Genomic DNA, 144,179 nt, shown 5'->3' on the forward strand with positions numbered 1-144,179 from the left:
GGGAGCTGATATTGTAACAAATTTCTTTCTTTTAAATTTTTCTAGTTTCTAGCGAAGCATTTTTTGTAAAAGGTTGGCCTCGCGTTAGATTCTAGAGCTAAAAGTTTTCAACAAGGTCGTTTTAGACCTCAGTTTCAAACTAATTAACTCTGGCGGGAAGTATGTAAGGATCTTATGTTTTACTAACGTTTATTTTATTTTAAATCTTTACTATCACTTCTCATTTTCTACTTCCGGCCAGAATTATAAGCGTGAAGGTTTTTATGCAAAGTTTGTCTGGCGAACGCCAAGTATTTAAGTGTGGCCTTTTTGCCAAGCGAAAGAGAGGAAGCAGTGAGTTCGAAGCAGGCCGCTTACCTTAAAAGTTACGCAGTTGCTATTTGCCTTCCAGGCCAGAGGTTTTAATCCTCTTGATAAATTAAACGTATTGTAGTGTTCACAGTCTCTGTGCTACATACGCTTCCTGTTATTATAAGTCCAATCTTACACGTGTATTATTCTAAAGTTAAATTAGAGTTTAGTTTTATTTTGATATCTTTTAGGTTAGACCCCGAGTGGAGGGTCATTGTATTCCGAAGTACGGAATTCATTGTATATAAAGAAAAAATAAAGGGTTTTGTATACCCTTCGTCTGTATCCTGTCTACTTACTACAATTAGTGAACATAGCTTTAGTAAGCTCTCTGTTTTTAGTCAGGTCCTTGTATGTTTCCGAAGAAGGTTAGAAGAAACATTGAACCTGATAGTATCAAGTTAGCATAATTGTATATTTCTAACGAAAATTGTTTGGCTCATGTTACCCTATAATGAAAAAAAGATTCAAATCGGTTTTTAGCTTAAACAGTATTTTCATTATTAATTATATCACGAATTTTATCAATAGTATTCTTAGTATTAATTGCAGGCATGTATTCAAGAATATAATATACACAAACTGTGTCTAATGATTACGGCTGTTTTTATATAAAATTTTATAGTATAAAAATTTAAGTTCATAGGTCAGCCATATTTGAAAGAGTACTTGTGTATTATAAGAAAAGAGAGAGAGAAATTTAAGAATCAAAAAATTTACCACGAAGTAATATAAAAATGCAATAGAATACAAAAGAGTAAAATACTATTTCATGTTTTGTGGATATACTTGAAGACAGAAACATGTTTCAGCTGTATTCGTTCATCGGAGAAAAACTTTTCATATGAAGCTATTTTTTTCAAATTTTTCACTATACAAGTAATACAAAAGCAGTATAGGAATTTCTTATCTTAATACCCAACCGAAGAGCTGAGGGGACGTACAATGATTAACATACAATGGGTGCCTTGAATTATTTTGCTTTACGTGCAGTTTCCTTATATATGTAAAACAAAATAAACTTTCACCCATTCCAAGATTTCAAGAACTCACAGAGAGAGAGAGAGAGAAATATCTATAACAAATTTTATTGCTGTCTGACTGATTGCTTCGGCAATGTCTTCCAACTCAAGCTTTCAAGCTTCAAGCTATTCAAATACGAACGCTTTTCAGCAAAGCCATTTGAACCGCATCTGCTTTGTTAAAGAAAACCTTTTGGGGGTAAAATCATTCACTTCATCGGGTTTTTCAAACAAAGCAGTCAGTGGTCCTGTTACTACCTGCTGACCTAGAGAAATTTCTCAGAAACATTTGTTCGAAAAAAACGAGTTTTATATTTTTAAGAATTTCCATTCTGACAGCAAGATTTTGTTATTTTTCATATATAGATAAAAAGAAACTAATTTGTTTTTAATAAAGAAGAAAAAAATTAATAAGCTTATTTAAATTTTTTACACAGCACCGAGTAAGGAGACGAAATTTAATTTTCTTTATAAATATTTTTCTCAGACAATACTTTAGTGTTTTTCAAATTACGAGAATAGTGCGTTAGTGCATGCATTTTCAAATCAGATTTATTTAATTAATATATATGGATATGCCGAACAAGCACACATTCGCACACATACACTGTATATTAGTACATACATAAAAATGAAATAAAATTTGAAAACAAGCAATTTAAAACTTACTGTATTGAAAAATTATTGAAAATTTGTTTTTACCTCATTTTTTTTTTTTTCGTTATATACATTTACTTCAGTTTTTTTATATGCATTTACTTAATTTTATTTTCTTATATGCATTTAATAATTTTAATTTGTTATATGCATCTGTTAGTCTTTTTGAAAAATTTTTAGATTTTTTGAGTATGGCAAAGGAAACGAGACCTATCAGCCGAAGGCAATGAATGTCTCCATGGACGACTTTCTAAGTAAAACGTACTCATGTTCATGTTACACATAGGGGAAATCACAAAATTCAACTAGTTCGTTTGTTTGGGTTCGAATATGAGTCGAAATAGCGATAATCAGATATCTTAGCCAGGAAGCCATTGATTGGGTTTGACAGATTTGGAAACCTAATAAATAGTATTTAATAAATATAATATTATTAAAAGAATCGGATTTATATAAACCAAATAAAATTCTTATATCGAACACAACTAAAACTCGATATAACTTACACTGATAAACTGATGTGTAATAACACTGATAAATTACAATACTAAACGGAATATACATTAATTCTACATAGATAATTTTTTGTAATGTATTTCGCTTGGAATGTCTGGCCGCAAAATCCTGATTATATATACCCTTATTTTAAGGTTGTCACATATCTGATTGTTTGACTTTTACCTCAAAACACAAAGAATCCACAAAATTCAGTAAAATTAATAACTTTATTTCCCTGTTGAAAATTCTCTGAATCTTTTCAAATATAAAAGCACACGCGCCAAGCAGTTTGCTTTAAATAAATATATGCAGCAACGAGAAGATGCGCTTTTGACAGCAACTTGTTTCGAAAATCGAAAATTTTTCTAAATGTAAGAGATCTGTCGCTTAAATTAATTTTTCATTAAACAAAAAACAAAATAGAATCGCATATTATTAAAAGAATTTTATTGATAATTCAGATTCTGAAAACAAGAACATTGTTGTTATAAAAAACAAAGAAAAAATAAACAACATACTTCATTCAACGGGGGCCAACTTTGGCGCATAAACTTTTCAACATAAAAATATTTGAAGCATGTTATGGATAATGGTTTATTTGATTATGCCAAAGTACTCGATGGTTATTTGCCTAAGGTGAAAGATGCTTTCGTTCGAGGACTGCTTAACGGAAATTGGCTTGCATACATGTTACACATATGAAAAACTAAAGGCCTCATTCAATTGAAACAGCGATGATCGCTCAAACAGCGATCGTTGTATCCAGCATTAGCGATCACTTTTGAAAACGAGTGATTTTTGGTATTCATTTGAAACACTTCCCTACCAGTCGAACTCGTAGGGGTTGCCAGAGGTTACTTGATGCGCGATGCTGTTTGTCACGTGGTCGGAAGTTGCGTTTGTTTCGAAATAACCAATGAAAGAGCTACCAGATGTGCAGGTTGACTCCTCGTAACCATTCTTTAGGGTTGCAGTTCACGTTTGGTGTGCGATCTCTGGCTTTTCAGCGCTATTGTTTTAAAGTTTTATCTATGAAAATTCTTCAAAGGTATTATTTTATTTTAATTCTTTTATGAAAACAGCTAACCTAAAAGACTTCCATTCACATAAATCATATACAGGTGAAAAATATAGGTCAAGTAATTTTTGCATACTGAAAAAAAAAAGTGATTCAAAAGACCTTTTAAAGCAAAAGAAAAGAAAAATGTACCTAGTTCTATTAACAACTCAAAAAATACAATGTAATATATTCTAAAAGGAAAATTATATAATACACAATGATGTAGATTACATATATTTAATAAATACATAAAACTCTATAATGACTCTAATGTTCATAACTATATAATAAACGCCAACACATATCACATCATGGTACATAACACTGCTATGAAAGGAAGAATTTTTAATTAGAAACATACCTTTTATATTTATTTGATAACATAGACGAATAAAATACAAAGATGACAAGAAGTTATGAAAACACGTTATGCAACTTAAGAAACAGTAAGAAGCCTTTTAAGTTATTGCAATATCATAAGGCACTGATTAGGAAGTAAATATCATTTTTTCATTCTTTTACATCAGTAATACTTTTTTCATTAAAAAACTTTAGCAGTGAAAGCCAAAACAGATTTATCATTGGCGCCTCTGATGCAAGGTCACACAAAAATAAACTTGATTTAGCAAATTTCTAAAGCATTAAAATCAAAAATAGTAAATTACAGTAACATATATTATTAAATTATTTTAATTACACATAAAAAATTGTCTGAATTAAATTAAGAATCACTGACTAAGCTTGTACAGCATTTTAAAATATATTTTATGTTGATACATTGGAAATAAATTGACAGCAATCGCAGTTAAATGAAAGAGGTGGAAGTACAGTCTACATGATGTATAAATACAGTCAAAATTATTCGTTAAATACCTAAATTGATGCATACCTTCTTCAAAATGAATATAAATACGATATATTAATGTTACTTTAAGGGAAACATTATATAATGCATAATTTCAATCATATTATCCAATGTTTACATTTTTTTTTTTTTTTTTTTTACATTGGAGGCCGACTGACAGATTTGGCGACAATATAATAAGGTCAAAAAATAACATACGATTTTAAACCATGAATCCCGCATTAAAATTTAAATAAAAAGTGCACTTCGTAGTTATAATCACGCACAAAATTGAAATCAAATGTATAATATAATTATTTAAACTTTGTCCTTTCGCGATAATAACAATAAAGAAAATCACATCAGCATCTACTTATCGCCGTCGGTATCTGTGTATTGACTATACACATTCTGATATTCATTTTGTACATATAAAATCAGTTTGTCATTAATTAGCAATACTTAAATGATAATACACATTTCGCTGAAACATGAACACTTATTTTTTTAACAATTATGAAAACATACGAAGCTGAACTTACTTCAAAAGCGCGCGGTCTTGCGATCGGAATCTATTCCAATGGACAAGAATTAATTACCCATTTTCTTCGTATTTCTTCATTTCTCGGGGAATAAAACATACTAAAGTTATTTCTGGAACGATATGAATAATTTGATGCAGTGCATCCACGCATATTTCTCTGAATTAGGTAGCAATCCATCAACACAAATATAAACAACACAACGCTAAATCAATGTCCACTAGCAACAAGTGCACTTAATTTGGATACAACACAGATGATGTGTCGGCTGCCCTTGCTAGGATCCTTATACACCCTATACTTTGATATAAGTTGATGCTCACTCAGCAGATCTAAAGCATTTTCTTTAGCACACTTGATTTCTGTTCTCGTGAAAGCACAAACAACACAGCCGCCATATTGATTCGATCGTTTTTCGCCGAGGAATGATGGGTTCCAAGTGATCGCTATGAGAACGAGCGATCGCGAGCTCAGAGTGATCGTTGCGTTTCAATTGAATACCAAAACAGCAAAATCAATCGCAACTGATGACGTATGACGACTAACGATCACTAAATGTTTCAATTGAATGAGGCCTTAAGAATATCATCCTGGCAACCAGCCCGTTTGCCGGGATTCGAAACCCGGACAGAACCACCAGTTGTTCCGTTAGGCCCCGTTCAGACGAGGGCGTAAAGGACATAAGTGGTTAAAGCCGAGCTCCTTTGCCAAGGCAACCAGTCACTACTACGCCACAGAATCTGGTTTAGGGCTCGTGGCACAAGGTTCCAAGGTTTCAACTTTACGCCGAGTTTGGGATAAGCGTCGACCAATCTGAGCGAAGCTAAAACGAAGCGGCTTTCTTAAGACGATTTCGCAGTCATATCGAAGGCGACGTTTTTTTTAATATGGAACACATCGTATCCGAATGAGTTGTAATCGTATCCGAACAAAATAATGAGTTGTAATCATATCCGAACGAAATAAAGAGTTGATCTCGCAAGAAATCTACGATGGTGACATGCATTTTTTAATGAGTTTTTAATTCATTTTTAATGAGTTTTTCAATTTATATTGAAAAATATGGATGAAACTCGTAAAGCGAAAGTTAAGCTCAGGATTATGCACGCTGTGTATGATCCTGTAGATGATTGATCCCTTCCAATATTTTTCATTTTATTATGAAAATTCTTTAAAAAAAGCATGCTTGCAAAAATTTTATTTTTTCTGTGTAAATTATTATTATTACTTTCTTTCTGTCTATAATTTTTTTTAAATTATTATTGTAATTTTTTTCCTGTTTAATTATTTTTGTATTTAAGAATAAATTTATTAAAAAAGCTGGAAATATTGTATTGGTATTTGTTTCAAATGCTGATTTTCTTTCCAAACAAACTTCATGAATTAATTTTACTAAAACATCAAATCAATATCAAGAATCTGCTGTTTTTTTTAACAGTAAAAATATTACTTAAAAAAAATATTTTCACTTATTTAAGAATAGTCACAACAGTCAATTCAATGGTGTAAGCTTTGTATAAGTAATAAAAGATTAATCTTTTGAGAAAAATGCTCTTATGAATTCCAAGAAAGGAAAGATGTAGTGAAATATCCTTAAAACAGCAGTCAACAGTCTAGACAGTTTTGTCTCCTGTTAAAGTCCAGTTTTGTCTGTTCTGTTTTTTAATTACGTTCTCCATGAAAGGAATTTACTTTTAATGAAACTAAATAGCACACATAATTCATAACATGGACTATAATTTAATGAATAGTATTTGTTATTATTATCCACTCTTTATTACTATCATTTGAACGGAGTTTTGATCATTAAATTCATGCTATTTCTCTGGTAGAAATTCCTGGATAAGGTATGAATGTTTATAATTTTGATGTATTTGAAGACTTGGGTACCTAAAATTTGTCAATGTGAAATTATTTTTGAGATTTGGTCGTAAATAGAAATGACAGCATATCGTGAAATTAAATTCAGGGGTGCGGCTTATACATGCAAATTATTAAAAACAAATGTATACAAACAGCTGGCAAGACAGCAAAATGTATTTAATGATTGAGCATAAAATACATTGTTGGGTGAACGTTTCCTAGTATTGTACTAGTTGTGTTTGCTGGTCATTGTGACCAGTTGTGGGATACTAGTACTAGTGATAATTGATACTGGTAGTGCAGCAAATTACTATAGTGATCGACAGAGACAGTGAATGAGGAGTGCTAAGCACACATGTTTCACTGTCACAGAAACATGTTCCTTTTGATTGAAAATAATAATAATAATAATAATAATGTATGGTAAGTACTGTTTTTAGCTTAACTGCTTTCACACCTGCAAAATAGAAAAATATTATATACAGGCTATCTGTTAGTTATCCTCAAGATTTTTTTTTAAATTAGGCATATTTAGAATATCGTATTTCTCCTAAGAGAAATTATATATAGAAATTGAAGAAGGTTTTATGTAGTATATAAATAGGCATGTGCATGTTTATAGTATAGAGAGTACTACAGTACAATGCAGAAATATTCCATACTGCTTTGTACAGAAAGATATGTGCCAACCAAGTATTGGTCTTTCAAAAAAATATCTCTAGACCATTTTGTTATTTTTCTTTTTTTACCTTCTTCCGTTGTCTCTTGACTAATGAGAAGGGCAGATAAAAGATCATTCTGTTGAGCCGGTAAAACTTTGTGGCGAGCTGAAAAAGCCATGACACAACGAAAAAAACAAGCAGAGCGAACGCGGGAAATCAATCGAGCGGGAGAACAGCGCGGGAAAGTTGTAGACATTCCACGCACGCGCAAATTTAGCTTCTCTCATTGGCCATGGCTTACACCTCGTTTTCGCAGGTGTGAACGGGTCTCCCGTATTTTATGCCCTTATGACTATGCCTCTATGTGCTTTACGCCCACGTCTGAACGCACCTTTAGACTCCGCTCAGTCGCTGGTGGGCTGTCCGATAACGGAAAAGTTCAAAATTTCATATTAGAGGAAAAGTGGTAGCACAGTATAATTCGAAGTTATTGCCATTTCAGTAATGTGAAGAGATTTCAAGAATGTTTAATTATTTTATTTAGCTTATGACAAACTAAATAAAATAATTAAACATTCTTGAAATCGCTTCTCTTAACATACTGGTAGTTTGACCTGCATTCAAACCCCCGTGAACAAGCTGATTGCATGGGCGTTTTTATGGTTTCAACTTTTTGTAGTGCGAGATTGTTTCCCTTAGAAAATCTGTAACGAAAGCATACCTTCCCTTAGACAGATCGCCGTGACGTGCTTAGTAATCTAACAAGCCAAACCAAACACAACCCGGGCGAGGACTCGTAATCAAGGCACGTCATCATGAAAAGCTAACTAAAATTGGCTCATATTCACATTAAACATGGGCAGCAAAAATTCGCTAAAACTGGTATGCAGGCAATCCATTCGTCAGGATTTGAACCCGCTTCAAACTATTAGTATTCAACGATTTTACCGCTACTTCGTTGGCGGCCTTTTGTAGTATCTATAAGAAAAGTAATCGCAAAGACACAATCATTGCGTACCGACGGATGAATTAAGTTCGGAATTTAAAGAATAACTTTCATTCGTGCTATTGCTGTTAGCATTGACATTTGGACAGATATTAATTTATTTTAAATTCTTTTAATGTAATTAATTCATATCTTTAAATAATTGATCTTCTGACTGTAAATTTTTGTGCGGAGTATATCTAACCCTTCCCTACACTAACTGTTTTAATTCATTTACACTCCATTAATTCTAAGAGATTTTATATCGGTAGATTTCTTTCCAAAAATGTTTCAAGGATTACATATTTTTTCTTTAGATTCCAAAACATTTTGGATTTAAAATCTTAATAATAAAATTTTTAAAACAAATATTTCTAGAAATTCCTTCGGCGTATTCATTTATTCCATTTAGTTGAAGTTTCGAGTAGAATATCTTCCTTTCAACATTCATATAATTTTTATATTGTCAGTTCGCCATTTCTACGGAGCATAGAGCCACACATACGAGTACAAAACTCAGACATGCTGAAAGCACAGTTTTAACATTTAAGAATGTAAAAAGAATATACCGTTATAATAACGCGCATTTGAAATACGAAGGCAAACAAGAAAGCTGGTTGCAACATTTTATATTTTTCCTGAAGAATCAGAAATTGTAATCATTTTTCAATACAAAAATAAAGTATTTGATTCTATAACATATAGGCATAAAGGCGTCCTCCGTTACAATTCTTATTTTTTCTTGTTTCTACTAAAATTCGGCAATGTACTATAACAACGTCGGATCCTGTTTGACTTTCATTTGTATAAAGTACCACAAGGCAAACAGTTGTAAAACGATTTATCTTCTTTCGCAAACTTTTAGTCGGCACACAGATAATACATACCTGCTGTCTTACAAAGATACTTCACTCTAAGGACTTTTTCCTAAAGTGCTCTTTTCAAAGAGACTTCCACACCCTATTAAGACCTCTGTGTTAACTGACAGCCGCCTGCAGAAAGGTAGGGGAAGGAAGACCAGATCGCGTCGTCTAAACACTCTTAAGCAATCTTCGCGAAATTCGGGCTTCGTGTATACACGTCTTAAGCATTTTTCGTGCGATTTGAAATTCGTGTAAAGACGTCTTAAGCATTTTTAAAGAAAATTCAAAAACGTTTAAACACGTCTTAAGCAGTTAAGGGGTTAAGGTGATAAAATATTTATGAATTCAAGAAATGAGTTTATAATGCATCCCAATTTCTTCTTTCGGAAGAAAAAAGAACCTCACCAAAATGAGAATCGAAGTACATTATGAAACAATTTGCAATGTTTGCATAAACAAAAATAAAATAAAATACGTAATTTCTCTGATAAGTTAAAAATTTTGTTATTTTTGATTACTTTACGTCGTGCTTTGGCTACATATTATGATTTATACATCATGTAATACAACCAATAGTACAATACCCCTTTAGAAATACCTTAAATAACGTTTTTAAAAATATACAAAAAAATCGTGTACTATAAGAAATTTAAGCAAATAATGTGACAAAAGTAGTTATTACAGCAGCATATAATTTTACAAAAGAATATCGTTATCTTAAATAGGTAAGTAAGTACTATTAAAAATATTAACGTTAGTAATAATGAATATAAATTAACTTACCTTAGAATTTTTGGTTGCCTCGAAATTGTCTCGTTTTATTGAATAAATCTATTTCTTCTTCAATTCACGATCTCTTGAGAAGAAAAATACGTGGACACGAGGTCCACCATTATAGTTTCCTTTACATATGGGTACACAACATTTAAACACCATAGTGAAATAATATAAGTGCCTTAAAATATAATAATACTATAAGAATAATTGACGACGATTTTAAAACACGTGCAAGTGCAACGGTTATGCACACATCGACGAATTCCCACCTGCAGCTTCGTTCAGCTCTCAGCCTAAGTGTGATGACTCATAGCTTCATTCTCGCACCAGTATTTCGGCTTTGTAGTCTAGGTGGCGTTGTTTTATGCCGGTAAATTTCTTTCCAAAAAACGCGTACTTTTTTCCCTAGATTTTAAAACTATTTTGTATTTCAAATCTTAATAATAAAATTTTAAAAACAAATATTTCTAGAAATTCTTTCAGCATATGAATTTATTCGTTTTAATTGAAGTTTTAGAGTAGAATATCTTCCTTTCGACATCCAAGAAATTTTTATATGTCAGTTCGCGTTTACAAGGAACACACAGCCACATATTCGAATACCAAAAATCAGGCATACTGAAAGCACATTTTTAACATTTCAAAATGTAAAAAGGAAAAATATACCATTAGAAACACCCGCACTTGAAATACGAAAGCAAACAAGATAGGTGTTTGCAACATTTTATATTTTATCCTGTTCTTGATGTTGTAGTCAACTTTTAATACATTGTATAATACATGGTTTATTAAAAAGTACGTCTTACGTTACAATTGTTACTTTTTTCCTGTTTCTTCTAAATTTCGGTGATGTATTATAACAATGAGCGATTATGTTTAACTTTCATTTGTATAAATAACCACAAGGCAAACTGATGTAAAACGATTTATCTTCATTCACAAGCTTGCAGTCGTTGGAAAGATAGTGCACACCTGCTGTCTGACAATGATTCTTCATTCTCAGGACCCATCCGTAAAGTGTTCTTTTCAAACAGACTTCACACCCTATTAAGACTTTTGTGTCAACTGACAGCCGCTCTGCAGAAAGGTAGGGAAAGGAAGACCAGATCGCGTCGTCTAAACACGTCTTAAGCAATCTTCGCGAAATTCGGGCTTCATGTATACACGTCTTAAGCATTTTTCGTGCGATTTGAAATTCGTGTAAAGACATCTTAAGCATTTTTAAAGGAAACTCTAAAAACGTTTAAACACGTCTTAAGCAGTTAAAGGGTTAAGTACCTATTGTTTACACTATACATAATTATTGAACATTGGAAAAAACACTGTCAAAAACATTAAATAATATAAACAACTTATCGATTGAATGCTCCGCAGCCCGCAATTCAGGCATGGCTGCCGAGATTTTTTGAAAAACATTCATAACTGTGGTGCCTTTAAAAACATCACACACCTCTTTGATTATTTCGAGAAAGTCCATAAACTTACCCGAACCAACAGTAGCACTAGCAGCACCCCCACTGCTGACAGTCTGTTTATGCATATCAACATTAAAATTATTAACAGTATTTACAGATCTTTGAACGTCACCCTTGGCTACACTAGCATAACTGCGCCCGGAGGCCACAGCAGAATAACTCAAATTTGCATTAGAAGTACTAGGCATTTTAACACCATTATTTACATTATTATTTACATTTTCTGAGTTTGCACTCTTATTCACAGTTTTATTTCCGAGTATGCGTCGGGGGAATTTCGGACATCCGCGATAATTGGCGGTGTGTCATTATACTCCGTGTTAGTGCTGCAGAAGTAACGAGAAATTGTGTACCCGTATGTATTCGTTACTCGGTGAACTAGTACTCGTTACACGTTACTTTCGGTAGAATCGACCATTTCAGAATCCTGAGTCTATTTTATCGGTCCACGGCCCTAAAAAGGGCCTTGAAACGTCGCATCGCATTGAATCACGTTATAATAATAACATTAATTAGTAATTAAAACAACAAAACATTAGTTATTAAAATACATAATAAAAAATAGAAATTAAAATAATGAATAATTAAAGTAAAATTCAGTTAGCAACTGAAATATAAAATACTTATAAGTAAAATTTAATAAAAATGTAAAGACAAAATTTTAAATAATTCTTAAATCTATGATGAATAGTTAAATAATAAAATAAAATACCAGACTTCGTCTTTTTGGCTTAGTACCGTTTCGTCCTTTCTCATTTCATTCCCAGCTCGAAAAAATGTCGTCCGCTGCCTTCCTCCACCAATTCCCTCTTTCCCGTTTCATCCGCTGTTCGAAAAACAGGTGTTTACTTTACGATAAGGAGAACGCCTGTTTACTTCAATTAAAATGGTTTAGAGAAGATGACTGTTTCTAGTTCGACTTAGCTTTTGATTTCTAATACTATTTAATATTTTATGCAGACGAATTATGCTGGGCAGAGTAATGAATTTAGACGTGTTCAAAAGGTGTGTATCTAAATATCATAACATTCTTTTATATAGTAGCCATTTTTTAATTTCACACATTTCTAAAGCAACAGAACCACGGTATCACTATTTTGACACATACACACACCAAAAACATGTATAATTAAGATTAATGTTACATTCTTTATTAAAAGTAATGAGTCTTCTTTAAAAGCAACCATTCATGGTTTTAGAGGATTCCACCTGTGGTGGTCTTAAAAAGGTAATGTTCACTACCAATTCTCTAAAAGCATAGACGGTAACGTTTAAAGAGGGCTGACTACTTGTAATAAAGCATCTATATTAATGTTTATTATATATTTGTCACATTTTTACTTTCTTTCAAAATAGCAATACTGTGGTTCTATTGAGTTTCAAAAGACTGTTAGATTGCTTTCCGGACACAGCTTCTATTAAAAGGTCTCCTGACCGAAGTCTCTTAATATTTTTCTGTTCTCCTACAGAAGACAAAAGATGTTTGTTTATTAGAAAAGGTGACATTATTTTCAATTCTTCAGAGCTGGTTATAATTAAGAAACGTGGACAAAATACATCTGATACAGTGCTTTCTATGTCGCTTCTTAGTCTTTTGGTCACAATCGGAGTATTGGGTACATTATTGGAGCAGGAAGGTATCATAGCATCTATATTTAAATGGAAAAAGTTTCGGGTCCGACAACCCCACCCACCATGGAGCCCAAAAAGGGTCCCACAGTCGAAAAAGGCAAACTGAAGTCTTACAGTCGGCTTTCTCAAAAGCAGGTACTCCCGAGAGCTTGTCCCCAAGCCACTGACATAAGGACTAGTGACCAACTGGTTGACACCTGTGAGGACGACAAGGTGCCCCCTGTTTAATTGAAGCAGAGGCCAAAGCATTGTGTTGGGTACAGTACCTCGCCCCTCAACTACCATGACCCTCCTTTCTAGTGACACGGGGTCTCCATACACGGCAAACACGTGGGCAATTTTCTCGCCACTCGTAGAACTAGGGACTAAGCTGTTCCACTTTCTTATGACGAGTTAGAAGAGGAAACCACAAAGGAGAAGGAAAACGAGAAAAAAGTTGCAGTTAAGAGGAGAAGAGGCAGAAAGGAGAAGACATCACTAGGGCTCCAGGATTGTGACACCCGATCACCAAGACGGTAATCCCCTGAAGGATCTTCACCTGCTATGCTTTTAGCTAGGCATGTTGGAACGGCCTTCACGCCTAGGGTGGCCCTACCAGGAGCTATGCTGCCGACGTACTTCGCCCGTTCCGCCCAGGGACACCCCCCGTTGAGGCAGCATAGCAGGACTTGGGGAGGTCAATATTCATGATGAAATTTTTATAAATGCATACACATGCAGATGTAAGTATGCATTCTTACTTGAATATACTAAATAAATCTGGCGCAAGGGCTGAATTAGTGGCTTGGAAACCTGTTTTTGATAGTTTATCAGATAATTGATAAATTATGGTGAACCTTGTAACTCACCATAAGATCTGAACAAAGTCACCAGAAGCTGGTTATTGACTATTGTTAGAAAATGTATTATTCAATCAATATAAGGAGATCAAAAGCAGCTTACTACTTCATGAACATGAATTATTCAGCTATGAAAATAACATGGAAACTTTTACTCTGTACCTGCAATAATTATACTAGTTGATGTTTCAATGAAAATTTCTTATTTTTACGATGTTAACATCGTAAAATTCAAGCTATATGTACATTTTGATCAAAACTTGTCTCATTCAGTTGTTGGTATGAAACTTTTATTTGCTTATCACATATGTGACGTTTTTTCAGAACTGATTGTTTAAAATAACAAATCATGTTGGCGTAGTGTTAAACCCTTTTATCTTGCAATATATAAAACAACATTTAGATTTAACCATTCTTTTCTTTCTCTCTCTCTCTCTCTCTCTCTTTTTTTTTATAATTAAAGAAATTATTTTTAAAACTTCCCTAATAAATATGTCAAAATATATGTTTTAAATTGTTTTTACTTATTTGAAGAGCAAAATGAAATGCATGCTAATTAATGCTTGTATGAGAAAAACTTTAAATTATTTTTGCAATGAATTTTACAGGTGCCACTGAACATATATTCGTGCACATAGATATGAAATAACTTTTTTAATATTTACTACATTAAGCATAGGTCTTTTGTTTGGATCCAAAAATTGTATTAATCTGTTATTAATGCTAAAAATATTTTTCTACTCTCATAAACCATACTCACAAAATTTATTTTAAATATTTCATATCTCATTGTGCATTTTTCAAAGAAATATTCTGCTTCATTTAGAGTAGTAGTTATAAGCGAATATTCAAATATGGTATCTGAAGGAAGCAAAAATAATACATATTGTTACGAAATGTACAGGAGTGGTAAGATGGCTTCCCCGCAAAGCAGTTTTAGGGTTGCCATAAAATTGCAAGATATGGCAGGGTTGCCACATTTGACGATAAATCCCTCATTTGGCAACAAAATTGGCGCTATGCCACGGGCGGATGGAGAACCTTCTGGAACGAATTCTTACCGGTTTAGCACAGAATGTTCTCGAACACCAGCCAAAAGCTATATAAACCCTGCTGGTACGTGGAGAGTTAGTATCGAGTTGGTGTCTCGTCTAGCGAGCTGATAGCCAGGCAGCGAGTGCCGAGTGCACCGAAAGAATCTTGTAGTGTATTGCGGTTAGTGCATCGTCGAGAGAGCGTGTTGAGCTCCGGGAACGACTGAACCGAAGAGTTGGGAGCTGTGCTCTATGTGCCGTCGAGTGCATCGCGAGTTGTAGCATGGAGAGTCTCGAGAGTACGTGGAGTTCCGAGAACGACCGAGCAGAGTCGGGAGCTGTACTCTGGTGCTTTGTAATGAAGCTGTCTCCACCGTTATTGCCTGACAGTGCGAAGGCTGTGTCGCTGATTGTTCTAGCGAGTGTATAGCAGATCTTCGACGAATGTAAAACGTGATTTTGGAGCTGACCTGATTAATATTGGCTAAATAAAGTATGCTTCGATACTTCATCAAGTGTCATCGTTATTCACTCCAAATCCACACGAACCCCGTACAAACGTGAAGGAAGAAAATAACATAACAACTGGTGCCAGGAAAAGAAAAGCGCAACAATATATATACGTGAAATATAAATCCATATAATAGATAACTAGTTCTCAACCAGAAGGGAATATTACAGTTTCAGGGAGATGTAGTCAGTCTTTTATTTAGCTAATTGAGCATTTAGTTTATAAATACAAAAAACTATACTTATTCAAGTTTTAGTATTTCCTCAACATTTTCCGTACTTTTTCGTTTAGTTTATTACATGTTAAAGAATAATCTAAATAAATGTATGGGTTTATTTCTAGTTTTGGAAAGGAAGAGAAAAAATTACCTTCTAGCAATGGTGAAAGGAGTGCATGGTACAAAGCAGATTAAGAAATCCTGCCTTCAAACTTCACTATGAATAACACAAATTGTAATTATATATACCTTGAACTAAAATTGAATTTCATCATATTAGGTTGGTCTCTACATACTTGCATATTTTATCCAATCCCTTAATTATAGCAGTGTGCTTAAGATCTTTCTCTGGGGAGAATTTGAAATGATTCTGCAAGTTTCAGATTTAATTTAATATCAATAAATTTAACAATCTATTACATTATATGTTAACTTAGAAATACAGAATACTTTTCCATTGAAAACTTAACAATTGTGCCAAAATGCTTTTCTAAATAGTTTGTCGTGTAAGCATTGTTTAATACTGAACCTTCAATTTAGTATGTGGTGACTTTTCATTTTGATTCATAACCAGCATTTGGTGATGTTTTACAGTTTGCCATTAAACATTTCTTGCTATACCACAATGGTGCTAGTTATCAAAATTAAAGGATAATGAGGAAAAATATGCTGAGTTAATGCTGTAATTATGTTAATTAAATGCAATTGAACATAAAATTGCACTTCCATGCATGAGTTAGTGCCGGAAATATGCAAATTTGGTGATTGACAATGTAGTGTGCAGTGTGTGCAGTGGACTCATGCTGGAATTTCAATCTGTACCGTTGTTTAAAGCAGCGGTCGGCAACCGGTGGTCCGTGATAACTGTTTGCTGGTCCGCAGGAAAATTGGGGCATTATTTATATTTTTATGAAGATTCAGTTTAAAAAGTGACGAGTAACAAAACCTGTTAATATTTTCTTTTTTAGCTACTACTTTTGGCGAAATTCCTTCTGAATTTAGGCGGCCCACTGGTAAAGACACTGAGCACTGGTAGTTCGGTCCAAGGTTCGAATACCATGAACGGGCTGGCTGCATGGACGTTTTCCCCATGTATAACGTGTATAGATCCAGTTTCCCTTAGAAAGTCTCCTCAAAAGGCATCCCTCCCTTTAGGCAGAAAGCCCTCGTATGCTTTGCCATAATTGAATAATCCAATCCTTCTGAATTTAGCTACTTTTGCAGGTGTATCTAGCAACATTTGAAAGTGAGAATTAGGATCTATGGATATGCTGTTGTTATCAATTATTAGTGCAAACTGGAATTCTCTTTCCTTTTGAATTACAAACATATGCTATTGTAGTCGTTAATAACAGTTTTTCTCCATGTAAATAGGCAACCTGATGGATTTTTGAGAGAACCATCTGCATTCTTGTTTATAATTGTATCACTAGAAGTTTCCATTTCTGTTTTGTCTAACTGCTAATAGATGGCACCATTGCTGAGTAAGCGATGATTATTTTTACAATAATTAAAAATTGGCGGTATAAAGCTATCAGTTTATTGATATTGCTTTGGCCAATTATTCTTGCTTTTCGTTAAGTTCCCTTTTTAGTGATTTGGAAATATGAAGGTAAGTTTTTTGTACGTTTCATGTAATTTTTCAATGTGAACGAAATGTTTAGTTTGCTGATTATTATTGTATAAATGTATTTACCTTTCTTTAAACTCGTACTAGTGGTCCGCCAAATATAAAATTATATATGTAGTGGTCCATGAAGTTCTAAGGGTTGGCAACCACTGGTTTAAAGTGAATGTGGTTTCTGAGAGTGATCAATATTCAGTAGTTATGCTTCAAAGGCATCCATCAGGTGAAACTCAAGTGTGACGAATAATTGGTAGAATCGAGGGAAGTCAAACACAAATGAAGATTGCCAAGATTTGAATGTTCCTCAACTTGCCTTCCTATGTCCATGAAATATCCAGTTTCCATGACTGCGGTTTAATGGCTTGGAGGGGAATTATGATAAATGGTCGCACCAAGCTGCATATCTTTCAATGAGGATCTGTAACTGCTGAGATATGTAGATGAGGTACAGGAACCCCAAGTTAAGACAGTGTAAGGATGCTGTTTCCCAAAGTTTTTGCTAATGGATGATACTGCTCGGCATCACCGAGCGTATGTAGTGCCAGAATATTTGCAAACAGATGATATCACTTGAATGGATTGGCCTATATTAAAGAAAAAGGTGACTTAATTTTTTCATCATTTTCCAATGTCCATAAATTTGGTTTTAATTCCATTATTTTAAGCATACTTAACTGCCAAACGTTCTAATTTCTTTTAATTAATGCTTTTGAACAATTTTCCATTAATAATTTTTCAAATGCAGACTATACAATTGCAATACCTGCATCACCTTTGTTATGAGCTGTATGTATTGAATTTAATATTCACACAAAATGTGCTTCTAAGCTTTTTCCAAGCCAATCTTCTCCCTGCTAGCATTTTCCAGTTTTTAATCTTTAAGACCAGTAGGTCATTTTCTAGGCAGTCCTAACTATATTAGATTTGGTCTGCGTTTTTTCCATGTATCATGTTGGTCTGGCATGAAGACTTTTCTTGTTGCGTGGTCTCCATCCATTCTGATAATGTGGCCTATTTTAGTCATTGTCATTTAATGAAATTACTGCTATAGCTCCAAATTTGATCTTCTATGCCCCATACCATCTTGAATAAAGAGAAAAGCTTTTAAGAATAGTACAAACCCTGCCTTAGTAAACAAGGAATAATCATATGGCATAGCTGATTTTCAACATTACTTCAAACTTTAGTCCCCTTCCTGGAAAATACAATATTTGGGAATGTGGAATAGTTTTTGTCTACCAATATGTGCATACTCATGCTCACCAAAACCTGAAGAGGTTCTGTATTTTTCTTTCGAATTCGTGCTTCGTACGGATTTCTGATTATACTTCAAACTAGAGGAGAAAATGAATTATAACGGGACTGAAGCATTGAAATTTTCAATGAGTTAGATGACACAGTAATACAGGCGAGTTCTTCAATACAACATATTTTGGAAGAAGTGATTGAGGAAGATGTAGTATCTGCTGATTAAGAGGGTATGAATTAGAGCACAGATTTCTTGATAGGAACAAATCAGATGATACAGGCTAAAATTTATTCCCGAGTAAATGTATGACAATAAGAACAATAATATTGTATTATGTTTACTAGACATGTGACTTTCTGACTAACACTGTAAAAGCATTTTAGATGGAATGAAATTATATTTATTTAATATTGACAAAATTTCAGCATGTTAATTGATTCACTGATAAAATACTTCACTATACTAATATTTTTATTGAAAAACAATGATTTAAATATGACTGAGAAAAGGATTGTAAATTTGTGACTCAATACAAATTGAAAATGATTGTTGTATATTGCGAGCATTACGAGGTCAATGCATTAAAATTTGTTTTATTTATTAGAAGATGATGCAACAAGAGTTGATGTCATTTTAGCAATTATATCTAGAAAAAGATCTTAATTTCTTTTGAAATACATCAGCTTTGATGGTTTAAATTCAATGAAAGAGTTAGGGTATCATCAATATAAGAAATATTTTCAGAACTCGCATGTGAGGAATATTTCACTCTAAATAAAAGTGTAACTAGAGACAAAAATTACGATAATTTTAGAAGCAGTGCACATTTTAAAAGTCTACAAAAAATCAAAGCCAGTGTTTGAACAACAGACAGTTTAAAATCCCAAATAGTTGACAATAGCACATGCTAAGTTTAAAAATAAGACTTAATTAATGTATAAAAAAGGTTTGGGAGTAAAATTAACATTTAAATAATAGTATATAATTTTAAGATTTAATTCATAATTTTTATAATTTTAAACACATTTTATATTTAATTATAAGTATTCAGTATAAACTTTATCTGTGAACAAGCTGTGTGAAGTAATGCCTCCTGTTCTTGTTGTAGAAATGGTAACAAATGGAACTTGAGGATTGATACCGGCATGTTTTATCTTATCATGTATTTGCCAAAATAAGATAGACATGTAATAAAATAATAATTAAACCTGGATTAGTTATGTGCTGACTTTACAGTGAAAAAGATACATGCAACCTAAGAACATAAAATACCAATACCAGTAAAGTTTGGTTTGATGAATGTAAAAACTTTTTATACTTCTTCGGTGTAAATTTGTACTGGACAAAACCCACAAGGACCAACTGATGTACAAAACATGGCATCTGATACTGCAAAGCAATTGATGGTGAAGAAGAAGCTTAGTATTTATTTGTTTGCTTTACTAAATGTTTTTTCCAGTGTAAGTTCCTCTGTCTTTTGTGCTAATACTTTCTCTTTAATTCTATAGATAGCTAGATATCTCTTGTTCAGTTACAAAGTTCCATTTTTCAAATCCTGTCAAGAATTCCTACTAAACTGTCGATTTTTTTTTTTTTTTTTAAAATTCTAGTAACTTCTTTGTCACTTTTTTCACTGTTGACAGTTATATTTTCTGGATTTAGAACCATATCACAGATTTTGCCATCCATTAAAGGCCAATAGTTGTGAAAATAAATCCCACTTTTAAGAACATGCATATTTAACAGTGCTTATAAATTTCTTTAAAAACAAGTCAAATTATATCATTCATACATATATACATCATAAAATATCCTAGAGTTTCATTTGAATATTTCTATATGAAGAATTTTTGTGAAGAACTATTTTATCAAAACACATTGTACCAACTAAGTTAATAATATATGTCAGCTGTTGCTCAATTTCTGAACTGATATAAGTGAAATTTTCTTATTATCTCAGCATAAGGTTCTGCAACATCAGTTGGGAGGAGACTGCTACTGAAAAAATTTTCAAATTATATACAGGTATAGCTCAAAAGAATAAAATTCTACAAATAGAGTGATAAGTATTTATTATATGAATGTACATACTACATATGTTATGCTAAAGGCAGTAATAAAATGATAGTTATTCCTGCTCTAGGAAAAGTATAACACTTTATTTAAATAACTCAATTTTCAAATTTCATGAATTTGCTTAAAAATGAAGTACAATTTTTTTATTACTTTACATAATCAATTGCTTTCTACACAAAGCATCTCAAGCCCAAAAGTCTGTTTCTAAAAAATAAAATATTTTTAAATAAAATACCCTGATCAACAAACACACAATGTGAGAACATTCATAATTTTACCACATAAATAGAATGACAAACATGTTTACAAAAAATTTTAAATGTTTGCAACTTATTTAGAAAAATTCAGTATTATAATATTAAAACAATATCGTGTTCAAGTGGTTTCTCAAAACAAAAATCACAAATTAATTGGAAATTACAACTATAATTTGAGAATAAAGCCACAAAATTTCAAAACTTCACGTAAAATTTCAATTTGTTTATGATTTTTTAAGAGTTCAGAAAACCATTTACAGGAAAACCTCACTTAATGTGATTTATTAATACATCAACTAAAGTGCATTAAATAAATATAGTAAACAACAGGAAAATTCTAAATTCATCCGTTAGTTAGCATAAATTTGAATGAGAAAAGTAAATTAAGCTACAATAAAAGATAAAGATCAAACATAATAAAAAATCAGTGGTTTAAATTTATTTAATCGCTACACATTTGTTTCAGCAACATTTTAAAAAAAAAATAACAGATCTTCCAAATAGTGTTCATTTTCTTATCCAGTTTGTGTTGGCTTTATCCAAATATGGCAAATTCCAACCTTTGGTCTACACTAATATCAGTATTGTATTTCCTCACCTATCCCCCCCTTTTTTTACTAATTTTATCATCTGAAAAATCAACAGATGAAAATTATGTGAATAAGTGAGCTTCCAAAGGACACATTTGCAGTAAGAACAAAATAAATGAAAAATAGTCATGAAGAAACTACAAACAACTAAGACAATACTATTTCTTAAAACGAGAGAGAAGCAGTAATTAAAACAGAATTTTATTATCGTCATTAATATTGACAATCCTCTCCGAGGTGCGGGGGGGGGGGCAGGGTTTGAAGCCCTGGGCCCTGTTCTGAGGTTGGATTGGCCAAGTAGTGCCAGGACCTAGTGTGCAAGAAGGTAAAATCCATTTAAAAATTAGTTACTTTCAGTAATATTACTGAACATGGAACACCCCCTGCCAATTAGCTTCTTAGTCTATGATCTTGTTCTTGTTGAAAACTTAAGGCTACAAATGCAAGATTTCTCTTTCAATGGCTAGACACTCGCTTGTTAACCCTCCAAGTGGCCGAGCCGTATATATACGCTCAACCAAAATTGTGCTCTAAGCGGCCAGCAAGCATATATACGTCCAACCAAAATCTTCTTTTAAGTGCCCAGCAAGCATATATATGTCCAACCAAAATCTTGCTTTAAGTGGCCAGCAAGCATATATACGCTCGCGTTAGGATTTCTTTCCCCCAGCAATTTCGACGGGAGTGATTGCACTAATAGGCTCCCTGCTAGGAAGGGTTTCGCTTTTCTGAAATTTAGCTTATTATTTTGGGTTGCTGCACATAACTGTTGAGTCGCCAAAAATCTACGTTTTGTTCGAATTTTTAATACTGCTATCGAATTAGCCAAGACAGCAGAAATACTTTCACCACGTACTTAGAGTAAAAATGGAATTTATTTCTTCATCTAATATCTAAAATGGAGAATAAAAATAATTGAATAATAACCGCTCTTCAACTAAAATCTGGTTTGACAGTTTGAAGCTAATATATAAATCCAGAGTACTTATTCAAAGTTCCTATTTTTTAATTAGAATCGACTATCGCAACGCAATAAGTTGAACAGAATCATTAAAATAAATTTCAAAATGTCTATGATTTAACGTACCTTAACATTTAATGAAGATTTGTTTTAATAGAAGCATATCGGTATTGTATTGAAAATTTATATATACAAGAGATGTTTTAATGACAGAATTTTGACAGCATAAGACTGATAGTAACGTTATAAACATAGAAACATCTTTATTTTTGGAAATACTAGAATAATAAACATGTTACAAGAATTTTAAATAATCGTAAGCTTTAAACTGATACTCGTTGAAACCAGGGCCGACGTCACAGCAGGAGCGGCAGAATTAAAAAACGGGAAAATTTTGAGAATTTAGAAAAACACTGAGCAGCAAAATTTAGGAATGGCAAAAATTTTGGAATTTAGGTAATACACAAGGCAGAGGCATTGAGAAGCTGAAAATGTTTTTTAATTTAGTAATGTACCGGAAAGCAAAATTAAAAACCTTCAAAAGTTACGCCGATTGACAAAATGCCTAGCGCCGGCCATGGTTGCAACACCTCGACGTATGCTATCATATGTTAGAGGTTCTGAACTTTATTAAGTAAGCACAGTAATGAGCACAGTGATTTTTATTAAATATAAAAGTAAATGGGTAATAAAATAAATATTATCATTCTTTTCTATACAACTTTTCCTTAACTTCATTTATTATTAAAATTATTGTTATTATTATACCAATACCAGCTACTTATGGATCTTTCACTACATATTTTAAAGGCGATAGCTGAATTCATCTCCCGCAGTAATCTATAGTATAATAAACATATATTTAAATAGCTTATTGTTTCGTATACGTTTGGGAAAAAGGACTAATTTTCATAACAGCAATCTTACAAATAATAAGCAATTTAAATCCGAATAAAAAAATTTTATTATTCTAAAGGGCGTTAGCCCAGAAGGGCTATTAATTTCGTTTTGGCATTTTGCGTCGATTTACTTTTCAAACTGTTGCCATCAAATATTACAGCCCTGTATTATATTTAAAGAAATTAAATAATGAAGAATCTTCATAAATGTATGTATGTTTCTCGCATTGTGATAAAACAACGGTACTTACAGCCATCAGATTTTGAATAATGTAATCTTCCACCAAATTTGGGCATCTGGAAGCCCTAATTTGGAATTTGCTTTATTATCGATTTCATATTTTGGAACACTGTAAGGAATTCTTGATAAACAAACTCAACGATTTCAAAGTCAGCAATGACAATATTGTACGGGTTGGGGGGGGGAATTATCTCCAATGCTCGAGACTGTTTCGGAAATTCTAATGATACGCTCTTTTAAAATTATTTTGCGATATTGCTGTTGAATTGAATTCTATGGTTTAAGTGCGAAGAACATGATATTTAATGAATGAAAGTAACACACAAAACCTTAAAATTGGGCGTAATGTAAAATCTGAAAGTTTTCAGATTTTATTTAATTTTTCTTCTCATTAAAACTACAGTTGTGAAGTGAATACAGCAATTTTTCCTACAAAGGTCTCTCTATAATGATGTCTACCTCAAGGTAAATAGCTTTTCCGTGCATTTCCATTTAACTTTATCAAATCTGACTATAAACACAGACGTCTAGTGATTATCTAATCAGTATAAAAACGTAATCGTTTAATACTTATGCGTAAAAAAATGTTATACATACTTTATTACAGTGTATTTATTGTACAGAGTCGTAGCTTGGGTTTTCAGCGCCCAGGGACAACTGAAGATTTCGCGCCCCCTACTGCTTGCTTGGAAAACATTTAATTCTAAAATGTCGTAACACCAGTTTGGCACCCCTTGGATTCTGCGCCCAGGGACAGATGCCCCCCCTCTAGCTACGCTCCTGGTATTGTAAGAGGTGTTGCTTAAACAATGTCATAAAGCAGTGAATGAAAAAAAAAAAAAAAAAAGAGCTTCTCACTTTCCGTACAGCTGTTAACAGGATCATTATTTTGTTTTCAAACAGAGAACGAAATTTTTAGAATAGAGAATTTTCAGAGGATGAAATATGTCGAAAGAAATTAATGGTGTTACCGCAATTTCGGTTTAAGCATTTTAAAAAATCCATACAATATGCACAAATCTATAGCAATCACTTGAATGATTTTTAATACCCAATTTAGAAGACAGACCTGATATTTGATCAATATGCTTTCAGTTTTATCTTCTTCTCGGTATTAATAGATTGAATACATAATTCAATTAAACTTTTCCTTGAAAGCATCAATTTCATTTGTAAATGTTTTGCAATACTAAATACTAATATTATTAAAATTCCCAGCCTTAATAAAAGGCCAACCACTGGCAGAGTGAATAAGACTACTGTAATTGTGTTAAGCCGGCGTTAAAATCCCAGAGAATGAGGTGGCTACTTAGTCGTTTTTGTATTTTTTTTCCCCCATGAGCAATGTGAACATGAGCTAGTTGCCCTTAAAAAATCCTCCTCGCATGCGTCCTTTGCCTTAGGAAAAAAGCCCTCGTATGCTATATCAGGTACGCTGCAAACTTGGGAAAGTTTATGTTCTTTCATTATAGTTAATTAAAAAAGCAATCAAACCCAATAATACTGTTTATGGATGTTTCAGAAGTTATTCAAGACTTAAAAAAACATACTACTAGTGTCTTTTGTAAGCGTTACTAGAACAGAATTTTTGATAGGATTAAATTAGATCAAGAAAATTGCAATCTATAGGCTATGCATTAAAGAAAAACAATTAATTCCAAATTATCATTCATTTCAACATGTTACGGACAAATCTTTAATTAAAAAATATGTATTTATAATAAAAACAAGATCAAAAGAGGAAAATATTTCAATTTTTCAATTTGATTGTGAAGAAGTAGAAAAATGCAGTAAATTTTTCGTATGCTTTAAGAATTCTTCAACTTCATAGTATCGACCTAGCGGTAATGTCGCTGAACTGGTAGTTTGACCTAGGTTGAAATCCTAGTGAACGGGTAGACTGCATGGGAGCTTTAATGGTTTCCTTTTCTGTAGCGTGAATACGAGATATTTTCTCTTCAGAAGTCTTCACGAAAGCATCCTTGTTCATAGGCAGATAGTTTTAGTCTCTTAGTTAAGAAGAATCGTAGGTTACCTCACTTGCGTAAACAAACGAAAGTGAGTTCTCGCTGTATATTTGCTCTTATAGACTTTTGCATTGATTTAAGTTTAATGTAAATTTGAACGTGACTGTAAAATTAATTTTTTATGTCACAAATATTATTAAATTTATATAGCATAATCATTGGTACGCAAGTGAGCTAAAATGTTCTTCTACGGACTTTGAGTCATTACGGCTTTTGATGCTGCAGACGTGAAAAATGTACATTGTCCTTTGCCGGGATTCGAACCCTGGAGCTCTCGAATACGCGTCGAGTATGCTTCTAATTACACCGCGATGGATTACGTAAAGGAGGGGGAAAATACTTTATTAATTACACTAACTATCATAGTGTCCAAACTCTGCTATTCTATTCTAAGCAAGGCATTGAAGAAAGTTGCTCTGCAGTAACTCTTATTCTCGAAGTAAAGGGAAAAAAATACTGAAATATTATGTCCTTTGATTGTAATCAATTTTGAGTTTTCCTCATTTGAAAATATAGTTATTTTAAAGAATTTTTTTTCCTTTTATGAAAATAAACGATCTACTGTTTACTGAGATCAATGTACTAGGAAAAAGAAACATAATTTATCATATCAGATATACATGAAAACAATGAACAAATTAGAACTCACTTCAGTTATCTACAATCAATGCATATATTCTCCAGGAATACATCAAAGATGAATGCGTTGATTATATAATGGAATTCACGGATTTATATAAGATTAAAAGCACTTCCTTCATTAGGGACTTCAAAACGATATCTAACGACGCAGGTGTAGAATTGCAATTAAAAAGCGCATAGGATAAGCGATTTTGTAGAAGACTAACAAATATCATAAGCTTGAATTATTTTGTCGGTTACGGAACTTAGAATTTCCAAACTGTGAACATTACTGATAAAACAGTAATAATAATAATAATAATAAAATAATATTTAAATAATAAATTTTAAAGTATTATATATATTATTAAATAATTATTAATAATATATATTATTAAAATAATAAATTATGCAATAAGGCGAGTTTTTTTTAATGTTTTGTGCATTACCTTTATTTATTAAATATCATGCTCTTCGCATTTAAACCATAAAATTCTATTCAACAGCAATATCGCAAAATAATTTAAAAATAAACAGATCTTTAGAATTTCCGATTCAAGGTCTCGCGTGCTGGAGGTACATTTTTTTTTTTTTTTTTTTTAAATCCCTTACAATGTTGTCATTTCTCGCTTTGAAATTGTTGAGTGTGTTTCAAAAATTCTTTAATGTCTGACAAAATATGAAATAGATAGTAAACCAAATTCCAAATTAGGGCTTCCAGAAAAGTGAATCAACACAGAAAGTGAATGGACACAAAATGCCAAAACGAAATTAATATCCTTTCTGGGCTAATGCCCTTTGGGCTACACAAAATGATTTTTTCATTTTTTATTTATCCAAGTTATTTACATTTGCAGAATAAAAGAAAAATCTGAAAAGTTTGATTTTAAATTACGTTCGAAGGGACTTTTTTAACATTTTGTGTGTTACCTTTATTTATTAAATATCACGTTCTTTGCACTTAAACCATAAAATTCAGTTCAAGAGCAATATCGCAAAGTAGTTTTAAATTGAGCATATCTTTAGAATTTCCGATACACAGTTCCGCACGCTGGAGATAAAAAGGTTTTTTCTGTACAACATTGCCATTGCTCGCCTTTAAATCGTTTAGTTTGTTACTCAAAAATTCATTAAAGTTTTACAAAATATCAAATCGATCACAAAACAAATTCCAAATTTGGGCTTCCACATACCCATATCAGCAGTAGGATTATGTCATTCAAAATTCGATGGCTGTATGTACCAATGTCTTATTACAATGCGAGAAATATACATATATTTATGCAGATTTTTATCATTTAATTTCTTCAAATATAATGCAGGCAACAGTTTGAAAATTGAAAGGACATTTATAGTGAACCAATGCAAAATCGCAAAATGAAAACAATAGCCTCCAAGGACAAAGCCACTTTTGGACTAAAAAGAATATTAGTTAAAAGACTTAGACATTATTCTTTAAATTGTTAAGCATTATTCGTTAGATTAACCTTTGAGAGAATTTAGGGAATAACATAAGAGTTTCACTTATCATACTGTGTTAAAAAATCTTTACAATCCTTTTTTGTTTTGTTTCTAAAAATTGTTGCAACAAACTGTAGTTTTATTCTTAAAATGTAATTCTAACTTGAAACAAGAATGAAACCTTGAAAAAAACCTTCAAATGAAATGACAGATACTTTCTCACGATTCGGAAAATCAAAGATATATATATCGTCTGCATCTTTCCTTTTGGATACAGGGCCAAGTCAAAATTGCTTGAATGTGGCTGGGGCTCTTAAAACCCTGCAGTAGGTTGTCCCTGCCTTTTCTTCTTTCCCATTCTGTCTTTTTCATTGTGACTGAGGGTAATAAAATTTCCCGTGCTGCTGGAGAAGTTGTCCCTTCATCTAAATTAGGTTGCAATAATTGTTGTAACGTTTTGGTCCCCCCCTTTTTTTTTCTTTTGAAGGATTTTCTAAGCTTTCACATTAAAGAAAAATTCTGATATTTTGTATTTCCTACCTGTTGTCTAAAAATGTGTAATACAGAAGATGTAAATCCTTAGTTCAATTTCAATGAAATTTAATCATATTAAAATTATTATTTTCTTAAATCACTGAATAATAATTTACGATAAAATATCAATCATTCGTATCATGGCATATTTTAAAATTTTTACGTCGTTCGTTTTAAGAGTTTCGGATGACCTCTTGTTGTCCATCCATTAAAAGTATTATCCACTGAACGATGAGTGCGCATTCAAAACATAAAAATTTTCAAAAGTACATGAATAAAGATTTTAATTAATTTTGGAAATATTTTAGAATAAAGGTTTGGAATTCTTATGATTTTATATTCTAAAAGGTATAGTCTACACTAAAAATGGATAAAAAATATTTGAGCTATCTTATTCCAAAAGCGTTAAATTTCTAAAAGTATTTCAAAACATTTTTTATTGGTGCTATGATAAAATAATATGAAATACGAAAAGCAGATTTTGGTTTTTAAAATAAATTACTATCATGAAACTAAATTTATAATATTCTGTTGCATTCTGATGACCATACTTTAGATACTCCTTTCAGTTTTTAAATTAAATGTTGAATCGAATTGCAGATATAAATTTACGCACAATGAGAATGAAATTTACGCATGGTGGAAATAATCATACAATACTTACCACCAAGACTAATTCTCACTAACTGAACAGTACTTCAGGTTCTGCATATAAAACTGTACAATGTTAATTATATTATAAAATGTTCAGGAAACATCAAGAATTTCACATTATTTGTAATCATTCTCATTAAATAACCATTAATTAACACAAGCAATATTTTGAATTTGGATTAACTAAGTCTCAAGTTGTAAGTCACAAAAATAAATTTAAAAAAAAGTAAATTATTGTAATTTCCAAAACTGGTATAACTGTGTATAGATTTCCAAATGATAAAGTCTTCTTATTTTTTAAAGATCTAAAATTTCACAAATTTCATTTGTAAAATTTAAAACTGAATTTTTTAAAATTTCCTTCAGATTTTTGAAAAGAGAAGGTGTAGAAGAGTTTTAAGTTTAATCTCGATTTAATTATCTGTATTTTGGTTATGAGCGATTGTCTAGAAGATTATTTGAAGCAAAACTAAAAAACTGTGTATGTCTTATTATAAATTTTAATTGTTTATACATTTATATACTTAAAAACAGAATTTGTTCATAATACAGCTAAAACTTCGTATCTGAAACACACTGTGTATACTTAATAGATTTTTCTAGTATAGTTCACGATGATCTGTTTTCTCTTTGAAGAAATGAATAAGTGCACTCCTTGTACGAATATTGTTTTGGATCAATTAGAAATTTTACTACTGTTATATAATTATTATTATGGAAACAGATCAGCATATGATGCTGAAACTTTGTTCAGAAAATTTATTAAGGATATTTAGACAGTAAAGCTCAACAAATTACGCAATGAGTATTTGTTTTAGAGAGGATATTTTCATTGAAAATTATTTTAATTGGAATAAGGCTGGGAAGCCATTTACAGTCCAAAATTCAGAAAAAGTGGGCGATCAGTCCATTTGGTTGAAAACAGAATTCTGAATTAGTATTTAGTGATTTTATATAAACCTTAAAAAAAAAAAAAATGTAAACATGATAATCTGGGAAAGAATAAGAAAGGTCAACAATAACTTTACAATTTTACGAAAGTATAAATTAAGAATCTCAATATTTCAATATTGCACAATTTGGATGGCTACAAGAACGAGAAATACAGTTTAAGAATACTCAAGCGGCAAACTTTCAGATTTGTGGGTTTGTTACACTGTGCAAAATGTGCTATTCTATGTAAAATATTTAATGAATTATTCATAAAATGTAATTTTAAGAAATCGATAACAAGATGAAACTTTGAAAAATCATATAAAACTCAGAGAAATAAAAGTAAATAATTTTCCAAATAAAAAACTAAAAGTGCAAAGCAATATCAATTTCAAACACATATTCATAAAATATGTACACTGTTTAAAATCTGCTTAGTTACGCAGCGAACACGGCGATAACCACTAAAATCTGGTATACATTCAATTATCTTTCTTGCCATAAAGAGAGCCTGCTGGACAAAAGGTATGGACACGTCAATACGCCACGCTGAACGACGGTCATTTGAGTGAGGGGAAAGCAACTAAAGACAGCGAAACGTCTGCCGCCTTTAGCGTTAATTTGGATACAGAATGGGCAGAAGAAATAGTAGAATCTGGTTTCTTTTCAAAACTTGAGATGAAGAGTTTTTAGTTGAGGGTCTCGGCCACTAGGAAGGTTAAACACTAGTCAGTAATAGCTGACCTCTTCGATCATTTAGCCATCTTATCACCTAAAATATTACAAAGGATGCAATACAAGGGGTTGGCCAACATTATTCCTGCAATAAGGAGGCTAAGTAACTGCAAACATCTTGGCTTTCTTGTGGGTTCAAACACAGGCAAAATGATGTGTCAGCCTCACTGACAATCAGTAAGTTAAAATTCCTCCCTCCCAAATAGACTCCATATTTTTTTATTCAACTGAAGTTATTAGGGAAAAAAAAAATAGAAGTTTATAATTTATTAAACATCTCATATGATGTTTAATAAATCATACTAATAAAGTAGCTTAACCACCAGAATTCCAAATTTGCAGTTCTGACAGCATTCTGAAAAATCTCCATTATATGTTACGAATGTTAGGGTAAGGTTTTTTAGTAAGTCAGCTTTTCTTTTTTTGAAAAATTCACAAGTTTAGAATACATTTTTTTAATTGACAAAAAATGATTACGTACTGTTGATTTTTCATGGGTAACAACAAATTTTGCCCAACATAAATAAATCACATTAACTGATTAAATACTTGCATATAGAGGGAAATAGAATCATTTCATTCATATATGCTAAATGATAAAGGCATCCACTTAGGTCAGTATAAATAAGTGTAAGTCGCTACCTTGATTAACATTCCAATATAAAATAATGCAAATAACTTCATATGACAAAAATGCTGAGATTTCGAATGTAAATTTTTCTGTAGTTAATTACATCTATTCAACAGTTCATGTTGCCTTATTACATAAAACCTAAAAAATACAGGGGAAAAAAATGTGGAATTAATTTGAAAGAATAAAATAACCCCCCCCTTTGGTTTTGAATGTTTAGATTTTTAAAGATGATTTCCATATAAAAATACTAGTTTTATACTGAAAAATTCACAACAAACGCACTTTGCAACAACGTGCATAAAAACATAAACATAAATAAATGAGCATAAAATCTTGTCTTGAACATTTATATGAAACCTGAATCTTTGTTTATGCTGATGATCTGAAACTGAAATTGCATGTGGGTAAAAACAATTGATGAACAGAAAATTTCCCTAAACAAAATAAATTTTCTAACTAAATATAACATACTTAAAATTGAAAATAAACATATTATGAAAATTTTACAAAGTAAAACAAAATTTTTGAATAAATAATGACAACTTATTTTGTTAACTTTATTCATTAATTTTTCTTTGAAAAATACAGAAAAAATACATTTGCATGTTAAATAATTACAAACTTTGGTACTTATGTATTATCCCCTTGAGCCCTCAAACTGTCACAAAGCAGTCAATTTTAGACAAACATGAATTAACAACATACTCGTAAAATGTTCCTTTTCATCTGATGTCAGCCCACTTGATTCTTGATATGCACCTTTTTGTCTTTATGAACAAGGATTTAAATTAACTATTACTGCTTAACTTTCCCCTTTGTACTTTTGGGGAAAAAAATTTTGGAATCTGCCTTCTACAGAACAGCAAGCAATGGATTATTTTCAAAATTACAGGATTCTACCAAAAAAGCATATTAATGAACATAATATGGCCAGCTGAATATAGTCGACAAAACAATAATAGACCGTAAGTTTCCTGCAAGAAGTTTGTACTCAAAGTACTCTAAACAGAGCTTGTGGCAAAATCGGATGATGTAACAATATAGAAATTCATGAAAACCTTCTTATGAAGAACAAAAACGAAGCTTGTTGATTACGGATTTTTAGTAAATTAAGAAAGGGTCCTTCAGAATTCTGCAAGAACCAATGATGCAACTTTGATAAGATCTTTACCAACTTTTACAGTTTACGGGTAATAAGTAGGTACAAAACTTCTTCATTTCTTACTACACTTCATGCCATTTAAATTTTGATAAAGTTTTAAATCTTGGAGAAAAATTAATAGAAAATATGAGATGCTCATCGGCCAATTGGGTTTTTTTCACTAATTTTCACCTAAGGATAAAAGTTTTCACACACCAATGTACTCACAAACAAAGGGATTATTCTTATTGCAAATAATCGTAACTGAGGAAATTTTTCTTTTGGATAAGCATGAATAAAAGTTAATCAAATCTTTGAATACGTTTTATATCACAGCGTTAATTAACACCATTTATAGATTTCTGAGTCATTACTCATGTTCGCTTTGAGTAAAGCAAATAATGTAAAATTGGACTCCACATCATGAAAATCTAAGATGTTTTCTTTGGATTCTTGTTATAATAATCAATAGCATAATAACACAACTTAATTAAGAGAAATGTATTCGTGGACGACGTAAAGTTGCTTTGTGGGCCAACAGTTCGAGGACACTAGTTTAAGCCACAAAAGGTGAATTCTAGAAAATTAATTTGTTGCAAGAAATTTATCTTAATATAAATTATATGTTTGCATTTGAATTGTTAATTTTTAATTTTACATATGAAAATATTTATATTCATCAACTTAAGTTTTCAGTTCCATACTTATACACACAATGGTGGTTAGTGGGAACTTTTTTTAATAGATTTATTTCACTATCAAGAAATCACATGTCAAATCACAATTTGTGAATGTTTTTGATTCTAACATAACACACATTCTTTAAATGCATGAATTAAATTGTTCCGTGCACTATTAAAACATCTTATGTAGTCAGATGTTATGCTTTAATGCTAATGATTATTTAAGAAAACATTTTAAGGAAAGTTCCATATACGACCTTAGAAGATGTAAGCAAAATTTATTATTAATCTGATACTAGTTTGTACACAGAAAACAATATACATATATAAAAGGGTCTTATACGTAATTTTAATTTGGGTACCTCAAATTTATTTTGCTGAATGCATAATGAGGTTTTTCAGGAAGCCGAGTTCTATTTATTGGCAATTTCAAATCTAAAACTTTAACTTCTTTGCTCCCAGCATATCATATACGATACACTTGAGTTTCCCCCAGTGGGTCCACCATAACAAATGTGATACAGGAGGGAAGTGTCATTACTGGACCACTGTATCATATTTAATACATTGAAATGGAACATTTTATTTGGCATTTTAAAATGCAAATGAATCATGTCAGAATGCCATAAAATTTAGTTGAATGGAATGTCCTATTAACCTTTTAGTTATGAGTATTATTTACTACTGTTCCTGTGAAAGTAAAGCATGTATTGTTTACAATGCACATTCAGAGTTTAGAAAGGTTTCCCGCAGTATAAACAGCTTAAAATTTTGTACAAATATGACAACAGGCTATAATAGTTAGTCTTAACTGCTCTCTCTTTCTTTTTTTTTTTGCTATTTGTTTTTTAGTAATTATTTTCATATTATAATGGAGCAAAACAGTTCAGATTTTAAATATATAATAATTATTAGTAATGTTGCAATTAAAATTTATTTTTTAATTTAAATTTAAAATATAATTTTATTTCATTAAAAAAATTAATGCATCAAAGAATCCAAACATTTCAATAAAAATCAGATTTTAGAGGAATTATTTTTCATGTTAGGCTTAATTGTGAAACTTGATTGGACACACTGTGATTTTCAGTGCTCCAAGTTTACAAACCCATAGGAAACTTCATGTTCCCTGCATTGAGAGCAAAAAAGTTAAGGAATAAAAATTCACAAAATTCTCATTTGCAAGAAATCTTGATAATTATATAATTAAAAAAAATTTCATATTCAAAGATTAGAATTCAAATATAAAGCAAAATCAAATGCTATTATTAACATAGAATTAAATTCTTTCTGATTGCACAAGAGACTAATTAGTTCTATTATTACTTTTAATTTGTCCTTTACATCTTTTCATAATCAAATGAAATGAAAAGTATCAAATTACTAAATTCAGAAAATTTAATACAACATTACAGTTAAACTAATTAAACTACTTGCAGAGCATTAGCATAATTAAAATCTAGTAATTAATAAACCAAAGAAAAACTTATCATTAATATGAACTCTTCAGCTGAGTGACAATAACAGCTATTTAAAATGGTGAATGAAGCACAAATTTGTATTTAAGAAAACAAGTCAATAAAAATTAGTTATAGTAACATTTAATTTAAAGGCACTGGAACTTTTAGTAGTACCACAGAAAAATTTGAAAATAAAATTTCAAACTTAGCTATTTAAGAATTAAGTTGATTAATGAATTTATGTTAATACTAATAGCATTTGGAAAAAAAAGAAAAAAAAAAAAAAAAAAAACTTAAAAAGTATGCCAATTTTCAGAACCTGGTGTCTATTACTTATTTTCTATGACAACAAATCAGATTAGCATATTATAATGCATTAATAAAATAAAAATATTAGATGATGGACTTTCAAAAATTGCATTCTTTTTTATATACAAAATACATCTGTATGGTTAAAAATATAGGCTTAAAAAGTTGTTGAATAAAACAGAGGGAAAAAATGCTTGCATATGTAATTCTGTGAACAAATTAGTCTTAAAATATTACAGGGGAATAAATGTATACTACAGAACTATTTCTGGTTCTGTCATGCAATTTCCTTAAAATTTACAAAAATGCACATCATGAAATAACAAAAATTATACTGTTACATAGATAGTCATTACGATAAGTTAATACTGATCACACAAAATAAGGTGAATAATGGCATTAGAGTCATTTAAATTAGAAAAGAAGTTAAGTGAAAAAACATTTACAATCTAAAGGGGGGGGGGAAATAAGTACCGAAATAATATCAAGAGCTATAATATTATTCTTTTGAAGAACAAAATCAGGGCAGAATTCTTTCCAAAAATACTTTCACTTCATTCATTTCCTATTAAAAAGAAAATCATTATGAGATAAAGTTCAAAATAAAATTACATATAAAAAGTAACAAAAACAAAACTCTAAATATAAACTTTAAAAATAAAATTATTATGTATATATGCAGTAGTCATAAACTAATCTCAACTAATGATGATTTGAGAGGGCAGTGCATGAAGAATTAATTACATCTTTTGCTTTCAAGATACACTTGAGATTTCATGATGATTTAGACAGAGCATGCATTATGGTCCTGCAAAAATTTTTTCATTTGTAAAAATTTTGAATATACAGTACAAAGTCCGAAATCCGGACTCTTCGGGACTTCGGCAATTCCGGATATTAGATCATCAGTTTAAATCTAGCAAGATGGCATGTAGAAATTATAAAATAAAAAATATGAAATCGTGATTTATGAAATAATGAAGTATTTATGATCTAAAAGGTATCAAAATTTACAAAAAAAAAAAAAAAAAAAAAAAAAAAAACCGCAGCTTAATATATTTTTGTTTATCCTATTAAACATTTCTTTCAATGCAAGTTGCTTCATTTTTTATGCTAATACTGTCTCTAATTCTGTAAATACACATAATCTCTTGTTTAGTTACATTGTTTAAGTCCTGTAACTGTTGTGTCAACAATTCCAAATAACTTGTCAACTGAAATGTTGTTTTGAGTAACTTCTCTGTCACTTTCTTCACTATCGGTAGCAGTATTTTCTGGATCTAGAACCATACTACAGATTTCCCCATTCATTAATTGATTAATGATTGAGAAGCATTGTCATCACAATGGAATACTTCTTTTATATCATCTTCATTTATTACTGTTTCTCCACATTTCTTTACAAAATCTGTTTATTGGAAAATTTCAGCTTTGTTTTGCGATATCCAAAAACCTTTAAAATTTGTGGCTATCATCAACAAATTCAGCTATCTTTCACTATACATATTTGGCTAAGTATCATTAGCTTGGCGACTAATGACAAGTTGTTCCGTTAAATTTTATCTTGCTTCTATCGCGTACTGAGACAATTAAACCTGAATTGTACTAGTCTAGTTATTTATTATACTTATGTCTATTTCTTGCACAAGCTCAAGGCTTATCAGAGTTCTGCATAAATAAATTTCCACATATACTTAGGACATTTTGAGGGCCGGTGCTAGATATCTTACCGCCTGATGCAGTCTTTGTAGGTCCTAAATTTTGTGACACAGTACAGTCATATGAGCCCTGGCGCTGGTTCTGGGTTTATGTGAATAACAAATCAGTTATTCTTAATTCAAATAGCTCTAATGTAATCTTTGGGACTATGAGTATCATCAACAAAATCTATTTTAAGCATATGAAAAGAAATTTTTGTTAAAGTTTTCTCGTCAACATGTGCATTTAACTTAAATCTGTAATCATTGACAAGTATAATGTCAACATAAAAGATAACCATACTCCTTTATTATTCAATTACAAACATAAAAAAATTGTTTAGGCATCGCTACATGAGTTATTACTCAAGTTGTCATGTGTTGATAAACATGCTGTTGTGAAAGGAAAGTATAATAAATAATGATTCGCCAGGTTGGCATCAGATCATCGATGTATCTATGTGGAATGTTTCGGTTTGAGATGCGTGCCAAGCAGATATGCAGCAACGGAGCCAAATTACTGATCATATGAATTTATGTTAAAATTATTGTTTCTTCAATAGCAAGATATTTTATTTAGTGTCAAAGTGAAATTAAGAATTGAGACTCTCCAGATGTTTTTATTAAGCGTGGAGAGGGGGAAATTAAATGTGCACGTGTAAAGCGTACAAGAAAAACATTTTTGGTAGTTTTCAGGTCCGGATTTCAGACTTTGTACTGTATTAAACTTTCATGACGGCATATGGGTCTGCAAGACATACCACAACATAAGGCAGGGTGTTCAAACATTTTAAGCTTCTGGCCACACAGCCTTACAAAAATATGTAAAAAGCCCCAAGCAGAACTTAATGTTTATTTAACAAACAAAATGTAACTCACTGGGTAAAAATAAATTTGCTTTTTAATGCAAAATATATTTATCATGCCAGGATAACTGTAACTGCTATATTATAATTGTTATGCAAATGACTGTATGCTACACATCATGTACATACTAATAATCAGTCCAGTTGTTAACCCCTTAATCTACAATGACGGGCATAGCCCACGTTCGATGGTTGGGCCAAATCTAACTTTCATGGGCATAGCCCGCAAACGATTGTCGGACCAAACCTAACTTTCACGGGCATAGCCCGCGTACAGTAAAGGGGCCAGAAGTGAATATTACGTGGGATATTTGATACGCAATTACAGTCTGATGCAATAATTGTGTTAGATGCAAGTATTACAAAATGTTTATTTATACAAAACTCCAAAATACAAAATTAGTAATCTGTTACGGTATGATATATTTCAAAGTGTTCTGGTACATATAACGGAACTTTACATTTTTTACACTTGTGTTCTATGTGGATTTTCTCGTGCTTGATCTGCATTCTGATTCATTTCGGTTACAATATTGTTTCAAAATATGTCATCAAATATTAGATTAAATATATCAAATTCTCCTCTACTTCCTCCTAATTGACATAAGGCTTTCTCTCTTATGGCAGGAGTCATCATATAGTCCCAGATTTTTGAACTATTTGTTATTTCTTTCCAAAGCCAGGACTCTAGTAGTTGATTGTCATCGGATGTATCATCAATAATTTTTGCCTATACTTTCTTTGAAAATTACATAATTCATCATGTTTACGATCGCCCGGATTAGTGTGTTACACAAGTCGTGCAAATGTCCCGAACGTTGCGCGAGCTTGTATACAATTTCAGCCCAACATCTTCAAATCTAAATCGTAGGTTAAGGGGTTAATGTACATCTGATTGTAACTTAAGTTACACTACCAATGCTCTTTGTGTCATTATAGCAAAGTCTGGTATTAATACATTTAAGAGCAACTTATGACATGGTATTAGGAGTAAACTGGTTGAAAATATATATTAATCTTGCCAGAAATAAATCGGACTAAAACTAAATCTACTGTAATGCAATTACATTTCCACTAATAAGGAAGTTTAGACTAGCAAGTTGTTAAAGTTAAGAGATCCATATCATCATGTGTGTTAGCAATGACAACTCGAGGAGCTTTGAAACAGTTAAAATTGCTACTGAACTATCTGATTTGGGTAATACTCCTGCACTGTTGGCAACACACTTGAAAATCTAACTCAAGTAACTTAACAGAATTACTTTCCAATCCTATGGCCCAATAGTTTCGAAGGAGTAAAAAACCAAGCCTGTTGACTAAAAGTTCTAAAATATTAATAATGATGGGAAAATATTGCAAAACCCGTTTACAAATTTCCTTTTCTACATGTACACACTTCAAGATACCTCACTTAGACCACATAATTATAACTTCCACCTCTATAAATGATAAAAGAACGTGCTTAACATTATGGGAACTGAGTAGATTGCAAGTTACTTAAAAGTAATAAGTTTTGCCTATTTCAAGGTTAATATTTCATATAGCACATTGCTAAAAATTAATGTACTTAAAATTATGTACAATTCATAAAACTTTATAGAACTTATTAGTTATCTCAGTCCACATTTTCTTCGCAATATTTTTTGGCAACAAAACATCAGTGACAATTTGGTAACCCTTATCCTAGCTATGTTTAGCAATAGCTTCTAGTTCAACCTGAATAAATTTTGTAATCTGTATTTTCTAGTCATCATTAATTAATCGCTAGCTGTTAAAATGAGAAAAAGAAGTGGTCAAAATTGAGGTACTGGAAGATCGGATGAAAAAATGAAAATGATTGCATCAACTGAAAAACTAGACACTCCACTCCCCTCCTCCATAAAAAAACAAATATTGCCAAGAAAACATGAGCTGGGATAACCAATAAATAACAACTTTTTTATAAATTTATCTGTTAAAACTCTTAATGCATAAAAAAATGGGAAAAAAAATAGCAAAACGCAATTACTTTATTATAAAAGTCACCTGATACAGTACAGCAGTTAACACGACCATTAACCTAAAATCAACAGTGTGAGTTAAGATGCTTGCATAAAGTTTGTCTGCACATGTGTTTCTTTATTTATTCAGAGCTGATTCTGTAACTCTGTTCCTCAAAACTGTTTTTACTGACTGTTCATTAATTAAAATACTAACATATCCACAAACATCAGAAGGCACATTAGAACTAAGCAATATAATCCTTTAAATCCTCTTCTTCAGTGATGCAATCAATTTTACCAGGAAGAAACTGACAAATTTCCTCATCAAAATTATTCAGTATATTGAAACCCTTAAGTGTTAACACTCAAAAGCTTTTTTCACAATTTTACAGTTTTCAAAAATTACTTCATGTTATGATACTTCACAAGGTAAAAACATTCAACACCTCTTTCACCAAAAAATCTTAAGCAAATGCTCTAGATTACAGATAGTTTTTTTTTTTTTTTTTTTTTTTGGTGGGAGGGAGGGGCAGGTATGAGAGTCCTTTCCAAGAAAACCATTTTTATTTACAATGGAAACTCACAATTGGTGGAAAAGCAAGAGGGAACACTGAAGTTTTTTTAATGTACATATTTCTAATTAATATTATTACATTTTATGTTTTTTTAGCAAATCCCCCTCCCCAAGGTCTACAAAATTTTAGAACTACTGAATCATTTTCCAATTTTTATGAATTTTTAATTTGGCATTTCGAAAAGTTACAATCATTTCATGAATCCCTCTGCACACTATTTTATAACAGAAACGTAGCATCTGTGTCAAAATATCAACCAATCTTTCATTCTTAAATCGCAATTTTTTCAAGTTAGTGTGAATGAAATTGCATTTTAAAATAAACTTAGTCTGTAAAAGTTAACTGTGAGATACATTTTACTGCAATTAAAATATTTTCTAATAAACACAATCATATATCAGTTGCATATTACCGTTTCACATGAAGTATGGCATAATCCATTAAAAGTCTTAAGCTCCACATTCGTCATGAATGTCTTTAGAAGTTCATGAGTCATTTTACCCCATTTATATGGTACAACAGTATCTAGTTCTCCATGACACTGCAAAACAGGAATATCTAGGTTTCCTACAGCTGCCTGCAATAGAAAAAAACAAAATTATCAAATGTACGTAAAAGAGATTTGAAAAATTCCAAGAATACCTTTTATAAGCAGCAATTTAATAAAAAATAACATTATAAAACAATTGGTGTAGAAAAAAATGTTGTAAAATTTTTCAGTGTTCTTAAACTCTAATTGTAGCTTAATATGTAGCACCGAAGATATAAGAACAACTTTCTTGGGGGTATGTGAGAAGTTTTAAAGGGGACTGAAATATACTAAAGCTATCTGCCTATAAGGAAAGAAAGGCCTCCCTCGAGCATTTTCAAAAGAAAAATTACCTGCATTTATGTTTACATTTCAGAAACACTTCACAGAGCCAACCCATTCTAACAGAGGGAACAGAATCTACAGGAAGTACACACTTTGATACACTCATTCACTAGGTAGTAGCTTTCAAGGAAAAAAACTGGCACAATGACAAAAGGACAAAATTCACCGGGAAACTTTTAAGGTAGATGAGGGAAGTTTTTTACTTTATTTAACTCTGCCATCAAACTGCAATTCCTCCATCAAAGCACATTTACATCTTATTCAAGGTAGAACAAATTCCTTTATTACAGTACAAAGTCCGAAATTCGAAGAATCGTCACGACTTCCACGATTCTAGATTTTAGATCATCAGTTTAAATGTAACAAGAAGCAAGATGACATACATACATGCAAGATTGTAGCTTTGTTTATTATTTATATCAGACAGAAAAATGGTAAGGACAGGCATCAGAGCCAGTGTGGCCACATCACACAGCAACCATTATGAATGGCAAAATTTTTAAAATTTACGAGAAACATTAAGCAGCAAAATTTTTAGAATATAGGCAGGTACCAGGTAATAGAATTTAGAGCCTCCAAAGATGGCATGGAGTTGTAAATGCATAGCTATTGCCCTGCCACCCCAAACACTATAGGGCCAAAAAGTGTGATCCTAGCCAATATCAATATACAGTACAGTCTTTAATCCGGACGTCCATAATCCAGACCTCAAAGCTAAACTCAAAGACCTCAAAGCATAAACTTTCTGCGCACGCGTAAACGCATAACCTTTACGCATGCACATAGTACGTTTATGCATGCGCATTTAATGTATAACGGACGGTATACACTAGGCTAAAATTATCTAATTGTCTATTTTAGTTAATGTTGCAGATTGTGTTGTTTCTTAATCTTCTAATTGGATCCGGCTTATTATTTTTTGCAGACTGTTAGAGCAATTTTATAAAAAATAAGCTTGAACTTTTGATTATGTCAAAAAGTGTTTCTGATTCTGGAGCTGTCAAAGGATCACAAAGCGAAAGCATGTTTCGATATACTGCTTCCGATAGTGAAAAAAGTGACAGAGAGGTTATTGAAAATGAAAAAAATTTTATTGACAAGTTAGTCGGTATTCTCGACACACCAATTACAGGACTTGAACAGTGGAACTGAACAAAAAATTGTCCGTTTATAGAATTAAAGTGAAAGTATTAGCACAAAAAACGAAGCAACTTAAACAACTTACATTGAAAGAAATGTTTAATAAAGTAAACAAATGTGCTGTTACTGGCTACAGTGTGATACCCTAACTAGCAGGCATTTGAAAGCGACATGCAAAAATCTCAGTTATTTGGGAGAAAAATCACAAATATGGTACACCTCTTTCGTTTTGTTGAGTAATATTATATTCTGCATTCCTAGATTTGCTGACAAAGGGGAGAATTTTTCTAATATTATTTTATTTTCTGGCTGGTGGTTCAGATATTATATCATTCTGGATATTGGACATCCAGATTTTAAACTTTGGACTGCATTAAGCATCACATATAATCATAAAAGCTTGCTTTTCTTCAAAGTATAGAAGCTCACAAAAACAATTTAAATGCATACACACCTAAAAGTCTTAAATCTTAACTGAAGAGAGGTTCTAATATTCCAGGCTTTGCTTATCAATACAAGTTAAATTACATCTCATAATTTTCATTCTATTCATTTAGTAAATACATTCTAATTTAATTTGGTTTTATCTCCTTAGATTTGATTAAGATGGATAAGTTTTAACTAAACAAATTCTCATCTCTAAAATATCACCAGAAGGTTTGGCTATTAACAAACAGCATACTCAAAAGTTTTTCCCTGAGTTACCTACAGCACAGCTGCCGCCAACCTGAAATATGAGAAACCATTAGTTCTGGGAGGTTTTTGCATTGAAGCTATTCAAATATTTATATGTTTCCGATGTAAAATATATTAATCACAGAGAAATCTTGAGTAAAGAAGAAATCTTGAGTAAAGAAGAAAAGCTTTAATTTAATCAAAGCATTTTTAAACATGATGAAAGTAATAATTAATGTATATGCTATTACACAAATAAACTTAGTAATGTACCACTTATTGATTTAAATAAAATTAAATACAAATATTAACTGATTAATCATTTCTTGATCTTCATAAAAGATCCTACAGAAGATCGAGAAAATTCAGATCAAACAGAATTTAAAAAGAAAAATTATGCTGAAAATAACTGGGACGCGGAAATGCAATTTGCCTGTTCCCCCCCCCCATTAATTCATTAAATTTCATATATCGCCAGGAAACATTTTTTTCAGCAAAGGCTAAAAATTAAAAACCAAGAGATTCAGTGACCTACCAGGAGAGTGTGAGATGAGATGAAAAAGCACGAGTCTCCCAGCAGGAGCTAATTTTAACTGATAACATAGTCTCTGAATGTACAAAATCAGCTTTCCCAAACAAATTTGTAGATCAAAGTAGGCAGACTTACCCTCTACTTGTCATAAGATATTCAATAATTTACATTTCTAATGAAGTAGACCATTATCTGAAACACAGGGTTGCCATTCAAACAGGAGAATGAAATTCCCTGACTTTTCCAGGTGTGTTTCAAGAAAATTCCAGTCTATCCGCGTAATGTACGTTGGCTGTGCTAAGAGGTAAATTAATTATGGTATTACTTCTATTGTGTAGCAAATTCACTTAATTATTCAATACATCCCAGAGGACATTTATTCTTAATTATTCTTGGTATACTTTGTTTGATAATTTTGTTTACTTTTCCACTTAAGAAACTTAATAAAATTTAAGATATATACATTGGATAACAAATGCATGTTTTATTTAATTATAACTCATGATCATCACCAGTTCAACACGAGGCTAATTGGTCCTTATAAATCACAACGCAATGCTAAATAGGTTAGATTTTAAGCAAATTTAATTTGTGTGAGGTATGTTCTTAAAAGGCTCCTTAGCACTTGAAAACACAAATATAATTATAATAGTTGTTGTTTTCTCCACTGAAGATTGAGATTAGAATCTTCCCAATCTGGAATAAAATAAGGCTTTTTTTGCAGACATTCTGCAGCTAAACGAAAGAAAGAAATCTATTTTAATAAATTGATGTATTTTATATTATTTCGCAGCATACATAAGGAAAAAATATGTGCATTAAATTTCGTGATGGTATGTCATCATACTGCTAGAATTAATTTCAGAATTATGCCAGAGAAAATTTCCTGAAATTTGGAAATATTATTTACTAATAATAAATAAATTTAGAGGGAAGAAGCAACATTAAATTATACGAATAACATAAAAAAAAAGATAATTACTTAAAAATTGTATTAGAATAATTAACGATATTTTAGCGAATATAGTTATATTACATGGTTAGCCTAGATGACTGATTACTTTTTTTTTTACTGCAAAATGGCAAGGTATTTATTAAAAAGAAAAAAAAAAAAAAAAAAAAAAAAGTTTAAAAAGATTTTGCAGTAAAATTCTAGTATACGGTTTGGCACGATTTTGAAAATTGTCGCGAAGACCAAAATGACCCGCTTACTGCGCATCAAGATGTCGCCAAATCCCATTGTACCATACATGGAGATTATTCTAACCAAAGAACGCCTATGTAAAGAAGAAAAGGTTCCATACAAGTAAAATGCTATTACGCCGCTAGAATGCGGAGGGAAAATTTGCCAAGGGATTTGGCGACGGAACTGGCGGCCAGAATTTCCTTCTCCGCGATGTGTACAGGAAATTGAGAAACACGTGTTAAGAAGAAACGTTCTTTGACAAAAAAGAAAACTACGAAAATCCGTTTTTAAATTATTGTGAAAAATCCAAGAAGAAGCGTTTTATCAAAGGACGTTTCTTCTTGGATTTTTCGCAATAATTTTAAAAACGGATTTCCGTAGTTTCTTTATTTTTTTTTTTCCTGAAAATAACTAATCCATGAATTAATTTACTTGCGCCAAAAAATATTTTCTTTTCCTTTAGAGTTTAACCACTTGCGCTAAGACTAAACTTCACGGTTGCGGTGCCGTGCGCTACAATATAACAAGAGGTAAAGTATCTCATTTACGCCGCTCCGCATCTGCGAGTGCAATCCAGAGCTGTAACTCGAGAAATAAACAATCTCGTTGTTAGGCGACATGTGCACCACGTTATTTTCATTTTTGCGATAAATGCTTATCGACATAGTGTTCACGTCCTTCGTGGTTTGAGACAAAAGCATCTCGATGTGTGTGGCACGTTTTTTTAGCACAAGTGATTAAAGAAATTTTAAACGATATTCATTTTATGAACTCTTGATAACGTGAACTTCGACACCGATTTCGAGCTTTGGCGACAGATATATCACGCATGCACAGCTGTTTCCCTCTATGATGGAACGGAGCCACGTCTGTTGCAGAGAGGTTTTCCTTCTTTACAATACATATTCCTTGATTCTAACCTCCATGGTACCGTATACTAGGATTAAACTCATTTTGTTTTATACGAGAACAAGTACTTTTAGTTCATGCATGTGATTCCCGAGAATACTGGAAACCAAAGGTTGCGGGAAACTTGCTTTGCCTTTCTAAAAGACAATTAAATTGGAGCTGCGAAAATTGGCTCTATGCCAGCTGCCCGAATGACACTCACGTGATACACAATTCGCAAAAAAAAGTTATCTCTTTCGACTTCGGCGCAAAAGGCGGGATCGTTGTATGAAATTCCCTGACATTTCCAGATTTTGACAAAAATACTTAAATTTCCTGACTTTTCCCTGAATTTTTTGGTCAATTTTCGAATTCCCCGACTTTTTCCAGTTCTCTCGGTTTTCCAGGTAGCGTGGCAACCCTGGAAACATTAAGCCATTTGAGATTTCGCAGGTTTTTTTTTTTTTTTAAATTAAAGGTTGGGATAAAACCAGGCAAATAAAAAATGGTTCTTTTCTCTCTGAATGCAAAAAGTTTCAAGAGTCTAAAAACAGCTGGTTAAAAATACTCAGCTTGATAAGCAGTCATATATTACAATGCATACAGATAAGCACACACATAAAGCATATAGAGATAAATAATTTTATGCAAAGTATAACTAAATCTCGCACATAATGACAATTTTCTAAAAATACTTACAACTGGAAACTGCTTATAGAGAGGTAACCAACAACTCAATGCTACTACACCAGCCAAAGGTTTCGTGCAACGAAGAGCTGAATATAAAGCAAGAGCTCCACCCTGAGAAAATCCACCAAGTGCAATTCTATGTGAAGGAATTCCCTTCTCTTCTTCATTTGCTATCATCTGAAATACTGCATTACAAAAAATAACCATAAATACAAAATGAAGAAGTTGGCATAATGTTTTTCTTTATTTTAGATGTTTATTAATCAATGCTTAAAACAATTTTAATTTAAAACACAAATATAGTTATTAAAAGTTTAAAAGTGCTCACATTTCACTTTCAAATTAATTCCTAAATTATTCTGTTTGTTTTTCAAGTGTATTTCAATACATCAAACAACGCACTGAATTTTCTACCATGTATAAAATACATGTCTAAAAAGAACTAAAGAAACTATTAATCAATCGATACACTACAGCATGAAAATTAATTGAGACAAAGTGATTTTTTCATAGATTTTTATGCTGGTTTGTATTTAAACATTTTGAATTCCACCGTAACATATAAAATATCAAATATGAAAATTAAGAAACATATTTATTAGGACGTTAAATGATGGAAATGCTTTAAATTATTCAATACAATCATAAATGTAATAATTTTGATCATAACTTCAACTATAACAGTATAATGGCTAGTTACAATAAAAAATACTTAAGTATTCATTAAACATTTGGCCTCAAATAATACGTCTGATATGCCATGAAGAGATATTAATGTCAAAGTATATATGAGTATTTCTCAAATCTTTTGGATTTATTGTCCATTCTTACTGAGTGCACAATGCCCCATTGCACATCTAAATCTGTATTTAAAAAATGTGTTACTTTTATTTATTAAATATCATGTTCTTTGCACTTAAACAATAAAATCCAAATTTTCCACAGGAAAATTTTGAAAAAAATTCAAATTGCTTTAAAAACTACTGTTAGAAACTTGAGAGGAATTTTATATACAAAATAAGCACAGTTTAATAAATGGCTAACAGAACAAGAAGTTACAGATTGAATAACTGTTTGTCAAATGTAGAAGTGTGTAAAAAAGGATACAGAGGAGTATTTCATCAAAAAAGGAGAGAAATTAGAAATTCAAAAGATTTAGCACAAAAAACTGGATACCTACAAAAGCATTCAGAATGTGAGGTGGAAAGAAAATTGTTAATAATAATAATAAACCACTACAAAGCAAGGAGCTTTCCTCAATCACAGGAAACTCAGATCATAAAATCCCTGCCTTACCACATGCACGAAGAAATACGTATGAAGCCTACTTCCAGTGCAGAGAGACATTTTGGCCTTTGTCGTCCACAAGGGACAGAAAGATTTAGGATTATTCGTATTACAGAAAAGCATACAAAGGCTATTTGTCTACGAGCTCGGATGCTTTCCTGGAGAACTTTTTAAGGGAAACTCGCTTGTATTTACATAACATGCAAGAAAACCCATGTAAACTCTTACGCAGCAGTTCATTCACTGAGAAATGAACACAGGTCATGTTGCAACTCAACTCTTGCTGAGATCCGATGGCTGAGTGACGTCATCTCGAACTATGAACTCTCGCTAGAGATCCAGAGAACCTGGAGATGAGAAGTCGCACGCTGCGTCATGCGAACATTTAAACCTTTTCATAATGTAAATATTCCGTAACCCATTTGCGTCTTCATTAAATATGTTTGTGTAAAGAAAGTATTAATCATTTATGGATTATCGCTCTCAAGATTTGCAGATGGAGTTGCACAGAGGACAACAACCAATGGCCCTGGCAGAACCCATTTGAACAAGGTAAGCAGTTTTGTTTTACCTTGATTAATTAGTTAGAAGTAACGATAACGATAGGATATAAATAATAATATTGTGGCACCCAACATGGGGCCATTGGGTTGAATTTGAACTGAACTGATTAATCGATTTTGCTTAAGCAAAAAACATGGATTTAGAAAAATTAAAAAAGAAACGATCTGCTATAAGAGCAGTTATGAGGCTGATAAATAAGATAGAAACAGAAATTGCTAATGAGGGGGATAAAAATGTAATTGAAGAAACGGTTGCTCAGTTAATTAGTAAAGAACTAATCTTAGCAGATAATGGTATTAAAGCTTTAATTGATGTAACAAATTTAGAAGATGAAATAATGTCTAGAGAAGAGTGTAAAATTATTATTTGGAAATTACGCGCGAAAATATACTTAGATACTAATCCACATAGTGCTAATTCTACTTCATATGGAACTGTCACTGAATCACAAAACAAAATTAAACTCCCCAAATTGGCCCTGGAAACATTTTCGGGAAAGGATGTGTGCAGTTGGCCCGGGTTTTGGGCACGATTTGAGACAGCTGTACACGAAAACGAAAGTCTACATGCGGTAGATAAATTTAACTATTTAAAGTCAATTCTTACTTCAGATGCAGAAACTGCAATACAAGGGTTGACGTTAACAGCGGAGAATTACGAAAAGGCTGTGAAAATATTAAAAGATCGCTTCGGACGCAAAGAGCTAATAATAAATACCCACATGAACAATTTATTAACTCTGACTCCGGTTAAAAGGTCTTGCGATGTGACAGCACTTCGAAAATTATATGATCGTTGTGAAGTACAAATTAGAGGATTAGAATCGTGTAATATTTTACCAGATTCGTACAGTACCTTATTGTATCCGATATTAATAAAGGTGATTCCGAATGATTTAGCACTAGAATTTAATAGGAAATATGAAGATGATAATCAGACAAAAATTACGAAATTGCTCAATTTTCTAAGAAAAGAAATAGAAAGTCGAGAATGTACAGGATTTTTAGTTAAGCCAACAGATTTTGAAGTAACTGAAAGGAAATCCCATTTTGAAAATAAGCGGCAGTTTCGAGAACGTTTTCGAGACAGCGAAAGAAATCGGGATTATAATAAGGGTAGAATTCCTTCAGCGGCAGCGTTAAACACATCACTATCTAATAGCTGTTTATTCTGTTCTGAAAATCATACGTCAGAATCATGTCAAAAAACTGTGCCAGAGAAAAAGGAAGCGTTATGGCGAAGTTGAATTTGTTACGTGTGTCTCAAAAGATACCATTTAGCGAGGATGTGCAAATCGAAATTAACTTGTGGTATTTGCGATCGACGACATCATATATTGATACATTCTGACGAAACGAATGTGTCAGACAAGAGTCCCGTCCAAGGGGCAGTAGTCTCTTCTGTTTCCGATTGCACAACTGCAAATAACTCATTTCTTCTGACAGCACGAGCTGAAATTATAAACACAGGCAATTGGTGCCAGCAAAGCTTTCGCTTGTTGTTTGATTTAGGATCACAGCGAACATTTATTAGAGAGGACATCTGTAAGAAATTAAAACTTCCCATTATTGGAGAAGAAAAAATAAAAATATTCTCTTTCGATTGCAGGACGTCTGAAGCACAGAATGTTAAAAAAACCAGGCTCATTTTGCATAATTCGAAGTATCGATATTAAATCAAAATAGAAGCTTTAATTATTCCTGTCATTAATGGATCACATATTCATGAAATAGTTAATATTATTAAAGAACAGGGCATACAACTTTCTGATGAATGGGGACAAAGGAATAAACCGCTGAAAATTTCTTTGCTGATAGGAGCGGATTTTTATTGGAAAATAGTTACAGGTAAGGTTCACAGACTGTCTAATTCCTTAGTAGCGGTTGAAACAAAATTGGGTTGGACCATGAGTGAAACAGGAAGGGCTTACGAAATTTCCTCAACTAATGTGAATACGATGAAAGTTGTGGTTAATAATAATAAAGATACACAGAACGAATCACTGTCTAGTTTGCTGAAGAATCTCTGGAAGCTTGATTCTATGGGGATAAATTATGATTCGGATAAGGAACTCGAATTAGAAGATAATTTAGTTTTCGATAATTTCAAAAGATCTGTGAAATTTGAAAACAATCATTATATTGTGCGCCTTCCTTGGAATCATAATTCAAATGAGCTAGGAGATAATCTGGAAATTGCTAAAATTAGATTTAAGAGTTTAAGTCGTAGATTTCAGAATAATCAACAGTTCTATAACAGATATCGCGAAGTAATTGATAAGTACTTAAAAGAAGGAATCGTCGAAGAGACTAACACTGGAATTGGACCAAAAACGCATTTTATGCCGCATCAAGCCGTTATAAGAGAAAACAAGGAAACTACAAAACTCCGTGTGGTTTTTGACGCTTCGTCACATGCGGAGAATTGTTTGTCATTAAATGACTGTTTACATTCAGGTCCCAAAATGTGTCCAGACATACTGGAATTGCTCCTTAAGTTCCGTCAAAATCGAATTGCGTTTACAGCTGACATCGAACAAGCATTTTTGCAGATTTCTCTTGCTGAGGAAGACAGAAACGCAGTCAAGTTTCTATGGAACGATGGTGAATTAAATGGAACCAAAACAAAGGCTCTTCGTATGACAAGGGTAATTTTTGGAGCAACATCTAGTCCTTTTCTTCTCAGAGCAACTCTTAATGTACACGCTGACAAATACAAGTTACAGTATCCAAACGTATTTTCCATGCTAACTGAAAATATGTATGTTGACGACTTAATCGCTGGAGTAGATGAAGAATCAGAAGCATTCGAGGAATCAGAACATATTAAACGCATACTGAAAGAAGGTGGATTTAACATGCGGAAGTGGAAAACGAATGAAACAAATTTACAAAGGGTATGGAATGAAGAAGATTCTTCACACGATTTGACTTGTTCTAAAGTATTGGGATACATATGGAATAAGTCAAATGATACATTTTTGATAGAAATTGAAGATTTGGTAAAAGATGCCAAAAGGATAGGTAACATACCCACTAAAAGAGAAATCTTGAGATTTGTAGGACGTTTCTTTGATCCACTGGGGTTTTTAAATCCATACACCATTCGAGCTAGGATTTTATTACAAGATTTATGGGAACAAAAGATAGCATGGGACACTGAAACATCAGAAAATCTCAGAAATAATTAGCAAAGCTGGTGTGATGAATTAGCTCATATTTCTAGTTTGGAAATACCAAGACATCAGTTTGTAGATGCTGGGAAAAGGGATATAAAGGATGGTCTACAGTTACACTGTTTCACAGATGCGAGTCAGAAGGCCTATGGGGCTGTTCTGTATTTTCGTTATTCGAAAAATGGAGTCATTTATACATGCTTCATTACATCAAAATCATGAGTAGCACCTTTGAAAAAATTATCCCTTCCCAGATTGGAATTGATGGGTGCTTTGATAGGCTCCCGCTTGTCAAAATACATCCAAAAGAAACTTCGGGACATTGATTTAACTGTATGTATGTGGACTGATTCTAGTATAATGTTACACTGGATTAGAAGTGATGTGAAATGTGGAAGCCATTCGTTCAGAACAGAGTGAAGGAAATACAGAAGAATTCGGATGTCTTGAACTGGAGATATACGCCTGGTGAACATAATCCAGCTGATTTACTAACTAGAGGTGAAAATGTCAAACATCTCAAGCAGAATAGCGCATGGTGGGAAGGGCCCACGTGGTTAAAGGAAGAAAGGGAACACTGGCCAAAACCGAAATTATGTTCCACAAAGAACAATGAAGATTCCAACAAGGAACTAAGAAAAACATCGAAGGAAGTTTGCGTAAATGCATGCGTTACCGAACCTTCCGAAGATTTATTTAAACCCCCAAATTACAGCAATTTACATCGACTTTATCGATTTACTGCATGGTGCTTAAGGTTCATCAACAATGTTAAAAATACCTCGAAGTTATCAGGAGGTTTGCAGGTTACCGAATTGGAAATGACAGAAACTTATTAGATCAAACTTGTTCAGGAGCGAAATTTCACAAATGAAATACGGGCATTAAAGAAAAATGAGGAATTAGGTTCAAAATCAAAACTGAAGTCCCTTAGTCCATTTGTAGACGGAAGTGGTGTAATTCGTGTTGGTGGACGATTAGAAAATTCAAACTTGGATTAAAAACAAGCACATCCAATCACATTGCCCGATAAAGATCATTTGTCTGATCTAATTATTTTTCACAGTAATCAGGTGCTAGGGCACGGAGGACTAGCAGATACTTTAAATCAGATAAGAGATAAATTTTGGTTGCTGAAGCCTCGTAGGAAAATTAAAAGTATTCTGTACAATTGCAATGTCTGCAAAATATTTCGAACTAAACCTGTCATGCAAGATATGGCACCTCTCCCACCAGACAGACGCCGAGAAGCCTTTCCGTTTGAGAACTCCGGAATAGATTACGTAGGTCTACTGTACGTCAAAAGTGGAAAAGAATTATCTAAGACATACGTTTTACTATTTACCTGTGCTGTAACTACAGCCGTGCATTTAGAACTTACAACTGACCTTTCCACAGAAAATTTTTTGCTTGCATTTAGACGGTTCATAGCGAGAAGAGGTTTATGGTTCACTCTCTGAAAGCTCTACTGAAGATAATTCTAGGCAAATCATCCTTGACATTTAGGGAATTAGAGACATTCATAACAGAAGTGGAAGCTATATTGAACTCCAGACCATTAACATTTACATACTCGGATCTAGGAAAGCCAGAATCTTTGATCCCTGGTCACTTCTTAATAGGAAGACGATTACTATCATTGCCGCAAGGAAGCTCTAAATTAACTTCAACAAAGGAGAGCCTTACACGTCGATTTAGACATCAACAGATACTGGTAGAAAGAATCTGGTGAAAATGGAGGCAGGATTATTTGATGAATTTAAAATCTGCTCATCATTTCAAACTGGCGAAAACAGGAACCTGTTTGAAGAAAGGAACTATTGTATTAGTGCATGAAGATAAAATTCCACGGCTGATGTGGAAGATGGTCATCATAATGGAAGTCTTTCCTGGAAGAGATGGCAAGGTGAGAGTCTGTGAAAGACCAGTGCAACTACTATATCCAGTGGAGCTGGAATGTAATAAGGACAATTACAGCAATTGTCCTTCCGGGCAAGAGGATGTTGCAACTCAACTCTTGCTGAGATCCGATGGCTGAGTGACGTCATCTCGAACTATGAACTCTCGCTAGAGTTCACGAGAACTCGGAACTGAGAAGTTGCACGCTGCGTCGTGCGAACATTTAAACATTTTCATTATGTAAATATTCTGTAACCCATTAAATATGTTTGTGTAAAGAAAGTATTAATAATTTATGAATTATCCCTCAAGATTTGTAGATGTAGTTGCAAGTTGCACAGAGGACAACAACCAATGGCCCTGGCAGAACCCATTGGAACAAGGTAAGCAGTTTTGTTTTACCTTGATTAATTAGTTAGAAGTAACGATAATGATAGGATATAAACAATAATAGGTCAAATTACCAGTTTTCAGGAATTTTATCATTATTTATTAAACTGGTGGGTTAGGGGAAAGGAAGAGTATATGGCCTCAGTCAAGTTATTCAGTAAACCTTCAAAGCCTAGTCTCCAAAAGCAATTTAGAAGAAGTATTTATAAACATCTGCCAAACACAGAACACAATGAAAATGTAAACGAGATAATAGCGAATCGTGTAATCATATAAAGAAGATATACCATAGAATTTTGCATATTTGCATAAAATAAGTGAAAATAAATAACAGTACAGTTGTAACTGCACTACTTGACACTAAAAGTTGCCTGTTAAAAGTATTGATTGAAACTAAACTAAATTTCAGAATATCACAAAAGAAAATGAATTATTTAGACTTAAATAAACTAAAACCAGAACAACAACCACAGAAAGAACAATCTCAAACACAGAAATAAAGTGTTATAGGTAAAGGTATTATATTTGTCAAAATAAACTATTGTACACTATCAAATAGCTGATGCATGATAAGGTAAATCAAATTAATCTACCACACATTATACAAAGGTTGTTCAAGGTTGACCAGGACTTTTATTTCTTCAGAGAAAACAGACAGCACAAGAAGCACCAAACTATGTCAGCTTTTCAAAGTATTCTCCGTGTGCGTCGAGACATGGTTGCCATTGTTGTGGCAGCTCCCTGATTCCTTTGGCGTAGAAAGAACTTGGTTGTTGTCGTAGCCACTGGAGGACATCGTTCCACAGTGCTTCATCTGTGGCCAATTTCTTCCCTCCCAGATGGGCTTTAAGGGGTGCAAACAAATGATAATCACTGGGAGCTAAATCTGGACTGTAGGGGGGGGATGGAGCAGAACTTCCCAGAACATTCCGGCCAGAGTTGTTGTCACATTAGACATGTGAGGGTGGGCATTGTGTCATGAAGAAGAATGAAATTTCCAGAAAACATCCCTGGTATTTTCTTGCGAATGGATTTTCGTCAGCACCACACAACAATGTGAAGTAATACTGGGCATTAACTGTGCTCCCTTCGTCCAGAAGATGCACATGGATAACACCCTTCATGTCTTAGAAGACACTTGCCATGATCTTTCCAACGGACGACTGCATTTTGCTTTTCTTGCGCAGTGGGGAACCTTTATGGCGCCACTCCATGCTCCTTCTTTAGGTCTCTGGGGTTGAATTATGCAACCATGTTTCATCATGGACTGCAACAATTCATCGCCTTTGGCTCGAAACCGATTCAGAAGCTGTTCGCAGACCACCATATATGACCACTTTGACATTTGCCTTTTTAGAAATGACATTTGCTTTTTTAGCAATCAACAATAATATTGATTAAGAAAATGAATAAAATGATAGCTATGGCAATGAAACAATAAAATCGAACCTTGTCATCAATTACTGTGCCACAACAAGCAGTGTGAATAATCATGAACAGCAATTACATAATATCAAATGAGAAAAATAGGCTAGAAATTTGAAATTTCTCTCATTTACTAATTTTTATTTACAATGCTTTAATTTGTCATACTTCCATAACAGATGAAAATCATTCTGATTCAATAACAACAAACAAGTTGTCTTCCCCCTCCCTTAAAAAAATACAGAGTCATTTTTCAGGATTTACATCATCAGAAGAAATGAAGACTGCAACTGAGTGATTTTTGGTAACTTGCAGTTGAGGAAAACAAGTGACAAAAGAGTTGAGGAAAACAACTGACAAAAGACACCCATTATAACTGTCAGTAAATTAATGCTGGATTGTCCAAGGTACTATGCTTTATTTCATTTTACATTAAAGCTGATTTTTAACACTTTAGCATAATTTTTAAAATCATAATTAAATTATATTAATTTGAAATATTGCTCTCTAAAGTTATAAATCTTACATGTCAAAATAAGCAATAAAAAGTTTCAGTTTTGGATCTTTCTCTCCAAAAAAAAATTGAGCCTATAAGCAGATTTCATATTGGGAAATAATCGGTTTCAGTACTTTTTTTTTTTTAGTCTGCACTGTTTTTTCTTGCGGGACGGGAATGAGCATTAGGAGGTTAAGTAAAACTACAAACATGTTCAAAAGAACATAATACTTCATACCAGCATAAATATGTGAAATTTCCCAGCATTAATTATCTGTCCTAAGGCATGCTAAATTACATGATTACCAGCTTCAGAAGCTCTTTTGATTCCTTCTTCATCTTCAGGACCATCTGCATCTAGACTCCTTAAATCAAACCAGGATGGCATTCTATACCCATTATTTAAAGTAACTGGCATTGTTGGTCTACAAGAAAAAATAAATAGATATTAAATCTGAGATTAAAATCAATTAAACGACAACTAAGAAGTAAAAATGCAACATATAAGCAGATTTGATTATATTCATTATCTTTCACTCTTTTTATTATTTTAATAAGCATTCAAGTAATATATTAAAAAATACCGATATAATCACAAAATAAATTTAAAATAATTACAGAATAAGATTTATTAACATATAGCAATGTTAAGAAACTCAAGATTTCACCCCCCCCCATTACGTAGACAAGCTTTAAATCCTATGTTGCTGCTGCTTCTAACATAATTAATTATACTAATGTGTATATCTAAAAGATATTTATTAAAAAAATATAAATGTAATATTCCTAATGTGTGGAGATTAAGTCTCTTTTCAATCCCAGTCCAGAAAATCACACATCAAGTTTGATAAATATTATAAGCCATTGCAAAGGGTACATTAAGAATGTTCTTCTGATCGGTTTAATTTATGTGATTACGACCTCTATTTGTCTAAGAGGAGGGATGCCTTTGTGGAGGACTTTCTGAGGGTAACTGGCTCGTATAAATGTTACACATGGGAAAAACCCATGAAAAACCCCATGCAGCCAGCCTGTTCGCAGGATTTGAATCTCAGACTGAACTACCAGTCTTTGGCAACTTTACCACTCGGCTGTTGGTGAACCCATGTTCTTCTGAAATGCTTACCCTTTATTATATGCTTCAGAGGAAAATGCTCACAAATACATGTTTTCAAAAAGAAATCTCATGAACACAGGATATTAATGAAGCAACTGAAATTTTGCTTTATATCAGTACAACTTATTAAAGCTCACTAAATTTGCTTTATGTTGTATATCCAATTATAGCTCTACATATCGATTGCAACTCTATATATTCCAACTGCAGTAAATAAGAATGCAGTTTGATTTTGGCGTACAGTACGAATGGAATAAATCTAAAATAAAATGCAGTTGATATTTTCTGAAATCTTAAAAAATGTTTAGAACTTTTTGTTTTTTTGCCATAAAACAGGAATATACTTTTTGTATTTTACATAAACTGTTCAGACACAGTCTCAGAATGTATAAAATATAACTTTAATATATGAGATTACTACAATATAAAGTTAATTTTGAATGCTTTTATTCTTCGAAGCATTATTCAAAGATTTCATTGCCATAAAGATGCATTTAATCTCTCTCCTTTAATCCTTCAGTCAGCATGTTTATCTGTGAGATATAGTTCGACTGCCTTAGCCACAATCATGAGTGCAAACATGCATGCACCATTTAGACCAATTTATTCTCAAAATAGGTAGATGGAATCATGTCGTAGGGATTTTTTCCACTCTTATTTTTCCCTGTTTATTTCAATGGCATCCAAAGGGCACAGGCATAAGAAGACAAATTTACTTTTCAGTAATATAAGCTGAAAAGCTAGATCTATGTTGGAAACATATTGACTGGTTTCCTTTTTTTTACTACAAAAAGAATATAGTTCCATGACTTTTAATGACATCAACTTTAAAAATAAGCGACGAAATACAGATTGTTCATATAAAATTCATAAATTATCAAAAGAAATTTTCAAAATTCTTTACTTCCGCGGTTTCCTCAATCAACCCTTCAGGGATGGTTATCCGAACATTGTTAGCTCAGGCAAACCTGGTTACCAGCGGAGCAACAAAAAGGCCTATGTTGGATTGGGACAAGAGAGGCTATGTGGTGTGCATCACTGCCCTATAGCTATACCCACTCTCGGAAGGTTCAGATCAACCCTCGGGTTACCTCCCATAAAATGGTGGGTTCTGGAAATATGATTCATCCCAACCTCAAGGGAGCACAACTACTCCCAGAAAAATATGACTATTTTGGTCCCAGTTAAATATATCCTCCGAAATAAATTTCCAAGCTTCATTAATCAATGCCTTCTTCATTTTTTGTTAATTCTATATGGATAAATTACAAATGATAAAGCTGTTCAGTGTATCTTCATCAGCAGAGTCTGGGATTTAGAAGATAAGGGCTGAACTGCAAGTGGATTTAATATTTGAAAACCTAACCAATCAAAATGTCCTCTTAATTATATACTGCTAAAAGGAAAGAAAGTGCACAGGTCCCTCAGATTCTAGTCCCTAAACTACTCACAAATAAGATTGGAACTCGGCAAGTCAGGAATTCACTTCCAAGCTTTGACTTAAGATTTCAAAGTCTATGGCAAATAAAAGATGCAATCCTAGGCCTGTCAGTGACACTATAGACATTCAAGAAATTGGGATAAGCAACATCAACAACATTAATAACACCATTATCTGTGAAAACAAGTAAACTAATTTTTTTATCATATGCTTAGTAACTAAATAAGAAAACAAAGAAAAATCTGACAGAATCTATGAGCCAGGGAAAAATATTTTAAAATATAACTTACGCAGTAGGACAAATATACTTGACATGAGGAATTCTTTGCAACTGTAATGAAGCAGCCCATCCATGCCTAAAATTACATTTTTCTCAATTAAGAAATGTAAACATATCAATTCATATTATGCTAAATTAAAACAAATATACTGATTGAATAGGAAAATTTGTTCATCTCTATATAACAAATGAACATATTGAGATAAGCCTGCAAAGTTTTGAATTTCACTTTTAGGGCAGCATTTCCCAACCTTTTCACATTTATGGCATTCTTGGGACAATGTTCACGTTAAACAATAAATTTCTTCAGTATGACAATTTATAATACTAATGCAAAATATGCGCTGGTTTTTGGAAACATAAATGTTGAATTTGAGGGTCTTACTTTCGACATACATACGCAGATTTCATCCTTCACCAAAAGGAGACTTTCTATCCTTACTCTTAATACTTGTATGAATTATGCTTAAAACTGCAACAATATTAATTGCTTTCCTATGACTGGATACTCACTTTCAATGGAAATCCGGACCTTGTCATTAAATCTTATTTTCAATGAACCATCCGATTGTAAGTCACAAAGTTCTTTTAAAGTTATGTTTTAGAGACGAATGGATTCCTCACCCAGTTGTACAGTTCTATTGAAAAGGACAGAATATAACAATAAATTTTCTTCAAGAGCTCTCTAGACAGGAGATAATAAACTTGAAATACACCATGTTTCAAAAAGAATATACGTATTGCAAAGTGTTATTTTGTCCAAACTATCGATCACTGCGCCTCGGCTTGGCTATAAGCAAAACGAATACATAGTCTAGTTTATATTAATATAGCTGCTAGATGTCAGTTGTCTTCTGCTTTGCATGGTAACCGTCACATGTTTAAAATGGCTACTCCATAGCAGAATTCCAACGTAGTCCTTCAAAATCAACTTGTTGTGCCAGTCAGGAGTTACAACTGCCTACAACAACAATTTGGTGTGTTTTGAGATATCGGTTGGTTATGAAGCCATACAAGTTACATTTGTTACAGGCTCTGCGTCCTGATGACAAATGCAAACGTGTGGCATTTTGTAACTAGATTACAGATGCTATTGACAATGATAACACTTTTGCACAACGCATCATGTTCAGTGATGAAGCGACTTTTCATGCTAGTGGTCATGGTAACAAACGCAATGTTTGAATTTGGGGTCTACAGAACCCACATGCAGGCACTAAATATGTACGAGATTTGCCCAAAATCGACATGTTTTGTGGGATATCCCGATCATCTGTTTACGGTCCATTCTTCTTTGATAGAAACACGGTTAACGGTCAACAGTATCTCGCTATGTTACAAAAGTGGTTGTTTCCGAGGCTGCACGAAGACAGCTTCATTTTTCAACAAGATGGGGCAAATCGCCCCCCTGATGTCGCCAAGTGTGTGATTATCTGAATGAAACTCTACCAAACAGTTGGATTGGTCATCAAGAAGCTGGCGACTTAGCATGTCTCAGTTGGCCTCCACAGTCACCGGATCTGACACCCTGTGACTTCTTCCTAAGGGTTTCATTAAAGACGACATTTATGTACCTCCATTCCCACAGAACCTGGAAGAGGTGAAGAACCAGATCCGTACTGTCATAACATCAGTGACAACGGACATGCTTGCCCAAGCATGGGAGGAATTTGAGCATTGGTGTGATATTGTTTGTGTCGCTGATGGAGGACATATTGAACATCTGTAATCTGAACTTGAGAGGTTCGTACATATGTGTGTAAAGTTTTATATTCATATGTCATACAGTTTAATAAATATATGCATTCGAAATACGTATACTCTTTTTGAAACACTGTATTTTGGTATCCCACTTCACTTTTTACTCCCACCAGTAATTCAAACATATCAAAATTTCCATTTACAACATGTTCTTTCCATAATTTGAATTTCTTTTAATTCTAAGAATTTTGCCACTCGAAGTTAATATATTTTTCTACCGCCTTGCAGCAACTTATTGAGTTTATTCAAGTGTTGAAAAATATTTGCTAAATAACCTAGCACCTACACCCACATTTGATCCTCAAAGCATTTAGTAAAATCTTACCATTTTATTGAAAATGCGCATGCATTTCTTCCTTTAGATCAAAAACCTTATTAAAAACCCTGTTTTTACTTAACCAACAGATTTGTGTACTTTTTACTCATGTTTTAAAAATTCTAGTTGAAAGGGCTTTTATTTAATGATGTTTACCATTGATATATCATCAAATACCTTTTGTGGTTTATTACCAAAAGATTTTGACATCACCACTTTTCTATGAATAAAACAGTGTGTGGAAACAACACAGGCTTTTTTTTTTCCCCCTTTTTTACAAGAGTATCAAAGCCCTTTACGAAGTCAACTATGGACGCAGCAGCCATCCATACAAATTCCAATACAAATCTTTCAAGAAAGATCCCTCCCCAAGATACGCACTAAAATGTTATATACAGTCAAAAAAAGTCTTTAATCCGGACTCGTTGGGACTTCGGCAATTCCGGATTATAGATCATAAGTTTAAGTCTGGTAAGATGGCATGCAGAAATTATAAAATTAAAAATATGAAACCGTAATTTATGAAATAAAGAGGAATTATGCAACATTAACTGAAATAGATAATTTTAGCTTAGCTTATACCGTGGGTTATACATTGAACGCTCATGCGGTAACGTATTACGCGCATGCGTAAAGGTATTACGCGCATGCGTCAACGAATTATGCGTTGGTGCATGCACAGAAAGTTTGTAGCTTTAAGGTCCGGATTAACGACTTTTGACTGCACATCTATTTCTCTGCTTTCCTGATGAAATTTTTTACAGCAGAGAAAGTTTTCTTGAATTTCTTTCTCATTAACAAACCTTTTAAATGCTAGAACATAATATTTTGTTAGTTGAAACTGTTGACTTGTCTACCCGAATTGAAAAAATGCTATTTTTCAGTTTCTGACACAAAAGTCAAAAGTCTTTAATCCGGACTCATCGGGACTTCAGTGATTCCGGATTATAGATCATCAGTTTAAATCTGGTAAGATGGCATGCAGAAATTATAAAATTAAAAATATGAAACCGTAATTTATGAAATAAAGAGCAATTATGATCTAAAGGGTATCAAAATTTTAAAAAAAAATCTGAATATTTATTTGTTTACTTTATTAAACATTACTTTCAACGGACGCATGCGTAAAGCATTCATTACGCATAGTCAGAATTAGAAAATTGCAACCAGAAAACTATTTGATGTGTATTCGTGATATTTATAATGAGAGGAAATTGATTTAAATTATATCGGAGTACATCAAGATGAAACACTACATTTAGTGAGGAATTATAAGCTGAATAAAATAAAAAATCTGCCCTGAAGATGAGGATAGTGCTGACAGATCAACTTCCAGTACATTGCGCGTCGCGACGTCCCCCTCCCTTCCGCAGAGCAGCGTGAAATTGATAAACATATTTCGGAATGGTTAGAGAAACAAATCACCTCTCTGTCACTTTCCTCATGACTTTATCCTTTTTTTGCAGCAGGTCCACTTTTTGTTTAATGGGCATCGAACATGTTTTCGCTTTGCAGAGCCTTTGGCAGCTTCAGCATCAAAAATTCTATTTGACATAATCCAAAGTTCAAGCTTACTTTTATAAAATTGCTCTAACAGTCTGCAAAAAATAATAAGATGGATCCAATTCGAAGTTTAACGCAATCTGCAACATTAATTGAAATAGATAATTAGATAATTTTAGCTTATTATAATATATGCATTCGAAATACGTATACTCTTTTTGAAACACACTGTATTTTGGTATCCAACTTCACTTTTTACTCCCAGCAGTAATTCAAACATATCAAAATTTCCATTTACAACATGTTCTTTCCATAATTTGAATTTCTTTTAATTCTAAGAATTTTGCCACTTGAAGTTAATATATTTTTCTACCGCCTTGCAGCAACTTATTGAGTTTATTCAAGTGTTGAAAAATATTTGCTAAATAACCTAGCACCTACACCCACATTTGATCCTCAAAGCATTTAGTAAAATCTTACCATTTTATTGAAAATGCGCATGCATTTCTTCCTTTATATCAAAAACCTTATTAAAAACCCTGTTTTTACTTAACCAACAGATTTGTGTACTTTTTACTCATGTTTTAAAAATTCTAGTTGAAGGGGCTTTTATTTAATGATGTTTACCATTGATACATCATCAAATACCTTTTGTGGTTTATTACCAAAAGATTTTGACATCACCACTTTTCTATGAATAAAACAGTGTGTGGAAACAACACAGGCTTTTTTACATTAAATGCGTCCGTCATACATTAAATGCTCATGCATAAACACCTATGCGCAAGCGTGAACGCTTTATGCGTTGATGCTTGCGCAGAAAGTTTGTAGCTTCGAGGTCCGGATTTTAGATCATTCCGGATTAACGACTTTTTACTGTATCTTGAACATCTTGTAACATAGCACTGATTCATCAACTTAGTATACTGTTCAAAAGTGGAATAGTTTCAATTTTTCTTACTTGCATCTTCTCCCAACATTTTACCCACTATACTTTTACACGCTGACATTGTCACATTCTCACGGACTGTGTGACTTTTTCTGTGCAATAAACTCTTCTACCAAATAATTTGCTTCCTAAACTTTTTCACTAATGTGTATGTGTTTAGCTGCACCCTGTTCATTTTTAGATTTTAAACAGAGTTTTAAAGTAATTAACAGTATGTTTTTCAGATTAGTAAGATTTGTCACGAAATGTCTATTCAATTTTATTGCAGCCATTGCTGTATTTGAAATTTACTTATTAATGCATATACAGAGTCACACATATGAGACACAATGGAAGAGGACATTCTGGATCACCAGTCCACTGATAAATAACATTCATTGTAATGACGAAATTTCTTGGCACCTCTTTCTTTATCAATCTTTTGAAATTTTGTATGGGATTCTAAATCTTCATGACTAGTCTCCAGAATTATCTGGATTATTTGTCTTCAAGTACAACCACATTTTAACCACTAAAATCCGCAGAAGAATTAAAAAACAAGAAACAAAGCCAAATAAAATTGTAATAAATTAGTAGTAAAAATAGTAGAAAAATAAAACAAATAAGAGTAAAATAAAATTAAATAATAGTAAAATAAACTAAATAATAACAAAATAAAAAACATGCACTAGCATTCTGTTTAAGCAAACACATGATCCTACAGTTCTTGAATCACTAATCACTAATGCAAACACGGTCACATTATATTCTAGTCGGTGACAATTTAAAGGCTGCCTTTAGCTGTTAGGCTATGCCTGGTTAGACTCGTGTTGCATGCGTAGCCTTGCGATGACAATATACAATTTAATGAAAACTGCTATGTAATAAATTAATCTCCTTCGATTAAAAAAAATTAAACAAAGTACGAGGGCCATCCAGGAAGTAGATTACGTTTCCGTCTGTGTCCGCTAGGGGCGCGGCTAGCGCGGCCATCTTGGGGTCAGAGCGTTGCGCAGCTCAGTCTGCATCTAGCCGTGCTAGTGAGAGGTTCGTGCTGTGCTCCGTTCAGATACTGTGACGGTTTGAAATGTCTGCGTTAATTGAAAATCCCGCGAGCTGCGAGGTGCGCTCAGTAATAAGGTTTCTGACTGCAAAAAACTGTAAACCGATAGAAATCTATCGGCAGCTTCGTGAAGTGTATGGGGACAACATTATCACTGAAGGTGGAGTGCGTCAGTGGGTCATAAGATTTCAAAATGGCCGAACCAATGTTCACGACGAAGATCGAAGTGGGAGACCCAGCATAGTGACCGCCGAACTTCTCGAAAAAGTCGATGCTAAAGTCCGTGAAAATCGAAATTTCACAATAACGGAACTTTCTTTGAGTTTTCCACAAATTTCGCGAAGTTTGTTGCACGAAATCATCAGCGAAAAGCTTGGTTACCACAAGTTTTGTGCAAGATGGAAGGCAAGAAGAGGTAACGAAGTGGTTGAAGGCGCAGGCGGCCGAATTTTTCGACAAAGGAATTTCCAAGCTCGTACATCGCTACGATAAATGCCTTAATTTGTATGGTGACTATGTAGAAAAGTAGTATTTGAGTGTGGCTTTCATCTGTATATAATAAAATTTGTTTCCTATACTTTGTTTATTTTTTTATTCCAAAACGTAATCTACTTTCTGGATAGCCCTCGTAATTGGTAATGCAAGTAACAAAGGAATTCCCATAAATGTTGATGACATCTGACGAATCTAACCGAGCATAGCTGAACAGCCAAAGGCCACCTTTCAATTATTATCAGCTAGACTCTTGTCACAGTCACATCCACTTCCCTTACTCGAATACAATACCAAATCAGTACAAGTTACCCGAATACAATCCCAAAATCGGGGGGATTACTTTTTATGACATATATGTTACATTTCTATTTCTTGCAGAACCCTGGTTGGAAAGTGCTGTTGTAGAGCATGGTCATACTCCAGTAGCAAAACACTGCATTCACAGCTACAGTTGACAGTTCACAAGCTATTTTAGAAATAGAGTTTTCAGTTCATCCTGTGTGTTAGGAAGTATGAGATACTATAGGTGGCGTTGATGTGCCAAAAGAGTTAGGCCTTGTAACTCATCGTGAGCAGAAGCATATCTTGAAGTGTCAAAAGAGCTACAGTCTCAAAAGCCACACTCTTGAATATGTATATGTTGTGTTTAATCATCGTAATAAATGTTGTGTGTGAACTTTATTCAATCCTTAAAATAAATTACCAACCATAGACAGCATCCTGTAACCACCCCTCTGAATACTTGGAGCTTTCATGATCGCTCATCTTCATCTCTTGGAGCCACTAGTGAGGACTTGCCAGCTAGAGTTGGTTGGGAAGAAGTTGAATTATTTATTTATTGGTATCGATCTTTGAAAACGAAGCATAATGGATGATTTAGGAAAACAGAAAAAGAAGCGTGCTATCACATGTAGTAAAGCTACTACACTTCTAAATAAACTTGAGAAACTGCTATCTGAAGAATTAAGTAAAGAACGTCTAGAATATTTAAATTCATCACGAGATGTTAATCGAATACCATGAGAAACTTTAAAATCTTGACTCAAAGATCGATACTCTTATAACAGATGAAAAAGAATATAATAATGAATTACTTGCAAGTGAAGGGTATGATGAAAAATTCGTCACATTTAAAGCTAAGACTGTTAGTAAGATAAAGAAAATTAACAGTAATGAAGCTGTTGAAAGAAGTGTACTTGCAACTAGTTAATGGTATTAGTAGTACTCTGAATGATAACAATGTTGTTGCAAGTAGTTCTTCAGTTACCAAAATTGAATATTGAAAAATTTGCTGGTGATCCCAGTAAATGGCTCGAATTTTTTAATTCACATGATAATGCAATTCATTCTAATCAAAGATTATCCAAAATAGAAAAGTTTACGTATTTCAAAGTTTACTATCTGGGTCTGCATATAATTGTGTATTTGGTTATACTTTACCTGAAGAAAATTATGATATATGTATTAAAAGTTTAGAAGAGAGGTTTGGTCATAAAGATGTCATTATATCAAAATTCATGCAAATGCTATTACAGTTAGAACTAGTTAAAAGTTCTCCAAATGTTTTTGAATTAAGAAAGCTCTATGATCAGTTACAAATCTGTGTTAGAAATTTAAGTAGTTTGGATGTTACTAGCGGTTCATATGGTCATTTGTTCAACCCAATAATTCTCAAGTTGTTATCTGAAGATTTAGCTCTTGAATTTCACAGGAAAAGATCATCTAACCAAATATTGAAGTGAGTGAATTGATACAGTTCATTAAAATCAAAACTGCATGCCAAGAAGCAAGTATGCTGTTTAATAGCTCAAAAGGTAATAATTACATAGAGGTTAATCTAAAACAAGGGTTCAAAGATTATAAAAATAAATCTTCGTCTACATTTAATAAATTCTGTTAAGAAATTTTGTGTTTTTCATAATATTTATTATGAACATGATTCTCTTGAATATATGAAATATACTGCTGAACAAAAGCGAAAGTACTTAAAAACATCCACTTTGTGTTAACACTGCTTTAAGAAACATAGGGCAGTTTACTGTAGAATGCGTATAGAAGCTTGTGAAATTTGTAAGAAATCATCCATAACAAACAATTTTGTTTATCTAAAAACAATCCAGAAGTTGAGAATTCTAAAATGGAAGCAAGTGCGAATGAAAACAGAACTATACAGTGGTGGGCAAAATTGTGGACACTTTTGGAAATTTTTATGTTTTTGAACTTTGTATGCCTATAGAAAATGTTACGTTTCACAAAATGCAAACTTGCATATTTCATGTTAAAGAGAATTTATTACTGAATTCAATACAAAACACAAAATTCAATTATTTGCAAAACAAAAAAGTTATATGTACTTTAATATAAATAAAAAACTCAGTTATGAAGTGGTTTGTAATGTCTAGCTTTTCTGGCCAATCACTGTTCTTGTTCTGAGAACTAATCAAATATTAGTAATTGCCAGTAGAAGCTGACATCATGTTTACACTTGAAACAATTCATTATTTTGCTTTGTTCTGTAGAAGGATGACCTGTTTCCTATACACTGCAATTACAAGTAGGAATTTTTGTACAAATTTTTAATATTTAGTTAAGAAGCAATGACATCAAATAAAAGAGTAGGTTGGACACCTAGAAAGAGATGTATTATTACTGTATTACGAGAAAGTGGTCTTTCCTATGCTGAAATTGCAAGACAGGTGGGTGGTTCAGTTACTACATCTGGAGTCCGAAAGTTTTGTTTACGATATCAGGAGACAAATTCAATAAAAAACAAAGAAGGAAGAGGCCGAAAAAGGTGCACCACATCTATTGATGACAGAAGAATAAAAAGACTATGTCTCCAAGATAGAAAAATGTCATCAGTGGCCATCAGAAGTGATCTGAATGATGTTGGTGTTTCTGTCAGTTCAAGAACAATCAGGAGAAGATTAACAGATGTTGGACTGAGAGGTAGGATTCCATGAAAAAAGCCTTAATTTTCAGCAACGAAAAAAAAAAGACTACAGTGAGCAAAGGAACACATTAATTGGACAGATGATCAGTGGTCACAAGTTATATGGAGTGATGAAACTAAGATATCGTTATTCGGTAGTGATGGGTGAAAATATGTAAGACGTAGAATAGGAGAAGAGCTACATCCTGACTGCATTCAAGCAACTGTGAAGAACCCAGTTAGTGTTATGATTTGGTCATGCATGTCAGCAGATGGTATAGGTCACCTTCATGTCATCGATGCGACACTGAATGCCAGAAAATACATTGACACTATTCTAGAACCAAAACTCCTACCTTCCATCAGAGATCTCTTTCCCAACAATGCTTCGTTTATTTTTCAGCAGGTTTCTGCTCCTTGCCACACGGCCAAAATATCGAAAGAGAGGTTTGGTACAAAGAGCATTAATCCGCGAGCACACGCACCAATCCGACGAACACGAGAGCACGCGCCGGGTATGTCATACCCGAATAAAAAGTTTGTAATTAAAAATTTGCTGAATAAAATTAATCGGTTTTTAAAAGAAATTAAAATGTAAAACTAAGTTAATACTTCATTTTAGACAAAATATGAAAGAATAAGGAAAGGTAAAATTATTTACTTACAATTTTTTGAACATTGGTAACAAAATGAGGTCATATGTTCCATACATATACTTTTGCTACAATTTTCACAAATGAATCTAGTCTTTCTATCTTTTTTCTTGGGGCACTCTGTACACCTCTTGTAAATAATTTGAGGTTTTTTGGGGGATGGTTCATTGTGTTAACATGTTCATCGGTGGTCAGTGTTTGTCTAGAATCAGGAACTACAGATGTTCGTCGTCATTTATTTTGAACACCTTCTATTAGCTGCATCCCTAAGGCTTTGAGAAAAGTATGCCTGGTACAGTATTCTATTGGTGGTTCCTTCTTTGATAGTAGAATTATTCTTGCATGAATGGCAGCCACGTTTAACACTGAAAAGAAAATCACCATAGGTCATTGACGTGCTACTCTTGCTGTAGCCATCTCATCTACAACATCGACTGCTCCTTTTGTCATGTTATAGAATGTAATGATTTCAGGCCTTTTAAATTCCCCAGCAGATTCATCGATTTGATCGTTGGAATGCATTGTGGACAACAGGATCACACTCTTATTTTTTTTCGGCACATAATATACAAGTGTTGCTTCTTTCTGAAAACCGAAAATTGAAGAATATGTTTCTCTTTTTTTTGCCAGAAACTCAGGTGGGATTTCTCTCTTATTTTTACGTATTGTATCTACTATCGTAATTTTCTTCTTTGGGAGATCTTGAGATAATTAATATCCCATATACCAATTATGAACTGTTAAATTTCGACCAGAGTTGTATAAGGGCCTTATTAAACGTTTGACAACTTCGCTTGCACCGTTTTCAACTTAAAATGGCCCATCTGGTTGTTTAACAGCATAAATTTCCATACTCCAGGTATAAAATACCCTTGCGTCTACAAGAGCAAATATTTTTATGCCATACTTTGCTGGCTTGTTGGGCATATATTGTTTGAAGGAACAACGACCTCTGAATGATTCCAACTTCTCATCAATGGTCACATACTCTCCTACAGTATAAGCCTTTTGGCAATTTGTGACACAATTTCCAAAAAATTCTCTGATCGGAGCTAATTTATCAACGTCTCTTCTACTGGGTCGATCTCTAATGTCATCAAAACGGAGGCATCGTAAAAGAAAGAGGAATCCGTTCACTGACATTGTTTCCCGAAAAATGTCCATTCCCGTTCTGTCTGTTGCCCACAAATCTCTTCGTTCACATGGGATGATTTATAAACTCCACATAAATACAGCAATCCAATTAAAGCTTTGATTTCGAACTCTTTTGTTGCTTTCACATCCCATTCACGAGTGAAATTTCCATGTACTGAACCAATATAAATATTTGTATTGTCGACTACATGTTTTAACATATCTTCATCAATAAGCAGTGACCAGGAATCTAAAGGTATTGAGACATCTTTAGAATACTTCGTATTTCCAGGCAGCTTAGTTATAATATTTTTGGCGCCAATTCTAACATTAGTCTGGAATTTAGTTTTGTTCCATTTTACTCCATTTTTTTAACATAAAACTCATTGCTACATTCCAAAGTTTTATTTTCTGTTTCTGTATCTGAATCACTACTCTCTATGGATGAATCATGATTACTATTATATTCTTCATTATCAACATCTTCATCGTTTTCACTAAATGAATCCTCATCAGAAGAAACTGTTTCAAGAAGATTTCTCAATCTTTTCATCTCTTCATCGTAAGGAATATACGGCGCCATGCTTAAAACTCTAGAAAAACCTATACTAAAAGCTTGAAAACGAGAAGTGCGAAGTGACTCACTGAGAAACGAGAGTACACGCGCGGGTATGACATGCCCGAACAATGCTGTTCCTAAAAAACCGTTGCACCTGTCACCTCAGGAATTTCCCCCATTTTAGTATGTGACCTTGAACTCAGCTACACCAAGTTTCCTCCTTTTATGAAAGAATAGGTGAGAAACATATAAAAAGAAAAATGTACATGGGTATGACATATCCATTGCGTGTGCACGCGGGTTAAATTGTTGTCATGGCCAGGAAACAGTCCTGACCTCAATTCTATCGAAAATTTGTGGCACCATTTGAAAATTCTTGTCCGAATGAGGCGCCCATCAAATAAAAGAACTAATTGAGGCTATAATTGTTTCCTGGCATCATGTAATAACGAAAGAAGAGCTTAAAACTCTTGTCAGCTCAATGAAACGTCGACGTGAAGCTGTAATAAAAAATAAAGGATACCCTACTAAGTACTGATAACTCACTGCAATCGTCACTATCTAATGTATATGGATAACTATTACTGTTTAACTTTTTTTGTATTGCAAATACAGTCAAAAGTCGTTAATTCGGACACCCATAATCCGGAATGATCTATAATCTGGACCTCAAAGCTACAAACTTTCTGCGCATGCGTCAAGCGCAGTAAGACTTTTACGGCTGCGAATATGCGTGTGCGCATGTGCGTAATACGTTTACGCGTTTAATGTATAACGGACGGTATAAGCTAAGCTAAAATTATCTAATTCAGTTAATGTTGCAGATTGCGTTGTTCCTGAATCTTCGAATTGGTTCCGGCTTATTATTTTTTGCAGAATTTCCGATATGTATTTACTAATATGTAAAGGATCTACAAAGCGAAAGTATGTTTAGAAGTCCATTAAACAAAAAGTGCAATTGCTGCAAAAAATGGATAAAGGCATATCCTTCGTTTCTCAAACCATTCCGAAATCTGTTTATCAGTTTCACGCTGCTCTGCGGCCCGGGGGGGGGGACGCCGCGGCGCAATGAATTGGAAATTAATCTGTCAGCACTATCCTTATCTTCAGGGCAGATGTTTTTATTTTATTTCACTTATAATTCCTTACTAAATGTAGTATTTCATCTCGATGTACTCCGTCTTTGATATGATTTAAATTAAATTCCTCGTCATTATAATTCGCTTCCAATAAAGAAGAAAGTGATACAGAGGTTATTGAAAACGAAAAAATTTCGATTGACTAATTAGTCGGTATTCTCGACATAGCAATTATAGGACTTTAACAGCGGAACTTTGTAACTGAAGGAGAAATTATGTCTGTTTATAGAATGAAAGAGAAAGTATTATCACATAAAACGAAGCAACTTAAACAACTTACATTGAAAGAAATGTTTAATAAAGTAAACAAATAAAATATTAAGTTTTTTTTTTTTTTTTTTTTTTGTAAATTTTGATACCCTTTAGATCCTAATTGTTCATTATTTCATAAATTACGGTTTCATATTTTTAATTTTATAATTTCTGCATGCCATCTTACCAGATTTAAACTGATGATCTGTAATCCGGAAAAATCGATAATCCGGAATTGCCGAAGTCCCGACGAGTCCGGATTAACGACTTTTGACTGTAATAGAATTTTCTGTTTTGTATTGAATTCAGTAATAAATTCTCTTTAAAACGATACATACAAGTTTGCATTTTGTGAAACGTAACGTTTTCTATAAGCATACAAAGTTCAAAAACATAAAAATTTCCAAAAGTGTCCACAATTTTGGCCACCACTGTAGTGTCTACTACGCAATTTAAAAAAAAGTCCGTATTATTACAAGCTTGTTCGGTCATTGCTTAATATACACACACACACACAAAAAAAAAAAAAAAAAAAAAAAGATTTGTCGAGTGTTAATGTGCCAAATTAAGCTATTGCTTTAAAGATTTAGCCAAAAAATTAAATTTCCCTATAAAAAGAATAGAAAAATTGAAAGTTTATTCGCTTGGAAATAATTACCATGAAAAGGAATTTCCAGCTAGTTCTATAACTCTCAAATGTAGAACCAATCCGTCAAAAAGAATATTTATTGAGGTTAACATAACAGATAATATATCCCATAATGAAAGCTCAATTCATGGTCAACTGTCACTGTTCATGATAGAATTTACGAGAAAGCAAAGGCATCAACAAGCAGATGATCCTATTGAAACAAAAATAAGCATTTTAATCAGCATGAATTATTTCTGGTTTGTACAAACAGGCCTAAAAAGAAAAATATCGGATGAATTAAGTTTTAATTAAGACATTGTTCGGGGGAGCTATTTGTGGACAAAACTCTTCGTCATATCAACACGTTTCAAATGCTACTACTTGTTATACTTCAGTTAGAGAAGTAGACGCCAATTCATCAATTCTGTTCAACATTAAGTCGTTTTGGCATCTAGAGGAATTCTTTATGAGAGACAGTGACTCATTATCACAGGAAAATTTAGAGGTTATTGATCTGTTTAATAAGAATTTACATTGCGAAAATGGAAAATACATTGTTAAGTTATTATTTATCGAAAGAAAACCAGAGCTTAAAAGTAATTTCTTAATTGCTAAATAGAGGTTTTTGAAGCTAGAAAAGACATAATGAGTGGATAATTTAGACATAATGAGTGGTTATTTAGAGAATACAAGAAATTAATTAATGAACAATTAGAGACAGGAATAATTGAAAAATGTTCTAATGCTGTTAATTGCGAACTTGAGAGGGCTAGCTATTTTGCTCCTCATAGTCCTGTAATTTGTCTTAATAAGACAACTACTGCTGTGCGTACTGTCTATGACTGTTCGTCTAAAGACAAAAGTGCAAAATCTCTGAACGAGTGTCTAATCCAAGGACCCAACTTGTAAAGCAATTTGTTAGATATCATTTTAAAATTCAGGTTGCACAAGGCAGCTTTTAGGGCAGATATAAAAGGTGCATTTGATTCTATTTTACTCGACAAAGATTAGAAAAATTATTTAAAATTTATTTGGTTCGGTTATGATGAAAATTCGCCATTTCAAATATACAAAATGTCACGATTGCCTTTTGGAACTTGTCAATTACCTTTCACACTTGCGACAACTATTAAATATCACATAAAGAAATATAAAGAGGACCATAGTGATGTTGTAGAAATGTTAGATAAATTCTTGTAAGTAGACAACCTTTTGCATGGGGCTGAAAATGATGATAAAGCATTTTACCTGTCAACTACTGTGGTGAGTATTTTGAAAGATGCATACATGCATCTTGGTAAAATGAAAAGCAAATTTAGAGTTCTAAGAGAACTATGGATCAAAAGTGGAATCGATATTGAGGAAAATAATTTAAATAAAAACTCGTCAAAAGTTCTATGCTTGAGGTGGGATACACATCAAGACAGTTTAAGTTTAGATATAGCACAGTTCAGGGAACACATGATGAACAAACAGTAACTAAAAGACTCATTTTACAAACCATAGCCAAAATTTATGATCCTATCGTACTAATTTCTGCATATGTTATTAGAGCTAAGTTTATGATTCAAGAATTATGAGAATCTGGTTGTGACTGGAATTTCGAGGTACCTGATGAGCTAAGAAGGGAGTTTTTGACATGGTATTCTGAAATCGAGGAACTTGTTAACATTAATATTCCTACAAGATATTTTTTGTGTGGTTCAGCAATTAATGCAGAAACTATGATCCTAATTGCTTTCGCTGATGTCAGTATCAAAGGATATGGTAGTATAGCATATCTTCAAAATCCCACTACTTTGGAGACATCCTTTATACTATCTAAAAGCAGAGTAGCTTCTCTAAAGAAGCTTGCACTTCCATGCTTGGAACTGATGGCAGCTACTACTGCTGCTAGGTTAGCTAATTATCTGAAAACACTCTTTAACATCAAGGAATACAATATTTACTGCTTTAGCGACTCTCAATTAGTACTCCATTGGATAAAGAGCTGTGCCAATGATTGGAAACCTTTCATAGCAAATTGTGTTAGAGAGATACAGAATGTAATCGCTCCTTCTCAATGGCAGTTTTGTAAGGGATCTCAGAATCCCACAGATGTTGTATCACGAGGTGCAAAGTTAACAGATCTTACAGAAAATGAATTTTGGTTTCATGGTCCACCTTGGCTAAGGCAAGGTAACTTCAGTAATCAAAGGGTCGAACCTATTTTAGATCCTGAACTTAAGAAACTTTCTCTTGAAGAGATGCGAAAAACTGTGGTGTGCGTTGCATCCAATAATAAAAATGAATTTGATCTTCTTACTAAATTTTCATCCTGGAATAAGTTCAAACGTGTAGCAGCGTGGTGTCTTAGATTTGTGAAAAATGCCAGTTCTTCAATATTAAAAGTTAAAGGAGTTTTAACTGTTCCTGAACTTGATAGAGCTTCAGACATTATTGTGCGCTTAGTCCAAGAATTACTAAAAAATTATAAACTGATAAAGTGAATTTAAAGCCAAAATATCGGCATTAAGAGCAGGGAAAAACATCAGCTCTAACAGCAGAATTATCTCCTTGAATCCCTTCTTGGATAACGAAAATATTCTTCATGTTGGAGGAAGGCTAAGAAATACAAATATACCTGAAAATTAAAAACTCCAGGCAATTCTTCCTAAGAAGCATCACGTAACTGAATTAATAATCAAGCATTTTCATGAAACTCATCTTCATGGGGGAACTTCACTTAGAATTTCAGCTACCTGACAGAAATATTGAATAATTAACTGTAGAGATGCAGAAGACTGTTATTATGATGGCAATTTTATAAAAACTAAACTCGAACTTTTGATTATGTCACGTTTCCAATTTTGGAGCTGTCAAAGGATCTATAAAGCGAAACCATGTTTCAATGTCCATTAAACAAAAAAAGAAACTGCTGCAAAAAAAGAGATAAAGGCATATCTGTCTCAAAATTATGCGAGGAGTATGGCATTAGAAAGTCAACTTTATATGACATAAGAAAAAGGAACTTTTTGAATTTTTTTGGAAGGAACTTAAACAACTTACATTAAAAGAAATGTTTAATAAAGTAAACAAATAAATATTAAGCTTTTTTTGTAAATTTTGATACCCTTTAGATCATAATTGTTCTTTATTTCATAAATTATGATTTGATATTTTTAATTGTATAATTTCTGCATGCCATCTTACCAGATTTAAATTGATGATCGATTATCCAGAAAATCCCAAATCCGGAATTGCCGAAGTCCCGACCAGTCCGGATTTTGGACTTTGTACTGTAACTCACAGTGATAAACAAAATTAATTATAGAATTAGATTTTTTAATATCATATATTACAGTTAAAAGTAAATTATTTTAAAAGAATTATTTAATTTACTCTCACACATTGTTGGACACTTATCATTTTGTTAATGGTTAAACAAAATAAATTATAATCATGAAAGAATAAAAAGCGTGCTTTTGATTACTGCCTTAATAATTTATTTAAACTGTAAATTACTTTGTAAAAGAACAAAAAAATATTTCATGGTATTTACAAAATTAAAAATTTACAAATGTCATACACGGCCCAGGATACATAGGGTCACCAAATGTGGCAATATTTTGTGTCAGATGTCATAACTGAGATTTTGTTTGTATGGAAACCCTTTTTATGTGGAAAGTTTTATGAGGAATGTGGTTGTATTTCGTCATAGTAGTTGTTTGGTTACGTGTTGAATATTGGTGCATAGTTCCATGAAGGAAGTTGTGGAAATATATCACCCACGTGTTTTAGAGTATTCATACTAGATTTAGTTTGAGAAGGTATATTGTTGGAGTTATGAAGCATTTGTTCAGAATTATATTCATGCCGACAGAAGTGTATTTTAGCAGTTTTTATGGGATACAGGATTTCTGAAGCCGAACTTGGTATGTGAGAAGTGCAGGTCTGATATGAAGACTCGGAAGAAAAATTGCATTTCTGATGGATTTGTGGAAAAATTGTTGAGGGTAAAGAATGTGACTCTCAAAGAAGTTTAAGGTTTGAATCCTGATTTTTCCTGCAATAAGTTGACTTTAGAGGAAATTTTTATTGTAATGTTTGAAATTTTGAATCACAGAAAGACATCTGACATAGCAACGTCATGGCCTTTTGGATCACATACTCTGTTTGATTGGCATAGTTTTATTAATAAAAGTATATTGGGTTACATATGTGGTATGTCTGTCCTTGGAGGTTTTTGTTTGAAGTTATCATCTTGCCTTTTGGGGAACTATTTTGAATAATATGTGAATTTACTTTTTATTGTTTTAATTTAGTAGAGAGTTATTTTAATTATTGCATTGCTTTTTGTGCTGTTATTATTATTTTTTAATTTTGAATTTAATTGTGTTGAAATTGTTTGGAATTTATTGTTATTTTAGTTTAAATTTGTTGGCAAACATTTCTGGTGATATACTTCATACTTTTACATATCTAATTTTTTTTGTTTTTATTTCAGACTTTTAGCGTAAATTGTGTGCAAAACCGTGGTTTTTTTGCACATACAAAAATGCCATTTTTCAGATATTTTGGACTTTGAAATGTAAACAAAAAGTTTACATAAGTAAAATCGTGGAGTTTCTCGCCAAATATGTTTGACAAGAAATTTTTTGCCAACCTGGTCTGTATATGACAATAGTTTCATTAAAAATATACTGTAGGGTGCCGCTTGGAGAAAATTGTGATTTTCGGCTATTGGCCAGCAAGGTACAATTTCAAGATGGCCACTACACAAAACCAAAATAACAAGTAAAACGATTACACTAACTCTATGTCCATGTACATATAGATCTATTTTTACTTAAAAAACATCAGAGGATTTCACAAACTGCATTGCGCACTGACTTCACTGACTGACTGACCATGTACACATCGACCTATTTACACTTAAAAATTGAAGGAGCACCCAATTCTACCTGACAGCCTAACAAAAAATATATAATCTCAATAAATTGCAGTTTAAATCAAACTATGAAATAACATAAAAAAGCACTACACACTACTATAGCATTTATGCTCTACACAAAGCAAATATCCACTTTCCTTATTTAGAATGTTCTGTGTCTTCAGTCTGTGGCACATAAAATTTCTTAACAGCATCCAAAAACTTTCCTAAAACCATATTCCCTTCCTAATGGAACAGTTTATATATTAAGCATTTAAACCTTTCTTGCGACAAACCCCTCCAAACGATCTTTATATGTTCGACCATATGCACTTCCTTCGTACAAACGGGAAACTTATAATTCTGATGAATTACATCCAACAAAATTTCTCTTCTCGCCTCAACCACTTTAAAAAAAAAACACATTCTGCTCTCTCGTTCTATATTAACAAACACCCAGTTTACCACTGGCAGTCATTTTATGACAAAAAGCACGCAACATGCAATGCAGAAATAAGCCCTTACAAATATTTTCCCATCAATCAAATTCACTGCAATCACACAATCAATCTCGTCATAATAGGGTTTCCATAACATTCAATTACTAAGATTACCATAAATGAAACAACTTGCCAATAATCCAAAGGGCACCCTAAAATATAGGCTAACCATATTTTGAAAATTAAGGGGGTATTCATAAAAAGAAAGTAGGATAAATTTTGAACAAGTACATATAATATTAGCTTCTTCACAAACTGATACAAAATTTGAATAGCTCAGAAATCTTACCCTGTGTCTCCAAGACCATGGAGAAATATAACCTATAATTAAAAGGACACAAAAGTTAGTGAAAAATAATAACAATCTATCAGTGTTTTTCAACCGCCGGTCCGCAAAATATCCAGCTATCTGTCCAAAATACAAAGTGTCATCAGCCAACAACTGATATTACAACAGCACCTACATTACAATAAAATTTACAGTACAATTTATGTGAAAAAATTGTGCCAATGGGTCGAATTATTAAACTTACCAGTCCGCGAGAATGTACTGAAATATTTTACCGGTCCTTGGAGTAAATCCAGTTGAAAAACACTAATTTATATAACGGAGCAAAATTTAAAAATATAGTCATCCATGGGAAATACAGTTGACATACCCTTGACAATATCAAAATTACACAATTAAGTAAATGAATAAAAAAAATAAATAAATAAAAGTAATTTAAAATGTTTTTAAAAAATTTTGTAAAGCAAACAGTAAGAAAAAGGAAAAAAAAAAGTAAGAAAAAGGCTAGAAAAGAATCTTCCTTGGTTTTATAGTATATATTTGTAATACTGTACATTCTTAACTATATTTTATTAACAGAGGGCATACTCTATTCTAAGTCACTGTGATAAGCTCATGACTTGAAGACATTAAAAAAATTACTTGTTTTTAATTCACTTCTGGGTGATTTCAATTTGCTATTCCCAATTAGTTTTGCCAATCACATCAAACTGGCAATTAATGGCATCTACTTATGAATCTCAATCTTTTGTTTTGATGTTTTCATAATGGCAGGTTATGATGCTTCCTGCTCTCTGTTAGTGTTTATGCATATTTTATTACTACATTTTACTTTATTTTAGTAAAATATGTATATATTACTTTTTCAATTAATAAATAAAGATTTGTTTCTGTACTATTTCATTTCATTTTGGAATCAACTGTATTGGGAAGGGATTCAGAATATTCGTGTGAACTGTTGAAATTAAATAATTCAAAACAGTTCCTCAGCTAATTTTGGATTAACTGAAATGCAGAGATTTTCAAAGAGGAGAGGGATTAAGTTACATCTGACCTACCTCCTCTTGATAATGTCAAATCAGATATTAATTACATTCCTTTGCCTATACATTTTTTATTACTGTTTTGTTATTTTTGTACTTCCTTTCTTAGTATTTTTACTGGTTTGATGACTAATAGTTGATTTTTACATATTTATGGAAAATTTTAGATTTACTGATTTAGAATTTCTTTCATGTCTTTGTGGATATGGTTCTAAATTTCTTTCTTTTTGTCTCTATATATGATAATTTACTTGAAGCAGATGAATGTCAAGGCGATGATCGAGGGAAGGAACTGCTGAACTAAAGAATCGAGGGAAAGTTTTTCTAGAGGACATATTCCTTTAATATTACACAGTCAGGCAGAGAGAGTGATAGAGAAATTGAAGCTTCAAAAAGTATTTCTTTTCACAGTCTTTAATTGATGGACATACTTTCTGTCCTCTACTGAAAACAGAGAATTTTATTTATATTTAAAAAAACTGCAGTTATATTATGCACATTAAAATGGCATACATGTATGTAATAAATTTGGGTACTCTTGTAAAATTGGCCAACCACTAACCAATCACTGACGACCATTTTTTCGTCAACCTAACACTTAAAAAACAGATATTTTCATTGAAATACAATACTTAAAATTTTTTGCAATTGCAATACTTCCTTTACTTTGTACAAGGAAGTAAAAAACATTGGAAGGAAAGAGGATTAAGTATCTTAGTTACTCACAGGGCCGATCCTTGTTGGGGTGCAGTGAACGTGAGTGGCGAAAATCAGGGTCAGCCGGATTTTTTTGTTTTAAATTAAATGTTTTAAATGTGTAAATACTTTTTATACAATTTGTCATGTGCAAGTACTTAGTGAATATGAATTAAAAATGTTATTAATCACTGAAAAATTCGTTTTAAATTTGGGGGAGGCAGCAATCCTAGGAAAGTATGCGAATAGCCAGTGGCTTGGAAACGGCCCTAATCATATCATCTTCAGAATAAATATGCTGCATAAAGCACACAGTCTACTTTTCAATACCTTAAATATTATATCATGTTTCCAATACAATTTCTCTCTTAAATATCAACATTTCCTGAAAATTTTCAAGAGAACAGAGACTGGAAACAAGTACTTTTGTTTAATTTTTTTAATATCGACATTTGTAAGTAGATTATACTTCACAGGCGTCAATACAAAAGTACACATTTAGTTGTTTCAGGGTAGTCATCTGTCCCACCCTTCTCCCTTCCCAAGTATACTCATTGTTGTTGAACTCTTGTTTCCAAAGTAAAGTAACCCTACATCTAATGCTTATATGCTGTAGGTTTCCTGCAATTTGAATAGCTTATATTTCATCATTACATACCAAAGCAAAATGCAAGAAAATATTCCATACATCATTAAAAAAAAATTTACCGCAGAAGCTAACGAGGGAACCAAATTCATCATCAATTAATTTAAATAGTTTTACCTTTTATTCCAAAATGAGAATAGATACTAAACATAAGTAAAATGACATGAACTGAGAATAACTTCTTAGAACAGTACTTGAACGGCATTTAAAATATAGTTGTAGGTTTATTCATAATAATTAACAAGCAAAGAATAGTCAGGGAATAATTATTCTTCAATCATTTAATAATCCTGCTTAATAACAGAATCTAAACACCACGATTCGCGTATAGCATTTTAAGATAGCTTCGTGACAAAATATCAAAGGTATAAAAAATTTTACGACTATAAATATTTTAACAGATAACAAATCATTAATTCACATATGAAAAGCGTTCATAAAATACGTACCGATGCCGTGTGTTTCGAAGCGGCAGAAATAACCACCGGCGACGAAGACATTCTGGACGCTTTAGTGCCTATCTAGAAGCAAGTAAGCTTTTTTATCAGTAAAGTTTACAGATTAAATGGGAAAATAATATAAATAATTATAAATTCCTAGCCTACTTTTATTTTATAAAGATATAAAAAATACACATAAACATTTCCCACTCAAGTACAGCAATTATATATATTAAACACAAATTTTAAGGCTATATATTCTACTTTCAAACAAACTATTGAAACCTATTAGCAAATACAAAATAAAAGTATACTTGGTACCTTCCTAAAAAGTGTAATAATAGCTTTAGATTTATTTTTTAAACTCTAAATTAAGTAACTAACTAGACTTAAACCTCATACGATAGCATTTTTGCAGAGTCCAGTGACGGCGGAAGTGTGCGGCCACGTGACTTTTAAAATTGGTATCTATGTTGAACTGCGGTGCTTAACCACCAGGGTGCCTGGGCGCCATAGCCCTACCCCTCATCGAATAACATGATAAACGTTTCGAATTATGAGAAATATAACTGAATGTGCTAAATAATTAAATGAGCAAGAGTTTAAATTCATAATTGCTAATAGTTAAATACAAATTTTTTTCCTTAAGTACCTAATTACTAATCCATACATAATTAACTATTTTTTAACAACTATTTCACAGAAGAATACATGTACACACAAGAGAAACAAAATACGAAGTGCGACGCCTTAGTGCCACTAGTAAAAACAAAAAGCAAGAAAAGAGAACAATATACAATAAAGAATCTGAGCAACAATTTGCATAACACATATACAAAATTACACATTACTAACATTTAGGATCGCCCTTGGGCGTTTACTGAAATTGGGGTCCCTAGTATCATAGCAATAGTTAACAACCACAGGATTGTCCAGAAGTTCCTGTTTATCATAAAATGCCCTAGATAGGCGGCAATAAAAATCAAAAAGATCCTCTATTCTTAACTCTTTACGAATTTGGCTATTAAAATTGGTATCTGAAATTACCGGAAAAGAGAGTTTAATGTAAAAACCTTCCTCGGTAGAACTAAAGCTCTTATTAGAGATAATTACCGTATCAAGGATGGGTTCAATTACGAAGCTCATAAGCTTAATGCCTTTATCCCCACATCATCAAAGATAAAATAATTATCATCAAAAAGAGGGTTTGGCAAAGAGGTAAAATTTAGTGCCGAATTGTAAAAATAACAAAACGTAATCTGCCTTCCACAGCGAAAAAGGTAAAAACACTGAAGACCTTAATTTAATAATTTTGAGATCGAATAAAGGGCTAGAATCAATTTTAAAGGGTTACATCATGAATTTAGAAAAGATTCGATATTTTCTTGATCAATGATATTGTAGTGTTAACAAGAAACCACTCCCGAAAGCGTATTTTTACTTCCTCCATAGGAAACGCAGCCCGCGACTAAGGGCCGTATCAAGGCCAACTAGATATCTACAGGCTAGAGCTACTAGAGATACAGGCTGACTCGTCAGCCATTTTGAATCTAAGCTTTAGGGTTGCAATTTAGGTGTGGAGCGGCAACTTTGGCTCTTTAGCGCTGTCCGCTAAAATTTAACATTCTAGAGAATCCGAATTTCAGCTTTTTCTGCACTCCTATAAAGATGTGTGGCTGTGGCTTTTTCCGCTTCTTTTGTCTGAAGTGCAGATTCTTTCTCGTATTTTTTTTTTAAATTGCCAAATTTCTCGTATGATTCAAGTTATTTTAAAAGTTTCTAAAACATTTTCACATATCATATTTCAAATTTGTATTTTTAGTTAAAAATACTTTCTTTTTGAATTCCTTTATTGAATTTTCAATTTTTTCTTTTAAATACACGCATAATGTTATTCATCTCAAAATGTATTTTTTGACAAGAGCTTTCCCTCAACCACATTCTTAATATGGTTGAGGGAAATCCCTCAACCTCCATTAATTTAGGACAAGATTTAATCTTTAATTCTTGTTTTTTATTTTTAATATGTTATTTGAATTTTGCTCACATGGAATCAAACGTCTATTACTGTAGCAAATTTGTTAAAAATGTTATTTTGTGTGTGTTTCCAGAAAAAGCTGCTAAACACTTTATGATTTTAAATACTGATTCAGGATATACACCTTTAAATTATAATGCTTTTAGAATGAAGTGCAGAATGCTATAAAAATTACTTCAATGCTCAGATGACTGTGGGATTCATAGATTTAATAGAGTAAAAAATTCCATTAAATATATATATTTTTTTCTTTATTTAGTTAAAAACAATATTAAAATAATACACACACAAATAAATAAAAATAAAAATAATACCTTTACATACAGAATTTACAGATACTATTTACTTATAAGTTTATTTGTTGTTGATAGTTACTTTTTATTACACTTGGAAAAATTATACTTACATACATATGCTCTTAATATTACACGTATCTGAATATTTAAATGATAATTCCATAACATAATAAGATTCAATCTATATCACAGCAAAGACAATACTTAAATCACAGTTCTTTTTATTAATTAATTTGCATAAGTAAAAATATAAAAATATTATTTAGCTTCAAATCTATAAAATAAGTCCTCTAGTAACAAACATATGACAAACACATATAGTGAAAATAAAGATAAATAAATAAAAATGTTTTGCTTTTTTGTCTAATGTAGTGCAATTCAGTCTATTATATTCAAATTTTATTAAAACATACTGCAGTAATTGAATTTTTTCCATTATACATCAAACAGCTTTATATAGAATGATATTATATTAGTTTTACTTTTAAAACTAATATAATATAATTAATTGTCATTTATATGCAAGATGTCTGAATAAATGCAAAAAACCATCTGAATAAATCTTAGCCAACACTATTCAGATAGTATTCTTGTTTTCAAGGTATATCATTTTTATTTTGTTCTTTTTCCATTAAAGGAGCTAACCTAAGAGACTTATTTATATACATCTCATTGATATATTATAAATATAGCTTAAACATGTTTGATGTGCATACTCAAAGGGGGTGGGAAGTAAGCCTTGATTCAAAATCTGTTATAAAGCAATAAGTAAATAAATAAAATACACTGGTTCTATTAGAATGTCAAAAAATACTGTTATGTATTCTATAAACAAATCCAAATTATCACATCATACTACATAACCCTGGTACAAAAGAAGAAATGTCGGATTAGGAACATACTCTATTTATTTGGTAACAAAGAAGAGTAAAACATTTGCAACATCACATTATGAAAAATCCTGCAAGCCATTACAATACTATAAGACATTGATTAGTAAGGTAAACATCAGTTGATCATTCTTTCACAACAGCAATAAATGTTTCATTCAAAATTCCTAATAACATGCCAAAACAGATTCACAATTGATGCCTCATTTAAGGTCACACAAAAGTAAATCCAATTTAGCTGACTATGAGATCTTCTATTGTAGAGGACTTTGTAAGGAGAACTGGCTTGTATTCACATTACACATGGGGAAAAACCACAAAAAAGACCAACCATGCAGCCAGCCTGTTCGGAAATAGAACAGAAGATGGAACTCCCAGCATTAAGTAACTTTAACCATTCAGCTGTTGGTGGGCCTAATTATTATTCGAAGAGACAAGCAGCAATTTTTCAGTGACAACTACTCTACTTTTTTACAGACAGAACTGAACAGCAAAAACTTCTTAAACTCTTGATTAGATTCTAATTTACTTTCTTCCTTTTAAAAGCAGGAGATGCAAAACTTTGCCGCTGCTGCCTTTTATTTTGAAGAAGCTTCTTGAGACCAATTCCACGGGCAGTCAAATAATATTTTATTATCTTTGTTTTGATATTGCAACAGGAGGGAATATTTACCTTGCCTGCTTTCTTACAAATCATATTAACAAATTCCACATCCATAGTTACATTTCCATGTATTATTTCGTCTCGAAAATTTTGAATTATTTTTTCACACAGAAGGCACAATTTAAAAATTTCTGGAGAAGGACATTTAAGCCCACCTAAATTTGCAAAATTAATTATGTACTGCTTATTTTTATCAATGGAAGGAGTATTTTGCTCACAAACTAAGAGAAACTGTGAGCATGAATTACAAGCATTTTTCAAAACAGAATTTATTGCAGCTCCTGCAATATAACAGACGTTATTTTCCTCACTAAGGGTGAGATTCTGTAGAGATGCATCAGAAACTTCTGGTATGGTAACAGGCTCTAAAGCTTTTTTCTCCTTCAGAAATTCAAATTCATCTTTCGCATAGTTTAATAAATAAATATCTGAATCAGCAGCATAACTGGAGTTCTTAATGTCAGATATAAACTGAGATAAACAGATAAGCTTTAATGCTTTCAGAGCTTGCAAAGCACTTGGCCTCAAACCAGCTTTTCTGCGTATCTGAGAAAATACATTTTCTAGAGCATCTTGTGTCAATCTGCTCGTCAAAATAAACTGAAAATCATTCAGAAAACATGCCTCTGCTAACTGTATGGCTGATAAAGTAGAGAGAATCAAACCAGTATGTAATGGTTTCCACCCTTTACCAATTTCTATAAGCTGTATAACATTAATAAATTCAAAAAGTAACTCAATTTTTTTTGCTTTTATTTGTCACAGAAATTGAGTTCTTTCTACATCTAGAGGATAGCATTTGAAACCACTGACATATAAATCTTATCCACCATGCTGTTGTAAGAGCATTAGGGCTTATCTCTTTTAAAGCTACTGCCTTCTCCAATCCCACAGCTGTTTTAATTTAAAAAAACTCACAGCAGAAGCAACATTCATTTTATCAAAATGTGAGGGGAAGAGGTCTTCTTTACTGAGATGATGCATAGTTCTCAAACCACAATTTTGGTTTGTTTCAGTAAACCAGATATCTTTTAATAAATCCTGCAGATACATGCAAACTAACGAAATTTTCTTTACTGCAAACATAACTGGGCAGTTTTATACTATGATTAAGAGTTGCAGACCAGAGATTTTTTAAAAGATGTGGCACATCTACAAATACAGTCAAAAGTCGTTAATTCGGACACCCATAATCCGGAATGATCTATAATCCGGACCTCAAAGCTACAAACTTTCTGCGCATGCGTCGCGTTCACGCATGCGCACAGGCGTTTACGAGAGCGCGTAAGACCCTTACGGCTGCGAATATCTTTGTGCGCATGCGCGTTTAAATTGTAACGGAGTTATACGCTAAGCTAAAGTTGTCTAATTCAGTTAATGTTGCCGATTGCGTTGTTCCTTAATCTTCGAATCGGATCCGGCTTATTATTTTTTGCAGACTGTTAGAGCAATTTTATAAAAGTAAGCTTGAACTTTCGATTATGTCAAATAGAATTTCCGATATATATTTACTACAAAGCGAAAGTTTGTTTTGAAATCCGAAATCTGTTTATCAATTTCACGCTGCTCTGCGGCAGAGGGGGGGGGCAGAAACGTCATTATTAGATTATGATAGATTAGAAAGATTATGTCAAATAGAAGTTCCGATATATATTTACTAATATGTAAGTTGTATCTACAAAGCGAAAGTATGTTTTGAGATCCGAAATCTGTTTATCAATTTCACGCAGCGGATTGGAAGTTGATCCGTCAGCACTATCCTTATCTTCAGGGCAGATGTTTTTATTTTATTTGGTTTATAATTCCATACTAAGTGTAGTATTTCATTCTGTCTTTCATATGATTTAAATCAAGTTCCTCGTCATTATAATTCGCTTCCGATAGTGAAGAAAGTGACCCAGAGGTTATTGAAAACGAAAACATTTCAATTGACAAATTAGTCGGTATTCTCAACACAGCAATTATAGGACTTGAACAGCGGAACTTTGTAACTAAACAAGAAATTATGTCTGTTTAATAGAATTAAAGAGAAAGTATTATCACATGAAACGAAGCAACTTACATTGAAGGAAATATTTAATAAAGTAAACAAATAAATATTAAGCTTTTTCTTTTTGTAAATTTTGATACCCTTTAGATCATAATTGTTCTTTATTTCATAAATTACGGTTTCATATTTTTAATTTTGTAATTTCTGCATGCCATCTTACCAGATTTAAACTGATGATCTGTAATCCGGAAAATTCGATAATCCGGAATCGCCGAAGTCCCGACGAGTCCGGATTAACGACTTTTGACTGTACATAAATAATTTTGCCCTTAATTTCAGTAGTGAAATTATTTCTTTGGTTTCGAGAAACAGATATTCTCAAAGGATTCCACAGGCTTCTATTTACTGCTGCCATATCGCTAACAATACCAACAACATTAAATCCAACAGAAATGACAGCTTCGATAACACTGACAACAAGTTGTTTCAGCTGGCATCCTGTTACCTGTCCAGTTATCTCATGGGCAACCACTTGCTTCCATTTCAGCTTCAGACCTCTTAGTAAAATAACTAAATAGTGATTTCCTGCATCCTTTTGATTTCCTAATGTACATTTACCAATAAATTTACGTTTTGAAATATCAAAATCAGGATTGCCAGCCATTTCATCCAATGATAAAATACAGTCTTTATCACTAGCATTCATTTTTTCTCCTTTAATTTTCAAAAATTCAATCATGTCACTGATGACTCCAAAATTCATTTCAAGACCTTGAAGTCTTTTATTTAAAGTGCTGTATGAAGGCACAGGAAAACCTATTCTGTGCAAGTAATTATAACCATGCTTGCCCAAGGCAAATCTAACTTTGAGGCCTTTTATTATTCCCTCGTTAGACCATTTTGCAATGCTTCTACGAGGAATTTTCAACATTGCTATTTGTTCATCTGAATGAAATGTTTTCACTCCTTTCAGCAATTCCTCATGCTGTACTTGAAGGTCATGAAGTTGAATTTCAGTGCTATGCCATTTTTTTAAAACATTAATTTCATTTTTTTTTTTTTTTGGTTGCTGTAAGTTCTTTCAGTAATATTTTGTTCTGGCATTGCAGAAGCGAGATCAATTCAGTCTGCTGTTTTATAAAATTCCTTAAAAGAACATCCTGGAATAAAGAAAAAATCTATATGAATAATCATCAAAGAAGGGGGGAACACAACAAACAAAAAACATCTGAAAGGTTTCAGATTTTAAATTACACCCAAAGGGGCTTTTTTTAACATTTTGTGTTTTACCTTTATTTATTAAATATCAAGTTTTTCGCACTTAAACTATAAAATTCAGTTCAACAGCAATATTGCAAGATAATTTTAAAATGAGCATATCTTCAGAATTCCCGATTCATTGTCTCACGCGCTGGAGATAAAAGTGTCTTTTCTGTACAACACTGCCATTGCTCGCTTTGAAATACTCAAGTTTGTTAATCAAAAATTCGTTAAAGTTTTACAACATATAAAATCTATATTAAAACAAATTCCGAATTTCAAATTCGGGCTTCCAGATGTCCATATTCACAGTAGAATTAAGTCATTCAAAATTTGATGGCTCTAGGTACCGTTGTTTTATCAGAATGCGAAAACATACATGCATTTATGCAGATTCTTCACTATATAATTTCTTTAAATATAGTACAGGGTGATAATATTTGGTGGCAACAATTTGAAAAGTGATGCAACCGTTTATAGTGTTTCAATACAAAACGAAAACAATAGTCCTTCAGGGACAAAGCCCCTTTGGATTAAATGCCAAACTTAAACAGATAATAAATCCACAAAATAAAAATGAAACTTCCAGGTCTCTTTCCCTATATTGTGGTGGGTTTTTAAATTTGACTCTATTGTTTTCAGCATTTTCTAGATTATTTTTGTTTTATTTTATAATATTTAAAATTTATTTCACTTAAAAATAGATTTTTAAAATTTATTTCCAGCTTTTCAAGGGATCGATTATCTCCTGTAACAGCTTTAATATCGTTATTAATCTCTCGTTCATTTGAAATAGATAAATAATAAATAATGTACAGATTACTGGCAATATTGAAATGCAGGCTCAAGAGCTGCATGCATTTTCTCACACGAAGCATGTAATTATTTTTTTTTAAATAAGTTTATAGAATGTTTTCTCTTCTTGTTTGTATGTCGCCATTTTTTTTAGTGTTAAATAAAAGTTATTGTTGTGTTCCATCATTGGAGTTGCTTCATTTCGCCAAAGAAGTATCACAGTCTTAATTATTTTGGAGGCACCGACCGAGATCGAATAATCATGCATATTTTTATTTCATTAGTTCATCACTGAACATAATATTAGTGATACCAGATTATTACTTCCTGTTAGTATTGAATTGCTTTATTTTATTAGTTCATCACTGAACGCAATATTAGCGATACCAGGTTATTACTTCCTGTTGATATTGAATTGCCTTATTTTATTAGTTCATCACTGAACGTAATATTAGTGATACCAGATTATTACTTCCTGTTGATATTAAATTGCCTTATTTTATTAGTTCATCACTGAACGTAACTTCCTGTTGATATTGAATTGTCTTGTTTTATTAGTTCATCACTGAACACAATATTAGTGATACCAGGTTATTACTTCCTGTTAATATTGAATTGCCTTATTTTATTAGTTCATCACTGAACGTAATTAGTGATATCAGGTTATTACTTCCTGTTAACACTGAACTGCCTTATTTTATTAGTTTATCACTTGAACGTAAACTTAGTGATACCATTTTAATGCCGTTTCTACTAGAGCTCAAAGGAAAAGAAAAATAGCTGAAGAGCAGATCTTGGAACCGATGAAGGAAGAAAATAAAGCATCCAGAGATGTATTTGAAGAAAAAGTTAAATCACCAGAATTAAACGCGGAAGATGTTCACGAAAATTTGAAAAACGATAAAGAAATTAATATTGAGAATCATTTTGCAATGCAGCGTTATCATCATCTTTCGGCTTTTGATTTAATATCAAAGCCGATACTAATACATGAAGAAAACAATTGTCGAAAGCAAGTGACAAATGAATATTATCCGAAAGGCACAGATGAACTGAGGAAAGGCTTTGCTGTGAATTATAGCCAAGGAACTGGTCCACCATGGAAGAGATCTAGGCGCCGTCAAGAAAAGAAAGGAAGACTAATTTGAACACTGTCCATTTTCTTCTTATTTAAATGTGGTGTAAAAATATTTGTTTAAAACTTAAAATTTTCGGTCTGAAAATTTGGAAATTTATAAGAGAAATTACCTTTTCTCTTTAAGCATTTGAGCAAGCCGAGCTTATTAAACTGTCAAATTTTACAGAACTTTTCCCTTCGGAAAAAGTCTCTCCGTTGGGGGAGAGGTTGTAACAGCTTTAATATCGTTATTAATCTCTCGTGCATTTGCACTAGTATTTAATTACAGTTACATATATTATATTAATTTAAGAATGTAATTTTCTGATAAATTTAATTTTTTTTATGAAAATAAAACAAAATTTTTAAAAAGTAATCATGTTTGTAAAACTACTTAAAACATATTTCCTGCTCACACACTAAAAATAAATTTAAAGGACCTATAGTTAAAAATACATTAAGATTTACTACTACAATAAAGGATAATAATGGGATCAAAACGATTCATCGAATATTTAAATTAATATTTAACTTCTTAAAAATGTCTAAAAATACAAAATATATTTACCTTACTATAAAGAAAAAACAAAATCATTTATTATTTGGATCATACCATCCAGTTTTTAACATTGGCGCCAAATATTCGATTTGGCGACAATACATCAGAATCAAAACATAGAATGCTACTTTAAATAACCAATCGTACAGTAAAATTAAAGAAAAGAAAAAGGCACATCACATTTCTAACTGAGCACAAAGTTTACATGAAATGTATTGTTGCGTGCGTACGGGTTCGTTATGAAATGAATGCACAAGTCCGATGAAAAATGAACAAAAATTTATTATTATCACAACAAAAATGCTTACATTTTCTCAAATTATCATGCAGTATTACAATATCTCACAGTAGTTTTCTTTTAACTACTCAAATGTCAATAGAACGTAATTCAAAACAGCTAAAGAACGCTAATCCGCGAATTCGCTACAATCAACAACAGTAGTTTTCTAAACAACAACAAACTAAGCAACTACTACAAACTGAGATGTTTTCCTCCTTTTATAAGATTTTAAAATCACGCGCTAGAATTTTCCAGTACTTTCTCGAAATAAAAAGAGATATTTATTTATTTAATGCACGCGCTCTTGTATTTTCAATTTTCCGGCTTAGCTTTCTTTTAATATTCGTCACGCGCTGCACTGCGCGAGAAATAAAACCATTTAATTTCTAATTGAACTAACATTAGCTTTTTAAATACCAAATTCGTAACACTGCCCCCTTCCCAAGGACTGCACGTCCCGGGCAGTACAATCCCTGGACAGGAAGCAAAACTTACAACTGTGGCATAAATGCATTAATAAGCATTACATTACAATAATAAACAACATGAACAATAAATGAAATACATAAAACAAATCAAATACAAATCAAATACACATTTAAAAACAAAATGGACCATGGTCTTATACTATTTACAATTATTTACATTATGTACTATGGCCATAGTAATGAGCTAACCTGTCGTAATGAACGACTTTAGGTTTAGAGTTCGAAGACTTACGAATCCGAACCACGACGTCATTCAGCCTGTTTAGGACTGTGTACGGCCCATCCCAAGGTGACTGTAATTTCGGACAAAGTCCTTTCCGTCGAGTCGGATTCCACAACCACACCTTGTCTCCTTCGTGGAATTGATGTTCAGTAGCTCTTGTGTCGTATCGGGTCTTCCTCTTCTCCGTCGCCAAGTTGACTCGCTCTCGTGCAAAATTGTGCATCACTTCAAACCGGGCCTGGAGATCTTGAATATATTCCTCAGACGATGAAGGAGCATCCGGAGGGCGGCCAAACAATAGATCACAAGGCAGACGAAGGTCAAGACCGAAGAGCATCTGTGATGGAGAATAGCCGGTAGTCTCGTGGACAGCACTGCGGTAAGCCAGTAAAAAGAGTGGTAATTTCTTGTCCCAGTCCTGTTGGTTTCTGGAAACCACTAATGAGAGGTTATTAAGGATGGTTCGATTGAACCTCTCTACCATGCCGTCCGACTGGGGATGCAATGGCGTCGTTTGAGTTTTGTCAATGCCAAGTAGTTTGCATAGTTCTTTGATTACTGCCGAGGCAAAATTCCTTCCCTGATCGGAATGTAACTGAAGAGGCACTCCGAACCTGGAAATCCAGTGCTCTTTCATTACCTCAGCCACTGTGACTGCCTCTTGATCAGGAATAGGATAAGCTTCAGGCCACTTGGTGAAGTAATCAATGACAACGAGTATGTATTTGTTGCCATCAGCAGTTCGTGGCAGAGGTCCCAGGATGTCAAAGGCGATACGTTCAAAAGGCGCACCTACGTTGTAACGTTGCAGTCTGCCTCGGCTGCGTTTCCTCGGTCCTTTCCGACCTGCACAGGCATCGCAAGATCGGCACCACTTTTGCACGTCATTCTTTGCATTATTCCAGTAAAAGCGCTCACGAACTCTCTGTAAGGTCTTCATAATTCCAAAGTGACCTCCTGTAGGGCTGTTATGTAGTTCTTTGAGGACATCAGGAATCCGGGATCTTGGAAGTATCAGTTGCCATCGGAACGTCTTCCCATCATCCGACTCGAATTTCCGGTATAAGACGCCGTTTCGAATGTGAAGTGAATCCCAGAGTGCCCAGTATTGTTTTGTTGTAGGACTACAGATAGAAATGTCCTGCCATGTAGGTTTTCTGTTTGATGACTCTATTAAATCAAGTATGGGTTTAATGTCGCGGTCTTCCAGCTGGTCTTTCCTGACTTCATCATCACTCCACGGGTCTCGAGCAGCCGATGTTGATGTTGTAATTTGTCTTGCGACCGGATTCAGCAGCTCGTATTTCGCTTCCACCCTGGAACAATATCGGCAGTTTTCTTGGCAAGGTCTTCTAGACAGGGCGTCGGCGTTTCCGTGTGATGATCCCTTACGATGACGGATAGTGATGTCATATTCTTGGAGTCTCTGTATCCACCTGGCTATTTGACCCTCAGGATTTTTGAAATTTAGAAGCCACGCCAATGAGGCATGGTCCGTGCGGAGGAGGAATTTTCTCCCGTATAGATAATGATGGAAATGTTCTACAGCTTTGACTATGGCGAGCAACTCTTTCCTTGTGACACAGTAATTCCTCTCCGGTTTAGACAGGCACTTGCTCCAGTAAGCTACTACACGTTCTTGGCCGTCTATTTCTTGGGACAAAACAGCACCGACACTTTCATTGCTCGCGTCGGTGTCGAGAATAAATGGTCTGTCGAGCTGAGGATACGTCAGGATTGGAGCAGATGTTAAAGCTTCCTTTAAGTTGTTAAATGCATCCTCGCATTCCTTTGTCCACAAGAATCTTTGCTTGCTCTCTGTCAGCTTGTGAAGTGGTCTTGCGATGGAAGAAAAGTTCTTCACGAATCTCCTATAGTAGGTGCAAAGCCCTAGGAAGCTTCTCAGCTGATGGACATTTTCGGGACGCGTCCAGGATTTAACCGCTGATACCTTTTCAGGATCCGTGCGCACACCTTCTGCAGAGATGACATGTCCCAGGTAAGTCACTTCCTTTCGAAACAATTTGCATTTAGCGGGAGTCAGCTTCAGATTGGCCTCTTTCAGTTTCTGAAGCACCTTTCTAAGATTTTCTAGATGCTCTTCAAAACTCTTTCCGACGATGATGATATCGTCCAGGTATATCAGACAGGCTTCGTAAGAAAGGCCTTTCAAAACAGTCTCCATAAGACGTTCGAATGTTGCCGGCGCATTACACAGTCCAAACGGCATCACTTTGAACTGCCAAAGTCCTTGTCCCGTAGTAAATGCCGTCTTTTCTCGGTCATCAGGATGGATTTCTACCTGCCAATACCCACTCTTTAAATCAAGTGTTGAGAACCACTTGCTTCCAGAAAGAGTGTCTAGAATGTCATCAATTCTAGGAAGAGGGTAACTGTCTTTCTTCGTAACCTCATTCAACCGGCGATAGTCAACGCAAAATCTTGTTGAGCCGTCTTTCTTTCTGACGAGAACGATGGGAGATGCCCATGGACTCGCTGAAGGCTCGATGACATCGCCTTCTTCCATATCTTTTAACAGTGTTCGCACCTCTTCCTGTTTAGCAAACGGTAGACGTCTTGGATGTTGCTTGATCGGGGGATGATCGCCAGTATCTATTCTATGTTGTGTCAAACTAGTTCGACCCACGTCAGAAGACGAGCGGGAGAAAACAACTTGAAGATCTTTAATGACGCGATCGGCAGCATTTTTCTCTTTATCGTTTAATTGTGCATTCTGCAATAACTCCGATGTAATGCTCTCTGAGGACACGGATTCTGGGATGTTACTCTTTTTTTCAACGCTGGTTACTGGAGTACATGTTGCAACCAATTCACCTTTCTTAATAACTCTCGACTTTTCAGTTACATTGGCGACTCTCACCGGGATAACCGTTCTGGATAGGTCGACGAGTGTTGAGGCTACTAATACTCCTTTTGGGATATTACAGTTATTGGGATATTCTATGATGCCGTAGCGGAAATTTCTATTTTCGGCTATGGATCCAGGAAGTAAAATTTCTGTTCTTGCCGGTATTGTAATATAGTCTTGTGCTATGATTTTATGGACAGATTTAACTTCTTCATCATTAACGAGAAATAACGCTATGTCCTCAGATGTAGAATGCAATTCGTTATTTTTAAAATCCAAGGAAAAATTGTATTTCCTTAGAAAGTCCAATCCGAGTATGCAAGAATCAGTGATCTCTGCTACATATGCCGTGTGATGGTAAGCGGCACTTCCAAACGTGATGTTAACATTTACTTTTCCGTCGATGTCGATCTTCTCACCGGACACAGTCTGGAGGGTAACGCAGGGCGGCGTCCAGATAAGTTTGTTTCCTAGTTGTTGAGCCAAATCTTTTCGGATGATGGTGACGTTGGCTCCTGTATCTATAGTCATATTGCACGGAACTCCATTAATATGTCCTATTATGAAAAGTCCATTACTGCCGCCTCTCACTGCAGAAATCTGAAGCGCTTTAAACGGGAGCTTTTCATTATCTGGCAACCTCCGCCCCGCGAGATGGCCACTAATTAGTTTCCCTGCTGCTTGTTAGAAGCGGTCTTAACATCAGTACCCTGGGGTGTTTTGCAGTTTTGTCGTATGTGTCCTTCAGCACCGCAGTTCCAGCACTTAACGGTCGGTTTCTTCTCACCAATATTCCGTCTCAAGGCGTTCAGTTGTCTAGTTAAATCGTCAAGTCGAGCGGTGACTTGATCCCCTGGCTCCTGGACTTGAGCAGCTCTGACTGGGTGGCGGTCTCGACGAGTGGCTTGCTGGGCTGCCTCAAATTTCATGGCGTAAACTAGAGCACTTTTTAAATCTTTTACATCCGCCATTCGTAGAGCTTTCTGTATTTCAGTATCTCGGATGCCGTCGATAAAGTATTGCAAGGACAGGATTTCCCTTGTTTCTGTCGGGCATTCCGAAAAGGCGAGATGGGACAGCCTTTCAACATCCGCGGCGAGCTCCTGAAGTGTTTCGGTAGGCTTCTGTTGACGAGATTTTAATTGGAGCCTGCTGTAGTCTTTTAAACACTTCTCCCCAAAGCGCAACTCCAAGGCGCCGGACAGAGCTTCGAAATCTAACCTTTTGTTTTCGGGAAGAGTCTGAAGGATATCCGCTGCGTCGGCTCTTAGAGAAGCGGCGAGATGACAGGCCTTAGCTTGGGAATCCCATCCATTCGCATCCGCCACGATAGAAAATTGTGTCTTATACACCTGCCAGGAGGTCTTCCCATCATATGTGGATAGCTTCAGAGGTGGACGAGCAGGCATTGGTAAGAATTTAAAATCATCACTCCTGCTCCCTGCCGACGCTACGAATTTCTTTAAAGTATCCATTTCTTTGGCAACTGCAGAAACTCTCTCGTCAATTTGTTCTTTTACAGAAGAAACTCTTTCTTCTATTTCTTCTTTCACCAAAGAAACTCTTTCTTCAATATGTCCAACTTTATTTTCAACTGCGTCAATTCTGCCTTCCATAGCTTCAAATTTATTTTCTATTATGCAAGTAATTTCTCTTTTCATTTCTTCTTGACCAGCTTGAACGGCTTTCATTTTGTCCTTAACGGATTCCTGGCCCAATTTCATTTCTTCCTTAACGGATTCCTGGCCCAATTTCATTTCTTCCTTAAATGATGCTTGGCCAGCTTCCATCTTTTCTTGGAATGCAGCAAAAGCACTAATGAGCTGTCTCAATTGTTCTTCCATCGCTCTTGTTATTGGCATTCAAATCCCACTTCTGACACCAAAAATTGTTGCGTGCGTACGGGTTCGTTATGAAATGAATGCACAAGTCCGATGAAAAATGAACAAAAATTTATTATTATCACAACAAAAATGCTTAAATTTTCTCAAATTATCATGCAGTATTACAATATCTCACAGTAGTTTTCTTTTAACTACTCAAATGTCAATAGAACGTAATTCAAAACAGCTAAAGAACGCTAATCCGCGAATTCGCTACAATCAACAACAGTAGTTTTCTAAACAACAACAAACTAAGCAACTACTACAAACTGAGATGTTTTCCTCCTTTTATAAGATTTTAAAATCACGCGCTAGAATTTTCCAGTACTTTCTCGAAATAAAAAGAGATATTTATTTATTTAATGCACGCGCTCTTGTATTTTCAATTTTCCGGCTTAGCTTTCTTTTAATATTCGTCACGCGCTGCACTGCGCGAGAAATAAAACCATTTAATTTCTAATTGAACTAACATTAGCTTTTTAAATACCAAATTCGTAACAGTATGATACAAATTTTACAAACGGTATAAACTTTTCACGATAACAAAAGAAACAACGATATTTTACTGCACAAACACATACACATTCCGCAGTTGATTTTGTACTTATAAAATCAGTTGATCGTCAATAAGTGACAGTTAAATGAAAATAAATATTTTAAAGTACCAAGAAGCGTAATTTTTCTAACATTCTATGCAAAAATACGAAGCTGAACTTACCTCACAAAGATACGCTCCTGGGCCCGGGATCCATTGATCTCGACGAGAATTAACTATCCATTTTCTTCGTCTTTCTTCATTTGTAGGGAAACGAAACATCCTAAAGTTATTTTGAGACTGATTCGAACAATTTGGTGCAGCACAACCACGCATATTTCTGAAAATTAGGTCGGAATCGATCCACAAATATGTCAACAAATCAGTGCAAATCCAATAGCGAATACCAACAAGTTAGCTTCAAAATGGATGACTGACTGACTGATAACTTATAGCCAGAATACCACTGAGATCAGTAGTTTATCTGGCTCAATCAAATTTATGCCGGATGGGCACAATAACATAGAACTATCTTCACATAATGTCCGCAGTAAGGAGGAGAAAGACGGATAAAGAATAGGAAGACCAGCAACGCAAGAGCTCACAAGCAAGTAACCGGCCCGGTAAAGGCATGACTAAGTGGGAGTCATAAAATGAGTGTAGAATGTGAATAAAACTAGAGAATTTAAGAAATACACAGTACAATAAATGAGTAAAATACAAAATTAAGAATGCTAATAAACACATTGGGTACATCATTTACAGGTGGGCACTAGGTGGAAAAGTTCGGGTCCCTGATAAGGTGGGCCGCAAGTGGGCGCAGTTTGGCGTCCTCATTCAATATTTCGTAGGTAAAGATATCAAAATTTCTCATATGGTCACAGTTCAGAGCTTTCGTGAAGAATTTCCTGTTGATCTTATTCAGGTGCTCTTCTAGAGTGTCCAGTTTTAAGTCACAGTGCAGTGTAGCATTGCTCACAAAAAAGTGAGCATGACTTTGTTTTGCATGATTTGAAGTCTTTTTATATCCTCCTTGGTAGCCGTGCACCAGGCCGGCGACGCATAAGTCATCAATGGCCTAATTGCTGTGATATAAACTAGCCTCTTTTTCCTGAGGTCTAAGTTAGAATAATTACCCAATATAGGGATGAGACTATTTACAACAGTGAAAATTTTTTTTCTGACCTCTGTTATATGATCTCCCCATTTTAATCTTTCATTTAGCATTACTCCTAAATATTTCGCCTTACTAACTCTAGGAATCTCTTCAGAGAATAAGAAGAGCTTACTGTTAATAGTCAACTGTGTATTTTTCCTCCTTATCAATAATAATTGCGACTTGCTGGCATTAGCAATTCTCCAAGTCTTACACCACTTTTCTACCACTGGTAGAAGCTTCTGTAATTTCTTGATTGCATGGTGTGCGTTTGCGGACTTTACGGCTAATGCCGTATCGTCCGCATAGCACCCAAGAAAGTAATTTCTGCCAATGTGAGCCCTAGGGAAGTCATGAACATAAAATAAATACAGGACGGGCCCTAAAATGGACCCCTGTGGGACGCCTGCATTCATGGTGCGTAAACTGGAGATGTACTTTCCAATAGCCACAGTGAATTTCCTATTAGTGATGAAAGACATAATTAGCTGAATCAGCTCTCTATCCATAGGGAGATTTATAAGTTTATAAATAAGCCCCTCATGCCAGAATAATATAAGCCTCAGTCGAATGCCTTCGCCACGTCTAGCATGAGTAAGGCGACATTTTGTTTCTTGTGAAGCGCATCCCCACAAAACTCGACGAGCCGAACTAGCTGCTTCGTTGTTGAAAGCTTTCTCCGGAAACCAAATTGTTCCGGAGGCAGTAATTCAATATAGTTTTTCAATCTGCTGTAGATTAATCTCTCAAAGACCTTTCCTAGTCCCGGAAGCAAGCTAATGGGCCTGTACCCATCTGGCTTAGTGTTATCCTTGCCGGGCTTAGGCAATAAAATAACTTTTGCGATTTTCCATTTTGTGGGAAAATAGCATTGACTAAGACACGCATTGATAATACTCGTGAATTTTGTCACAACATTGCAGGGCAGATTTCTAAGTGCGTGATTATTAATACCGTCTATGCCAGGGGACTTTTTGACTTTAAGCTTCTTTGTGATTTCTTTGATCTCACTGGGGGTAGCAGTGGCCATGTACCTCTTAGCAGTGTGGGCATTAAGCCAATCCCTAACAAAGTAGCATGCCTTATTGACAAAATTAATGTCCATGGGCGTCATGTTAGGTCTGAACTGCTCTTCTAAATGGTCCGCAAGGACCGTCGATTTGTCTTTATTGTTGAGAGCAATAGAGTTTTCAGTATAAATCGGCTTATTGCATGTACGCTGCCTTTTCAAGTTACGCATGAACGTCCAGAGACTGCCATCATTCGGACTAAGATTCTGAATTTTTTCTTCCCATACATCTCTCTTATGCTCATCTACTTTCTTTTTAATTAATTAATTTAATTTGTTCATATCTCTTTTAACGTGAGGGCTTCATGTAAGGTGCCACACTTTCCTCATCCTATTCCGGTCCTTAATCATCTCTCTAATTTCCTGTGGTAGAATGCCAGCGTTATTATTTCTTCTCACGTGTCTAGGGGCATTTTCAATAGCATTATTGATTGAATCAGTGAGGGTATCAACTGCATCATCTATATCTTTCCGCGAGTTCAGAGTATCAATGATGGGCGGATTCTGACTGAGAAACTTCTGGAACTTATTCCAGTCAGTCGTGCGGATCATTTCATTTTCTGCCTCTTTAGTAGTGCCTAGGTAAGCAATGACCGGTATATGGTCAGAGCTCAATTCGTGCTTTACTTCAGTATAAATAGGGATTGAAGTATTTGTCAGAAGAATATCAAGAAGGTCTGCATTTCTTGGGTTCTGTGGTCTATACGTATACTCCTCAGTAACATGCAAGGCAACTGGGTGATTATTTATAAATTCATAGAGGACCTTACCATTTTGGTTAGTTTTACGGCACCCCCACTCGGAGTGCTTTGCGTTGAGATCACCCGTTAGGATATACTTATTAGTGTCAGAGAGAAGTTTGGAAAGAACACTTTCCGTCAGTAGTTTCCTGGGCGGATTATAAAATGAAATGAAATTCAAATTACCATATTGCGGTAAGTACACTGAGACTGCGACCATCTCATGTCCGTCGTTTCTATCTTGGCTAATCAAACAGGACTGTAGCGAGTTTCGCACATAAATTGCGGCCCCCCCCACCACGGTGACTCAAACGATCGCACCTATATGTGCGGTAATTAGGCAAATTTATACGCACGCATGGCGTGGCAAAAGTCTCTGTTACAAGGGCAATATCAATATTGTGATTGTTAAGGAAGTTTAAAAATTCCGTCAACTTGTTCTGAATGGCATGAGCATTCCAGAATGCTAATTTTATGGGATCTCCTTGTGTGGTGTACCTATCCATTAAGATCTTGATTTATGGTAGTTTTGTCCTTATGAGTAGGTGCATTTTGTCCTATTTGCTGTGTTAAAAGAAAGCCGGAGCTCTTAATGACCGATACAAGCTCGGCCAGGTTTGCAAAAACAGTTTTTGCTTCCTTGATCGTGTCTGCATACAAACCATTAGACAGGGCTTGTGTAAATGATTTATTTTCTATAACCCTACTAGTATAGACTTTTGGCTTATCTTGTTTCTTTTTAGGGAACATCTCACAACCCCTAAAGTTCGAGGTGTGAGATTGTTTACAGTTCGCACAACATGGTGGCAAGTCAGAGTTTTTATTAGGGCATTCAAAGGACAAATGTCCCTCTCCGCATCTCACGCACTTGGGTGCATAGTTACAGCCAGTTTGCGTATGATGAAATCCTTGGCACCTATAGCATTGTAGCGTGCCCGATCTACCTTTATAATTTTCGACTTTAATTCCTAGGTCACACAAGTGAGTTTCGTTGTGTATATCTTTGGATTTGGGTTTCTTAGGCAGAGTAACTAAAAATAGCGGAAGTTTAATAACCTCCCCTTTTCTTCTGCGCGTAAGTTGTTTAACTGATTCAACTTTGTATCCTAAATCCTCTAGTATTTCTACCGTATCTGTATCTCTTAAAAGACCTCTTATCACAACTTTTATGTCTTTATCCTCAGGAAGCGTGAAAGAGTGATGTTCCACTTTCGTGTCTTTTAAATAAGTAACAGTCTGCCTGTAATGTTCAGGGTTTCTGATGAAAATTTTAATCCCTTTATTATTCTTATTAGAGTTAAACTCAATGTTTCTCTGTTTAAGTGCCCTAGCTATGTTTTTCCAAGTAGGGTAATCTACTTTAATAGTTATGGGTGGTATCCGTGACTTTTTCACAAATTCCGTTTCTATGTTTTCATCTGAGCTTGTATTTTGTTTAGACGTACTAGCGTCCGTGTCCATACTATTGTTATCCTCACCATTAGTGGCATTTTCACTAAGTCTCTCCTCCATAGTGTTCATTTGAGTTGCGCCAGCCTGGGGAATATGAGCGTCAGTTCGCCCAGTCGGGCACGTGACCTCATCTGGATAACTGAGTGGTCGCGCTGCGTTTTCGGTTCCAGACCTACTCGCTGCAGCCTGTTTCTCAGTTCCTTCACGAGATGACGCCACATTACTGTGGCTGCTGACCGCAAACTCAGAACTCAGTGTTTGTGTAATTTTACTACCTATGTCCTGACTAGGTGAGATTTTTAAACTTTTGGGAGCCTTCGGTTTGGGATTTCGTTTCAAGCTAACATCACCTTCATGTCTGGTACTGTGCGTGTACTGTTCGACAGTAAGTGCGGAGTCATCATCAGCTATGTTCGCAAGAACATCAAATTTGTTTTGCACCTCAGGAGGGTCCGATTCAGTATCACTCAGAGTACGTTTCGTACTTTTGGTAACAGCAGTCCAATGCATATCGTGTTGTGAGACATCAGCATGATGGGAATCAATTTCATTAGACGCTAACCGGTTAGAACCGACTTGCGCTAAGCTTAGTTCAGAGCCACGTGCAGAGTTCAGACTTGCACGTACTTTATCCGATAGGTTAGGGAGAAGCTTTAATAGAAAATCCAGATCAATTCTTTCATCCTCAGTCAAAGGTAAATCCTTCTCTTTGGAAGTTAATTCCGCATATCGAGCGAAAATTAGTTTGACCAGTGACATGTTGATCAAGTCCTTAAACCAGTTCAGTCATCAGGGAAAAATAGATGCAAAAAATCAGTAAAATCGCACTAAGGCCTTTTTACTACTCTTTGGTCACTTAAGACCGGTGAGCAACCTTTTATGTGCTAACAACTGATCGCAGAAGAAAAATCAAATCGACTTGGTAAAACCGAGAGCCGTGCTAAGACAACCTTCACGTGCGACTGATGTGACTGTCTCAAAATGGATCTTGATCCTTGATCCTCAGACTTATAAGAAGTATCAGCCCTGGGGGGCTCCTACTAATATAATTCTCTTCGAAGACTTCATGGTATATTCGTGAAAGCTTTAATAAAAGCTGTTTTGGCAATAATCAAAGTAGAATTTCTGATGTTGTAGTCTTCATTTGCAAAATAGCAGTACATATTAAAAAATTTGTAGAAAAATATAAAATTCACATAAAAATAAGCAGTAATAATTAAAAATAAAATACGAGTAGTAGAAATTTTCTGGATTAAATAAGGAGAAGATAAAATATAATACAAGTCCTATTTGTTTTTTAAATGTTCGGTTAGGACCGAACCTGCGATTTCGTTGGCAAAATGGATGATGATTCAGCTCCCCTTTATAGTAGCCTTAGCCTGCTCCAATCTGATGATCACATGATCTGACGTCATAATCTTAGTCCTTCAATTTTGTAAGTTGACATTGCTTCGCCGTAGGACTAGTGCTAGTGAGATAATTGTTTACATGTGTTTTTTCTTCTGAAAAATTTTGTATTTTACCGGAAAGTAAAATATTATATTGTGAGTTCGAATTTATAAGAAAAAATGTGTTTTAGAATGCCAAGAACGTGTAGTGTACCTAAATGCCGATCAAATTACGATAGCAGTAATGAACATGTGTCGACTTTCAAATTTCCTTCGTATCCTGTACTAAGGCTCCTATATACCAGGCTGAATCATCAGGCATTCGCGCTCCCAAGTTGGAGATTTAATGGCGGCTGTGTAGTTACGGTGCAACAATTTTTTGTGTTTTTTTTTTTTGTGTAAAATGGGCGGATGTACAGCTATTAATTGTTCAAATCATTCACGGAAAGGTCATACATTGGTAAAATTTCCTAAAAATGAAGAATGAAGAAAAATATGGGTAAATAATTGCCGAAGAGACAATTGGAAACCTGGTCCAGGCGCTGAACTTTGCTTAGTAAGTATAATGTTAATTACGCCTTCATTTAGAGTTTATATCTTCTCTGATGTTTATAATGTGCAAGTAAAGTGAAATTCTTGTGTACAATAACCTGAGTATCTGCTAATTTCTGTAATAATAGCTATAATTAAATTAGTCTAGGGTTAATGTACCCGTTGCCAAACATCGCCAATGTAGATGTTTTGAATGTGGAAAAGAAATTTCTCTTCTAATATAAAGCGCGGATTTTGTTTTCCTGTGCTAATTGTGGAATTTATACTGATGTAACATGAAAATCATTAGCATATTGAAATTTATTAAAAAATAAATAATAATTTGGAAAGTCAAGATAAAATCTGAATGTTTGCTAAAGATATATGTAACATTATACTATAGTTGCAATATCGTTGGAATGATATATAATTTTTTTCTTTATTTTATAATCACTATTGTTAAAAAGTTAGATGAGTTGTTTATGCACGGTGCCCACTACTGTTTCTTGGTTAAAATAACTTCCAGAATTTTGACATTGACATCTGAAGTCAATGGAATAAATTGAATAGTGTGAGACAATATATATAATCTGACTTCAATAATTGCAAGGATTGTGCAAGTTTATTTATAATCACAGTATTATACAATTTGGCAATGGAGTAAAGATTTAGAAATGAATGCAGAACATTCAAATTAGTATTTTCTTGTTTCTAATATATAGAAATATAGTCTATTTTCCAGTATAAAAGTTTTACTTAAAAGTATGGGAAAGCAGATTTGTTTCATGCATGATCTTTATAATACTGGTATGAAATGAATGAATTTTAATCTGTAAACAATTTTTTGTTAATATTGAAATGCGTTTCTTTGGGTACATTTTTAGGCACTTGTGGATTATGTCAGGCAACATGCAATAGAAAAAAGATGTCCGTGTGCATAAATTTTCCCATTGTGTTACTTCATTTTATCTAAATTTCAAGGATAATTCTTTTCATTTTTATATGGCATGTTATCAGTATAAAGGCTAGTGAAAATAAATTGGTATGTGTATCTGTTTTTGAAGTGTAATGCTTAAATAAAAAGATGGTGTGTGTTTCTTCATTTAAACAACATTTCAAGGATAGTATTTTTCAGTGTTGTACTGTTTGTTATTTCTCAATGTAAAAAGGAAAAAAAACTGGTATGGTATATCTGTTTTTTAAGCATGATAATTTTATTTATTTCTTTAGTGATGCATATATATAGAGAGAGAAGGTGTTTGGTCCAACTGAAGTTATAATAAATCTAATTTTACTAGATCTCTCCCTCCCCTCAGGTGTAGAAAATTTTCAAGTGCAGAAAGTTATGCAGAATTAATTCATTTCTGATAAACTTATTATCATTAATTTTTTATATAACATGTTTTTAAGTTACACATTTGACTACTGTGTAATAAAATTGTATTTAGGGCAAAAAATTAACTATAATTTTGCATCTGGTGACTAATATCATATGCTTCTAAGAATATTACTTTAACTTTTTCCATAATTTTTGTATTTCAGGAACATGAAACTGTTATTTTGATATACTTAAATAATAAAAGTGTGTATCTGAATCAATTAACGGATACAAATATTTTACAGTTATTTTTAGAAGATATTTGCCATATCGCTTCTAATAATTCATAAAGTATGTTAAAATATAGGTAAATAATTTGGTGCAGAATTCAAGTTTAGGTTTAAAATATAGTGAATCATAAGACTAAATGATTTTTATTGTCATGATTTGCCTGGGCTTAAGAATGTACTTTTCGCCCGGTGGAAATTGTCATCAAACTGTCCTGAACAGGCTTTTTGTTGATAATAACTTCCAGGCTTATCAGTACTTCCTTTTGAGTGGAGGGTATGCAAATATAGTACCCAATTTAAATTACATTGTGATTGTAATAATATTGTGGTATTAAATAAGTGATTATAATTACAATTTAGGTAATTGCATTGTAATTATATTACATTGTATCTGTGAACTCTTAATTTCCTTACTTTATGCAATTATGTTGTAAGTGCATAATCTAATTGCAGTAATATAATCTATTCGCAATTACAAAATAATTATAAATGCAGTTACATCTTAAATAGAGGCCATTTTAATACTTTTAAATTTTCGCAAGATAACTTCCCATTAAGGTTCATTTGGAGGAAACTATGCAAATACTAAAAAAGAAGTTATGCTAAATTTACATATTTTGTACAGTACTTTCTTGTTATAATGCTGTTCAATATATCTTCAATACTTTTGTAAATTTAACGACATTCTTTGCAATCACTGTGGTGCTTTAAAAAGAAGTTTCTTAGTTATGCTTTCTAATAAAAATGGGTTTAAAATTAAGTATTATGTATAATAACTAGCAGTTAAAAAAACTTGACTGCATGAAAATACTGTTGCTGTGTAAAATAAAAAATAAGCTTTCTTTTATGCTTTGAAATGAATTACATGTGGTTAAGTCGTCCTTTTACAATTTAAGAATGTGGTTAACACACATTCTTAAATTGGACAGGTTTTATCTAAATTATTAGTATAAAATATATAAACTATGAATTATTTTGTAACATAACTCAAATTACAAAATTCATTCTATATACGTTCAAAGTTATTATCTTTTATGGAATAACTGTTTTTTAATTTAGGTAAAAATTGGATTTTTAGAAGTATTACAAATACAATGCAACACAAAGGTGATCTGATTGAAGAGGAAGGACTTTTTATTACGGTTTCTAGTTCGTATTTATATTACATTTGAATAACTTGCATCCAAAACACAGAATGCTGTACTTTCTTCTTCCATATATGTTATGAAATATTTCACACATTTAAAAGAAAGTGTTTCTTCAGAATCTTGCACAATTATTTCCATATACCTCAGACTTAAATGACAACATATTCTTAAGTTATTTTTTTAGTATGAATTTACAGTGTTTTTATTGAAATTTTTGTTAAAATGTCATTAAGATAAATTTATTTGCACACTCAGCGCTTTAACTATTTCCACCATTTGACACTATTGAAAGTTTTTATTCATATCTTATTTATTTTAGTCTGCTAACGAAACTGAAACATCTAAAGAATAAGTTATTTTGAATATGTTTACAAAATATACGCGAAATTTTATTTAAGTGAAAACGTCTATATACTATTCGAGAATTAATAAATTATCCGAAAAGTTTATATGCGCTGAATGCCGCGCGTCTATAAAATAAATCTTAAAAAACAAAACAGCAGACATTCAGCCAGCGTGTGCGATAAACGCGCCAAAATTGGCAGCGCGTTCACTCCCTCGCCAAGAGAGAAAAGTTGGTGATTCAGCCTGGTTTAGAAGAGCCTTATCCTGTACTGTCTCAGAAATGGATAAAAAATATTAATCGCAAAGATTTTGTAGCTGGCAAACACAGTAGTGTATGCATTAAGCATTTTGAAGAAAAAATTTGTCGTTCGAGAAGATAAAGCTGTTCGTGATGATGGAACGGCATTAGTAATGGTTTTGCAAGAGAAATAGATCTTCCCTCTTCATGGATATTCATAACCAAAGGTAAGATCTTTTGGCTATCGAAATTAGAATTTTTAAACTGTTCAAAGATGCTTGTATCTTTAAAAATATTGGACGATTTAAATGTAAGAGTTTTTTTCAATGAAAATGAAATTCCCATTGAAAAGTTCAAATGGATATTTGGAGAAGAAAAACTATGTGATAAATGGTTTAAACTTGAGACAGTGATTAGCCATTTGGATGGTTTTTCTGCTTCTGATATTCATGATGACTGCAATTTAAATTTAGATAAAATATCAGAACTACTGTTGAAATGTGCAGAAACAGAAAATAATCCACATTCTGAGAAATTTAAGTTTTTGTATGAACAGATTCAATTAATGCAAATGAAACAGCATTCGTATAGTGCAGAATTCTTTGCCTGGTCTTGTTATATATTTTATTGTAATCCAAACAGCTACAATATTATACGTAACAGTAAGTATTTTATATTGCCTCATCCGTCATACTTAAGGAAGTTATCTCTGAAAATTGGCCGAGCAGATTCTGGATTACAAACAAGTCACTGGATGTATTTGAAAAAAAAAAAAAAAATGTGAAATTTTAAATGATTGTGAAAAAATTGTCAATTTATTATTAGATGTGATATATATAAAACCACAAGTTTCGTATAAAAGTGGTCGTGTTTTAGGTTTTTCGGATAATTCGCAGATGGAGGCCACAACTCTGCAAACATTTATGATAAGCTATATTAGCAAAAAACAGAGATATTGTAGCAATGTTTCCCGTTAAAAACTTATCATCACATCAATTATTAATATTTACAAAACAAGTAATTGACCATGTACAGTCTTGTGGCTATCGAATCATAACTCTAATATAAGACAATAATAGAATTAACAGAAATATGTTCAAAATGCTTTGTGGTGGTGCATTAAAATCCTCATTTATAAACCCTACCATGCATAATCTTCCTATATTTACATTATTTGATACAGTTCATTGGTAAAAGTTTACAATTGGGTGCCCTCGTTTATTGGCGATTCTTCCTTGATGCCAAGATCGGCGCCAGGAAGTCACAATTTCAAGATGGCCGCTACACAAAACCAAAATAAGAAGTCGAAGGATTGCATAAGATCTGTGTCCATGTACACATCGATCTGTTTTTACTTAAAAAAACATCCTAGAATTGCACAAACTAAATTGCACAAACAAATTGCGCCTTAAATATGTCCATGTACACATCAATCTATTTTCATTTAAATAAAATCGGGAAGCTAAAACAAATTTAAAACTATTGTGGTAACCAGAAGTGAGGTTTCATCGCCAAAATTTTTAAAAAAATGTCGCCAATTGAAGGGGCACCCAATTCTACACTAAAGCCAGTTCATTTATCGAAATCTATACGAAACAACTGGTTCAATCACAACGATTCAAACCAAACATTTTTTATACCGTCATTTGAAAACTCAAATATTGTTTACAATTCCAGTGTTCTACATTTAAAAAAATTATATAAAATAGAAAAAAACGATAATATTAAAATGGCTCCAACTTTATCAAGGAAAGTTTTATTTCCGTCTTCTATAGAGGAACAGAATGTAAGTACTGCTATTAAACTTTTTGATGAAAAGACTTTAGCTGCTCTGCAAATTGAATCGCAGAATAATAGAATTCGGTATGGAAAAGATGTCTTAAGAACTAAACATTTTATTGATGTAATTTTAAAGTGGTGGAAAATTGTGAATGTTAAACACTCTAAAAAGGCCTTACAGTTTCGAGATGTATTTATGCAGCTTATAAGGACAACAGAAGATAAAAGCTTAGAATGTTTATCACAGTTTTGTTCGTGGCTTATATCATGGAACGATTTTTGCCCAACAACAAAAAATTGTAAGTCACAAATTGGGGAAACTGTCAAAAGAAGCCCAAGTTGCTCTTCTCCATACAACAGCAACATTGAATGAACTTTCAAAGTATTTGTTAAAAGAATTTAAATTACCTTTTATTCCTTCAGGAAAATTTCAGACAGATAACCTTGAGGGACGTTTTGGTCAATTTCAACAAATGAGTGGCTGTAATTATAATGTATCCTTACAGCAGATTATAGAGTCGGAAAGAAAACTAAAATTAATTAGTTTGCTTAAAATGCAATTTCTGAGAAAGGTTCATTTATTTTACAACATTTTTCTTGTAATGATATTGAAGATTTTAATGATGATCAACTTATTGATAAGGAATTTGATGATGTTTTGCATTAATCCAACGATGTTAATGTTACAGAAAAAGATACAATGTGTCTAATTTACATTTCTGGATATGTTTGTAGATCTGTATTGAAGCATATAAATTGTAATCTCTCCAGGAAAAAATTAATTCTTGACAAAGAAATGATAGTTGAATATTGGGAAGATTTTGCGTACTTAGCTGCTATTGATCGAGGTGGTTTATTTTGGCCAACAGAATTCGTGCTTTTCATTAATACCTCTGCATTTAAAATATTTTCAATCCTAATATCTGAAATGTATGACAAATTATATATTTCATCAAAAAATCAACAATCTATATTAATAAGTCTCATCACAGAGAAAGTTGAAAACAGGATTATTTGGAATGATAGTATTTGTGAATGTGGCAAATCATTGCATGATTTGTTGAAAAGTTGTGTCACATGCATTTCCAATATATTGCAGAATATTTACTGTAAGGTTAAAAATAACAATTTAAAGGAAACCAATGACCAAAAAAGAAAAATGGGTAAATTAAATAATTCTGGAATTTAGGTGAATTTTTTATGTAATTTTAAAGTTAAATAATTAGTATTTGCAAACTGTGCATAACTGAGCCATAGAAACTTGCTGCTGCCTACTAGTGGCTGAGTGGTAAAATAGCTGAAAACTGATAGTTTGGTCTGGAGTTCCAATCTCGGCGAATAGGCTGGCTGATAATTACCTTATAGAGGCAAATAGAATTGATAATTACCTTATATGATCAAATAGAATCAAAAGTTAATTAAGTTTGAAAATATTGACAAGTGTGATAGAAGCTGATGAACCAACAAAGAGGAAGATGTTAATTTTAAAAGTGAAATAAAAACTTGGGAAATATGGGATGATAATGTGATAGCAAGAAATCTAATGAATTAGACTGTGAAAGGCTCCATAAGCGTTAAAATATGTGAATGAACAGAATACAAAGAAATGATGAGAGAAAATAAAAAATGAAATGGCGGCAAGAACAGAAGATATTCATATCAAATGTAGAAAGAATTAACTCAACTGAAAATGAGTCAAAACGAATCTGTAGATGCTTACATGAATACAGCTGTAATTCTGAAAAGTAAAAGCATTCAAGTTGGGATGAAATAAGAGATAAAAAATTAATTTACCTCATACTAGAAGGACGTTAAAGTTGATTGTTGTTAAAATTATCAAAAGTAATAAAGAGAAAGATATAGCTTCAATTATACAAGCTTTAAGATAAACAAATTGTAGATCATGATTTAAAAGCAATTTTTACCAAAACTAAAGCAGAAGAAAAGACGAGCGAGAACAATGAAAAAAGATTATGTAGTATGATGTATGAAATGATAGAAGAACTAAGTTCAATGGAGGCTCATGAAGTCTGGAAATTAGTTGAAAGATCTATCAATAAGAAAATTACGATGTTTACGAAAACTACAAAATAAAATTTTTGATGTAAAAACTGCATATTTAAATGGATACTTGAATAAACCAATTTATATGGAACAACCACCTGGATTTAAATCAGATTCAGACTGTCAAGCATTAATAGATTGGATAAAAAAAAACAAAGTAGTAGTTCAAGGCACATTAATCGAAATCCTTTGCCGTAAGCCAAATCAACTAGCTAAATCATGTTTATTTTTGTAGACCTCAAATCAGGGGCTACAATGATAAGCTTGTTTTGGCATTCATATTTCAAAAATTTGAATGGCAAACTTTTTGTTGATGTGAATTAATGACGTTTAACTTAATAATTAATATCTTATAACATTGTAATGATATGCTGGATTTTTCATTGCTTAATACTACATGCATCTTTTACTATTTGTCTATTATTAAATAAATTTACAGTGTATATTTAATCAGATGTTCTTTCATAACAATTTTTTATAGCATGATATGGTGCTCATTGGGGTAGATTGCATAGTCATGATCTCTTTTTGTTTTCAGGGAATTTTATAATATATTTTTGGATATGCTACAAGATTTCTCGTATAATGTTCATGCTTTAAAACATCTTTAAAATAAAACTTTTTTTGTCATATATTTCCCAAAATGTTCACTTATATGTTTATAATTAAAAAGTACCTTAAGATATTGGATTAAATGTTGAAATGTTTTTATGAGAAAGGAAAAAAAAAAAAAAAAAATGGCTTTTGCTTCAATAGAATTGCATGTAAAATCATAAATGTAAATCAAAATTTTATTTAAATTAATATGTTTATGAATTTTGTTATGAAATATCACATATCTTTTTAATATTTAAGCAGTATAAATCAATCTAATTAATTTAAGCAATACAAATTAATGTAGTAGTATGTGGTGTATAAAGAGTTTAAATATTTTTAAAAGAAAAAAAAAGAATGTCTAAATTAATTGAATACTAAGCATCTGTAAACTGTATCCATTTTGGTATATAGAATGATATAGATGATATATTGTAATATCAGTGAGTCGTAGAAACTTATTCAAGTTTATGAAGTTTATTTTTGTGGACCTCGCATCAGAGTCTGCAATAATAATGTTCCATTATTAATATTAAAAAATTTCAAATGACAACTTATTGCAGACGTGAAATGATAATTTCAACTGGCTAATCAGTATCTTATACTATCGTAATGACTCGCAGGATTTTTCATTGCTTAATATTGTGTATTTTTAATGAGATGTATTAAGAGTGTATTTTTAATAAGATTTTCTTTCATAAGAATTTTTTGGAGCATGATATGATGCTCATTGGGATTGATTGCATAGTTATGATCTTGCTTTTTTTAAGAGAACTTGAAATATATTTTTGAATATTCTGTGTAATGTTTTTGCTATAAAACATCTTTAGAATGAATCTTTTTTCAATATGTAGACTAAACTTCAGATATACTTTTAATATATTAATGTATTAATAAGATTTATGTATTTCACTTAATGTCCACATGTGTATTTATTATTAAAAAGCATCTTAGGATCTCTGATTGAATCTTGAAAAATCTTTATGGGAATAAAGAAAAGAAAGAGTTCATTTTGCTTCAATATCATTGCACCAAAAACAATTATAAAGCAATATTATATTAGAATTAATGAATTGATATTAATTTTATTATGAAATACTATATGTGTTTGTTTAGTATTCAAGCAGTATAAATCAGTCTTCATAATTTAAGCAATATAAAATCATCTGAGAGCTTTAACATATTTTTTCTTTTTATTACAAAATGAAAACATCTCATGTTTAGTTCATTACATATGTTATATTTTCATTGATATTATCATACCGTATAATTTTTATAAATAATTTTTGTGTCCATTTTATTTCCGTATAAAAGTTCAGATATGTTTCAGTTTAATTTAAATCAGCTCTGCTAAATTTACAATATCACTCAAATCTTATTTTTATTTTCTGTTTAATAAATCGGTATTTAGTATTTAAATATCATTACGATATAACATAGTACCTTATTATTCCTAAAATTCGAAATATTAGTTGTAAAAATTAATTTGACTTGACTTTTGTGTTGGAAATAAAACGCTGCTCACTACATAAATGAAACAGTCGGCTGCGTCTACCGTGGGAACGATCGCCTTCGATTGTGACGTCACAAATCGGTGGAGCAGGCCTGTAGATATCTAGTTGGCCTTGCTCCTTCTCGTTCGACTGCTACTAACGATTGAGAGAAAACTGGTATCCTCAAGCGCCTCTACCGTGCGAAACGTTAAGGCTTTCGCCGATCGAAAGAGGTATGAGCTCTTCCTTCGTAACGCCCACATTTTCACGTCAAACGATAGTACAACAACCAATGAGAAGACTTATCAGGTTCAATGTTCCTTCTTACTTTCTTCGGGAACATGCAAGGACCTGACTCGGAACAGAGAGCTTACTAAAGCTATGTTCAATAACTGTGGGAAGTAAACAGGATACACAAGAAGGGTATACAAAACCCTTTATTTTTCTCTATTTACAATAACTTCCGTACTTCGGAATACAAAGACCCACTACTTGTGGTCTAAACGTAAAAATATAAAAATAAAACTAAACTCTTAACTTTGAAATAATAAACGTGGAAGATTGACCTTATATTAACAGGAAGCCGTATGTAATACAGAGAATTGTGAACACTACAATACGTTTAAAAATTATCAAGAGGATTAGACCTCTGGCCTGGAAGGCAACCAGCAACTGAGTAAAACTTCTAAGGTAAGCGGCCTGCTTCGACTAACTGCTTCCTCTCTCTCGCTTGGCAAAAAGCCACAACATAAGTACTTGGCGTTCGCCAGACAAACTTTGCATAAATACATTAACGCTTATAATTCTGGCCGGAAGTAGAAAATAAGAAGTGATAGTAAAGATTTAAAATAAAATAAACGTTAGTAAAATTTAAGATCCTTACATACTTCCCGCCAGAGTTAATTAGTTTGAAACTGAGGTCTAAAACGACCTTGTTGAAAACTTTTAGCTCTAGAATCTAACGCGAGGCCAATCTTTTACAAAAATTTTTCGCTAGAAACTAGAAATTTAAAAGAAAGAAATTTGTTTTTACAATAGCAGCTCCCAGGACACACAATTTTTTCATCTGTACTGCATCTAAACAGGAGCTTTTATTCAAATCTGGTTCCTTCCAGAGATCTGGAAGGAAAACTAGTTTAATGAAATGTTACACAATGAAATGGCAAGTAACATGTATAATTATATTTCTCTTAACATTCTTATTTCATTCATGACTATTTTAATTATCTCTCCCCGTGCTCTCTGACATGTGTTGTAAAAGAACACCAAACACGAATGTGTTTCTGTCTACGTGTTCAACACTTCCTCCTACAATCAAAACACTAACGTGTTAAAATTCAACATACCAAGACCTCGTAACACACCCTAATTTCAACTCTAAACCCTGAGGTACTATTCTGAAAGTGGCTAACTCTGAAGTGTAGCGTCAGAGAGCCTAACTACATCATTCAACCTTTAACACATATTCACCATGATTTAGTCTTTTTACAGTCACAGGAACAAAAAAAAAATTTAAACATTACTTTCACTTTTACCATATCACGGTATTTCTTAACATTTAAAATAACAGTTCACATTGTATATAAGAACATATTAACATGCCGTTAATTTTACACATTTGAAAACATACATTAGTAGCACATTGTTAACTTCTATTCTTTTCAAAGCAAGTGCCAATTCTTTCTACATTGAAATACTACATTTCAAAAAGTCTTTCAGACTAAAACTTCTTTCTTGCCAGAAAGTTTTAAATAAAATTTATACCATAACTTTTACAATCTTTAAGTGTTTACACATCGCTATTATACATCAACTTTAGTTTTACACGCGAGTAATTGAAAAACATAATACCAAAATCGGTAACAACTCATTTCTCGCCCTTTTGGCGATAAAGGTAGACCTCGCATGAGGTAAAACTTCTTGAAATCTGCCACTTGCAGTAAGAATGAAAGATTAACTTAAGTTTGCAAAGTAACATAAAATTTTACTTATCTTTGTGATATTCGGACATTCTTTTCTGGGCCCAGTCCTGAAAGGTAGTGCAGATTGTTGTTTGATTTATCCTCCTTCTTGTACGGGCTCGCCCTTCAGTGCCTTCCTCTAGATGCTTTCTTTTTTTTCCAGTTCGGTCACCCTTGAATACCTTCTTTTTCGCCTCTGCCTGTGGTCTTGGCCGTTTGATGGCAGCTGGTCTTGGCGGAACCGGGAAACTTCTTTCGTGTTCCTGCTTGGACCTCGTTGCTGGCCGTTCAAATTTTCCTTGTAACTTTTCCTATGCCGCTGGTGGCCCTTCCGCAGTTCGGCGACATTTGCTGCGGAGAGTCCTGTCGGATGAGTAGATCTTCCGTTTTAGAGCCGGGTTATATTTGCTGTCATTTCTCCTGGCTCTCTTTGCATATGTCGTCCTTCTCCCTTCTTCACTCTGGGGGTATTAGTGAGCTCTCTTTTCTGGACGGTGGAACGGCTTCTTTTTCTTCCTACCTTCAATTTTCCCGCGGGGAAACTTTCTTTTCACTTGCTCCTGCCTCTTAATGGCTTGCCCTTGTACTTGTCGTTGTTCCACCTCTGGAGCTTGTGCCTGCGGTGTCTGCCGTGCCGGATCCTGCAAAAGATCTGTAAATATTTGCATTTTATTACGATCATAGTAGGGTTTGATTTGATCAATGTTTGCGGAGCAGGTTTCACCATTTCTATCTTTTAACACTACTACAGCGTGAGTTATTTTTTCTATGACATATGGTCCTTCAAATCGTGGAAAAAATTTGGCAGTTTTATCTTCTGGTGCTGAAGAAAGTGAATGCTTAATTTTTAATACTTCATCCCCTACTTTATAAGTTACTCCCCGTCGTTTCAAGTCATAATATAGCTTTTGTTTTCTCTGTGCTACTTCAGTATTCTTTTTTGCTTCTTTAATTAGTTTTTCTATATCACCCATTTTAAATTCTGGGGCTCTTTGTTGCACATAAAATAATTTATCTAACGGCGTTATAACCTTTCTGCCTAAAAATAACTCAGCAGGAGTTTTGCCCGTTGTATCATGTTTTGCGGTCCTAAGGGCGAAAGCAAATTCATTGACATATTTATCCCAGCTTTTATGAAAATTTTTAACATAACTACGGATAATTTTCACTATATTTCTATTGACCCGTTCCGCTATATTTGATTGCGGCCGATACGGGACCATTTTTAAATGACGTATGCCCAGTTTTTGGCACATGTCTTCAAATACATTACTTACAAATTGAGGACCATTATCCGATATAACTTTTAGGGGCGCCCCGTATTTTAAAATATATTTATTTAAAATAGAATCAGTAACTAATTTCGCGGAGGCTCGTTTTAAGGGAACAATTTCGGTCCACTTACTAAAATGATCAACCATAACAAGGAGATAGCGACTTTTATTTAACTGACTTTTTGGGAAAGGGCCCAATAAATCGATGCCAATTATTTCATTTGGAAATTCGGATTTAATACTATTTAGAAACCCGGCCGGGCGGAAATTAATATATTTAACTGCTTGACATGTTGGGCAGGACTGGACATACGCCCTTGTTAACTTTTGCAGTTCAGGAAAATAGACTGCCTCGTGTACGCGTTGATAGTTTTTCGAATACCAGCATGAGAAGCTAAAGGGCTGTCATGGAGCTCCTGCAGGATATTTAATCTAAGACTAGCTGGGATAACAGGTCGAAATTCGTTGTTGGAATTCGTAGTTTTGTATAGAATAATAGACCATCTATTAGTTCGTAATGGGCCGCCCTATTTCTTATCGCCACAATATCTTGGTGGCTAAAATTTTCAGGATCCTTTAAATACTCATAAATGCTTCCAAACTCAGGATCCTTACCCAGTTCGGTTATTACAGTTTCTCGGGAATTTATTGTACATGCTGTGAGCATTGCCACCTTTACGGTATTACCTTCTTCATCTATTTTAATTATGGATAGGGCATCTGCTACAATATTTTCCTTTCCGGGGGTATGTTTGATTACCAGATTATATTCTTGTAGCTTGAGTGCCCATCTTATTAACCTTGGGGATAAGTTTTTCCCTGAGTACAATCTAGTTACCGCCGCATGATCAGAGTACACTGTTATTGGCGCCTTTCCAAAATAGACTCGGAACTTTTGCACTGCTAACAGAACTGCAAGTGCCTCTCTCTCGGTCGCGGAATAGTTTCTTTGTGTTTGATTTAAAGTTCGGCTAAAAAATGCCACGGGCTGCTGATTTTGCGAAAGTACCGCTCCTACCGCATAATCCGAAGCATCCGCTGAAATTTCTAAATTCTCATCCTTTTCAGGAAATTTCAACACAGGGGCTGGCGTTAATGCTTGTTTTAATTTTTCGAAAGCACTATTGGCTTCGGCCGTCCACGAGAATCTTGCCTTTTTCCTTTTTAATTTTAACAATGGCTCAGCAATAGCTGCAAAAATTTTTTTAAAGGACCTATAATATGAACAAAGTCCTAGAAAAGAAGAGAGCTTCTTCGCCGTGGTTGGAGTCGGATACTTTTGTACAGCGATTATTTTTGATTCGTCTGTCTCTATTCCTTTCTGAGATATTTTGTAACCTAAATATTTTAATTCAGGGGCTGCAAATTTGCACTTTTCGACATTAACTTTTAGACCAGCCTCATTTAATAAAGAAAACACCTGTCTTAAATCCTGTACATGTTGGTCGAGATTATCACAAGTAATAATGATATCGTCTAAATAGATAAATGTGGACTTTCCAAGAACAGGTCTTAACACAATGTCCATACATCGCTGAAATGTTGCCGGCGCCCCTGAAAGGCCAAACGGCATACGCAAAAATGCATAAATGCCAGACTTGGTTATAAAAGCAGTCTTAGGCACGTCCTCAGGCCTAACCCCTATTTGAAAATAACCAGTCGTTAAGTCTAAAGTCGTCATATATTTGGTGGATGTTATGTTCCTTAGAATTTCTTCAATAATAGGTAACGGATATACTTGATATTTAGTTATGGAGTTTAATTTACGGTAGTCAATTGCGAATCTCCACCTTTTTGGATGTGTCAAAGGATAGTCATTATTTTTCTTACATAAAACCACCGGGCTAGCATAACTACTTGAGATGGGCGTTATGATCTTTTTACGTAGCATATCGGTGATATGCCATTCTATAATTTTTTCCTTATTCTTATCATAGCGGTATGCTTTGTGGCGAACTGGCATTGAATCTCCGGTGTCAATACTATGGTTAGTAACCTGAGTAAATCCTGGAATATCACTAAATAACGAAGCAAATTCACTTACCACTTGTCGGATTCTTCGCTGTTCTTCATTAGGCAGGTGGTCAAGATTTAACATCGGCGGTTCAGCCTTTTCTCCACGAACTGGTTTCATTGTCAGCTTAAGGGACGCTTCATTAAAATCCAGCGTTGCTTGTGCCTCTGAAAGAAAATCTATTCCTAAAATAATATGTGCTTGCAGATTCTTTACTATGAAAAACATCACCTTTACTTGTTCGTCCTCGATACGGACATACAGCGGTAATTATCCTATACACTTACATTTTTCTCCTTGCGCCGCTAACACTGTCGTATTTTCCGAATTATATATGCGGTATTTCCGAAAATACTTCCTAAAAAAATCTTCTGCCACACAGGAACACTGCGCGCCTGTATCCAGGAGTGCGGTGGCTGGGATATTATTCCCCAACACTTCAATCTTCGGAAGAGTCAAATTTTTCACCATTACTGTATTTAACTTGAAGGAAGAGGGGTTTTCTTGGCCTTCGGATTTCCGCACCCTCCCGTCAGCAGAAATCCGTTTTAGTTTAAATTATTTTTCATTTCCGTGCTTTCCTTCTTTTTCCACTGGCCTTGAGACTTTTTTCCTGGATTGCTATTGAACTGTCGACGTTCGCCGGCTGTTTTTGAATGCTCGGGTTTCCTTGCCCACTGATTCGCTTTGCTTCCGTAGCCGTGTGCTTGAGTTTGCTGTAGTCTTGGCGCACCAAATTGGTTTCGCTGTTGATATTGGCGTCTTCTTTCAATGTCCGCCGTTCTTCTACTTTCAAACTGGATTGCTAGTTCAAGTAACTGTTCCAGTGTAGTCGGATTTCTTAATTCAATAAAGTCTTGCACTTGGGGCAGAAACCTCGGCAAAATCACTTGAATTTATCTCAGGATCCGAACGGTTTCCATACAAGAGTTTGAAGACGTGAATTTTTCTTAAAATAAAGCTTGAGAGATTTTCGATTCTTTGTTGATATATGCTGAAAAGTTCCGTTTCTAATTTCGCACGATCCCTTACAACAGGGAAGGCTTTTAGTAGGGCAGTCTTGAAATTTTCGTAAGTATAGGTGGGACTTCCTGCTTGAACCAAGAGACTTCTGCCTATACATTTGAACCAATTAAGCGCTTGGCCCCTCAAAGCGCTGGTAGCTAAGGTAACTTTTTGAAATTCGTGCACGGGGTAGAGCATGAAGTGGTCATCCAATTTTTCCAAAAAACTGGTTACCGGTGAGTTTCCATTAAATGTTGCTTCTGGTTTCATCGAAGCGCGCATGGTCTGGACGATGTAACCAAATCCTTCCAGGGCGGCAGCTGGCATTTCTGGATTCTGAGCCGCTTCTGCAGGCAGCACAGGTTCTTCTTGAAACTCGGCCATGGTTATTCTTCTTCGTTGGGCGCCACTATCAGGTTCAATGTTCCTTCTTACTTTCTTCGGGAACATGCAAGGACCTGACTCGGAACAGAGAGCTTACTAAAGCTATGTTCAATAACTGTGGGAAGTAAATAGGATACACAAGAAGGGTATACAAAATCCTTTATTTTTTTCTATTTACAATAACTTCCGTACTTCGGAATACAAAGACCCACTACTTGTGGTCTAAACGTAAAAATATAAAAATAAAACTAAACTCTTAACTTTGAAATAATAAACGTGGAAGATTGGCCTTATATTAACAGGAAGCCGTATGTAATACAGAGAATTGTGAACACTACAATACGTTTAAAAATTATCAAGAGGATTAGACCTCTGGCCTGGAAGGCAACCAGCAACTGAGTAAAACTTCTAAGGTAAGCGGCCTGCTTCGACTAACTGCTTCCTCTCTCTCGCTTGGCAAAAAGCCACAACTTAAGTACTTGGCGTTCGCCAGACAAACTTTGCATAAATACATTAACGCTTATAATTCTGGCCGGAAGTAGAAAATAAGAAGTGATAGTAAAGATTTAAAATAAAATAAACGTTAGTAAAACTTAAGATCCTTACAGACTTGTTAAAAAATAATCGTAACTTAAATTTTTTTTTTTTTTTTTTTTTGTAAACAACGTATCTTTTTTCATCTCTGTTTAGAATAAGCCGTCATCCCGGATAACGTTTCGTCAGGTAGAGATATTTGTGTCTTTCATGGAAAAGCACCATGAAAGATACTATTTTATACACATCACACACATGCATATTTATGTATTATTATTTAGATTGCTGTTATTCATTTTCACCATGACTTTTCTTGCAAGAAATTTAGGATCATTAAATAACTAAATTTTGTGTAATCTTGTTCATTTGAAGTTCTTTAGGCAGTTTTAAGTTTTTTAATCTAAGATGTACAAAATTTGTTTATTATTTTTTATTTTTTATTTTTTAGTTTAGGTCAGTGAATTTAGATCAGGTTTATACAATTTTTGGTTAGACTGTAAAAATATCTACATCTATCTCTTTAAAAATTTTTAAACAGATCTCAGAATAGAAATTCGATTATTTATAGTTTTCATTAACAGCAATATCTTGCAGCACAATCTGAAGATATATTCCAATAATTTATGTATAATTTGAATGACTAAAAAAATTGAGGCTAAAAATATATCATTTAAGTATGAATTCCTAAATTGAAATGCAAGTTTTACATGTAAGGCAACCTTAATAACTCTGTTGTGGGTTGTTTGCTTGATTGCTAGAGACTCTGAATCTATTTGTGTTCAACAGAATGATTCATGTGTTTGGACAAAACAAGAAGCAGATGTTCAAGTAATATGCTATTGGAATTTGCAAATGTGAAAAATACGATGTTAAATGAAAATGTACTGAGGAAATAAGAAAATATTAAATACTGAAGAAATAAAAAATTAGAGTAAGTGTTAGAAGATAAAGCATGTTTTTTAAATACTTAAAAAAAATAACTCAAAAAGTTTTCAAGATATATAATTTTAGTTTAGTTCTTTTTCTAGTAAAGTAGCTAATATAAGAGACTTATTTCATTTACATATATCTCATTAATATGTAAAAAAATATAGCATAAGTAAGTTTTATGTGCATATGGAAAGGAGGGGGGAAAAGGCCTCAAATTAAAGCTTGTTTTAAAGCAATAAGTAAATAAATAAAATACACTGGTTCTATTAACACCTCAAAAAACTACTGTTATGTACTCTAAAAACAAATCCCAAATATCGCATCATGATACATAAAACTCTTACAAAAAAAAAGAGAAGAAATATGTTAAGAAATTCTTCTTTAAAAGAATATATAATTCTTTTAAAGAAGAAATATGTGCTAATTCAGAAGTAAAACAGCAAAAATCAGCGTTATATTCACGAAATTTTCACAGGACTAGTTTCAATGGTTTTACCGAACCACCATCTTCAGCTGCAAAACCGCAAATGAACAAGATAGGAAATAATGATTATATAAGATAAGAAAGCCGGGACAAGAATAAGCATGTGGCGCCATCTGTTGGTGAAACCAGAACTAAAACATTATTTCTTTAAAGGCCGAAGGCAAATTTGGATTGGAATTAGGATCGTTAACTAGAACAGAAAGATTTTTATGAATGTGAAATGCCTCTAGAAAATCAAATTCTCCAATGGAAGATGTTTTTTGAATAATTTTGGCAGCAGAAAAATTGAAAGTGTGATTTTCGGACCAACAATGTTGAGCAACAGAAGACTTCTGTGTTTCCTTTTTTCTAACATATGTCTCATGTTCCTTGACGCGAAATTTTAAGGCTCTCTTAGTTTGGCCAATGTAAATTAAACCACACTGGCAAGGAATCCTATAAATACCCCAGGAATTCATATCCGGAATGGGGTCCTTGAGTATGGAACTCGGAATTTTATTGATGGGAGAATAAACAACCCGAAAGTTGATGTAAAATCATTATTCACCGATGTTGCAGTGGAGGGTGCATTAAGATGTCTAGAAACCAGACTTCGCGATTGGGAGAATAAACAACCCGAAAGTTAAATTTCTGCAAAATAGGTGCCACTTTATAACTAATTGATGGAAAGAAGGGAATGACAACAGAATTTTTATAATCTCCTAAAACAAGAGTGTGCCTTTTAGTGTGTTGAGATGAGAATTTTTTAACTGCTTGATTAATAATGTTGGGTGAAAAGCCCCTGTCAATAGTTATTGCTTTTAAATAATTTAGTTCTTCATCAAGGGCTAGTTTGGAGGAGCAAACTTGAAGAGCACGGAAAACATAGGAATAAAATGAAGCTAACTTTTGTTTAGTCGGATGACATGATTTAAAGTGTGGTGGAAGGCAAACCGATGAAGGTTTACGGTAAACCGTAGTACTGAAGTTGGATGTGTTATGTGTGACCAGAACGTCGAGAAACGGAAGAGAATTGCAAGTCTCAAGTTCAAAAGTGAACTGAATAGCAGGATCAATAGAATTCATTGTCGAAAGAACTTTATTTAAATCATCTTTATTGCCTTCAAACAGGGTAAAAGTATCGTCTACGTAGCGGAACCATGCCGGGAAGTTTAAAGTTTCAAACAATTTTGATTCATAATAATGCATGTAGATATCAGCCAGGATGGGACTGAGGAGGCTTCCCATGGCTAATCCCTCAATTTGCTTGTGATATTTATTTTGGAAAACAAAATGTGTTTGTTTTAAACAGAGTTGAGTGAGAGAAATTAGCTCATCAATTTCGATGCAAGAGAAATGAAATTCGCGAAGTCTGGTTTCTAGACATCTTAATGCACCCTCCACTGGAACATTGGTGAATAATGATTTTACATCGAAAGAAACCATGAGTAAATTACTAGGAGAAATGTTTTTAACCTTTTTTACAAACTCTATTGAATTTTTTATGGTGTAAATGTTATTGTCTAATAGAGTTGAAAATCTAGAAACTAAATATTTAGTTAATGGATACGAGGCAGTGCCTAAATTTGATACAATAGGGCGGAAAGGAATACCACTTTTATGAATTTTGGGAAGAGCATATAGTCTGGCACAATTCGCAACAGATGGGATAAGCGAATGCTTTAAGTTGCCTGAAATGATTTGCGAAGATTTGATCGCAGTTTTTATTTTTGACAAGTCCGAAGGTGAAGGATCTTTAGGGATCGGATTATATGGTCCTTCGTTTAAGAGTTTAGTGACACCATCGATGTAAGTGTTCTTATCCATGACGACTATCTGTCCACCTTTGTCGGCCTTTGAAATGATAAATAAGAAATATGTGATTAGGAATATGCTCTTTTTATTTATTTGATAACAAAGAAGAGTAAAACGTATGCAATATCACATTATGAAAAAATCTTGCAAGTCATTACAATACTACAAGACATTCATTAGCAAGGTAAACATCAGGTGAACATTCTTTTACAGTAGCAATAAATTTTTTATTCAAAATTCTGAACACGCCAAAACAAATTTACGATCGGTGCCTCAGATGTAAGGTCACACAAAAGTAAATATGATTTAGCAGACCATGAGAAATTTATGAACTATGTCATTTATGAACAAATTGACTCTCTTCAAAATGTACCAGCAAATTTAACAAAAGCATGCATGAAATTTAACATTAACATTTAAAGCACTAGTATTTAATTACAGTTACAGGTATTAAATGAATTTAATCACGCTTTTAAGAATGCAATTTTCTGGTAAATTTTAATTTTTATATGATAATAGAACAAAATTAAGAAAAAGTAAGTTTATAAAGCTACTTAAAACATACTTCCACACAATGAAAATAAATTTACAGTCAAAAGTCTTTAATCCGGACTCCTCGGGACTTCGGCGATTCCGGATTATCGATTTTTCCGGATTATAGATCATCAGTTTAAATCTGGTAAGATGGCATGTAGAAATTATAAAATTAAAAATATGAAAGCGTAATTTATAAAATAATGAGCAATTATGATCTAAAGAGTATCAAAATTTACAAAAAAAAGCTTAATATTTATTTGTTTACTTTATTAAACATTTCTTTCTACGCGCGCATGCGTAAAGCATACATTATGCATAACGGAAATTAGAAAATTGCAACCAGAAAACTATTTCATTTGTATTCGTGATACTTATAATGACGAGGAATTTGATTTAAATCATATCAAAGATGGAGTACATCGAGATGAAATACTACATTTAGTAAGGAATTATAAGCTGAATAAAATAAAAACATCTGCCCTGAAGATAACGATAGTGCTGACAGATCAACTTCCAGTTCATTGCGCGCCGCGACCTTCCCCCTCCCCCCCCACGCAGAGCAGCATGAAATTGATAAACAGATTTCGGAACGGTTAGATAAACAAAGGATATGCCTTTATCCAATTTTTGGAGCAATTCCACTTTTTGTTTGATGGACATCGAAACATACTTTCGTTTTGTAGATCCTTTGGGAGCTCCAGCATCGGAAATTCTCATTGACATAATCGAAAGTTCAAGCTTACTTTTATAAAATTGCTCTTACAGTCTGCAAAAAATAATAAGCCGGATCCAATTCGAAGATTAAGGAACAACACGATCATCAACATTAACTGAAATAGATAATTAGATAATTTTAGCTTATACCGTCCGTTATACATTAAACGCGCACGCGAAAACGTATTCTGCGTTTGCGCACATGCATATGCGCAGTCGTAAACGCCTATGCGCATGCGTCAACCCGGCGCATGCGCAGATAGTTTTTAGCTTTGAGGTCCGGATTATAGATCATTCCGGATTATGGGTGTCCGAATTAACGACTTTTGACTGTATAGTTAAAAAAAGAACATGAAGATTTACAACTAGATCAAGCATGATAATGGGATTAAAATGATTTGTCAAATATTTAAATTAATATTTAACTTCTTCAAAATACCTTAAAAATACAGAATATATTTAATTAATCAAAATACGGACATGGGAATAAATAACAGGAATCTCAGCGATGAGTAAAACGCGTACAAGAACTTGTAAAAACAGAAGGCGAAAAATTCTCTTTTGCAGAAGAAAATGTGTGTGTGTGTGGGGGGGGGGAAGTAGCCTCACAAAATAAGAGAAGTAAAAAAAGATAAGATACGTGGAAGTACAGGAACAGAGGCATAGAAATTAATATTTATTCAGTGCAAAATCTAGTAAATAAATGAACCTAAACTGTTGAGGTCAGTTTTAATCAACAGTTCGTGATCATTCATGGAAAACTTTCTTAAACTCACGTTTGGTCTTCTTCACAGAGTATGGAATGTACAGGGAGGAAATGAAAGAGTGGTAGAATGCAGTGTCCCTCTCTTTTTTAGTTAACTACTTCGATCTACATGTCATGTGGAAGTGAAAAGAAAATCGAATTGTTCACAGAATATCGAATGTACAGGGAGGAAATGAGTTTGACGCGCAGAACTGAACGACAGTTCATTCAAAACACACAAGGAAACAAGTACGCAGGGTCGACAGAGGATGAGGAAATCATTAGAATTGACAATGGCATGGAAATGAATTCATAACAGGTTCGAAAAGAGTAAAAAAAAAGGGCGTGAATTCGGTACCAAACGCCAGTAACGAAGCGCATTTCAATGCAGCTTTTATGTGCGTCACGCAGAAGTAAAGAATGAACACAGTGTCCCTTATCTGTTCAGGGTTTCTTTCAGATGCAAACAGAGTGGAAAAAGAAATAAATGAATGCAGTTTCTTTCTGAGAAAAAAAGAATGAAAATAGTATAGTTCCGTTTTTTGACACTAGGTGGCGCCACCACATACCAAGGAAATCCCAGAGGAGGAGCTATTACTCCTCCCAACAACAATCTTTATTCCTTTTTGGATCTTCCTGCGTGTTGGCTGCTGTTTGACGTCGCTCCTGCGGTGTTGCTGTTAGTAAGTATTCTAGTAAGTATTTTTTCAATACTTTCTTGCCTACTTAGTGCCCTGTATTAGTGATATTATGTTTGCTAATATGTCTTCAGTTACAGGTGAGTCTCCCGACCACATTGTAGACGTACCCCCACGTCCTACGAAGAGAATGGTGAAGAGAGAAGTGCCCCCGGACGGAAACCGAGCATGGCTATTTGTGTTCATAGCCTACCTCCTGTCAGTTGTAGTACAGAATATATTTATCTTACTATAAAGAAAAAGCAAAATCACTTATAATTTAGATCATACTATCCAGTTTTTAACATTGGCACCAACTAACAGATTTGGCGACAATACATCATAATCAAAACATAGAATGTTACTTTAAATCACCAATCGTACAGTAGAATTAAATAATAATAATAAAAAAAAGAACATCACTTTCCTACGTGCTGTTTACAAAAATAACAATTTTACAAACAGTATAAACTATTCGTGATAATAAAAGGAACAATAATATCGCAAACAATATTAGCAATATTTTACTGCACAAACACACACATTCCATAATTGATTTTGTATTTATAAAAATCTGATGATCATCAATAAGTGGCAGTTAAATGAAAACATACATTTTGAAGAATTACGAAGAGTAATTTTTCTAACATTCTATGGAAAAATACCAAGCTGAATTCACCTCTCAAATACACGCTCCTGGGCTGGGAATCGAATGAGCTCGACAAGAATTAATTATCCATTTTCTTCGTCTTTCTTTATTTCTTGGAAAACGAAATATCCTTATGCTATTTTTAGAATGACTGGAACAATTTGGTGCAGCACATCCACGCATGTTTCTCAAAATTAGGTCGGAATCAATCAACAAACATGTCAACATAACAATGCTGATCCAATGGTGGATAGCAACGAGTGTGCTTTGTTGGCTACAAAATGGACTATGAGTCAGCTCCCCTTTATAGAATATATTTATTTATATAATAAATTATTTATTATTTATTATATACTTATAGTGTTGGGCTGTACATCAACACTCTGTGATCATGTAGGCAACGAAACCTTGATTTATGTACACCACTGTATCTTTCCACACAGTTCCTTGCTACTGCATGCTTTTGGTTATAATTTTCTTCTATATATGAAGAGGGATTTATATGTATGGTGTCAAAAGCCAAAGCTCCAACGGATAACCTTTATCACTTGAAATACTAAAAAATAAATATATGGAAAAAAAATTCCTTGTACAGTTGGAGAAATTTAATTTGATTTCAAAAAAAAAATTGTCACCCATTACATTGCAAAATCATTTTAAACTCATTAATCCGAAAGAAAAAAAAAATGCATAATTTTTAAGTACAACAGCCCACCAGTGGCCGAGCGGTAAAGTCGCTGAACACTGGTAGTTCGGTCTGAGGTTCGAGGTAACGTGTATACGAGCCAGTTTCCCTTAGAAAGTCCTCCACGAAGGCATCCCTCCCCTTAGGCAGATAGCCCTTGAGGCTTTTCCATAATCACACACACACACACACACATTAAGTACAACAATTTGATACATGGAAGATAGAAGTCTATAAAAGAATTGTCTTTTATCTGCATTTATTGAGAACACACAATTTTTTAACTTGCATGTGTATCTAAATGCATATAAATTAGGTACATTTCATGTTTAATAAAATTTAGAAATCTATTTCTTTCACATTCCACCAATATTTTAATTACTACTTACTGAAAAAAAAGGGTATGGGTAAATACTACTAAAGAACTAAAAATGAAATCATACTTAGTATAATATACTGTGTAAAAATACTAGCACATAAAAAGTTATATATATTTATTATTTCTATACCCAGATATAAATAATCCATCTATAATTTGAAAGAATAATATTATAACAATAATATCCAATACATTGGAAATGCAGACAAAATTAATCAAAACATGCTACAGACTGAAAAATTGGTACTCTGTTATCGGGACTGGATTAAGGAATGTATATATGTATGCATGTATGTATGTGTCTATATGCGTACACATATACATACGTATGTACATATAATATACATATACACTCATTTCTGAATCCAGTTCCGATTACAGAAGAGTACCGAAAAATCTTATTTCAGGATTACAAGAATTGAGGAAGTATTGATAACTGACATTCAGTTTCTTCCTCTGTCCCTGAAAAATACTTATTTGTGCTTCATTTAATTTCTCAGAATACAAATATGTTTGGCAAAATGTGCTTATTTCCTTCCTTAAATAATTTTATTATAAAATTTTGGGCATATATCAATAAGCCAATAGTTTGTCCCTCCCTGCAGTGCCAAGAAGTTATGAACTGCACTGTCTCTATATGAACGTGTCATGAACACAAGAATATTTTGCATTTATTGCCAAGATCTTCATATTATGATCAGAAACCTGCAAAATATTACTGTCGTACATAAAGATCTTATCTAAAGGCTTAAACAAGAATAGAGGAACTATATGCTATCGATAACAGGAAATATGTTTATCAGGATTATAGAAATATATATGTTTGATAACTTTTAAATGCTTTGAAACTTATTAGCTAAATGATAATAATCTACTTAATATGAAATAATATTCTACAATATAAAATTATTGAGGAGTGTTAATTAAAATCCTTGGGTTTACTAAGAAAATAAATTACATAAGCACTATACAAATCTCATTTCAAATTTATGGAAAGATACATGTTTATAACATTATGAAAGCTGAGTTATTATTCAAAACTAATCCTACTTCAGAAAATTCTCAATACACAGTTTTATAGTTTTACATATATGTAACAATTATGAGTGCAATCTGATAAAATTAACATAACCTTCTCATTTGTGGTGTCCAAAATCAAGATCCGAAAGAGATTAAAATGACCCACTGACACCTACTAATTGTTTTTATAACCTGTATTAATCTATCACATGAGAAACTTGCAATATTTTCACATGATGCTTCTAAAATAGCATAATAATATACTGGGAAAGTAAAATGGAGAAAAGAATACTCTTTTTTCAAACATTTTCATAGCAACATATCCTTCATAAGAAGAAACAGGGTATTTTACATCAATAGATAAAAAATTACAATCCCTTTTCACATGAATTTTTAAGCACTATAATTAGATAAAATATTAACAGATGACTTCAAGAATAATATCAAAATCTAAAATACCAACAAACACAGTAATTCGTTTTTAAATAATACTGCAAATTAATCCAACTAGTTATCTTTTTTCAGATCCTGATTTTTGACAAAACACAAATGAGAATGTTACGCACCAAAGATGAAAGATTATTATGAAAACCAGAGAGAAATTTAACTAACATATTCTTCTCTGTTTACTATTATATAATTCGGAACTTAATTCCAATTAAATTTTTCGAATGTTTCAGGTCATACATAAAAAATACTAAGCAGAAAATTATTCGTTAAGTATAGACGAATTCATAAAAAATGTTTCTACAACTGAAATTGATCAGAAAACCAGAAATCACGACACATGTAGAATATATAAACATAAATTATAGAATAACTGATTAAGTTATTTACAGTTCTAGACTGAAATTTCAACAATTCAAATAAGTAACTTACTCTTAGCTCAGGCGGAAATCCAGTAAAATGTAAGAGTCTTCGAACAAAAGCTGTTAGTTCAGAACAGAATACAACTGTTTATCTCCTCTAAATAACTTTATAAACTGCTTAACAGATAATGCAAATGTATCCAGTCTGCTTCGGAACATTCTTCTTTGAACTGAATTACGATAATGTATTCAATTTAAAAGAGACATCGCTAAACATTCATCCGACGCCATAACTTTTCGATCACAAGATTTTTTAAACGGTTGCACATAAGCAGCCGAAAACCAGACGATCGCTACGCCGCACGAAATGGTTTCGATCGGTGCTGGAGGATTGCAAATTGTCGCTACACACGAAAAACCCGTCATATATGATGTCACTCTCGTATCGAGATCTCGTCGCACGCAAGGAGGATCAAAGCCCCCTGAAGATAACATGGAGGTAGGAAGTAAGAAGGAGTCGCCCTAAACAAGTTTCTCCGTACCCTGCTCTGAAGCACCGGCGATCCCTTCGTGGTGAGCAAAACATTGGGTCATTTACCATTGAGTTCTATGGGATTTGACGCGTTCGGATGTAAATATTTTGTAATTACTTCGTAAATATACATATAAATGTATATATTTTCTTTTTCTACAACACTTCAGAGTCCTAAGTATATGAAAACAACATATTTTTAAACAACATTTCATTCTGAACGGAATTAAATGCTATACTTTTCTCAGAATGGTTTAATTTGAATGAAATATTTTCACAAGTTTTCGTTAATTACATTAGAAAAAAAAATTAAGGTAATTCGATTTTATTCGGTTAAGGTACAAAAATTAAGATCAAAGTTTATTGTATTATTAATATTAAAATTATGCATTATTTCTTTTCTATTTATAGAGCTTCTTCCTAAAATACTTTCTTAAATATGACATGATTTTTTGGCTTCTTTTAAATCGAAAAATGTAAGTCAATTTATAATTAATGCTTTATTCGGTTCATTTTAAATTACAGAATTATTAGGAAAATAGTATTTGACTTTCTCTGAACATTTCTGAAAGGGAATAAAATATTTTTTTTTTTTTAAGTATTATTTAAAACTTGTAACTGAGTTATTATAAAATGTAAAGGGAATAATTCTTTTAATTATACTTATCAGATTTTTTTTTTACCCTTCATTTCAACAATACATATTCCAAAACTCTTTATTACGTTCTTAACTGCGCATCTCATAGCATTTGCTTTACAATACCTTTTAACAGATTGCTTTCCAATACGAACAATTCTTGCTTAAATAGTTTTATAACGTATTTGTCAACAGGATTTCAATTTATGTTTACAATTCAATATTAAGGTTATTATATATTTAGATAACATTTATAATCATTATAAATTAGATACATTTAATCATTAGATTTCTTCACAGTACTATCACAGTTGTTTATAAGTGAATAAATTCTTCATTTCAAATACATTTATAAATAATTTAATGAATATTTAAGTATTTTGTCAAAGGCAGATACATGCTTTTTGCAAGCACATGCACAAATACCCATTCATATTTCCTATTTATCATTTCCGGCATGTGCAAATCTTTAATTTCTGTGCATTCACTATATTTTCCGTGTAAAGTAATTTACACTAATTTAGCATACACCCGAAAGTTTTACATAAAAAATATATATGAATATAATTTGAATGAAAATTATAAGTATTATTTTTAATACCCACTCAAAGGTAAGTTTTTTTTCAAAATTCCCCCACGATGGCATCTCTCTCTTTAGGCAGATAGCCCTTGCATGAGTTACTCTATTTAATAAAAACGTAATCTGACCTATGTGCCTAATTACAAATATTTTAACATACATAATTTTATTTAATTTATTACATACATAATTTTATTATAACATTTAGCCATCAAGTTTTAAACTTTTCAAATCTTCTAGAAAATAAATTTTGGCAGATCTCTTTTAGCAATTTTCTTAAAATCTATATTTTTGTAGTGCAACAGCTTAGAATTTTATAAAACAAATTCATAATCAAAATCGCTGTTGTTAGTTATCGAAAAATAACCAAGATTTGATTTTTGCGTAAATGTCAGTAAACTATACAAATTGCTATTATCCATCACACTATGAATGTTTCTTTCATGCGAGAGTGTCCCTTTTTCGATTTCTATGGAACTGTCGTGTGTCGAAATACTATCAGAATTTTGTCAAGCGAGCTTCTGAATGTAAACAAAAAACACCCCGTCTGGTGACCCAAGCTTCAAAGCAGTGCTTCACTTTTAGCGCAGGTTCCCCCTCCTCCCTTTCCTACCTCCATGGAAGATAACAAGGGCTCCCAACTAGCCCCTCCTCAGCCGTGACGTCACACATGTTGGGGATAGACGAGATATGCTACCTCGTTACTCGTCATTTCCCATCACGTTGTCATCATTTAAAATTCGAGGTAATGAGATATTTAAAACACCTCTTGCAGAGTTTTTTAAAATTAAACTAATACCTACAATAACAGATATTTGAAATCGCATAACAGGCGGGATTTCAAATATCTGCGTTTTTAATAAACTGTATTTATTGAAGATACAAGTTTCCATGCAAGGATGTTTTAGCACATTGTTTCTTTGCCTGGAAAAGCCGAAAGATAAAATATACAGTATTAATTATTCAGTCGACCTTTAAATAGAGCAAAATAATACTAATAAAATGCACTGGAAGATTATACATTATGTTAATTTCAATTAGCCCAGAATTATAATTCTGCTATGATTAGTTTCCAAAATAAAAACAGTGAAAATTTTACCAAGTTGTATTAAAAAGTCGTTATTATAAAGAAAAGGCTGAAAATTGGGTTTCTGATTTAAACCAAGATTGTAATTTTAAATTATAAATTAACTTTTTGCTTTTAAATCAATATTTTTATAAAATGTGTAAATTAAGTTAGTATTAATTATTAGAATATTGTTGCAAGTTGTAGAAGTTGTATATTGCATTTTACAGAAAGTGGTATTAGTACACACATAAAAACATGATTAAGAGCAAATAAAGTACAAAAAATGAGACCTATGTAACATATTGTGTGGAAATTAGTTGTCTAAAGATCTTTTGACTTGATAACTTGAAGGTCCTTGTTATTATTAGTTCATTTCAGTAAGCGCGGGTAACCGGCCGGCGGAAGTGACGTCACAGAAAAGGGGCGTGATCGCCGCCATCTTGAATCACGTGCCAACCGGAAGTGACGTAGACGGAATGACATCATCAAAGTTTCGTTTTATGGTGTGGCAACGATCTTTTCAAAGTTTTTTATTTTTTGTAGCAACGACACTATTTTTTATGTTTGTGGCAACGAACTCTTGAACCACGTGTTTGGAATGACATCATCTATTTCTTGTTGCGACATGTTGCTTTACAAAATGGCGTCTGTCGTATCACACCTTTGTATGCCTCCGCTGAGGTGTATGGATACTTTTCTGTGAACCAATCAGATTCTTTGAAATATAACTTCACCGTTTCTTAACCAATCACCGTTCAGATGAAATAAAGAGTTCCTGCCCGATATAAGGCTATCCCGAGCAACGTTCCGCATTTCTTTCCTGCTGTCGCCTTGAGTGTACAGACATATTTTGCTTGGACTATCATTGTTAATTTCATCAGATTTTTGTTTCTTCATCGTTTTGAACATGAATCCTGGACAGCTACGAAACCACATCGCTGCAGAGGTAAGTTAAGTTTTTTTTTTTTTCAAAAACATACTGTTTTTAGAGTTTCAATCTATAGGAAAGTTTATTTTTGAATTTGCAATGTGTGCTTAATTTGCCTTTACTTTTCAGACGGAAAACCTGCCTGAGAAAGAATCCATGCCTTTGAATGATAAAGTGGAGGACTGCAATCTTTTTCGAACGCGAGATATCCCTTGCACCAAAAGGAAGGCAGAAGAAACAAGCCATTTCGAGAAAAAAGTACGTATTTGTAAAAAAGGTTCGTATGTTAAAGTTGATATTTTTATGTTACCTCATTTTTGTGTATGTTTTTTGTCTACCAAATGACTGACAATTTTTTTTCTTTCAGCGCAAAGGACTTTTTACTGAAGACACTATTCCAGAGGAGCTTACTCACATGAGAAACAATGTCTTTGTGGGACCCAGCATTTACAAGGGAAAAGTTACTGTGCACATTCGAGAGTATGCTAAATATGGCAAATCGTACTATCCGACAAAACGTGGAGTGAACTTTGAGCCATGGTGTTTGAATGTTCACGCAACCAACATGACAGTGGAGGAACCAGACCTGCTGACACTGAATCTGGAATTGCTCAAGAATTTTGTGGTCACGTATAAAGATTCTTACTTCACTTTGAAGCAACTCTCTTCGACAGGAGAGGCAAAATGTAGCCTCAGCATTACGACTGCGCAGTGGGAAGAACTGATGACACATTTTAGCCGTATCAGTGACATTGTCACCAACCTCGTTTATCAAAATATGAACTTTTGTGAAGCCTATGAAATCGTATCTGACGAACCTATTAACGAGGAAAACCTTCCAGAATCCTTCGATCTTTCCATGGGAAGAGCACGCCTCGAAACCATTCTAAAGATGTCGCTTAAAGAGCTTCTTAACCAACAAGAAGAACTAAAATATCCCCAGCGCATAGACTGTGAAGAACTTGTTCATAAGACGGAAACTGTGAATGCCATTGCTCTGAGATTCAATGCTGTTGACATCGCCAGACAATTTTACGGAAATATTTGGGGTGAAGAATCCTATTTAATGTTACTGAAACCTGCTCACTACATTACTAAGGGCTTTTTAAAATCTGTGTGTTTAAACCATGTACTCGACGAAGTAAAAAACACATTTTGTACTACGAATGGTGTCTTAGGTATTGAATACTATGAATATCTGTAAATTAATTATGATGTTCAATTAAAAAAATGTTATTTTTATTTTACAATGGCCTCATTCTTTCAGACATTATTTAAAAGAATTAATCTGTAATGATTACTCATATAAATTATTTTCAAAATACCTGTTGACTTTTATAGAGTATAAATAGTGTTGTTATTCTTAAACATGTATCGTTCATTATTCAGCCTTTGAGATGTTAAGTAACATTCATTTTTCTCTCTTGTATTTTAGACCTATTTCTAGAATCTTAATATACGTGAAACTCTGGCATTATTTCCCTGTTCTAGTCAAACATATATAAATGAATATCAGTGTACGCTCAGATCATAACAACTGTTGCAATGAACGCAGCTCTGTCTCAGACTTATCGGGATCCACAGGTCCCCGCAAGTTTCGGGGGTGTTGCTGCTTTGCATCGTGCTTTAAAAGGTCGCGTAAAAACAAAAGAGATCCAGAAATGGTTGCAAACCAAGGATTCTTATACTTTGCACAAGCCTTTGAGGCACACGTTTCCCAGGAACAGAGTCATCGTAGGAGGCTTAAACGAGCAATTTCAATCTGATTTAGTGGATATGCAATCCCTGGCCTCTTTTAATGATGGATATAAATATTTGCTGACCTGTATAGATATCCTTTCCAAATACGCTAGGGCTATCCCTCTCAAAGATAAAACATCTGTGTCCATCCAATCCGCTTTCGAAAAGATATTTTCGGAACGTACACCCGAATCATTACAAACAGATGCAGGGAAAGAGTTTACCAATAATCAAGTTCAAAATTTTTTGAAAAAGAGAAACGTTCGCTTTTTCACGACACAGAATACAACCAAGCTTCTGTTGTAGAACGATTTAATCGAACTCTAAAAACAAAAATGTGGAAATACTTTACCGAAATGAATACACGAAAGTACATTGATGTGATTGATAAATTGATATCCAGTTATAACCATACATGGCATCGTAGTATTAAGACAGAACCTCTATCCGTTACGCTACAAAATCAAGAAAGAATTTGGAAAACATTGTACGGACAGCAACCAGCACAAGTGCCTGTTTCTTCAGATTTGAAGATTGGAGATACGGTACGCATCAGCCGAGAAAAAATGGTCTTTGAGAAAGGATACGAACAAAATTGGACACGAGAAATTTTTACAATCTATAAAATTATTCGACGAATTCCTGTTGTCTATAAACTGAAAGATCTTGCAGGAGAAGTTATACAAGGAACGTTTTACAAACAAGAACTTCAAAAGGTTTCGGACTCTGGTTATTGTCCTGTAGAAAAAGTTTTAAGAAAGAGGAAACGTCGCGGGAAAATAGAATATTTTGTGAAATTTCAGGGGTACCCCGAAAGCTTCAATGCTTGGGTGGAGGATGTGAGAAGGGTATAAAAGGCCCGTACATTCTGCTTATCTGTCATTTGAACGAAACATGTCTATCTTTATCACACTGATCAGCGACAGCTCCATGCGTTTTTTTCCAGACAACAAAATATCACAATTTACCACTCAGCTTCCTACTCCGATGGATTTAAATAGTCAGTGGGAGTTATCTCTTGTGGACTTTATTTACCCTCACACATGGTATAACGTCCGAAAAGACAATAATTTATTTGGATTTGATTGGGGTGATGGAAAATTGGAAGGTCGAAGAGTGCCTCCAGGATGTTATGAAACGATACCAGATTTATTAAAAGCCATGAAAATACCTTCCCATAAAAATAAGATTGAATTCAGTTATCATCCTGTTACGAAAAAAGTGACCATTAAGACCGACGAAAACTGCAAAGTCATTCTTCACGAAGGATTAGCGGAGCTTCTAGGGTTCGAGCCGGGTGTTTACAAAGGATTGGAACAAAGTCCTTTTGTAGCCGATCCCAAAGTATCTTTTCCTGTCATGTATGTGTATTGCGATCTCGTAGAACCTCAAATTGTGGGAGATGTACAAGCCCCGTTGTTAAAAATTGTCACCGTAGAAGGAAATGACGGAGACATCATAAACGCTCATTACCCCCGGCCCTTTTACTTGCCAGTTATCCGTCAACATTTTCAGACTATACATATTGACATAAGACTTCACTCTGGAGATTTAGTACCATTCGAAAGAGGCAAAGTATTTCTTGTGTTGCATTTTCGTCTGAGACAAATTCTATAAAAGAAGCCTTCATCTGCAAATTGATTTCATTTGGATTATGTATGCAAGATTAGAAGCAGCAAATATGCGAGTGCCTTATACGTGTTGCACGAAAAAATTTGAAGATTATTATTTAACTCAAACTGGAAATGGATTACCTTACTATCAAGGAACCATTTTACAGAAAGGTTATGGTATTGGTGGATTTTTTGCAAAGCTGTTTCGCAGTGCTATGCCGTTTTTGATGAGGGGAGCCAAACAGTCGGAAAAGAAGCTTTGCGGACTGGAACACGGAACACAAATTGCAAACGACGTATTGTCGGGAGAAAATTTTAAAGTCTCCCTCAAAACCAGATCTAAAGAAGCTGGCAAAAAATTAGCGAGGAAAGCAGTTCAGAAAGCAGACGAGATGATTGGTCACGGAAGGTTTAAAAGGAAGCGCAAAACCCCCAAACACTTCATTTCGTCTAAAGCCAGGAAGGTGCAACGACGTGATATTTTTGACTCGTAATGGCTTTTTTGTTAAAAGATTCTCCGGAACGCGCAAAATCCGAACTCGATTTATTTTCGCTACCTCCCACACAAACAGTTATCGAAAAAGGTCAGTGGGTTGAATTTCATCCATTAGCCAATGTATCGGAAGGAAGTCCTGTCGAGTTCAATGTTTCTGGAAGCGGAGACGACTACCTAGACTTATAACAGACACAACTCTACGTCAAAGTGAAAATTTTAAAAAATGATGGCCAGCCAATCACGGCTGAAAGTAAAGTGGGACCTGTCAATCTCTTTTTACATTCTATGTTTTCTCAAGTGGATATTAGCTTAAATGAAAGACTCGTTTCCACCAGTAATAACACGTATCCTTACAGAGCCATGATAGAAAAATTATTGAATCATGGTTTTGATACGAAAACGTCTCAACTGTCATCAGAATTGTTTTTCAAAGATACAGCAGGACGTCTGAACGTTTTTGATATTCAAGACACTCAGCCGAATGAAGGATTCAACCAACGAGCAGAATTGTTTAAACTGAGTGCTTCGGTCGATATGATTGGCCGATTGCACTTGGATATGTTTCATCAGGAAAGACTTATGCTGAATATGGTGGATATGAAAATTAAACTCATACGCAGCAAATCAGAATTTTGTTTATTGGGTGAAGGTGAATTTAAAGTTTTACTCGAACAAGCTTCTTTGGTAAGAAAAGTGAGAGTCAGTCCAGGTGTTGTGCTAGGACATGCCAAAAGCCTAGAAAAATCAACAGCCTAATATCCCATTAATAGAGTGCTCTGCAAAGCCTATTCCATTCCAACGGGAAATATGAGTTTTATTCAAGACAATATTTTCATAGGTCAAATGGCTAATCGTATTGTGGTGGCATGCATCGACAATGATGCCTTTAACGGAAACTATAAAAAGTCTCCTTTTGAATTCAAGCATTATAATATGAACTTTATCGGTGTTTATGTGGACGGTCAACCGGTACCTCATAATCCTCTTCAGCCTAATTTTGACAAAAATCATTTCATACGATCTTATCAGAATTTATTTATGAATGCAGACGACAGAGGACTTTACCTTTCAAGATCAGAATTTTCAAAAGGATATTCCTTATTTCGCTTCGACCTGTCACCTGACCTTTGTGATGGCTCTCATTTAAATCTGGTTCGACACAGCAACTTAAGATTAGAAATAAAATTTGGGACTCCCTTACAACAAACTGTATCGTTATTAGTGTATGCTGAATTTGAAAATTTGATAGAAATCAATAAAGCTCGAAATATTCTGTACGATTTTGGAAACTGATGAATTCATCACAGATTCATCAAATCTTATCTCGAGATCCTATTTCTTTGAGATATTATGCGGGTGTTTTTCCTTGTGATAAAATACCTGCGATTCAAAGTTTTCCCTGTGCACTGGTGTGCAATACGGATAAACATGATGAAGAAGGAACTCATTGGCTAGCTGTCTACATTGCAGATAAACAGACTCTGGAATTTTTTTACTCTTATGGACTCCCGCCTGAAGTATACGGAAAAGATATCACATCCTTTGTCAAGAAATATCGTCATGTTTGCCGGAACAAGATTTCGCTTCAGAGTTTAACTTCTAATGTGTGTGGACATTATTGTATTTATTTTATTATTAAACGCTGTCAAGGACTCTGTATGGAACTCATTGTATCAGCCTTAGATGGGAAGAATCATGATTTCCAAATATTTCAATTTGTCAAAAAAAGATATGGTGTAAACATGATTTTTAAAAAATAAAGTTGTTTTAATTTGTAAAAATGTCTCTTGTGTTTCTTGTTTCTACACTTATTTAAACAAAATGAATAAATGTCTTATGCAAAAGGATTTTAGGTAAAGTATAAAAGTCAGTGTTTTCTTAACATGCTGTCATTTCCAAAAATGGAACTGCCCAGGTTTATACATCCTTCTACTTGTCTTCTGAGCGGACCTACCGGTTCGGGTAAAACGGTTTTTGTGAAGAAATTGATAGATCATAAAATGTTCCATCCCATGCCGACCAATATTATTTATTGCTACGGAAGTTATCAACCTCTTTTTAATTCCATGAAAAACGTAAATTTTGAAGAAGGATTACCATCTAACCTGCAGACTCTTCAAAATGCTTTAATTATCATAGACGATTTAATGTCTGAATTAGCAAGTGATACTCGCTTAAGCAAACTTTTTACAAAAGGAAGTCATCACCGAAACCTTTCAGTCGTTTTTATAACACAAAATCTTTTTCACCAAGGCAAGGAGATGAGAAATATTCATTTAAATTCCCATTACCTTGTTCTATACAAAAATCCTAGAGATAAAAGTCAAGTTATGCATTTAGCTAGACAAATGTTCCCCGGAAAAGTAAAGGCCTTTCAAGAAATTTTTCAGGATGCTACTTCAACTCCATTTAGCTACTTGTTGATTGATTTACGACCTGAAACAAATGAAACGCTTCGCCTTCGTACAGGCATCTTTCCTGGGGATAAATACTATGTCTACCAGCTCCGATAGTTCATTTCAGTTTGAGACGTCGAATGGCTAACATGTCTTCTCCCATCGTGATCGATTTCGAAGGTTTTCAATGGATGCCTCATTGTTACATTGTTAAAGAATTAGCTTTTTACACCGTGCATGAAGGATATCACAGTTGCTGGTCATTTTTACCTCCTCAGCCTTGGAAAACATTATCACGATCTCAGCAAAAGTGTTTTGCTTGGGTCACAAGAAATCGTCATCATGTGAATTGGAGTGAGGGTGTATTACCTTATACTCATCTTCGTATTATTTTGCAGTATTTGTCATCTGTTTATTCTGTCATATACGGGAAAGGATTAGAAAAGAAATTATTTTTAGAAAATTTATTATGTAGAGACATCATAAATCTAGACTGTCCTAAGATAGAGAATTTAAAAAAGAAAAGTTCTTTAACATGTTCGATTCATGCAAAAGGATTTAATTGCTGTGCTTTAACCAAAGCGGCTGCATTTGCTCCCTATATAAAGAAAGTGTGCAAGAAAAAGAGCTCATTTGTCATCAGCATGTCTCATCTGTAGGATGTGGATTATCTAAAACTATTAGGAAAAAGTCGAATAAAAGCAGCTGTACTGAAAACGTGTTCGAATCATCTCATTAAATCAGTTTGTGAGTGTGTTTTAAATCTTCTAAAAGGAAACGTACCCATCACCAAACGGGTCAAAAATCGACTCGCCCCTTTTAAAAGAACTTTAAGAAAACTAGCGGACAAAAAAGTACCTCTTTTTAAGAAAAGACGTCTTTTGGTTCAAAAAGGTGACGGTTTTCTATCTTTCCTGATTCCTGCAGCAGTCAGTGTCTTATCCTCTCTTGTCCATGGAACACAGTAAGAAATATGCCTTGGTACCGCTGGATCGTATGCACCAGTTTGAAGATGAACATTTGAGTGATTTAGATACCCAAATTCAAAACATCTTAAAAGAGAAAATGGACGATGAAGAAAAATCCAAATTGTACATCCAGGTTCTGCAAAAGTATGTTACATTTCCTCATGTGAACACTTCCGAAGAACAACCGCCTGAACAACGTTCTGAGAAAGATACAGAAAAAGAAATTATGCAAACAGTTCCTGTGAAGCAGAAAAGAACGGCACAGAAAATAATAGATTTTCTAAAAGAGCATCAGATTTCCTGGACACAGAATAAAGAACTTATTCTGGATGATCATGTGTTTTCAGACTCTGACATTGTTCAGTTGATAAACTTTCTGTTGAGAAATAGAACTCAAAAACCTTTTGCCTTTGAACAGTTTAAAAATGTACTGAATGTTAACAACTTTCCTCAAGACTTTGTCAAAAACAAACATTTAATGAATGTAAAAACTATGTTTGCTAGACCTAAAAGAAAATCCTCTTCGCAGCTGTGGCTAAAATTGTAATGACATGTGTAATACTTTGAGATATGAATAAAAGTTCATTTCTGATTATTTGTGTTACATTTTTCTTTCTAATTAAGCTAACATATAAAATCATTTTTTTTCTGATCGAACTAATATATACATAATCATAACCATTATTTTCTAAAAAATATTTAAAAAAAAACTTACCTTTCATGCCATTCTTTGAAAAAAAGAAAAACACCATAATTTTCAAACTTCTGTTTATTTTTTATCTAAATAAGTTTTTACACGCAAATACTGTGCATAACATCTTTTACATACAAACATTTTTTTGTACATACCATACATTTTTACAAAAGTTATTTTCAAAAGCCAAATGGTAAGGTGGTCAAGTCCTGTTGGATCACCCTTTTATCCAACACAATTCTGTACAGTTTTGTTTCCGGTTTATTCACCACCTTTCTTCTCTTCGCTTCTCGGGTGATTTTGCAGGGGTTGTGGAGAGATATGATCTCACTTAGGTCGAGGCTGCAGACCAGACTTTTAATGGCTTCAAAATTCAGCAAGTGGTGATTCCGGAAGTTCAATGAAAATCCTCGGACTTTGCAGCAGGTTTTCCAAGTGGCCGTCTGGTATGCGTAGTTTTTCGGTCCTCCTGAAAAAATAAAAGATCATGAGAAAAAAAGAGATAATAGAAAAAACATTAAACATTTTTTGGTACATAATTAATATTAAATAAGGAACTTTTTAAAGGTGTTTACCTGACACGAAGGTTTTGATAACATCTCCATCCAGTTCGTCGGTAAATTCTCCTAAGAAGTTTCCTAAGGGGGGATCGTTGCAACCATTCGAGGCATAAATGATGGAATCTGTGTCGTGATACAGGACATCTCGACCCAGCTTCTCTATTTCACTATACAGCTTGAGACGAGCCCAAGCTGTCGTAAAAGTTGCTAGAAAAATGTTGGTCGAGGCATCCTGCGGTACAAACTCCTTTGAAGATTCCCAGCAAATGACAGCCACCTCAGGCGTGGGAAGAAAGACATCCTTGATCTGAAAATAAAAGAAGAATCATAAGTTAACAGTTCAAAATAGTTATGAGTTAACAGTTTGAAACACACTAAGCTTATAGATGGATAAAATCGATAAGAGAACTTACTTTTTTAGTAGGATCCGCCAACATCTTATTAAAGTCTGGCACCGTATGTACGTAGATCAGTTGCGCTTTGTTGACGTTCATGCCCCATCTGAAACAAAAATTCAACATAAATCACAAAGAATTAAAAATGTTTACAAAAAATTTAAGTCCAAAAGAAATCATCTTACCTGCCCAGAAACTGTTTAGGGCCAACTTGGCAACTTGTCGACGCCCAGGGTTCTTGGAAATCTTTCCAACTTCCAACTTGACGCCCTCTCTTTCTTCATACTGGCGAATATACTTTAATTTGTCTTCAGGCGTCACACACTTCGAAGGCCAACCGCTACTTTCCTGTTTGATCTGCAGTAAGAGATCAATGTAGGAACGAAACAGGGAAGTAGACGATTCTTTGAAATGATAGACTTCGTAAATCTAGAAAATAAAGAATAAATTTCAGTTATGACAAAAGATTTTAAATAAATTTGGATTATGACAAATAATTTAAATAATCTTTGAATACTTACATGTGTGACGCGGTAACCTTTCTTTATCGCCAGCTTGACTTCTTCCGATACCCACGTTCCGACAAGAGCTCTTTCATCGTCTGTGTGGGTACAGGAAGACTGAGACTGTAGAAAGGCACAAGTCCGACACAGGGGGAACATGAGCTTCTTCCTACACCGATAGGGCAGTACCGGGAGATAGAGGTTCCGAGGAGGAATCACACGGCACTGGATAAGTCCAAAGTAATTTTCTATATCCCCAAAGCTTTCCGTAATGATTGTTGGATGTCCTACAGGGTAGACGCAATATTTGTTCACCTGTGAAATAAAACAAAAAGTCAAAAAAACATACATAAAAATCAGAAAAACACATCATCCATGAAAAGGTTTTAAAATAATAAAAAAGTACGAACCCATGGATAGAGGGATGTGAAATCCACATATTTAGCGTCTCCCTCGTGGAACAATTTGAGGGCATTGGTCCTTCCTCCAAAAAACGACTCGCGAGGATTGAGTCGATCCCTCAGATGGTGTTGATCCAGGAAAGCTTGGAGATCTGGATTTTCCTCATTCTCTCTTTGAAATTCATGCTCCCACATTTCGATGACGTGGAAACCCTGGGTGCGAAGCTTTCTTGTCGTCTCTTCCTTCTTTTCTCTTAACGTTGCCATGGAAACTCCTTTTAAGGGGTGGATGGTATCCCCGTCATAGCACGAACTACACCCATGGAAGAAACAGCCCTAAAAAACACGAATACACTATTAGTATTCAACATGTAAATTAAACATTAAAAGTGTAAAATCATTCAAAAGAATCACATTGAAAAAGAATGGTTATATTTTCTTACCTGAAACTGATAGACGGTTTGCGTTGCTTGGCAGAAACCGTCTACCGAGATTCCAGCGATTCTGTGCTCTCCGGAACCGTTCAACGCATGTTGAATGGCAACGCCTTCCGAAGCAGCAACAAAGTCCAACCACCGGATCGAATCAGGGCTATAATTCGTGGAGTTCACGTATCCGTGTGTAGGCACCATGGCAATCGTGTCAGACTGAATGTGGCCACTCCGATACGTTGCCATACAGGCTGACGCAATGGTCACGTATCTGAAAAGACAAAAATAAGAACGATTTAATGAACTGTAAATATGATTATTATTGTATAAGAAAATGAGAAAATGACTTACTGGAATGGATCCACACCCGCCACATCCAAAAACTGGGTTCGAAACTCCAGGCAACAGCGACGAAGAATGTCCACGTCCGATCTAAAAAAAATGAAAATGTTAAAAAATACGAAATATAAAATATAAGAATAAAACAAGAAGAAAAAAATATACCTGCAATAGGCCAGCATCTCTGCTTGAAGTTAAACACATCCCCCTTATGTTCTTCGTGCCAGGACAGAAATGCTTGTCGGGCTGAAGTGCTCATGGTATCCGGGCTGTAGTACCGGGCCTCAGGCAGCGGTCCGACATAATTTTGGTTTTCTCCCGAGTTGAAAAGATGGGGAAAGTATCTCTTTTTCAGCTCGCTGAGACCGAAGCATCCCGGCAGTTTGGCCAACGCCATCGGTAGAAAATTTAACGAGTCTATGACCCGAATGTTCAGACTAGGGTGTCTTGCACTCATGATCATAGATCCGTTAGGGATCACCTCCGGCGCTGTGCCTTGCTCTAGGAGCCAGGCCATCACGAACTGACCGTCGAACCTGTAAGTAAAAATATTATGAATAATATTGAAAAAAAAACAGCCATGAAAACTATGGTATTTTTAACTTACCCTTTCATGTTATGAGCCACGGCGGTGAAGCCCTTGTGCTGTGTGGTAAACAGCCAGGCGCAGAAGTTTTGGCAAGCCGCATGGCCCGAAAACACTCTCTCTCTGTGCCGTCGGCATACTGAGCCACCGCGAAATTCACAAGATGCTCCCCCGAAGACTGGTCCGTTTCAAAGTCAAAAAAGATGAGCTTATCCTCGGACTTCTTCGGGGCAACACGTCGCAAATAGCAACGGTGCTCAGCAGCCACGACAAACTGGTTGCAAGAAGGGCATTTCGTGGTGCCACACCTATGCAGATCCTTAGGGCAATCGCGTCTCCGAATCACTTGGCAGCATTCCCTGCACTGGTATACCTGTAACGACAATAATTTTTTTAAACATAATAACCATTTCGAGAAAATTACATGATAATTAACTTTGTTCATTAAGATACATTTTCAAAAAACACTTACCCTGTCGCAGAGTGAAAACTCTTGTTTTCCAGTCAGGGCTTTGTGTGCTTCAAAGCAGGCATCGGAGCGGCAGAGACGGTCGCAATCCTGACATCGTTGGGGCACGCCTGGAATACAGTCGGTCCTCAAACATATGGGGCAGGCGTTGGCACATCGGTGGTTTTCCGGATGTTCATAAGCCTTTTCACAGGATGAGCAGTAATGGTCGCTACCGAAAAATCCTTTCAGGGATTTGATGACGTCATAATGCCCATCGTGAAGCCACAAATTGATCCGTTGTGCTCTCTCTTTCCCTTTATAGACCACCTAAAACATAGACAAAAAATTTTTCTCTTTAATTCCAAAAAAAAATCCTTTAGAAATCAGTTTTTAAATTTAATTACATACGTAAAGCGATCTAAAAATTCCCTATGTATTTATAATATCGAAACGAATTACATAAAATTAATCTAAAAATAATCTTTATTTCCCTACTTTATTCCCCTATTTCAGCACAGGTTTCCATAAAATTAATCTTTATTTCCCTGTTGAAAATTCTCTGAATCTTTTCAAATTTGTGTTCGATATAAGAATTTTATTTGGTTTACATAAATCCGATTCGTTTAATAATATTATATTTATTAAATACTATTTATTAGGTTTCCAAATCTGTCAAACCCAATCAATGGCCTCCTGGCTAAGATATCTGATTATCGCTATTTCGACTCATATTCGGACCCAAACAAACGAACTGGTTGAATTTTGAGATTTCCCCTAT

General features: G+C 33.6%; 3 protein-coding genes across 3 annotated transcripts; 1 reads left to right on the forward strand and 2 right to left on the reverse strand.

Annotated features, from left to right (window-relative positions):
• Positions 1-20,763: 20,763 nt before the first annotated feature.
• Positions 20,764-80,472, reverse strand: Apt1 (Acyl-protein thioesterase 1). Its single transcript, XM_035374973.2, has 8 exons — positions 80,317-80,472; positions 80,005-80,076; positions 77,171-77,202; positions 58,114-58,179; positions 55,572-55,690; positions 46,039-46,214; positions 40,457-40,621; positions 20,764-35,489 (listed from the first exon to the last, which is right to left on the reverse strand). The coding sequence occupies exons 2-8, from the start codon at positions 80,053-80,055 to the stop codon at positions 35,445-35,447; spliced, it is 654 nt and encodes a 217-aa protein (XP_035230864.1). The 5' UTR covers positions 80,056-80,076; positions 80,317-80,472; the 3' UTR covers positions 20,764-35,444.
• A 51,281-nt stretch (positions 80,473-131,753) lies between these two features.
• On the forward strand, positions 131,754-133,032 carry LOC146999357 (uncharacterized). The gene is made up of 3 exons (XM_085821438.1): positions 131,754-131,846; positions 131,958-132,086; positions 132,196-133,032. The coding sequence occupies exons 1-3, from the start codon at positions 131,808-131,810 to the stop codon at positions 133,030-133,032; spliced, it is 1,005 nt and encodes a 334-aa protein (XP_085677564.1). The 5' UTR covers positions 131,754-131,807.
• Positions 133,033-140,734: 7,702 nt separating this feature from the next.
• On the reverse strand, positions 140,735-142,822 carry LOC146999358 (uncharacterized). Its single transcript, XM_085822501.1, has 4 exons — positions 142,038-142,822; positions 141,604-141,930; positions 141,212-141,508; positions 140,735-141,119 (listed from the first exon to the last, which is right to left on the reverse strand). Exons 1-4 carry the CDS (start codon positions 142,269-142,271, stop codon positions 140,820-140,822), a joined length of 1,158 nt encoding a protein of 385 aa, XP_085678627.1. The 5' UTR covers positions 142,272-142,822; the 3' UTR covers positions 140,735-140,819.
• Positions 142,823-144,179: the final 1,357 nt, after the last annotated feature.

Source organism: Stegodyphus dumicola, chromosome 1 (assembly GCF_044657685.1).
Source record: "Stegodyphus dumicola isolate Sdum_Otavi_A_Nest chromosome 1, ASM4465768v1".
Taxonomy (NCBI): domain Eukaryota; kingdom Metazoa; phylum Arthropoda; class Arachnida; order Araneae; family Eresidae; genus Stegodyphus; species Stegodyphus dumicola.

Bases quoted from the DNA above. Each gene is read 5' to 3' on its own strand.
- Apt1 (XM_035374973.2), bottom strand. From the start codon at position 80,055: ATGTCTTCGTCGCCGGTGGTTATTTCTGCCGCTTCGAAACACACGGCA. The intron at 77,203-80,004 runs GTACGTATTTTA...TTTTAATTATAG, and splicing joins CTTCGAAACACACGGCATCG to GTTATATTTCTCCATGGTCT. The intron at 55,691-58,113 runs GTAAGTTATATT...TTTTTCTTGTAG, and splicing joins AAGTATATTTGTCCTACTGC to ACCAACAATGCCAGTTACTT.
- LOC146999357 (XM_085821438.1), top strand. From the start codon at position 131,808: ATGAATCCTGGACAGCTACGAAACCACATCGCTGCAGAG. The intron at 131,847-131,957 runs GTAAGTTAAGTT...TTTACTTTTCAG, and splicing joins GAAACCACATCGCTGCAGAG to ACGGAAAACCTGCCTGAGAA. The intron at 132,087-132,195 runs GTACGTATTTGT...TTTTTCTTTCAG, and splicing joins CAAGCCATTTCGAGAAAAAA to CGCAAAGGACTTTTTACTGA.
- LOC146999358 (XM_085822501.1), bottom strand. From the start codon at position 142,271: ATGGCAACGTATCGGAGTGGCCACATTCAGTCTGACACGATTGCCATG. The intron at 141,931-142,037 runs GTAAGAAAATAT...CGTGTTTTTTAG, and splicing joins AAACCGTCTATCAGTTTCAG to GGCTGTTTCTTCCATGGGTG. The intron at 141,509-141,603 runs GTTCGTACTTTT...TTTATTTCACAG, and splicing joins TCACATCCCTCTATCCATGG to GTGAACAAATATTGCGTCTA.